The sequence below is a fragment of the Cottoperca gobio genome, chromosome 14 (assembly GCF_900634415.1).
Source record: "Cottoperca gobio chromosome 14, fCotGob3.1, whole genome shotgun sequence".
Lineage (NCBI taxonomy): Eukaryota > Metazoa > Chordata > Actinopteri > Perciformes > Bovichtidae > Cottoperca > Cottoperca gobio.
In genome coordinates, this window is record NC_041368.1 from 21,410,034 (window position 1) to 21,532,495 (window position 122,462).

A 122,462-nucleotide genomic window follows, 5' to 3' on the forward strand; every position below is an offset into this window, starting at 1 on the left:
TTGACATACAAACATTCTAGATCTTCTGGTTTAACCATTGTTTAAATCTCTAGCTGATCTTTAAGGCTTGCTCTTAGCTCGGTAACTTAGCCTCTTTTGACGAAGAAGTCGTGTGATTGGACAACAAACACGCGACGCAAATTCCATCGTACACTTCATCCCTGTTTCACACTGGCAATCTTTTGTCCCGTAGCCCCGATGTTCAGGGGATACTCGCACACTCAAGGTTAACCCCGCTCCGGAGCAAGTCGGGTTAGCCCACTTTGGATTGTGCCAGTGTGAAAGCTGTCTTAGCTCCAGGCCATCAACTCACTTAGCCCGGGGCTAGGTGAGCAGTGAAAAGCCTTTTTATGCACCAATGGCATCTTCAATGTCTATTTACCAGAAAGGTCAACAAACAACTCCACACGGATTACCTCCCAAAAGAGGTCTAGAATGTTTGTTGTCAAGATGTGTCTAGAATGTGTCTGCAATTCCAGACAGAAGTACTTTTTTCCTGGAAGTCATTAAACGCTGCAGAAGGACAGGGAAGTCACAGCAGCCTCAGCTGTGGCCCAAAGTCTGTCACAGTGACTTAGTCAGCAAAATGGGATTCTTCTTCGCCCTTAGGACACATCACCATCCCTTCCCAGGTCCTTGCACACTCGACTCGCCCTAATCAGCTCTCCGGGGACAACAATGAGGGTTTAGGATTATGTGTGTGTGTGTGTCCAAGGACTCGGAGGTCTGGCTGAACACTGACTCAGCAAGAGAGAAAGCAATGACAGACTTAAACAACTACACAATACACACACACACAAAGTCAATGTGTCTCCCAGTACAGTATGTGACAGAGGCACTGCATTGTTTCCAGGGTTTCATTGAGCATTCAGTATTCATCCTTCTTGAGTCTACTCATTCTCTCCATTACGCTGAAAAAATGCCTCAGGGAGAAGCGAGGACACCGGCCCATTATACTAGAAATAGTAAAAGAAAAATACCCTGACAGACAGATGAGTTCAATTCTCTTGTTACTCAAGGTCTACTCAAGGTTGAGCAGTGAGATTCTCTGTAAATCAAGGATAGAAAAACATTCAATATGTGAAATTGGTTCAACAGTTTGAACATACAACAATACTTTCCATATGATAGAAGCCTGCAGCATTGGGGGGACACGATGTTGGTGGACACAAGACGGAGATTCATTCATTCCAAATGTTGCATTAGCAGTGCATTGTGCAGAAGGAAAGTGTTTTAACATGATGCCTTTGTCAAAAGCTCCAGATTGCAGACCTGGCTGATTAGCTGCTTCTTCTAACTACTTCTTCACACAAAGAAAGCTAAACCTATAACTATCATCAGTACAATTCACTGTGCACAATAGCACCATTTATTATATAAAACTTTAGAAATTAAAGTGTTTTTAGATTGTTGCAGTTGCCACTTTTCTTTTTGTGTTTGTCAGAGTAGATTGAAATATTACTAATGTTATTAATAAACTGTTAAACTAAGAAATGCTGTACAGACAGCTTTGCTCCCTGGAAGATAAAGCCTACTATCTTTGGTCGACCCTTTTTCCAAATTCTCTAGCATCGACAATACTCGCGTCAACTGTACTTGTGCAGTAGTGCTCGTTGGCATTGATGACATCTGAGATGCTTAAAATCTACAGAAACTACAAGCAGAACTATAAACATTAAGAATTCATGTCTGAATGTTCAGAATCTTCTCTGCAGCTCATTTTCACATCTTTGCTCGTCTCACACCTCGTATTAAACCTGACAAATTACTTCACATGTTGATCTTTGTGTTCCAACATCCTCACACACACACACACACACACACACACACACACACACACACTAATACTGCCATACACATATCTTAACACTTTGATGTTTACGACTTGATAATCCCTGTTACCAATAACCTTTATTCTGACACTCCCCTCGTGGCAAATATTACATTTACTTCACCACGAATGCTTACGATCAAAACATTTTAAAACACTAGCTACTAGTGTTCTTTAAACATCAAACATCATCAAACAATGTTTGTGTAGAACTCTCCAAACTGTTTACAGCAAAGCCAGAAGTACTAGATGTACTTTTGTAAAGTATGTTTATAGTCAGATTTTTCTGTTGTATGGCACCGGCAGGTTGTTCCTGCCTGGACTCTCCATGGAGGCCACTGCAGCTTTCACAGCCCTGCTTTGTGTGCTACATGAGTTACAATGGACTTCCTGTGGCTGTGGAGCCGCAGTCTCCTCTGCACCAATCAGATCTCAGCACTGACCAACACAGCGTCCAGCACAATGTTGGGCTGTTGCCATGTAAGCAGAGGACGAGTGTAAACAGGAGGGAAAACACAGACTGTTTGGACTGAGCTGATGGTCTGCAGAGATAGTCCAGGCCTCCGAAAACAAACCTACAAGCTTTTTCTACTCAAAGACGTTTTCTCTGAGCTGATAAATGAGCCTGAAAGTTGTTTTGCTTAATTCTTCCTGTTCTTACTCCACCACCACTTATACACTTATATTGGAAATGCTTCATGTAGCATGATTTCTTTTTAACATGGAAACAACTTTCCCCCCGCTAGGAATTTCAAGAGGTATTATTGTTGCCGCCATTTGTCGCAAAGACGCTTTCTGTTTTCCTCAGAGCCTTAGTCAAATGTGAAGTTTCCATAGTCACTGGTGTCATTCCATCGTCCGCCATTACTGCTACCTGGGGACAGCTAATGATAGCTACCGATAGCTAGCCATAGATACCAATAGCTAACGATAGCTACCTATAGCTAACGATAGATACTGATAGCTACCGATAGCTAACGATAGCTACCTATAGCTAACGATAGATACTGATAGCTACCGATAGCTAACGATAGCTACCTATAGCTAACGATAGATACTGATAGCTACCTATAGCTAACGATAGATACCGATAGCTAACGATAGCTACCTATAGCTAACTATAGCTACCTATAGCTAACGATAGCTACCTATAGCTAACGATAGATACTGATAGCTACCTATAGCTAACGATAGATACCGATAGCTAACGATAGCTACCTATAGCTAACGATAGATACTGATAGCTAATGATAGCTACCTATAGCTAACGATAGCTACCAATAGCTAACGATAGCTACCGATAGCTCCCGGGGGAAACAAAAGCGCTATTCTCTTCCGAGCTTTCATTTTCGCGGGAGATTCCCGGTGGCAGACGGATATACATAGTGAAGGGCTTTATAGGAAACCAATCTAAACCCTGATGTTGCCGTTATTAAAACAGCCATTACATTGTACAATCAACACTTACGTCATAATGATACGGGTAAAACAAAACACTCGTCTCGGAGGCTCTGCAACCTTTTGTACTGAAAACCGTGTGATTTGAATATTACAGCGTAAGCAAGATGAAAGTGTTAAATAGTCTTATAACAACCATCCACCTACGTTTAAATGAACCTAAAGTCAGAAGGTGGAGGTGATTGCGGTTCAATCTGCTCCCTTATTAGCCGGAGTTCACCTTTAGACTAATTAAGGAACATATAATTATCATCATTAAAATAAATTGTACTGTTGTTGCTTCTATTGTTCTTATAATTATGGTTGTGTTACCTGCTAATTCCCCTTTATATAAGTAGTCATCTAAATAGTCTGGATTCATTTACTTTAGTGACAGCTAAAGTTCTTTAGGCTTCGAAAATGATGCATGTTCTTCCTCTTTATGATTTACTCAGCAGTTATTGAGTAAAACATAATGAAACTTATATTATCCTCTTTTTAAAAGGCTCTTCCAAACCTTTTTGGGTGGTGAGCTGTGTGACCCTTCCACACTGGTTGCAGTAATTGTAATTGACTCCAGTAATTCATAAGAGAAAAGATGATTTGGTGAAACAGAAATTGTTCTGACTTTCTGATCTTCATTCCTCTCTAATATGAAGACACGCAGACTTTGTTACAGGGTGTAACAGTTCCCCAAAATCTCCAGATTTGCTCACAGTTCAGGGACAGGGAGCTTGGAGGAAATGTTAGGACTTGGGGCACTATCAGGTAGGTAAAAATAATAATAGTGAATGTTCAGTAGTTTCTTAAGACGGCTGGTCACTGTAGTTTTTTAACAAACAGGAAAAACTATTGGATTTAATTCGGACTATTTTCAGCGGCGGATTAATCCACATTTGGTTCGTTTGTGGCAGCAGGACGGTGTGTGTGTGGGATCGAGTGCAAATAAACTACAGTGTGTGTTCATGGTAATGAAGGAACATGTCATTCAGTGCAACACTGAGGCTCATTGATGTGCTTTTAATAGATTGTGGACAACATTGGAGCTCTATGGCACAGAGGAAGAAGATGTCTCAGGCTTTGATAAACACACAACACTTGTTAGTAAACACATTATATATATATATATATATATATATATATATATATATATATATATATAGACTTACAATATATACTTATACATTTGGACTTTACGACCGTTTCTCTGTTCATTCAGATGCAGCAGGCTCATCTGGCTGTGTGTAGTAGCCTCAAACAGAGACGTCTGTGTAGGAGAGGCTGGACTTAAAACAAAACAAGAGCATTTCAAAGGGCTCCACACACACGCGCACACACACACACACACACACACACACACACACACACACACACACACACACACACACAGACCCCTTGTGAGATGGGATCGAACTGTCTCTGGTGGTGGGTCGGTGTGGGCTGTCGGCCAGCAAAGTCTTTCATCCTGCTTCCCTCTCTCTCTGTATAATGCACACCCAATGCTTCTTTTTCATTCTCTTTATTTAAAAACACACACACACACACACACACACACACACACACACACACACACACACACACACACACCATTTCCCTGCCTCCATCTCCTCGTCTCTTCATCAAATTTCCGGTGTAAATGCGAGGATGTACGGCGGCATGCCAATGTGACCCACACATCATCACACACACAAACATAACCTCTCACACACAGTCCATTGACGCTGAAAGTCAAATAGGTCAGATGACATGTGGCTGGTCACACACACACACACACACACACACACTGCATTTGAATAAACATATTTAACATACTGTGGATGTTACACAGCTTTAACTGGAGCGAGAGGCTGGACACATTACATTGAGGACATCTGATTCCCCAGAGTTTCACCACTGAAATGGATTTTTTGCTCTAATGGATAAACTGCTGAAGAACATGATTGTGTCATGACAATATTATTTATAGAAAAGCCGAACCAGAAGCATCTTTTCACACAGCAAATTTGCATTTGAAAGGTTGCTTTTCCTCTTTTATCACTATTTTTAGACTCGCTAACAACTTGGCTGTAAGGATGTCGGTCGGTCGGCCCACATCGAAACGTCGTAACATCCATTATCTGGAATATCGTGTAATTCTGTACCTATATTCACGGTTCCCAGAGGATGAATCCTGCAGACTTTGTTGATCCTTTTACTTTGCATCTAGCGTCAAATGTGTCAAAACTGTCACTGATTGGACGTAAAGACACACAGTTCAATCAGGTCTGTCTTTTCTTTTCTGTGCCGGGTCTTTATAGGCTTTTTGATATTATTAGCACAAAGACATTATATCATCGTGATGGATCCAGCTGTTAGATCTGTGACAAAACTGACAAGATCTTTCTACATTAATGAGGGTTTGACATCCCGTCTCCTCCTTCTGCAAAACCCCCCTGTGAAATTATGTCATGCTCCAGGGAGCAATTGCAACCCACACACACATATATAATAATAATAGGGGTTTTGTGCACACACACCTACACACACACATTATCACCGTCTACTGTAGGAATGATCTCATCCCCAAACACAAAAGACTGATATCTACCAAAACACTTTCTAACTGCACGTGAGGAAGAGGAGACTTCACTCTCTAAAAGTTGATCCTCTTGAATGCGTCGACGGTTTCTGAAGACATATTACTTTTTAATAAAAGATCTGCACTCGTGTCCGTGAAGCACAGCAAGTTATATGATCATCGTTACATATTGTTCAAGTCATTGCTCTTTTATTTACGTGAAGTTATAATGGATTTAAGAGCTGTGGAATAATCCTGTGATGTGAGAGAAGTGAGCATCGTTTTCCAGTAATGACCAACTCCCCTCATTACCCAGAAGTTACTGATATGATCAGTTCAGAGCCTGTCGAGCTGCAGATACATCTGAGGTTGATCTAAATACAGCCCACTTACAGCCGGACTATAATAACACAGTGCTGTTGGGGTCTAAGTGGCTCACAGATGAGTAGCATCTGTCCAAAGTGAACCTACGTGTGTCTGGAGGATGAATACAGCTGCTCTGAGTGGATGACGAATGTGTGTTTGTGTGTGTGAGGTGGGAGGCAGCTACATTTAGAGAAAGAAGAGGTGGGATGAATAAGGGAGGTTGTAACACCTTTTTCTTTCATTCTTGATGCTCTCATTCTGTCGGATGCACGTGAGCTTTGTTGTTTTATATTAACTTGTAATATGTGATGGTGTAAGTGAGGGTCAGTTTGTCTTCAAGCATTACAGGGTCTAATATTTCCCTTCAATCCTCAAATGTCCTCACAATCCAGTGTTTTGAAACTTGACAGTTCCCAGTTGAGTGAAATATCAACAGGGAGCTTGGAGGACATTATCGGACACTATTGGGAAGATAAATACACAAAGGTTAAGGTTCAGTAATTACCTGGAACAGCTGGGAACTGTAGTTTTTAAACAAACAGGAGGAACTAGTGTATTTTCAGCAGCGGAGTAATACACATTTAGTGCTCTGGTGAGTATTCGAGGCAGCAGGAGGGTGTGTGTGTGTGTGTGTGTGGGATTGAGTCAAATTAAACTACAGTGTGCCAAGCTAAACTAGCGAATCAACAAATGTTAACATGCAGCTGTTAGCCACTTCTGAGGTTTGTTTCGAGAGCAGAGCCGAGAGACGCAGCTCCTTCAACGACCACTAGATGATGATTTTGATTAAGAAAAAAGTCCAAATTAAGTTGAGAAATTCCTTTTTCTCAAAAGTACTTGTATAGTTTGTATTTTTTCTTTCTGTTGCTGCAACACTTGAGCATAACATCTGGGATCAAGATCAATCTTAACATCTTATTCCTGTTTCTTGTCCAGTGATGAACCTCAAAGGTTTGCAAAGCCATGTAATCAAAAACTAAATCCAATCTCTGTCTCAGCTCGGTCTGACAGCAGGAAGAGACAGAGCGAGCTGTGGTCGCCCGTCATCTCGCTGGGTTGTTGTGACGCAGACGGTGAAGAGCTGTAATTAACGGCCAGAGAACAGAGGCACTCTCACATTCTGCCCACCGTAGAGGCTGTCACACACACACACACACACACACACACACACACACACACACACACACACACACACACACACACACACACACACACACACACACACACACACAGGCAGCGCCACCTGCTTCACCCACTCTCCAATTAAGAACTCAGCCGGGGGTTCAGCAACTCCGCCTTGAGGTGCGAGTCTGTCTGTGTTGGTCTTAATAATACTTTACATAAAGTACATCTTGTATTTAAGGTCATTGAGTCGTCCGACACTAACAGAGTTCATGCTGGAGGGAATTTAGATTTACATTCACCTAATAATGAAGAGCGATAAGATTTAAAAGTGTTGAGTAGTGCTGCTGGTGCGGCGTGTCTCCCAGAGGAACCATCTGTGCTTCAGTGAGTTTAACTGCTTCCTGTGAATGACCCACGTTCTACTGTTGAAGAACTGCAGGAGTATTAAGCTGAAAACAATAACAGTGTCGCTGTCGCGGCTGGTAGTCAGCATACGTGTGGTCTGTGTGTGTGTGTGTGTGTGTGTGTGTGTGTGTGTGTGTGTGTGTGTCATCGTGGCACAAACAGGACTTCTTACGGTTGAAAAATAAACTTTTAGTTTCTCTCAAACGGAGACAGAGTTTCTAAATGACCTTAAACGTGACATCTTTGGCATTTCTGTGCTGCAGTTCTTGTTACTTCCAGTTGACATACAAGCCAATAAGATATATACGTGATCACCGCAGCGGACCGCACCCGAGTTCCTGCTCTTACTTAAAAATTGCATTTCACAGTTTTGTTCCTTCAGGAGATAAATGGAGGCTTTGTTCCTCACAGATTACACAAAAGAACCATCGAAGGACAGCTGTGACATTTCTTTCATGCAGAGCCTTTAAACCGCTTTAATTTACTTTAGTGTTATATCAAATACAAATATAACTGATCGGTGCCAGCAGATAACAAATATTAAAAGAACTAAGATCGCTATTGGCGGATCACATGTCAACACATCCATACAATGTAAGCTTCGCAGTCTCTGTGTCTGCTGAGTATAAAGCAGCGTGCTGCCAAAAAGCAGCGAGCGTGGCCAGCATACTATAATCACTCTGAGCCGAATCATCTTCTCGTTCAGGATGATCCAAGCTTAAAAATAGATGTGTCATTCAGCCCGGTGACGCTGGTGGGGGATGGAGCGATATTTAGCCTGACATGAAGAAGAGAAGTGAGGAAGAAGGAACACAGGGACGGAGTCAGCGGGCGCTAAAGAAGGTGTTTCTCACCAAGACATATTCTATGTTGCGTACGCATCAGAAGGGCTCATTGAAGGTTTCCTGCTGCTTCTCAGAGGAAGCTTACAGCTGATAGCAAACCTCCACATGAGATGGAGAGCGAGAGGGAAGGAAGCCAACAACTGGTGAGACTCTGGACCTCCTGCTGTATAAAAACATGCAACACATGACAATATGTAGCCGAACGACTTGCACACATTAGCCTTGATCCGAAAAGCATTGGATGTATATGGACGTATAAAACACAATTTATTCTGGTTCACTCATTTAACATTTAAGCATCTTGTTTGTGAGCTGCTCTGCGGTGCTTCGTCTCCCATCTAAACCGTGTCTGTCTCCTTACCGACACTTCAACAGAATATCGGATCATTTTTTGGCAAGAAAACAGACAGAAGCAAGTAGAAAAATGTCGGTTTGAAAATCTTAAAATAGACTAAAGAAATACAAATGTCGCCTCGCTCTCTCTTCAGATTCAGATCACGAAAAACTCCTGTAAAAAATCTCTTTAATGCTGGAAAAAAGGAAGAATGAATTAGTTTGTTTGAATTAATAAAGCCATGTATGCGTCTTTTATTGCTATTCAAACCTTTATTGCTCTTTAAATGTGTCTGCATTTATTATTATTCTTACGAGGCTTTAGATAAAACAAAGAAAGAATAAGACATGAAAGAAAATGTGCATTTATTTGGGACTACTTTCAGCAGCGGATTAATCTGAGGGAGTATTTAAGAAGAAACATGTCACTCAGTGCAACAGTGGGACGCATTGTGTTGTTTATAATCAGGCTTTAAAATCATTTAATGTGTCCTCGACTTTATATAAACTGGAACCAGTTAAGAGTTTTCTTAGACTTGAAATCCTCACGTATTAAAGCAGCGGTAACATTTCTCTCCTTACGTCTCCCTCTACGGCTGAGTGCAGGTTATTGATTGCCGTTGTCAGTCCAGGCCTGCCTTTTAAATCAGTTAATTTAGTTTATGGCTGGATTTAAACGCCTGGTGCTGCTGCTGCTGGGAGGAGAACAGAGGACATCTGTGTCCTTTCTACAAATTACAAGCTGGAATTTGATTTAAAAGCTCGCTGGACGAACATTGTGCTGTAAAAACACGTATGCAGTTTAAAATGTGCAAATCACAAATTAGGAATATCAATGAAATCCCATCAAGTGTGTTAATCTGTCTTAGATTGTAGTCTTTAATCTAGTATCCATGTCTTCTTATATCTTATTTCACTTCTTTAAAAGCCAATTTAATACTTATGTTTCTTTGATATCTTGCCCTAATTGCTTTTGCTTGGGTTTGTTCAGGTCCTCCACAGTCAGACGCCTGCAGCTGCACTTTGCCGTGACATTCAGCCTCTCGATGTCTCCGTCTGATACGTTTTATAAAATGTGTCCCTCAGTGTTCCCAGCAGGGCTGAGGACTGGACCTTTAAGTACCAACTCCTCACAGAGAGAATAGACACTCCTGCTGCTTCTTGAGCCACAGAATGTGAAAACGGCTGGAGGTTGTGTCTTCTGGTCGGTACTGGAGTTGCAGTTTGAAAACCAGCACAGCGGGAGAAACAGAACCCTTACAAACACTGCAGGACGGACACAGAGCAGGAGGAGAGAAAGAAACGCAGCACTTCTACAGCCTCTGTGGTGAGCTACAGCTACAGCACGGTGGGAAAGATATGGATAGAAACTGTATAATAAAAAGGTCAAACACTCATATCTGATTGGCAAACATCCCAGCGTGCACCAGTGCTGTTGATCGTGCAGTGAGTTTCCTTCACAGTGAACTTCTTTCTATCCTCATTTCAGCCACACAGTCATTGATGAGCTGATACGATTTGATTGTTGTGGGCAAATAGTAAATGATGTAACCAGTACAGCGACAGTCGGCAGATATCAACACTTCTCAAGCGTGTCATGCTTTACATGTTCAGTTTAGTAAGTACACTGATGCAAGCTAATGCAGCAGTCATGCAACTAATCCTCCTTTCATGAAATGCATTTATATGTAGATGTAGCGCTTGTATGTGTGTTTGATAGTTAGTGTGATAGAGACCTTGTAATTGTGTTGATTGTTCCATGTGTACCTGCGCAGGGACTGCAGACGCTTACTGTGTCTCTAAATCTGGCATCAATCATCTCTTTTTTTTAAGATTGATCTTTTTTGTGCATGGTCCTTGTTTAATAAAGACTAATAATAACGCTTATAAATACTAACAGTGAAGGTTTAATGTCCGGTTGTTAGCAGCTAACCTCAGTGATGTAAAGAGTTGGACAAAGTAACAGAAGCATAATAACACACACAATGTTCTGCACCACAAACTGTCGAGATTACAACCTTCATAAGGGGTGCATTTATTGCAGATGTGCAGATATGTTTTCGCTTGGTGCACGTATTAAACTGGCAAGTGTATTTCTAACATTACGTGCGTTTACTTTCTTTCATTCACTTCTCACAACAATGTATCTCGAGCCACCGTAGCCTCGATGTGAAGGGCCGCACGTCAGCTACAACGTGGCTCCTTACAAACCCCTTTATCACTTTTAATCTTCAGCACAAAATTAAGAAATAACGACATCAGTATTCAGCAGAAACACAATCATTTTTGAATGACAGCTTAATTAATGTTCACATCCTGCAGTGAGGACCTGAAAATGAGTGTGAAGCTTAACCGTTGCAGGACCAAAACTTCCATTTATCTGCCTTTGAAAGTCTCTCATTAGCTTCAAAGCCTTAAAACAAATTCCTGCAGCAGCAGCTCGACTTAGGCCAACTCAAATCCGTCTGTCCAAACATTTCTAAACATCTCCACACCCTCAACTTTCACAGGAATTCAGCGAACTTCAAAAAGACCCTCAGATGTAATCTGTGAGAGAGATAATGTTCCCAAAGACATACAGGAAGGTCAACCTCTCACATCTACTGTGGAAACTTCTGTGTGCGTTTGTTCAAATCAATAAGGATGTCTTACCTGATGGGATCAGACGGGAGGAGCGCACACATGGAAGAGAAAAGAGAAAAGGAAGATCAGTCAATGCGATGAAGCTAAAACATGAATTTTGACATAACATTGTACCAGAGTGCTTAACTCTTTAATAAAGATTATATTACACGGTACCAACACGTCACTGATGTTTAAAGTGATTCAAGGAGTTTGGTGTTCGCTCTTATCTTGACTTGAAATCAGCAAAACCCCAAATTTGAAAAGTGGAGTTTAGCTAAATGCAGCTGTGATGCTCTGTAAGTAATAATAACATACAAAACTACTTATAATAAGAACATTTATGTCGTGAAATGTAGCAAAACAAAGCATTACATTAAGTAGTGAATGGATGGACAGAAGTCCTCAATCCAAACCAGCAGCATCATTAAAGTCCATGTCTCTGAAATAAAGCATCTGATGGAGCAGTGACGGCGGTTCTTTCCTCTCATTAACACAGACTCAATATGGCGGTGTCAGCATTAAGTCCACTTGGCATCTTTTCACACAGAACCAGCAGTTTCTTCTTAAATCTTGTCAATTAATTTAGAGATGCTGAAGCCTGACGGGCCTGGAGGACGCTGCAGTATTTATTTTTATTTTTGCCAGAGTGTGTCCGTCTGCCTCAGAGCTAAATAACAGCCTAATCATTTAGAGAGGCTTCCTAAGCAACCCAATCACATTTCAGGAGGCCGGGGTTGAGCGCTGGTTGATGAATGACAAGTATTGTATAGTGGCTGGCATGTTTTTATGTTTCCTTTAATGCATGACGCTCTACCGGCTAATGCTAGCAGCTAACGCTAGCAGCTAATGCTAATGCTCCCAGGAGTTCTCGTTTTGTTTGGGACGCCTGTGTGTGCGAACGTGTGTGTGTGTGCGCGCGAACGTGTGTGTGTATGTGTGTATGTGTGTGTGTGTGTGTGTGTGTGTGTGTGTGTGTGTGTGTGTGTGTGTGTGTGTGTGTGCACGCTACAATATGTTGGATTCATGTTAATGTGCATTTAAAGACATTTAAATTTGTGGAAAAAAGATTGGTTTGAAAAAAAAATATATATATATAAATTGTCTAATCAACCAGAAGTTTCACGACCCCCCTGCAGTAACTCTGCGGACCCCCTAGGGGTCGCGGACCCCCTGTTGAAGACCTGCGTTAGACACTTGGTTAAGATCGGGGAGAGATTGTGGTTAAATACTTAAAAAGTGAATTGAAGTACAAGACAGGAAGTGTATTATTTTTCTTTCCGGAACCTTACCAAAGTGTTTTCATATCTAAACTGAGATGAGTAAACATAACCCAAATACCTTCGCTCTAAAACTAATGTGGCAAAACCTGAACATGAAACCTGAATAAACTGCAGCTACAGAAAGAGGATGACTCTGCTCTGCTGAGAAGAACACAGTCATCGCAGTGACTCTTATTTTTCATTTCCACTTTCTTTTGTCAGGCAGCCAAGAAGCATTATTGTGCACTTCAGTATAAAGCAACAGCACTGGCACAGCCCTAAAGGAAATCTGGAAATAAGATGCATTGCCTCCCAGAGTAAATGTGGGTGGATCGTTTAGCAACAGAGAACTGATGAGTGGGAGGAACCGCTCAAAGATTACAATATCTGTCTTAAATCGGCCCGTTCTGCTTATTCATCCACAATAAGAGACTTACTGTATTTACCCGCTTCATCTTAAAATGAACTTACTACTTTGTGGACACATAGAAGATTCTAAACCACATTATAATGTCACATATTTCACAGTTAAGTGAAGAGGAATCACAAAAATACTCATTAGAGGTTTATGTGCTTAGCTTAGCTCATTTAGTTGATGGGATCCAGTAGCAGGACAAAAGCTAAAGACATTCCCATTTAGTGATAATTAGCTAACGTTAGCATGCTAACATGCTCGACTGCAATGGTGAACATGACAACCTGCTTTTAAGATGTACTGAAGTAACATTTTGAATGCAGTTTTACTTACTAAATGAACGTAAATAATTCTTCCTCTGGCCAGACTGTGTATGTGACAGGAGGATCATTCATCGACATGCAGTCAATTCACACCTCTGAGCTGCCATATGGAGGCCAGATGAGCCAATAAGGAAAGACACATGGCCGGCTGCCTTCATGCAACATGTCAGACCATCGTCACAGGAATATTTTACTGCATTATGTCTGGTTCAGGGAAAAAAAAAACGCATGCTCCTCCCACTTTAACAGATCAAATCAGCCATTTGCATCTCATACGAGGCTTTCGCTGCAGTTGTGCCGGAATAACTCATCTCTGCTGAGCGAAGGAAAACCCTGGTTATTCCCCCGGCAGGGCAGCGTACACTAGATTAGAGCAGAAAGAGTCGGTGACCAGAAAAGGAAAATGTGTGTCGAGATGTTTTTAGCTGGAACACAAAGAGTGAGTCAGACAAACCTCGGCCTCTGGGATATCGCGTCTGCAGACATACAAGGTATAGAAGGAGTGGCTGGAGGAGGAATAGTTGAATCTTTTAGTGGATGGAGAGTGTCCTCTCACTCACAGCATCAACAACATCAATTAAACTCTTTTATTTCGGGCCCACAGCATCACCATCTAATGGAAAAATAAGTATTTTTGTCTTATTGTAGATTAGAGGCTGTCATCAGACAGTGTGGCGGAGCTCTTTGCCAGGACGCCACATGGGGTCCCAACATGCTGTTTTCCCTGCAGACAGATGGCTGCTCTCTGTTCCTTACTGAGGACAGAGGGACAGATCCTGTTTGTTTTCTTTCTTTACGTCTGTAATTGTTGACAGTGAAGAAGAGGAAGTGAAGCTGCTGGACAGAGTCCAATATGACTGTGATACTGCATCGTCTGCTTCAGCACTGCTAAGATCTTGACACGCTGCTGCTTCAGACCATCAACATGTTGTCGTTCCTCATGTTCACATTTCTTCTGCTATTCTACTTATTCTTCTTAGCAGCTGTAGTGCTAACCATGACAGCAGTAGTAGCAGAGATAGGAACAGTTTGAGTGCTTTGGGACAAAGTCCAAGTCAAGTTACAAGCCTTCATTAGCGCAAAGCCAGTCAATCCGCTGACTGCTGATCATTAAATCTACACAACATTTTCCTCTCAAAGTCACTTTTTACAGAACTGAGACCAAATCCTTTTAATGCAAAGGCATAACAATTAAATATTCAAGCTGCGTGGCTCTACTTGGGCTGCCTGTCGCTAGCTTATATATGTTTTATAGTCACAGAACCTGACACTGCAGTAAGTACACCCTCTAGTTGTGCAGGGACCCTCGCTTCCAGAGTATTTTTAATAATGCAACAGAGGAGTTGAGGTGTGGTCTTGTGACTACGAAGTGTGTGACGACCGAACGGTGTAGCATAGATAGCAATGTACATTTGAGCTGAGTGCTGCTGCTAGTCAGAACTTACGAGCAGCTAGTGACGGGCTAAAAGGAGACCAAGTGAGAAGCACATTTATGTGCCTTTGAGAGAGTGGCTGTGTGGGTGAAAGTGTTGAGTCCAGGCTCGCATCTCTCTAACAGAAAGGGCTCTCACCATGTGCGTTAAATTAAAGCTGGAGTGTGTGACTTTTACATTTACAGTAAGCCCATCATTGCATGGAAAGCTGGATGTATTTCGCAGTATACCAGAGTTTTGGTGTCTATGTGTACCATTATGAACCCGGCTAAATAAGTGTGGACCCAATCACAGCTCAGAGACGCAGGTCGGGAAAGGTAACGGTACAAAGAAATATGAAATTTGCAAATTAAAAATGATCATGATCTTGCAATGTGATTGGCATTTACCAATCTACAGTCTAGGAATAATCAGGTTGAAGTGTCGGCTGTGGGAGCAGAAGTAGTGGTGGTAATGGCAGAGGAACAGTAGTACATCCTGCAGCAGGCGTACTACTTTGGTAGCACCAGAAGCAACGAGTCGTACTGTATTAGAATCATAGTAGTTTATTCAGCAGCTGTTGTAGTGTAATTAGTGAGCAATTAGAATAAGTGGCAGGATGTTGAAGTAAAAGTAGTAGAAGTAAGTGTTGCAGTAAAATAGGAGGCTAAGTTGTCTGTTAAACAGACCGTCACCAGGACGTTATAAAGTGAGTCCTTATGTACTTTAAACAGAGTTTAGTAGGACACTGTATACAACTTGACAAACTTTCCGTGAATTCTAATATCACTTATCATTTAAAGAACTTAAGTGACTCCAGAGCTGCAATCCTTGAGGTCACACAGTGTGTGTGTGTGTGTGTGTGTGGCACATTTAGAATAATTGTTTGGAGAAGTAATTACACTTCTCACAGTATTTCTTAATAAGCATTTTGTGACAGTTTAAAGATGCAAGTTTGTGATAGAGAACAACACGTCTATAAAACGAGCTGCTGAAGTATCGTCTGGTTTCCTCCAGAGAGGATTCAATCTCCTTTCCAACCACATTACACTTACATCTGTTTTCTGTTAGTTTACACACAGTATCTGATGTGATTTGTCCGAGGAAAGAAGACATAAATCACAACCAGATGTTAAGATATGAGGTGATTCAGTGTGCAGTTTTCATGTAACGCAGTATATCTTCTATTAACAGTTACAAATGAATGAAACATGGGCATCTAATATGTTTGGGACATCTGGCCTACGTCATGTGTCTGCCATATTTTAATAAGAAAGAACAGGAGTTGTATACACTTAAAACAAGCTTTAAAGTAATTAAAGGGGTCGAGAGTTCATCAAAAGCAGATATAGGTTCATAAGAAGGTATCATCTGCATAAAAATGGACATTGCCATATAGCAGTTGGAAAATAACTATGTTTGCTTAGAGTTAATAGCAGGGGACCTCATATTGGTCCTTGTGGGATACCTTCATAACACGCTGGGGACAATTTGTTTTTGAGCACTTATCATGGAACTATCTGGTGTTACAATTAGGGCTGTCGAATTAGCACGTTCATTTCGATTAATTAACACAGAAAAAATAACGCGACAAAAGAATTAACGCAGATTAATTGCGCTCTTAGATGCCCCGTGACGTTACCGACGCGGCGCGGCCACAGCAGCCTCGTCATCATGATGATGAAGCGGATGAGGAAAACGTTACTTGACCCAGTGAATGGAAAGTTTACATTAATAAACTCCCAGATGTAACTGTTGATGCTCCGTTCTGTGAGATTCATGCAGAAAATAATGTTCGTATCATCGGAGAACTTCAAGCTGAAATATCACCTCAACGGAGGTAGCTAGCTAGCGCCACCGCTGATGCTAAAGTGAGCGACCTATCTCGTCATCTCTCGATCAGGCGTTCAGACGCAGAATAAGTCGGTCTACCTGAGACACATTAACAACTCCATCACCAAATGTATTGCAATGGACTGCAGGAGGTGGAGGACAGGGGGCTAACGGAGGCTTCACACGTGGCGTCAAAGACACAACTTTTAAACATATTGTTTGTTGTGCAATGAAAGAATTTATGCCAGATTTTAAGTTGCACTTTATGTCAAACTGTTGGTCTGTGTCGTCTAAGATAATTGTGGGAAACAAGATATTCGAGAAATAGTTTTGAAATAAAAGACGATTGAAATGCTTCTCACAGCAAATATTGATACATGCGATTAATTTAGATTAATTAATAACAAAGCTTGTAATTAATTAGATTTTCTTTTTTAATCACTTGACAGCCCTAGATACAATATCTACCTTTGTCCAGGTATCCACTAGAATAAAAAAATGTTTTAGGGTGGATGTTTACTTTAAGACATACTTGTCTTTTATCAGCGCTATTAATAGCAGTCTGTGAACATATCTGGGATTCTAGCTCAATAAAAACTAAAGGCGATAAAAGACAAACTGCATATTTCTTGTGTTTGTAGGTTTTGTCTGGAGGCTGAAAATAGTTTCTCTTCTGTCTCACACACTCTTTTCTTCTCCTACTCTTTTACAGTTCTTCGGAGATCTTGAATTTCCCAGATGTGTTTCCAGAAGTGACTTCACTGACCTGGTATGTTACTGTAAGTGAGGATTAATACACTTTATTGACCACCTCTTTCACATTTTTTCAAAGGTACATCATGAGTTAAAAGCCAGTTTGAAAAGGTTTGTTTATAGCTGATGTGTAAAAGACAACACAGAGGTCAGAAATATACCTCAGAGCGAATGCATTTAAGGCCTTATAAGAGATATTCTGGAAGCAATGGGAAGCCACTGAAGGGATATTAAAATCGGTGTAATGTGTAAAAGCCTCGCAGCTCCATTTTGGACCAATTGAAGTCGATTTTGTGCTTTTTCCCTGAGTAGCTGCTGAATATAGAGAGTTATAATAATCATGACTGCAGAAGAGTGTGATTTTCTAGTGTGTGTGTGTGCTGCATGCCACACTTGAAAAGCTTTTTCGTCAGTGTGAGTCAGGACATCTCCCCCTCTCTCAAACCCATCACACAGTCAACTCTAATGCAAGCTGCGTCATGATGTAGGTTTGTTGTAGGTCTCACATAGCTGGGCAGGCCAACTGTTTGGGTTACACAAACAAACTGGAGGAGAAGAAAAGAAAACAGAAGAAAAGAGAAACAAAAGAAATGAAAAACAGCCCAAACTAAACTCTCAGAGCGTGACAACGCAGAGCTCTCCCGCTGCCTTATCGCTCTGCTCCAGACCTCAGAGATCTGCCCGATCTGAGAGCGTCTTTGATGCTCACTGCTGCGTAAACTCCAGCATGTGCTCATCATCTTCTCAGTGTGACTGTAGTGGAGAGGGTCAGAGCACAGAGAAGTAGGCCAGGAGGAACCCTGCAGCCTGAGAGGAACCGTCTCTACTACTGAGGCTCACTTCCAAACACAACTCATACACAGGTACGTGCATTTCACCAAACAGAGGAAGTAACTGATACATTCAGGCGTTTGATATTCTGTGGAATATTTTCAACACACTTTTTTGTTAAACAAAAGACGACAAAGTTCTCAAATGCATTTGTGTTTCAGTTCTTCTCAACACGAAGCAGCCGTACAAACACTTCGACTGAATAAAGGACTTAAAACAAGAACTTTGATTTCAATCAGGAAGAATTCCATCGAATATTTAGTAAATAACATCCCTGATAACAAACTGTTGAAACAGCTGTTCACTGAAAATAACCTGTGAAGAAAAACATCTGGAACACTAACTTCTTCAATCTCTCTCTCTCTCTCTCTCTCTCTCTCTCTCTCTCTCTCTCTCTCTCTCTCTCTCTCTCTCTCTCCCTCTTTGCCTACCTCTCTCCCTCTCACTCTCTCCCTCTCTCCCTCCCTCTCCCTCTCTTTGTCTCCCTCTCTCCCTCTCTCCCTCTTTGCCTACCTCTCTCCGTCTCACTCTCTCTCTCTCTCTGTGTCTCCCTCCCTCCCTCTCTTTGTCTCCCTCCCTTGTCTCCCTCCCTCTCTCTCTCCCTCTCTTGTCTCCCTCTCTCCCTCTCTTTGTCTCCCTCCTCCCTCTCTCCCTCTCTTTGTCTGCCTCCCTCCCTCTCTCCCTCTCTTTGTCTCCCTCCCTCCCTCTCTCCCTCTCTTTGTCTCCCTCCCTCCCTCTCTTTGTCTCCCTCCTCTCTCCGTCTCCCTCCCTCTCTCCCTCTCTTTGTCCTCCCTCCCTCTCTCTCCTTCCCTCTCTTTGTCTCCCTCCCTCTCTCTCTCCCTCTCTTTGTCTCCCTCTCTCCTCTCCTCTCTTTGTCTCCCTCCCTCTCTCTCTCCCTCTCTTTGTCTCCCTCTCTCCCCTCTCTTTGTCTCTCTCCCTCTCTTTGTCTCCCTCCCTCTCTTTGTCTCCCTCCCTCCCTCTTTGTCTCCCTCCCTCCCTCTCTCCCTCTCCCTCCCTCCTCTCCCTCCCTCTCTTTGTCTCCCTCCCTCTCTCCCTCTCTTTGTCTCCCTCCCTCTCTCCCTCCCTCTCCCTCTCTTTGTCTCCCCTCCCTCTCTCTCTCCCTCTCTTTGTCTCCCTCCCTCTCTCTCTCCCTCTCTTTGTCTCCCTCTCTGGACCTCCAGGCCTCTCAGATCCAATCGATAACTTTTACTGAATAGTTTGAACGTTATTAATCCCTGAGGGGGAAGGAAGCCATTACACAACCAAATGAAAGGATGGATATAAAGTACATTGGAGGGCAGCGGGGTGACTGTGTTTGTCCTTGAATCAGCTGAAGTGCCGCTGAGCAAGGCAGCCGCTCACCACCGGCTTCACCGTGCCGTGCGTGAGAGCGTTTCATCAGCACGGCCGTATCAGTGCTGCTGACGTTATCTCACTCAGAAAACACGGGGATTACTTTTACTGACTGGAAGCAAAATGTCAACTTCTAAAAGTAATGAGCTGCCAGACGAGTGAGATTAACAGACATCTTCAAATCAGATGCTTTAGCACAGAGCTCCTGAATGCTAATCCCTCCAATCTGTGATTCCACTCTGATAATTAGATTAATGGAGCGACGCTCTGCGCCTTCAGGCTGCTCTCAACTACAGACAGGAAACACAAGCACAGCCTCATCAGAGCAACATTATACAGTTACTTACCTGAGTGTACTTTGTACTTCTACTAAGTACTACATTTATCCAAAATATGTAATTTTATAAAATATGAGGCATTGTTAGATTATGTAACACTTTATAAAAGCACTTTGAATATTAAAATGGAATATAGAAATGCAATTAAATAAAAATCTTTGAGATTATTACTTCAACTATGTTATGTTTCAGACAAATGAAAAAATAAAGTTGCATTTAGTTTCCTACTGAATGTATTTTCTCCCTCTCGGCCTCACAAACACACACCGATAACCTCACTTTGCACCTATGGCTCTCAGTGGGAGTCGGACAGAAATAGAATAATGTGCTGCGACCTCCTGCTGCCTGATTCTTTGCTTACTGTCTGTTTGCTGTCTGACTCCATCAGTCACGTTGGACCTGTTCGGGGGGGATTTATCAGGTGGCTTCTTATGTCGCGGTGAGAAAGACACCAAATGGAGACGCTGAGCTGCAGGTTCAGTAGGAGAGAGAGGGTTTATGGGTGGAGAGGGAGAGCCCCCTTTGAGAGGACATTAGAGGAAGTGTATCTTAAGGCATGAATGTTGTTTATGACAACATCCTGGCGTTGTCTCTGTAACCGTCTCCTTCTCAGTCTTTGTCCCTTGAGATCTCTAACTCTGATAGGAGGCGAAAATAAAAAGACTGAAACAGAAGAAAAGTCAATTACAGGTACAACCCTGCAGGGATATTCTTAGCCTACACTAGATATCTATAGCCTCTTTTGTGAAGCATCTGTCACGGATGCTGCTGCTGGTCCTTCACCTTTTCTATTATTTACGCGCACATTTAAATTTAAACTATCGCACTGATGCGCTGATTCATCCGAGTATTGTACCCCTGCACAAGCAAACTATGCTTCAATCGTTATTGTAGATGAAAAAGCAACCATTCAGATGGTTGGAGCAGGGGCAGAGCTGCAGTAAACTGGCTCTATTCCTGTGATATGTGAGTGGTTATGTGGGAGTGAAGAGGCGTCGGTGCAGAAATAAGAGAAATTAGAGCTCAGGCAGAGGGGTTTTTACTTTAAGACAGGAGGTTATTACAGAAAGTAAATCAGGGGGATGTAGCTGCAGGGATTCAGTGGGGAAAAGGGATTATGATACGATGAGTGCTCAGCGGTCATGTAAAGGTAAAGGTGAGGAAAAGGTGAGGAAATAATAAAAATATTCGAGTTTCTGAAGTGTGGATTCTCCTCTGATGAATGGTTAATGTGGCTAAAAGTATCAACTCTGAAAGCGTTGGTCAAACGTACACAACGAGGTCGACCGCTAATGATTCTGACAAATCAGATTAAAAATGAAAGAGCGACGTCTTCAAGAGGTGAGATGTTGCACCGGCATTCAAAAACCCTCCTAATGATAACAGAATCGAGTGAGCACAAGACAACTTTGAGGGAAATCAATTTCAAGCCAAGATTTGAGAGCACACAAGGGCAGATTTATGAGAACATACCAAGAAGGCGACGCTTGAGGTTTGAGAAATATCTGGCTACAGTGCAGATAAAGCTTTTAAAAGTACTTTTCTTGGTGTAGATTTGCATTTGAAAACTGCAACACAGGAGTATCTGAACGAATGTATGAAAGCAGCCAGAAGACACCATGTGCAGTCAGAGCTGCAGCATGTTATCACTGCACCACAGACATTTACCTGATGCGATATTGATCCAAAATCTCAAAGGGAATCGACTCAAATATCTGAAAGTATTATTAAATACGCCACAAAAACGGCAACAGATTTTTATTGCCTGTTTCATTGTTTGTACAGGGAAGTTTCCACGAGAGTACTTCCTCTGTAATATATATAATTATTGAACTGACTGGCAGAAACTTGGATTAATCCATCATTTGACTGAAATAAATCACTTTCACTTTGCTCAGAAGGACTTGGTATCAGATTTTAGAGTCAATACTTGCAGCATATTTCAGTCTCCTCTCTGTCTGACATCTGACACCAGAGAAACCGTCAAGGATGTCCTTGTTTTTTAGTAATTTGGCAGTTTACATACTCTTCCTTCAGCTAAAAATAAATGTGGATTGACGTATTTTAACTGACTTGTTTGACAAAAGAACTCGTCAATGTCACAAGTACAAGTTGTGATATCTAAGGTAAGGTCATAATAAGGTTGTGAGTGTCACTCCAGCAGAGATGTCCAAAATGTTTGGAATGACCTTTAAAAACTCTGCAGATATCTGTCCATGCACTGTGTGTGTGTGTGTGTGTGTGTGTGTTGTGTGTGTGGATGCAGGAAATCAGGCACAAACTGTCCCAGAGTGCAGAGTAAGCTTCGTATTTTACATAATAGCATTTTCCTGCGTTGCGCTCCAGCTCCATGCTTTGCCAAAAAAAACAAAAAACATAATCCCTCTCGGTGGAGAGGGAGTGTTTGTGCCAACAAGCCGAGGAGATGAAAGCACCTTAAATGACAGAGAGCGAGAGAAGCAAAGCAACAAAACACACTTCAATACCGGATTAAAAACTATTAAAGAATTAACAGGGTACTGCTGTAACTTGACTCCGTATATTATTATTCTGAAGCTACAGGAAGAGATTCAGACGTCTGAGTCACTCGTTTGCTTGTACTCTCAATTATTAAAGAAGCCTATTACAGCTGTAAGTATTGACTGTAAATGGTGCAGGACACGTGAGATGAAGTGGGAACAAACACTACATTTGACCAGTTGTTCTGGACATTTTGGCTCGGTCAGGTATAGAAAAGAAAGGACAATATCTATTAATCTATTACTCTGATAATCACCAATTGATTGTAAATATTACCCAAAAGATCAACACGTGAGGTAATCCTTTTGCCTCTTGGGAAATACAGACGACACTTTTATTATTGCGACGAAAAGAGAGCTGAGCCAGAAGGGAAAGCTCTCGATCTACCGGTCGATCTTCGTTCCTACCCTCACCTAAGGTCACGAAGGCTGGGTCATGACCTTAGGTGCAAGCGGCCAAAATGGTGGCTGGCGTCTCCCTTAGAGATAGGGTGAGAAGCTCAGCCATCAGGAGAGACTCGGAGTAGAGCCGCTGCTGCTTTGCGTTGAAAGGAGCCAGTTGAGGTGGTTAATCTAGTAAGGAGCCACCTGGGTGCCTCCCTAGGGAGGTGTTCCAGGCACGTCCAGCTGGGAGGAGAACCCGGGGAAGACCCAGGACTCTGTGGAGAGATTATATCGCCTCACTGGGAACGCCTCGGGATCCCCCAGTCGGAGCTGAAGGATGTGACCCGGAGAAGGGAAGTTTGGGGTTCTGGAGCTGCAGTGCAGTTCCGGCACACAAAAAGTGTAGTTTTTACATAAACGAGAGAATCAATCTTCTCATCTTACTCTGATATTCTTTAAGAGTTCCAGGAGCATTCAGTCTGTTGTCCTCTCTCTCTCTCTCTCTCTCTCTCTCCGCCAACTTTGACGTCATCCCTCTCAGGTCCGTCCTCGTTGAGCTTGAGTTTGGCTCAGTCTGAATCAGAGGACGGGAGCAGGATGTTGAAGATCACCGTCAGTATTTGGCCTGAGCTCTTGCACTCCGCTGAAGACGGACAGAGCGGTGAAATGTTTTCTAAACAGGTTGAAAGATGCAGGAAGTGACACGCTGACAGCTGAAGGACCCACTGACCAGAAACAGTACAGGAAAAAAGGAAAGTGACTTTTGAGTTTGCTGTGAATACAGGAAGAAGACGACTGTGGACACTGAGACTGAAACTGTGTTTATATTCGATTAATAAGCAACAGATAATTAGTTTTGAGAAAAGAAATCCTGCTCTGACAATCCATCTGATAGTTGCCGAGATATTTAACTCAAAACCAGAAATATCAACCTCATGATGGCGCTAGAGGAAAGGTCAGGGGATCACCAAAGTCAGTAGGGATCATCCTCTGGGGAATATGAATAATCGTACAACATGTCACGACAATCCTTACAATAGTTGATGAGATATCTGGACCAAAGTGCTGGACTAGCGTCGCTAAAGTCAAAGTAGCAAAGGATGAGACATTCTGACCACAAGCTCCCAGAAACACTGGATCCTACACTTCCCATAATGCAACCTGCCTTCCAGAGTATTTTCAGCACAGTGTCTGAGCTCCTGTTAAGTTCTCCATGGCTGTCTTGTAGCAGTTAGCTTAGCCTTTCAGTTTCCATAAAGTCTTTTCTCTGATGTTAGCACACAGCAAAGTGTTTCATAGCTGTGTGATGTTGTCAGGCATAAGGGGAGAGAGGCAGCAGGGTTAGCTGTAGTCCACCAGCACCCAGATGGTCTGAGAAGGATGTGTGAAGTGTGAAGGATGGACGAGGATGAAAGAAATACAGTGGGAGAGTAATATCGGTCTCTCTCGTTGGTTCTGAATACAATATAAAGTCTGTGAATCCGCCAAAATAATACTAAACGGTATCTGCTCACAAAAGGCAAATCAAATAAAAGATTAATACTCAGTAAAATATTGACAGGGAGCTTTAGATCTTTCTCCTTTAGCTTGGGCAGGACTTCTGGAACAAAGCTATGTACATTGCTATCACGCTCAAATAGCTGCGAGAGCGTCGGGCTGATTTATTGGAAGCAAACAGCCGGAGAGAGGAAACCGCCGACTGTGAGGAGCTGCGGGCAGAAGACATCTTCCTCTGCACAGTATGCAGGAAGAGGAAACATGAGCAGGATTTCCACCCAGCTGTTATCTTCTGTTGAATTGTAATATTTAATGCACATTAATTGAACTGCTGTAGCAGAAACACAGAACGGTTTTGCATGTTCATGCTTGCTTGGAGCCGAAAACATTTTTCTTGTCAACCAGTAGGCTTGTCACATAAATGCTAATGTATTGTATATAAAGTATTAATGTCTGCAAACTATTTCCGCAACAGTGACCAGCTTCGTTCGGGTGTGTTAACATCTCTGAATGGTCTTCATGAAAACTGACATGTTGTCTCATGGCCTGCAGACTGGAGGGGCATCACATTATCTGAGTCCACACACTGCAGACCTGTCATTACATCAGCCATCATTACAACACAGTACATGCAACTCCAGTCTCAGCGGGATTCATCCAAACGACTACAACTTGGAGGCAGTGGAAACAAGCTGTAAACACAACACGGACATATTATCACCTAATAAAAAGTTAACAGTTACTTTTTTTTTGCACATCCAGCAGACACAGAGCAACAGCAGCGTTCATTTGGAGTCGTGTTTCTGGTGATTGGATTGGAGTCATTATATATGTGACTATAAACACTGTGTGCATTCACACGTTCAGCTCTGGTTTGGTTGCCAAATCCTGGAGGGAAATAACCAGCTAGTTGGCAACTTTACATGCAGCCAAAGAATGCCTCATGTTGTTTAAATAGTCAACGTCATCCAAGGAGGTAATAATATTAATAATAAGGTTTATAGCACCTTTCATACAAGAATTGCAGCCCAAAGTGCTTTACAGCAAAAACATAAAAATCTGTACGAAATTATACAGAAGAGCATTTACAGTACAATAATCACAATGTTGATGTAAATGAGTGTGAAATAGCATTAAAAATAGTATTAAATAGCAGAATTAAAATAGTATAAAATCACCATTAAAAGGCTAAAGTAAAGAGATAAATAGCAGAATTATAAGTCTTTACAGAATAAAAGCATTTAGTCAAATATATATTAAAAGGCTAATAGTAAAAAGATAGCAGCTTTAATAAAAGCATTTAAATGAGTTTAAAGTGGCATAAAGCATTAAAGATTGTATAAAATATCAGCATTAAAAGGCTAAAGTAAAGAGATATAAAATATCACTATTAAAAGGCTAAACTAAAGAGATATAAAATATCACTATTAAAAGGCTAAAGTAAAGAGATATAAAATATCACTATTAAAAGGCTAAAGTAAAGAGATATAAAATATCACTATTAAAAGGCTAAAGTAAAGAGATATAAAATATCACTATTAAAAGGCTAAAGTAAAGAGATATAAAATATCACTATTAAAAGGCTAAAGTAAAGAGATATAAAATATCACTATTAAAAGGCTAAAGTAAAGAGATATAAAATTGGTGAAGTTAAGATTTAGGGACTATAAGTGATGAGAAGTAGCAGAGGCCAGCTTTAAAACAATATAAATTAAATGTGATGAAGGTCACAAGGTCAGTGGAAATGTTATGCACTGATTTGTGTATTTTCAGTTTCAACTCGTCTCATGGTTGGTCGTACCGCTGCCCTTCCACTAATAAATAAAATGGTAGTAACAGCAAAATGTACCTTTTTGTTCTCAATCAATAGCTACAAATACAGCCAACTGAGGAATATTAACACCTCAATACACAGTCAATATTCAAACTTAATTTGCAGTCTGCACAGCTGGATGGAGAGAGAAGATGAGGAGAGAAGAGGGAAGTGATGCACTGCTTGTATCCAAGCAGAGCGAGAGAAACTGTGAGGGACTACCCACAATGCCCCTGTGGTCTAGCATAAGCTGCCACCCTCCCTCCCCTGAAACACACACACACACACACACTTACGCACACACACACACCTCAATAAGGCAGAGTGCTTAACTCAGCAAACTGCAGGCCAAGCTGCTATCACTCATGTTTGTCCCTTGGCTCGCCTTCTTGTTTTTCAGTATATTCTGTCTCGATTTCTGCTCTTCCTTCTGTTTATGACGGACGCCGCTTATGTAACTTAACATTATGAGCATCATGAGCGTTCAATGTAGAATTGATTTACCTGTGTGAAGCACAGAATACATAATGTTGTTTGTGTTTATTCAACCCGACTCTCTGAAACAAGCCATCACGCAAAACACTACTCGTCAATGTTGTCACGTAACCTTCAGGTGATGGAGCAAACCCTCCCACAGCCATGTTTGTAGTCCTTAGGTCTGAGCACCAATGACTGTAAACAGAGGTTTTTACGATTAGCTCAAATGTAGCCAGAGACAAAAATAAACATAATAAAAACAGCCAGATTATTTGATTTGAATGAAAACAAACAGAGATGAGTACAGAAGCTAATGAAACGACTGGAAGACAGAACTTTGTTATAAATGTTCTGTGAACTTGGATTATTTGAAGGATCAAACTGAAAACTCTCAAATCAAATACAAAGAACTTGAGATTTAACTTGGACACGACTTTGGCAACTCGAGATGTGGATCTATGAGCTGATTGACTCCATCAACGCTTTGCTTATTAGAACATGATTTGGCGACTTGGACACGACTTTGCGGACTTAGACATAAGCTTAGTGATTTGTTCATGACTTTTGCGACTCACACATAGCTTTGGTGAATCAGACACATCTTTCATGACCCAAACGTTAGATAAGGATCTTGAGTAGACTTCAATTTGGCGACTCGTGACACGGCTTTTTGGCACGGACACGACTGCGCTGACTTAGACGTGAAGCATAGTGGCTTGTTCACGACTTCATCGACACATAATGAGGCTTTGGTGCCTCGGACACGATCACCCTAACATTAGATGAGGACCTTGAATCTGACTTTGGAAACTCAAAAAAAGATGGTGACGTAGAGATTAGTTTAGTGACTTGAGCAATGCTTCTGTGATTAGAACCTTATTTTGAAGCCTCGGACTTAGAAATGGCCTTTGTTCATGACTTGTGTGAATCGGAAAGGCTCTGATGACTCAAACGTTATATATTTGTGACTTCATTTGGATTCATTGGGACTTGAGACTCGAGTCAGTCTCAACATTCTGTGCTGGTTATTCACGTAATCTACACGTATGACCAATGCAGCGCATCAAACCCTCAAAGTGGCAGCTAACGCCGAACACCTGTTGTGGTTTTCTTGTTTTCCTGGCATGACTTTCTGTTTCTTCCAGAACCCTTCGCTGTTCAGATCCCTGTGGTATCGTGTCGGCTGGTATTGGCTCTGAAATCAAAGTTTCGGTCTGGCAGCATCATTACCGCTAGGAGCAGCAGAGGAATGTATTTGATTTATCTTTGCCATCAGATAGAGAAGCTGTTCTGAGCTCCGCTCCACTGAAAACCACACCGGAACAAAACTGGGCCGCTGGGAGCAAACAAGCTCACAGGACACAGAACAGAATGGAGAGGGGATTTCACCGTACACAGTACAAACTGTGAGGTGATGTCTGAATGTGCTGCTGAAGAACACTGAGATTAACACCAGACATGGAGGTGGTTAGGTTGTTCTGCAGGACTGGAGGTCGTTTTCTTTATTAAAAACAGCTCCAGAGAGATTGTGTCAGTGATGAAGAGCCAGAAACACACAACTGCAGCATCTCAAGTTGTCAAGTGAATGTCATGATAATAAAAACTGCAAAACAATTCAATTACTTCAGAAATATGCAGCCGTCGATGTGAAAGCACCGGTTATATGTCTGCAGACACAGTCGGAGAGTCAAACCATGTATACTTGACAGAAGCGAATGATTCAAATGTCAACATGATGCCAAATTACTGTTTTTGAAAATGTTAGTTTGACAACTGCTACCACCACATGCTAGTGCTGATGTCCCTTCGTAACAACGCTTTGCGGCAACCAATGTACTGTCATGTGCGTGCAGCAGCTTCTGCTCGAGCTCCGTATCTAGTGTCGGGTCATTTTCCTGATAATCCCGTTATGACAAACGACGCCTTGCTTCAACAAAATGAGATTATTGTTTAAATTGTGGGTTGTAGGTATAAAGTTTTGCCAATTCCCAACTTCCTTTTACTGCCCAACTGAACCTCCAACAAAAGCCATTGTTTAAACCTTTAATATTGTTCATTGTATAATGTATTTGGATGCTCCAGTCTCTAAGTGATACACCAGTCCTCTTGGATTACAGCAGCAGTATTATTACCGGAAGGTTTCATTAGTGAACAGTGTTGAGTAATAATTCCATATGCAACACATTTGGCTTTTCAGATTATGTCCTTAATGGTGCTTTTATACCTTTTGCTTGCCAATTTTTATTCCCTCCCTGATAATAACCGGAGATAACAATTCCTTCTACTTGTTTTTTTATTTATAAATTGCCGTGTTGTCGGCTGTGAGGAGTGACAGTGAATAGTTGTCTGGTGAATAAAGCTCCTCTCAGTCATCCACGACTTCCACGAGTCGAAGCTTTCACCCCTGCTGGGAGCGAGCAGGTGCTGCAGACACTCCTGCCACACAAATCCCTGTTTAATACCAGGACATGACGGACTAATGGAGAGGGGTGAGGAGGGAGGAGGGAGAGGCAGAGACTCCCCCCCCCCCCCCCCCCCCCCCCAACACACTGAGCCTTTGGCAGGACACCTGAACAAAACATGAAACAGGGCTGCAGACAAAGCTACGAGGATCACAACTGCACCACATCATCCTTCTGAGGACACGATGTGGGGAAATGCCTTATTTTGCATTTTATTAGACTTCCGGCGACAAAAATGCATCGTGCGGTTTATATTTCTGGTGATAATGTGTTTATCTGAGACAACCTGCCTGCAGCTGAATCCACTGAGAGGGAAAGAGGGAGCCTTCAAAAGCCTCTCGACAATAGAGCCGACCATCAAACACCATCACAGCACAAAAAAACACTCACAGCTGCACATGCATGCTCACATGCAAGCATCCAGGTGCATTTGAACTGGTGTGTGTGTGTATGTGTGTGTGTGACGGTACAGTTAAAAAACAAACACACAGCATTACCATTTCACCATCCTCCCGTGTGTGTTTTCGTCCACCTGAGGCTTCAGGAAAACACAGAACAGTTCTTCCCTCTCTTCAGTCTACAGGGAGAGAATTATCACCTGGAGGCTCAAAATAACAGGCGTGGAAACACGAGCTTTCTGTGAATCTACACTTTGTTTCACGATCTGAAATACATTCAGCATGAAATCTAATTTCAACATGTAAGGAATTATATCACCCTTTCAAAAAATAAAATAAAAATGGCCGTATATATATATATATGTTGAAGTTGTGATGTCGTCAGTACAATCACAGAATGTGATCTACACTGACTTCCTTCAGCTTCACAGCAAAGACTGACGGACGTGAGGACATGCAGGGGATCAGCTGTCTGGATATACAAAGAGGCAAAAACAAATCAGGGCCATGTTTCCTCTCCAAGAGACAGCATAAGCTAAATCATGCAGATTCAGCCTCGTCAACAAACTGGAGGGCAAACTGGCGCTTATGTGCTCCAAATAACAAACTGAACAACCTCCTGTCTGTTTGTTTTTTTGCCAGATATATATATATATGCTTTATGGAAAACATAACTACTGGCTGGGAAAGATTGTGGATTTGATGATATGCTAATAAAAAGGTAAATACAAAGTCGTGTTGAGAAACAGCTTTTGTCAACTTGGCGGATATTTTGCTTCCTAATTATGTTGATAAAAAGGCGGCTTTAACTTTCTCTCTAAATATGTTTACTGTGGCAAAAAAGTCGAGCTGTCCCAAGCTGATCGAGGCATATTTTACTCAATGATATTCTTTACTGTGTTTGTCCCTCTGTGCCTGCTTGTGTTGCTGCTCTTCTTTACAACAGCCGGGCTCTACTGTGTAAACATGTTGCTGCATACACAAGTGCCTGATGCATTGGAGATAAGATGTTTATTATTTAGTACCTGTTTTCCAGGATAATGTGCACAAAGATGTTTCTGTTAGAGTTGCTGATTATGTTATCGGGGGATGTGGGATGTGGGAGAGCCTCTGCAGGGTTTCCAGGGTGAAAATGAGGCAGATTATCTCCTCAGAAATACATCATGTATTGATGTATTGGAGTCAGACAGAACATCACTGCACCCACTGGACTGTAGCGGTTACACAGAGGAGTGCTGACTCGATGGACAGCACACCAAGTTTGATAAGTCAAACTGTGCTCGTCTGCATGTGTGCCAGCCCGCCTGCCGGGGCTTATGGGATTGGAAGGAGAGAAGACAGACAGAGAGAGTTTATGACACTGACATTTACATCGACAGGGAACGTGCTTGAAAAGCTGCTTCACTCTGAGTGCAGTCAAACTGCAGCATAGCGTCACTCAACAGAACTACTTCAGTTGTTAAAGTGGCTCCAACGCAGCTCAAGTTGCTCCGTAGATAATTATAGATAAGTGTCCCTCCTGAAACACAGATGCATAAAAACAATAACCTAATCATTATAGTTATAGGAGAGCAATTTGAAGAAATAGTTCTTCGGGGGAATAGTCTTATCCTGAAAATCTCTCAGAGCGTTAGGTTAGCCTAGCTTAGCATAGACTCCTGTATGTTGGGCGATTTAATATAAAGCAATCTAAAGGGTAGCTACAGTAGTAAACAGCAGTCATAAAACAAGCTGTACCTCTTTGTTGCTTTAAACCGCAGCCACACTAGCATACATGAGTGGTTACCAACCTGGGGATTGGGACCCCACGTGAGGTCTCTAAAGGAATCTGAGGGGTCACAACATTTTATGTATTTTAAATGCATTTCTTCTTTGTTCTTATGAAACATTGGATACTTTTACCTCGTCGGGTCTGTAAAACTAAAAAGCATCATCACTCAGTGGTTGCTGACAGCTCGTGTTATCAGCAGACCTTAACCAGCGATAAAGGCTCTGGCATACACTATACTGAGTGATATTACTAGAAGTTATTATAACATAGCTGCATTCACGAAGCAGAAAAACTCCACCAAATGCTGAATATTCTTATATTTTATGAACTGCTGTGCTGTCAGTGATACAGAGTTAACAGCTCTGCTCAGTCTCTCCTGATCCAGGCTACAGAAATGAATCATTGACAGACATTTTAATAGTATTACCACATGTGGAGAGAGAGAGAGAGGGGGGGGGGGGGTGGAGGAGAGTGAGAGATGAATATGTACGAGTCAAATGATTAGGAGAGACGTTTGAGGCACAAAGAAAGGAGGACACAGATACTGAAGGACTGCACACTCTGCTTTCAAACCACTACCTCCGTCTTCTCACTGTAACCCACATAACTGAGCAGACCGCCGGGTCTCAGCCCCCCCCCCCCCCCCCCCCACCCACACACACACACACACACACACACACACACAACCGGTGTGCGATGAGGAGTGGCAGCTTCTGCAGGACAAAAAAAATAAAAAGTCACTGCCATATTTAGCTGAGGAGATAAAACATACGGTTTATTTTTAGCGCAAAAGAATGAAAAGTAGAACACGTTTCGGTTTATTTCTGTCCTGGGGTTCATCACTGCGTGCTGATTGTTTCATAGTTTCAGTTTAAATCAGGAGATTTCTGAATCATCATTCAGGTGAAGGTGGATGAGCTCCCAGTGTAATGCCCCCTGCTGGTGACTTGGTGCAACTGTATTTTGTTAGCATGAAGCAAGAAGAAGATTATGAGCAGAGACGCTCGACTGTCAGTCTGACGTAAATGAGTGTTGGCACAGTAGAAGGTACTCATGGTGGTTAATGGCTGCCGTCCCTGCGAGAAGGTCAGGGAAGACGGTGGGGTCAACAAAGTGGGTGACTTTGACACGTGAGACCAACAGATCTGACGCCACCATCAGCAGGACGACATCGTCTGTCTGTACTTTCCAAAATATGTCGGTTTAAGGGAAAGATATTGGTTTGGGTTAAAACGACCACTTTGTTGAGGTTTGGGGGACCTTCGCATAGCGTTAACCAAGTGTTCAGTATTGAAACCATGACAGCGATGATTGTCGTCTCTGTTGGATGGACTTTGACCTTTGCTCCAGTCATAATTCATACGACCACTAGACGGCGCTGGAACTTGTTTTCGTTCTTTTATTTCCGTGTTCTTCTTCTTGAAGGACAGTCTGTGTCTCATGGGGGTTTTTTCATAAGGTTTAAAATACAGACTACATGAGCTCATACAGGGTTACAAAATATATTCCTCCAGGGGTCCCACTCACCAGGCCCATGCTAGCTGGTTGTGTGTCAGACAGAACATAGGACTGAATCATGCTTCTGAATAACAACCTACTGCCACATCGTCCCACTAAACCCCAAATCAGAGCTGCTCTGCTGCCTCTCCACTACAACTGACCCCAAGAAGAGAATTTTAAACACCATGCAATAAAGTGTATTCTGCATAAAATAGCACTTCTGTCTGTTTCCTCACTGAAACCTTCCCAGTTAAAGTCTCTCCTCTTACAAACTCCATTTCAATTCTTCACAATAATTGCCTGTTAAACTCATTAACTTAAATTTGAAACATCCAGCACGTCTGCAGGGCCTGTAAGCCTTGCTCCATTCCGTAAATCACTTGATATCTTCCGTAAATCCCTAAGCCTCAGCCGTCATCCAGCGAACATATGATGTGAGCAGACAGAAAGAGGCCTCAGCAGAAGTGAGCATTTGTGTGGGGGGGTGGCAGCATGCATACGGGTTCATTTCAGTGGATTACAGCACATTCATCCACCTGGAGTTCATTTATAGACAGTTTCAAATGGAGGGAAGCTTTGTCTACTAAAAACATGATATTCTGGGAGAGAGAAAAGCGTGAGACGGAAATGGAGCGAACTGAATTGAATTATTGTGAAAATTAAGCCAGGCGAGAGGATGATGACGAGGAAGAAACAGATGGATAATGATGAAGAGGAGAGGGAGAGAAGTGGAAGCTTCCAGAGCATTTATGGGTCCAGTTCATCACAGCAGAGCAGAGAAACAGGAAGCTCCACAGAGCCTCGCCTAAATCACACCGATGCTGATCCCTATCTGACGGGGCCGAGAGGAGAGTGTCAGATCGATGAAGAGGAGAGGCATGAAAACACTTCATCTATCACCATTTGGTCTTCAAATAAAACTCCAGTACGTGTTTTTAATTATCACCCTTATTGCTGCAGGTGTGTTTGTTAGTATTCACAGCAACAGAACGCATCATATGACCAATGTTAACGTCAAGGTGGATGAGTCATGGGGAGCGTCTCACGTGCCCCCCCCCCCACTAAATGTGCGAGTGTTGCAGAAGATTAAATATTGAACGCCCTCATATGCAGTGCCCACAATATAATACTGTTCAGGGATGAATCTGTTTGTGCATTGCAGTTACTTCGTCACACATACCAGCTGATGTTAGCAGAGCAATGAGGTTTTCAATAATGATAAAAAATAATCTTCACTTTACTTAAAGTAAAACACACAAATCACTCCAAATCAACTTGTGTTGGTCTCAAACTGGACTTTCTGGATCATATCTTCTCGCCAGCCCCTAAATGGCCACGCTAACACCAACACAGCTCCTTCAAAGGCACTCCTATAACGTTGACATGTTCACAATGGACACATATTGTATAAAAGAAGTGGATGTAGCCACTGTGATGTCACCGATTGGTTTGTGGACTATTTTGAAGCCATGAGTTTGGCATTTTGGCCGTCGCCATCTTGGTTTGTGGCCGTCGCCATCTTGGCTTTTGACCGTCGCCATCTTGGTTTGTGGCTGTCACCATCTTGGTTTTTGGAAGTTGCCATCTTGGTTTGTGGCCGTCGCCATCTTGGTTTGTGGCCATCACTATCTTGGTTTGTGGCCATCACCATCTTGGTTTTTGGCCATCGCCATCTTGGTTTTTGAAAGTCGCCATCTTGGTTTTTTGGAACCAGAAGTGACATGAGAAGTTGAAGCTCAGTATAATGCAACAATTAACTTTCATTAACTAAAAGGTTCACCCCAACCGTACAACGCCTGCCCCGCTTTATCTTTATCCCAAACCAACGGAAGGAAGGAAACTGAAGGAAAAGTCAGGGGGTCGACAAAACCACTACGACTCTTCCTCACAAATTTCATAATAATGGGAGATGCAGTTAATAAGAATGTTTGTTCTGGAATGAAATGTTCAATTTATGCATGAACCAACCATCTAACAGTAACAGTGGCTCCACTCCCGAGTACAATATCATACAAACACTGTCACATTCATCAGAAGGGCGAGTGTGATAGAAGACAGGTGAGGCGATATTTTTAGACTCCTCTGAAGAGGTTCAGCATCGTGTCGAAACGTCAACTTTCTAAATAAAACAGCGGCCTGCTTTCATGCTGTTGAGTCAGACGGCGTTCACACCCACAGCACCGGTGTTGCAGTTGTTTCAGTCAACCTGGAAGCCCCGCAACACATCACCAGGAGTGTTAAAACAGCTCATCGATCATGCAATAACAGGATTTAAAATAGGTTTGTTATTTCACAGCACTGACAGCCTTTCAGATGCCAGGTACCTTTTGGGACTTATTAACACACAGGCTGCATGTTCTCCAAAAGGGGAGCTTGTCAGTCTTTTTTAGCACCACCTGTAGGACAGGAAAGAAGCAGCAACAGCAGATTAGACCTGCAGGTGTAGACAAGCTGCAGCAAGTTCAACACCTGCGCCACCTGCAGGCAAGGAGTGTTACAACTGCAGCCTTGGTTTTTTTTAAAAGGAAGATTCTAGTCCGAACCAGAGTTTGATTGACAGCTTGAACAGCAGCCGAACCAAACACACCAGAGTTATTTAACCAAAGCAAACACGTGTGGTATGAAAGCACCCGATGTGTTAGAGAGGATGTTTTTGCAGACTGAAAACTGTGTGTAAGGACAGAGAAGAATATTCTCTGCACTGTCAGCTGCAGTCTGCTGCCGGAGATGTGATTTAAATGCAGAACGGCAGTCGTCCACCTCCCAGTGACGAGCTGGCCACGCTGGATTATCCCCACTGGTTTCAGAAGTGACACTACGATGTAGATGGATTGCCTTGACACACACCTGCAGCGAGGTGAATCTGCAGGCACCGCACAGAGACACACAGTAACAACATCTGATATCTGAGATGAAACTGGAATAATTGATTGAAAAGTGAAGTTTTTTGGAGCTTCTATATTTAACATAACATAATATTTAGCAGCTGCTTTTAGTTGGGATCTACATTTTTTAGTAAATACTGAAAAACCTATTTAAGACTTATTTATTATATTGATTTATACATTTGGTACTTCAGTCTGCATTTGACAAAAAACTGTTTTTGCAGAGTCATGTTCGTCTCTCAGTTCAGCCTGATGAAGCAGAAATGAAGATGACAATACAGTTATAGGGAAAAAAGGAGCGATCACAAAGAGCTGCACTGACTCGTCAGGTGATTATCGCTGCAGCTAAAGAGCAATCAGCTGGAAAGAGAAGTTTCGGGAAAGTAAACAACTCTGTAGTAACACAGGGAACGGGCAGCCGGCCTGCTGACACACACTCTGCTCTGTTCCAGGAAGGAGACCGGCCAGACTGTGATACAGTGGACAGTATGCGTGTGTGCGTGCGTGTGTGCGTGCGTGTGTGTGGTAAACTGCGCCCATGTAAGGCCATTTCTCTGCTTCCTCACTGATTGAACAGGCCGTTTGCGTTCACATCATTTGAACGCTGCTCGTTATATCTTTGGATTATTATTTGCACATTCTTTATACTGCGAACACATTATGTTGTTAATATGGGTTGCATATTATTCTTCATTTAACTCTAAACTCTAAAGCTCTTCATTATAAATGTTCTTAATACTTTTATTGTTTTACATATGCGTCTGTGTCTCTTGAAACACGTCAAGACCAGAGGTCAAGACGCTCGTCTCAGTCACGTGATAGACAAACGTCTTTAAAGAGCTTTGGAAAAGGGAAAAGACCCAATGAGGAGACAGAAGAAGAAGAGCCTACGACTTCCAAGAAAAAGAAAGCTGCATTTAAAAGACAATATCAGGAGTCCTACTTAGAACACGTGTTTACCGCTACAGGTGATTCTCATGCGCCGCTCTGCAGAATACACAGGCTCGCACATGAGGCAACGAAGCCTTCAGAAAAGGTTGGGGACCGCTGCTATAGACCAATATAAACTTACATTTATTAAGTAAAAAGTCCAGCACATATCTTGGGATCATTAAACACTCTGGTATTATTTGGGCTTTAGTACAAACAATACTTTTACATCTTTTTGGTTTTCCCTTTTTAATGCCAACTAAATCTGAATTGAAGGTCTACCAACCCTCCGGTCTTTAGTGAGGAATTCGGGGACCGGTGGATTTGCTTTGGAGGGTTTAACGGCCAAATGTCTCGGCCAGGCTCGTACTGAAAATCTTCTATAACCTTTCACCCCGAGCTGTGAAGATTAGAATGGGATTTTCTGGTCCGGCTCAACGACTGAATCTCGGTGATGTTCAGTTTTCTGTCCTGTGAGATTTCATTAGACTCCAAGAGCAGAAACGTTTAGTCTGGAAGCCCGAAGCTGGAGAACAGTTGTGAGGAATGCATTGTCTGTATATGAGAAATATTATCTGTCTGTCTCTCCACATGGAGCCGGACCAGTTTAGAGTAATTTGAACTGCATTGCCTCCATTGGAGGTTGACAGCTAAGTCTGAGGGTTTACAGTAAAGCCCTGCTATGATATTAACCGTCTACATGGAGGAGGCTTCATTGAACCTGCAGCTTCTTCTCCTGCATAAAGAGTGCAGTGTTTTAAAGTCCTACTGTTGGCTGGAAATACTTGCTCTGTCCATCTCTTGCTTTCAAATGTATTGGTACACTCAGTCGCGTATCTCGGACTAAACAGTACAGCTGTGTGTGTGTTGACGTCTGACCTGCCCTAACCTCCAGCGTCGAGCCATCCCAGCTGCTGGCTGCTAAGTGGCCTCAGCGAATTGTTGAAACTCTTAAATCAAGTGTGTGGAAGTGCAGGAACAGTCCCAGCTGTGGATTATTCACAGAGTGGAGCCTCGCCCCTCCAGCATCGAGACTTTTAGTCCTTCCACATTTGTTTCTGGATGACAAACCCTGCGCTGAACAATAGAGGATGGTGTCAGCTCGGCAGTTAATATTAATGTGTGTGTGTGTGTGTGTGTGTGTGTGTGTGTGTGTGTGTGTGTGTGTGTGTGTGTGTGTGTGTGTGCATCTATTGTCTCCATGTGTCATTCAGAGAAAGAAAAGCTTTTGACCCCGTTAGTAATAACTTTTGCTGCAGAATTCAGAGGTGTGGATTGTAAAGAAACCAAAAAGCAGCCTCTATAAAATGCTATAAAATGCCTGAACACTCATATTATTCTTTGGCATGAATAACATTTGCCATCATTGATTGTGTTTGGGTTAAACTCTGTCTTTAATTGTCAATATGAGGAAAGGTTTTAAGCACAGAAATTGAGCAGAAAAGTGTGTAAAGGAAGGATTAAAGGACACTAGACATGAGACAACAAGAATAAACTGTGCTGTGAATATTGAGTTCTTCTAACACAAGTGAAAGTTGTGAGCAGGACAAACTCAGAATCTAAATCAAAAGATCGTTGCCACGACGTCTTGAGTTTAGTTTTCTCCACATGTGAACGACTGGTTGACTTGTTTAACACGCCGTCTTAAAGGATTAAAGAGTCTGTTTGTACTTAAATTGTCGAGGATAAAGTGCATCTCCATGGTGACTCGTCATCTCTGGTCAAATAATGAGTCTTGAATTGGAATTAAAAAATGAAAAACTTTGAAATGCAGAAGATCCTAATAGGATCTAGCACACGCACACACACACATGCACACACACACACACACACACACACTAAGTCTGACTTGGCCTCTTGTCAACAGTACTGCAGTATTTACTCCCCCCTTCATTGACCTCTTTAGCTACTAGTTTCAGTTTCTATCCTTCCCAAATCCTCATCAGCTCCCTCTAAATCTCCCTCTCCCCTCCCCCGCTCACAGCTTCTGTCTGCTTTTATTTTGATTTTTTGTCTCCTTTGATTTATTCATGTATTGGAGAGCTGCTTCACATTGAAATGAAGTCATTGAGTTGCTGTTAAAACAATGATTATATGTCAATCTAAACGTCTAAACGTAATTCACAAACAACCAAATTGAATCCAGTTTTAAGAGAGAAGTTTATGAATCATCGACAATCACCGTCTTTAATGCGAAAGCACAGGGCGGAGAAACTGATGGACACAGATGCACATGGAAGTTAAGTCTTACAATACTGTGAATGTACTTAGTTACATTCCGACACTGCTGGAAGGAACTGGACATTCCTCTGCAAATATAACTAGACTTTAGTCGTCGAGCTGTGGTACGTTTGTCCTCGAGGTGAACTCAGACAGACAGACAGACAGACAGACAGACAGACAGACAGACAGACAGACAGACAGAGCTGTCATCGTACGCACTCATAAGCTCTCACACAAATAAAACACAGAACAATCAAACACAGAGATAAGTCTGTCACAGTCCCAGGCAGTGTCGGTGTGACTCACAGATCCACAGAGGACAAACACTGACCTCCGTCCCCCCGTCTACTGTGTGCACAGAGATGGAGAGGGATGAACTGGGAGTTTCAAACGCTTTAACGTCTGTAGGTTCAGTTTGGAAGGAACAGAGGGACATGATGGGAGACATTTAGGGATAGATAAATATAGATTTAGCTTCCAGTCAGCTCGATGAAAAGTTGACGAGAAGAAAAGCACAGGGAGGGGAGGATGTGAAATTAAATCTCGTGCACAGCGGGCGACATGATTCCTGGAAGATGTAGAAATTGAGGTGAAGCAGGGACATGAAACAGGGAGTGATGAAGATGAGTACATGCATCAAAAGGCTGCTACCTATAATAATAATGGGCCCTCTCTTGAGACTGCACAATAAATAACTTTGTTGTTTACCCAACAAACTTCATGTGGCGCAAGATAAGTCGGAAGTTGACCTTTGCTGCCTGCCAGCAGTCGTGTTGTCATCTTTTTTTAATCAAAACAGCAGATACTGCGGAGGTTATCATCCCTAAATACAGTCACAGATAAAGTCCACTTTGTACGAAGGTTAACCGATTTAAAAAGCCATTACATTCCAGTCCAGAGGTCCGATGAGAAGCTCACAGGCCACAGAGACTGAACTACATTGACTTCCAATCTGAATCCAGTCAGGGCTCCGTCTGATGGCTTTTGATTCAATAAAACAACAGACAAAGTGGTTTTGAGTCTCACAGAGTCACAACTGCCACCAGTGTTTCAAAGAGACGAGGTTAGCTTCATCTGCTTGTGTCCCAGCAGTTTGTCTCATGTGATCAGGATCCGTCTTTGTTTAAATACTCATTTCTAGTTTCAGCTATCAAGCTCCTCTCCAGTGGAACCAGCTTCCAGTTTGTGTTCTGGAGGCAGACACCCTCTCCACATTTAAGAGCAGGCTAAAGACTTTCCTTTTTGATAAAGCTTATAGTTAGGGCTGGCTCAGGCTTGCCTTGGATCAGCCCCTAGTTATGCTGCTATAGGCTTAGACTGCCGGGGGACACCTCCCTGCTCTCCTCCTTCTCTTCCTCTCTCCTCCCCTCCCTCTCTCTTCCCCTCCCTCTCTATCTGTATGCATTAAGTAAATGTATGTTACTAACTCATCATCCGGGGCATCATCCCCGGAGTGTCTGTCTCTCATGTGGCAGGTTGCCACTGATAAAGTTTACGTCAGGATCAGTAATCGTGGCTGCGCCTGCTGCCCTGGTCCTGCTGGACACCGGGAAGCCTTTTTGACATTTTCCTGGATTCATCCAAACTTTCTCTTTTTCAACACAACATCATTTCTGTCAAATGTTATATTTGTACTATGTTGTTTATCCTGTACACACGACATCTATTGCACGTCTGTCCGTCCTGGGAGAGGGATCCCTCCTCAGTCTCTCCCTGAGGTTTCTAACATGTTCCCCTTTAATTATGGGGTTTCTTTTAGGACGTTTTTCCTTGTGCGATGCGAGGGTCTAAGGACAGAGGGTCTGAGGACAGAGGGTCTGAGGACAGAGGGTCTGAGGACAGAGGGTCTAAGGACAGAGGGTCTAAGGACAGAGGGTGTAAGGACAGAGGGTCTAAGGACAGAGGGTCTGAGGACAGAGGGTCTGAGGACAGAGGGTGTAAGGACAGAGGGTCTAAGGACAGAGGGTCTGAGGACAGAGGGTCTGAGGACAGAGGGTCTGAGGACAGAGGGTGTAAGGACAGAGGGTCTAAGGACAGAGGGTGTCGTATCCTGTACAGTCTGTAAAGCACACTGAGACAAATGTGTAGTTTGTGATATTGGGTTATATAAATACATTTGATTTGATTTAGTGAGGAAGCACTCAAATCTGTTCACCTCCCCGTGTGGAACTCATCGAAACCTTTTGGGTAACTTGAGGACAGGGTTTGATGTTGCACTAAAAACTGAGTCAGCGGCCTGCGATGACTGAATTAATGTAACCGATAGTGGACGCGCTGAATTTTATAATGACACCGACGATGTGGAACAGTCAGTGGGTGATGCCCAACGCTGCTGGAGACCTTTGCCTGCATATCATAAATATAAAAAGCAACGATGAGCAGCACCATACCACGTTTTTATATTCTATTTATAGTACACATATATATATATATATATATATATATATATATATATATATATATATATATATATATATATATATATTGTATGATTAATGTAACAGGCTGCTTTATATTAATGAAGGTGGATATGACAGTGTCTGCATGTTCTTATACAGATTAGATTTATATATTTCTGCACAAATGGGATCAAACATTAGGAAATAAGACAACGAGGACAGAGGGTGTAAGGACAGAGGGTGTAAGGACAGAGGGTCTAAGGACAGAGGGTCTGAGGACAGAGGGTCTGAGGACAGAGGGTCTGAGGACAGAGGGTGTAAGGACAGAGGGTCTAAGGACAGAGGGTGTAAGGACAGAGGGTCTAAGGACAGAGGGTCTGAGGACAGAGGGTCTAAGAACAGAGGGTCTAAGAACAGAGGGTCTAAGGACAGAGGGTCTAAGGACAGAGGGTCTGAGGACAGAGGGTTTGAGGACAGAGGGTCTAAAGACAGAGGGTCTAAGGACAGAGGGTCTAAGGACAGAGGGTGTAAGGACAGAGGGTCTAAGGACAGAGGGTGTAAGGACAGAGGGTCTAAGGACAGAGGGTCTAAGGACAGAGGGTGTAAGGACAGAGGGTCCTGGTGTGAACTTCAGTAACTAATGATTGTTAATCAGGAAGTACTCTACTTAATTAGGATTATTGATTGATATTTGAACTACTTAATTATGATGCATTAAAGTATCCACCTACTTTATATACTGCTGGATATATTCATCTATAATACATCCCTGATTATGAAATGGGCCGTTTGATACTTTAAGTATATTTTGATGCCAATATGCATGTACTTTTACTTACTTTTACCTAACAAGTCTGTATAATTCTTCCATAACTGGCAACATTTAAGTGTCTTCACGGCTAAAACCTGCTCCTCATATCTCTCTGTGGTTCTGTTCCTGTACGAGCGTACAGTAAGTATATAGTGTTGTAATGGACTCCGTCTCACGGCCTCGATCACATGATGATTGCATTGTTGGTGTGCGTGTGTGTGAGCGTACAGCAGCCACAGTCAGTCCCTGAGATGCTGCAGGATAAACACAGCGACACTCGTTTACTTTCTGACCTGAGAACACTGCGAAAGATCCAGCAGAGAATTCAAAAACACACAAGCATGCTTTAGTCTTTTTCAGCTCGTTTCAGACATTTATTCACCGCCAGCCTTGAGTCTTGTGAAACAGCGAGGCTTAACACACACACACACACACACTTCTCAATGTGACTCTCAGCGCCACGGATGAATCAGAAACATATCATTCAAGAAGGCTCCACACTGTATGATTGACACGACTTCTGATTTCCAGACTGGAAAAACAGAAATGAAGCAGGTGCAGAATCACACCCGGCTTCATCATCTGCAACACCTCTTTTATAATAAACGCTGACGAGGTTTGGGAGTTTGAACAGGTAAAAAAGTCGGGTAATTATGCAAAGCTTTGCTGGTTAGTCGTACAGTCGGTATCTGACCTGTTGTGTCGCTCAGATCTCACGGAGCTCAGGAGATTCATGTTTGCAGTTTTGTTTCTGTCTAACTAGCAGAATGTTTGACTGCAGTCTGCAGAACGTGCACTGCACATGTGAGTGAGATCATGGATTTGTACTTGGAAAACATTATCTGTTCATCTAAATCCAACTTGTGCTGTGATTTACTTGTTCTCTGGAGAAATCCAGAGCAAAGAAGAAAAACATTTCCAGCTCTGATCTGTGTGCAGCAATCAGGATCAGTACACAAGTAGTAGTACAAGTTAGTATACAAACTATGCACCTTTTAATGCTGTACTAATAGAATCATGTGCAATCAGGTTGATTACAAGAACTGAACTGAGCCAACATGGCGTCACAGTCACGTCCTGCACACTTGAATGACTCGTTGGAGGCAGACACCAGAACAACACTGACCTCCTGAAGCTGGAGGAATATTAAAGCCTGGAGTCACTCGAATCTTCCTTTTTAAACACACAAAACAATTCAATAAATCTTTATCTCCTTTGAAAACATCCAAATATATAATGTAATGAGTGGAGACCCTCTCTGGTTACTTCCAGATGTAAAGCTGATATAAGAAACCCAGTTTAAAAAAGAAATGAAGGATGAAGATGAACTTTCTGTCCCGTCCCCTGCACCACCCACGAGCTGCACGGAGCTCCATGTACAATACAAACAGGAAACCTGCGTTACATGTAGCCTCAGGGGGGGTCACCACCAGGTCGACCTGGAGCGAGTCATCTCCACATTGAATTCATCATCTGAATGCATCCAGGGTCAAAACACACAGACAGGTTAGTTCTGCAGAACCAGTTTGTTTTCAGTCTCCCATGAGGCCCGATTAATAACTTGTGTTATTTAACAAACAAGTGTCCGACATAAAACCTCTCAATAGACATACACAGCTGCACTGTTCGAAGCGTATTAAGTGTGTTTAGTCATTTCATTTCCACGGCTCTTCGGTCCACAGCACGGGGTCCGTTGCTGCAACCACCGTAACCCCTCAGCTTTATGCAAATCAGCTTTTGACGTCATCTGGAGACTTTTAATATCTTTTGGAGACGGTGCTTCTCGCTACTTTTGGCAACACACTGAATTTCCTTTTCCTCGGCTTTGTGCGGAAGTCGAGCCTTCCTTTCCTGCGGAGGTCGTACTGACTCGCACAGTGAAAGCGAGGCTTATAGTGAAGCTAACTCATTATTGTTCTACAGCCAACACATTGTACCATCAACATTTACTTTATAAGTTAAAGCAAATGTTGTCACTTAAAGCCAAAACTGTCTGTAACTTTCTCCTCCTTATGAAAAGTGTCTGCTGAATATAAGAATAAAGTCTTTATTATCTCTTTAAGTATCCCTGTGAGGCCTGAGGCGTGTCTGGTTATAATTTGCTGGTTTCATCGTCTGACTCTGACCTCGGCCTGACACGCCGCCGCCGCCGCCGCCGCCCGACCCGCGATCTCACATTTCTCTGAGACATTAACTGAAGGTTACAACCCCATTACAGCTGCGGCTAGTCGCCTGCAAGAAGAGCAGGAGGTGACGGAGAACGATAAGAATGGACGTAATAACGTACTGGCTGCTCATAGCTGGTGAGCTAATGGCTAACAGCTAGCATGACTTACTGTCAGTTAGCAAGTTAAAAAAAGGCTAAAGATGCATCTGTGTCATCGACTCCCGTCTCATCACTGTATGTGAAACATAACTCTTCCTAAATGTCAGCTGCTGGAGGAGGGGAAAGAGGTAAATAGTGGGGAATTGATTTGAGGAGACTGGACAATGATTACGAGCGGAGAGGAAGAAGGGCGATCAATACAATGACATTTTCCACAACATCCTCCATTAATGCCGTCTGTACGATAATAAGCAGCCGTACAATTATTGTTTCGCCATTGAGACATTTATTCATTTGATTCCTCCGTTGTTTATATTTGAGAATTGTAACCTTGATTATATTTTTGATGAAAGTCCCAAAAAGCTCTGATGTTTAAGAAAAAACTGAAATTAAAGATGTTTGTGTATAATTCACAGTATATAAAAACAATAAGCTAATATATAAAACATGTAATTAAATAATAAATCATAGAATTATAAAAAGGAATACTTTTTATGTGCAACTTTACACAATACTTGCGATAAGCATTGATCTAAAACACTAGAAAGATTAAAAGATTACAACTCTAAATGAAACTGGTCCTGAAGCAGCCTGTTCCTGACTGAATGTGTGAAATCTATACGTTTAGAGACAAAGATAGGAGCGTAATTGTCCAGGGAGATGCATGTTGTACTACTGACCCGCTTCTATATTAATCTGAGGAGTGCAGGCGGAGCAGAGAGGGCTGCACCAACTGCATTCAGTACGTTTCCTCCTCATTTATTCAGCTTTTTCTTTTTCTTTATTACCTGTCAAAGCAAATCTTCCACCGAAAGAACAGCGTGAGCCCAGAGTGCCAAAGTACACAGCCTGTAGCAGCGATTTGTTTTCCCTTTGACCTCCGTTCTTCAGTTGCTACAATGAATGAGCGACCTTGAATCAAGTGTGAATAAAAAGCTTTCCCAGGGGTAAATAAGAAATGACTTTAATAAATGACTAGCTAGGTAGACGAGTGCGAGGAAGGAGAAACCGCTCATAAAACCGACGGATGAGTCAGAGCTGATGGATCTTTGGGAGCTTCAATTAATGAAACATGATTCAGAGTTCGCCGACCCTCCTGCTCGGCTCCTCTTACCAAAAGTTTCTTTTGTCAGCGTGGCAGAGGCGACTCGTCAGGTAATGGCTTTCTCAAACAGCTGGAGGGGGTCAGAGGGTCATGTGACAGCCGCCTCGGGCCGATCAGCGGCAAAAGAGCACTCAGCATTCCTGAACAGATTGTTTGATATTGGATAACCCTGATACGCTCTTTCTCCACAACGTCACCTTCACTACAGTGTGACATTCGTGGTTCAACAGCAGACGTTCTTTTCTTCCGCCTTCAGGCACTGGATGAAATAACGAGAAGGCTGTAAAAGTCAATCCCATCTTATTGTTGTCATTACTCTTGTATCTCTCCAGCTCACATTGACTGTGAATACAGCGGCAGAAACAAACGGACACAAGTAGCCATCACGTCTACCTGCATGGTGGTCCTCTCAAGCTTAGGCAGACAATGTGAATGTGGTTCTTTATATTAAACTGGATTATTGTGGACAGTCTGCACAGACTCTCGCAGCTCTGCAGAGGCAGAAAGTTCAGGGTGAATTGCACTTGAATTGAAAGATGGGACTGAAATGCAAATGAGCTGCAGATTAACCCTCAGAAGACTAAAGAGTCTGCAGCCGTGCGAGCAGCTGGATCTTCTAAAAGTACTGGACAGAATACAACGTTGACCTGATGCACTGGATGAAACGTTAAAGGGAGCGCTTTTACAATTCATCAAGAGCTAAACGTTAATGTCTGAACCAAATGTCATGACAATCCGTCCGATAAGAGAGTCTCAATATGTCACCGAACTGAAGTAATTCAGGATTAATCCTCGAGGAATCCTGGACGTTTGGGCCACATTTCATGGCCATCAGAGATATTTCAGTCTGGACCAAAGAGGTTGAGCGACCCGCAGCCATCGAGTGACGCTAACAAAGCGTAAACATGTCTGGATGATTCTCCCAGTTATCAGTGGAGACGGAGCGTCACCCTCTCTGGCTGAATTCAAGAGGACACGACCGACTCATCCGTCATCTGGATCCTGCTTCTTGTTATCACTTCAGTTTCGGCCGCCTGCTCTCAACCCCTCGCAGCTGATGGCTTATTGAGGGCTGAGCCGGACGCGGCGTCCGTGTCAGTGTCGCCTGCAGACGACAGACGGAGCTCAAAGGTTTGAGGAACAAGCTGCAGGATGGCAGAGCTGTGGATGTGTGAGCCAGGCAGAGATAAGGCCGGTTCTCAGCGACACATGATGTCATTAATGAATAAACAGGAAGAAATAAACACCTTCCTGATGGATTCCACAAAGAGAGGAGGCGACACAAATCCAACCTTTACAAGATAAAGACGTCGCAGGAAATGAAGACACTGAACAACATGTGGAAAAATGACAAGCTTGAAATAAATGCCTGAAGGTAAAAAGGGTATTCAATCTGTACTGCTGTTATCTGTCGACCGACCTTTGTCCAAAGTTGAAGTTCTGTTTTTTCTTTGATTCGTCTGCCAATTATTTTCTCCATCGATCGGTCGTTTTGTCTGTAAGATGTCAGGAATGAGTGAAATGTTCTTTTGAAAATGTCCCAAAGAGCTTGTTTTGTCCAGCCAACAGTCCAAACGCTCCGTTAATTACAATTGAAGACAAATAATCCAAACAATCAAGAAGCTAAAACTACTAAATGTTTGTTCCTTCGCTACCTGCAGCAGCAGCCTGATCACTCAACTGACTTCTCAAATATTCTTTTCAATTAGTTTTAGAGTTAACTTATTAAAATAGTCCATAATACTTTGTTTACTTGTCACCAATCAGTGCATGAAATTGACGTCATTTCAAGGTGACATGGCGGCTCGGAGCTTAAAACGTTTCTTTTATCTGCACGAGTCTTCATGTAGCTACGCGGGAGGATAATCACTCTGGTGATTTTATTACTGTGCAGAAACACAACACTCATTTAAACCGCTGAACCAATCAGAGCGCAGGCTACCACTGCCCTCATTTAGCTTTTACACATTTTAGATGGATCATGGGTGTATCATTATTAGGACAGAGGGGGTGGAGGGTGTTTGTTGGGTGGGGGGGGGTGTCCCGTGTTGTTTGGGGTCAGCGGTATTTGGAAGTCTCTGCCTTTGTTCAAATCTCATCAAGTGTGAAAAACGGGGGCAGGCCTGAGGCCCTCTGCTCCACCGGATCATCCGACGGAACAAGCGAACGTTTGAGATGGAAAACATCAAGCTTTGGGTTGAACGTTGGCAGCTGTCACTCACGTCACACGAGGGACTTATGAGGTGAAAAGCATCATTTCCCGTCTTAACAAGCAGTTAATGACGTCTTTGCATCCCTGGAGAGACTCAGGAAGAGAAATGAGTCCAGGACTTTATCGTTTCTTCAGCTTCTACTTCTGTTAACATGTTATAAATACATACAATGGTTTAAAGCACTGGGTGCCTCAGTGCTTACTGAAAAGCATATCAGTAGACGTATTCTTTGATCAGATATTGCCTCATTGAAATCATACATTTAGTCATTTATCCCCATTTTGTTTTTACAAAAGAAAAGTAAACATGTAAGTGTTTATATCCTCAATCTGGAGATATTAAAACATGTGTTTTTCGCTTTGTCATACTGCAGAGATGTCCCGCTTACATAGAATATTCCACAAATTTAATAGGTTGTTTGGTACAAAATCTATATTTTATTCTTTTAATGAAAATTATAATAAAATCCAAAATATATGTCGCAATAAAAATCGTAAATGAAATCGCAGTTAAATATTTTCTATAAATCTTTCAGCCCTACTTAAAGAGAAGTGGTGCAACAGCCCCTCCGGATTTGTTATTTTCTCCAAATATGGCGTAGTGTTCCCAAAATGTGTTCAAATCCCCAAAAGCCCGAGCAGCTCAGATTTTGGGATTTGTGCAAAAACAAAAATTCACTGTCATCTTAATTGTTTATTTGTAGGGTTGAGACTAAAGATTGTTTTCTTTGCTGATTAATCTGCTAATGTCATCATTTAGTACTAGAGAGAAATCAAAACTGTCCAAACCAGGAACAAGATGTGGAAACAAAACCACGACGGCAAACTGAAAGCAGAACCGATGAGTGTTTAAATCAAACTGACCTCGTTCAGACTAAAGACGGGCAACAGATGGCACAGGTTCACATTTCATAGTTAAGATGGGGACTAGTGTTTTCCTAAACAACTCAAAACAAATCCGTAATCTGAGCGCAACCAGTCATTTGGTTAGCGTGAGCTGGTGGCGACGATTGCGTACAGACTGAATAATGACGCCACTTAAACCAAAACACGTCTTTTAGCTGAATGAGAGACGACGATGTGAAAAAGGGAACGTACCAAAAGGTTTACCGGAGATTTATAAAGAGAGTTTCAGCTCATTGTCCATCTGTCACAACTTTACTGTTTTGTAGCGATGAGGCCGATATCACAATACGGTTTTAAACATTTTGTATCGCCAGTGTTTCCCGTACCATTGTCTTGGCAGGGCGCAGCAAATTATGCAGTTGGCAACATCTTTTATCTTATATTATAAATGTTTTATTGCAGAAGAAATGTGATTGTCAAGCAGCTTAACAAACATCTTTCGCAGATGACTTTGTTTTGACCAACTTCCTGCCAATCCTGCCAACTTTACCGATGACCTCACCAGAAACTCAGCACCATCTAGTGGACAACAAAAAGCAATTGTTACTACCTATCAAATCAAAACTACCTGTACACTAGCAGACAGACACCAGCTGGTGAACATAGTGGAGCATTTAGCAGCTAAAGCAACAGATTTTCCCCAAAGGGGTTGGTGGAGACCAAAAGCTGAGCTAAAAGAATATTGGACTTCATTCATACATAACTCCTAATGATCCACAACGTTGCTCTGCAGCTGCTCGATGTGTAAATTACTTCACATCAACTAAAAAAGGTGATGATGTGTTAATGTTGTGTTCACGACTTGTTTCCACTGCCACCAAGTGGCCAAAAGTATCCGTTGTTGCACGTTTAGGGTGTAAAGTGTACCAAACTTGGCACTGATGTTCTCTTGTTGCGACAGTAGCGACTGCTGGCTTATCATGATCAAGGACAACAGGTTACAGTTTAACTCTAAACCTACAGTCTAACACTTCCTCCTCTGATGGATTTTACCTGGATTTTAACCCTTAAAGTGCAACAGGGGGGACACATGGCAGCAACACCAAACCACGTTAATAGTCCTATAAAACTTGTACAGCTTTCCCCGTTTAGCGTCACTTTAAGTCGCCTATTCTATTCTGGGTTCACATGCCAAGTATTCCTGGTTTGGTGCTAACTTACTGTGACTTACTAACTTTTAACTCATTCTGGTTTACTGCAAACAAATAAAAGTGCATTTGGTGTTTTTGTCCCAATGTGTGCACAAAAAAAAATATTCCACTGAAAATGTTCTTTTGCAACATTATCCAACTTTGGCTGGAATTAATGTAAAATTCCCACATGTCCAATTCCCCATTTATCACACTTGTTGGCCTTTACAACATCTTGTTTCATGAGGAACTATGACATCATGTGGTTTGAGCACAGTGATTTCACTTTCAGTACTTCAGAAGGCTCTTTTCCAAGTGAGGAAAGGCCACAAAGGGTGATGATGGAAGTCCCCTCCTCTTCCCCCCCCCCCTTTCCCCCCCACCCTCCCACCCCCCTGGCCTCGCCCCTCTCCGCCCCTCGTTTTGGAGATGCAGGGGCTCATCAGTATCTCTGGACCAGGCCTGTTTAACCCACACACCGCTGCATCGCGTTGCATATAAAGCCTGAAATTGCTTCCAGCTGGCTGTGAGGAAACCTTGTCCCGACAGAGAGGAGACACAGAGGAAACAAAAGCAGTCCGCTTGCACAATGATTTGTCCAGTGCGCACACAGTGTGGCACAGCAGCGCACATTGCCCCGGCCGACTCTGCAGTGCAGTTCCAAACCCGCTGCTGCTCTTTGATTTATAACCTCCCAAAAAAAAGCAAAAAACTCACTTTCACTGCTTTAAAGCATCGTAGCTGCTTAAAGCGCTGGTTTACAAAAAGCTGCAGAGAATTTCATGTGGAGATAAAGTGTGTTGGCAGTGGTAGCGGGGAATCTGCCCGGCCTGTGTCTGTAGTTTCCACCACTACGGGTATGATGCTGCTGCACGGTGCGCCCCGGTGCTGCCCTGCGCATCCTCAGCGTGCACCAACCCGGACAACAAAACCCCGAGGGGGAGCTGAGAGCAGTAACGCATCGAAACCAGGAGAAAGAACAGAGAGAGAGAGAGAAGGGGAAGGGGGAGGAAAGAAGGGATGGCCGGCCGGCTGCAGGACTCACCAGTCGGTGTCCGAGGTCTCGTCAATGACGTCCTGGTAGGCGGTCAGCAGGTCCAGTCTGTTCTTGCCGAGATTCACAGCCATGTTTCTGTCCCTGCAAGCATCCAGACCGCTGCTGATGGAGAGAGGCACGGATTGAGACTTCAGAGAGACAGAGAGGAGGAGGCTCCGTCTGCTGGAGACAAAGAGGCGTCCGAGAGGTCCTAGCGCCGGGACGGTCCGGGGGTAACCGGCTGATGGGTCCTAGTGCCGAGGAGTAACACTACAGAGGAAAATCAATCTTTGCATTTGCTAAATCATATATTTAAATTATTAAAATGCATTTCTAGAATAAATAAGTCAGCAGTTATGTTACGCAACTTAACACAATATATGCAGCTTGTGTTTAAAGTTAAATTAACTCACCTGGATGAAAACATGAATGTTTTGTGGTGCACTTCAGTCTCTTGTGGCCGAAATGAGTATTACAACACAATGATCTTAACACTTCTTACTGTTCCTAAAGTTACACACACGAAATAAATCACCATGATATTTCCCCTCACTTGCCTGTCGGGGCTTCCGTAGGTGTCAGACATAAAATAAAAAATAAATGACAAATGTTTTCTATCAAATAAATAAATATTTATGGGGTTAATTAATTTAAGTAATTTCCTAATAATGGAAGTTACCTTAAAAATGTAATTGTGCTAAATAAGGGAGGGAAGCTGCACCTAGGTTTTTAAATATAATCCAAAACATTAAGTTTACACAGCCTCACGTGTTAGAAGATGAAACTACAAAATGTTTTAATTTCTTGTGCATGGAAAATGACTTAAATATTAATAAATGATCAAAATACCAGTTAATCGTCTAATCACTGCAGCTCTACTGTACAATTAATACACGTACAATCAGGCCTAATGGATTATACTATACACAGCAGGTCAGCTGAACATGGAAAATAAGAAAAACCTGTTAACATGCAAGCACTATAACACATGGGGAGTATGAATAACATGAATACTTTCATTTAAACAGAATGAGTTTCTAATATTCTACATCGCTTAAAACTACAACCTCAATAAACATTCATATAAGTTAATACTTCTGGTGTCACTCAACGCTGATTATTATCAGAGCGGGTGGAGGTGGGCTGGTGTAAATACTGTTGGGGGTAATTAGGGAGGAGGAACAGGTGAGCAGGTGGAGGTGGGAGTCAGGTGACTGGTAGGAAAGTATGAAGGCAGCTGCTGGAGGGATGGACAAGTCGTCCTGGAGAGTTTGAAGGAAATGCTGAAGTCTGGGGGGAAGTGGGGAAGGTGGCTGAACGGAGGGAGAACCAGAGGAATTCAGATTTCCCTCAGTTTATATAGCATCTTCTCCTGCAGCCGCATTACTCACATTTCTAGTTAAATAAATACTTAATGTATTCATAACCATGCCACTAAATGCACAAGTTTCTTTGTCTCACACACAAGTTAGAAGTCTCTGTCCTGCAGGCGGACTCCCCCCGGAGCCTCTAAGATTCTGTCTGCAGCTTGTTGTTCCTGCAGGACAGACAGACGTAGTTCGGATGTAGTTCCAGGAGCAGCTACAGATATCTTCATGATGTCCCTGCAAGCATCTCACAGATGGTGCTGTGAGGCTGAACATCAGCACTAATGAGCACAAATGTGCACAGACATTATATGTATGAGTGAGAACGTTGTGCATATGTGTGCATGTGATATACATCTGTATCGTATCATCCTCACCATTAGTTTGGTGCACAAGGGGGGGGTCGGAGGAATGATGGTGTAAGTTAAATAGAGAGATAATATTCTCCGTATGTTGAGAATCTTTCAGGCTCTTATTTTGTCAGACTTGGATCAAGTTTCATCCGTCGAGTACAGTTTTGAGGTTCTTATACTTTACTTTCTGCTACTTTATATTTCTACTCCACGACATTTCAGAGACAAATATTTAATATAATATATTATATATAATATAATAATACTTTTAACTTTGTGGATTCAGATTAATACCAAATATAATCAACAAATTATGATGTGTAATTATATTATGATTAAGACTTTACTGCAACATTAAATGGATGTACACAGGAATGCATCAATAATTATACTCCATTAATATAATATAGGTAGTATATAACACAATTTACTTTAAAGCTAATACTTTTGTACTTTTATTTATATTTTAAATAAAAAATAAATGTTTTAATTTGGTTGACATTTGTACATTTTAAGTTAAAGGTTTGTAATAATAAAAGTTTAAACAATTAATGACCAAAGTGACAGGATGGTCTAAGAATTCCTCTCTAAGCTCTTTTGTAGTGTTTAAAAAGATGTTGACATTTTGGGAGATCCCCCCCCTCCCCTCTGGTGGCGGTGCTGGGTTGGTTGCCGTGGTAACCTGCCTTGCCTCAGAGGGTTGAACTCCACACGGGCAGCCTCGGTGTTTCTCTCCCAGGCTCGGCTGGCACTGAGCCCACATACCTTCCCCTCTGCTCGCAGAGCTCAAACACTGAGGCCCGAGGATAATGGAGGAGAGGGTGGTGGTGGTGGTGAGGGTGAGTGTGGTGGTGAGGGTGGTGGCGGTGGTGGTGGTGAAGAGGCTGGTGGTGGTCGTGAGGGTGGTGGTGGGGCTGGTGGTGGTGGTTGTGAGGCTGATGAGGCTGGTGGTGAGGCTGCTGGTGAGGCTGCTGAGGCTGGTGGTGGTGGTGAGGCTGCTGGTGAGGCTGCTGGTGAGGCTGGTGGTGGTGGTGGTGAGGGTGGTGGTGGTGAAGAGGCTGGTGGTGGTGGTGAGGCTGGTGGTGGTGGTGAGGCTGCTGGTGAGGCTGGTGGTGGTGGTGAGGCTGCTGGTGAGGCTGGTGGTGGTGGTGGTGAGGGTGGTGGTGGTGAAGAGGCTGGTGGTGGTGGTGAGGCTGGTGGTGGTGGTGAGGGTGAAGAGGCTGGTGGTGGTGGTGGTGAGGGTGGTGGTGAGGCTGCTGGTGGTGGTGAGGGTGAAGAGGCTGGTGGTGGTGGTGGTGAGGGTGGTGGTGAGGCTGCTGGTGGTGGTGGTGGTGAAGAGGCTGGTGGTGGTGGTGAGGCTGGTGGTGGTGGTGAGGGTGAAGAGGCTGGTGGTGGTGGTGAGGGTGGTGGTGAGGCTGCTGGTGGTGGTGAGGGTGAAGAGGCTGGTGGTGGTGGTGGGGCTGGTGGTGAGGCTGCTGGTGTGGGTGGTGGTGGCCGCTTTAATTGGCACAGACAGCGACGCAGCACGAGGTGAACCTGCTGAAACTCACTCAGTTTGCATAATGTATCTGAGCGTATACACTCTGCTGTTGTTTTGTTTTAAGTTGAAGTTCTCTCTGATAAATAAATGGATTATCAGAGGAGGAACATATTGTACCTGAGTATATTTACTTATGTACTGTACAAATACTTTATACATCTACCGTCCTACATTTCGGAGGTAGATATTGTACTTTCTGTATATATATATATATATTAAGTAGTAAAATTAGCTCTACTTAGTGCTTCTTGCATAAATGCATCAATAGGTGTGTGTGTCTCTGCCTGGAGCTCCCTGATTCATTCTTGGCTGAAAAACATCTCTGGTGTAAAGAATAAAAACATTCAGAGTCTGACGCCAAGCTAGCATCTCTATGTTGCTTTACTAAATGCTAACATTTAGGTACAATGTTCTCTAGCTAGCTTAGTTTAGCAGGTTAGCATGCTAACAGGAGCTAATTAGCACCGGACACACAGTACAGCTGGGGCTGATGGGAATGTCATGTCAGAAACACTCCCCCCCAATACACACACACACACACACACACACACACACACACACACACACACACACACACACACACACACACACACACACACACACACACACACACACACACACACACACACACACACTCCCTCCCCCTCCTGTTAAGTGGGTTAGTATTAATTAATTCTCTTCACCCTGCAGGTCCTCGTTGTTTCCTGCAGACACTGTGTTTGCTTTGTGTGTGCGTGTGTGTGTGTGTGTGTGTGTGTGTGTGTGTGTGTGTGCAGTTACCATAACTATTTCCTGGTCCAACCTGAAGAGTTACTCAGAAATAATCATTGCTTGTCTTCCTGTCAGGTTCTTTGTGTTCTCTGTGAATAATAAAGCAGCTGTACTCGATGACACCTGAAGTGACTTAAAGTGCAAATCTTCTCTAAATGAGCTGCAGAGCTGCAGAGTGAGCTGACACTAAACTACCTCCTCTTAAGGAGCCTCTGACTGGCCAAATTAGGCTGCGAGGGCTGAACGCAGGAGATTACAGCGACTCTGTTACCAGCTTCAGGAAGGAATAAATAACACTTCGAAAATCAGTGACTTTTAAGCCTCCAAATGGCCACGAAGAGCCAACGATAAGTCCTTCAGAAGTAGGTCAGAGTCTGTGCTGAAAATGAAAAAGAAATCACTTTTAATTTGAAGCTTTTGGAAGAAACTTTTCTGCTGATGTGTGCACTCAATTTAAATGTATTGAATCAATATTGACAACATACCTGAAGACATCTGTACTCAGTTTGTGTTTTTATTTTATATTAAACATTTCAAATGTTCTAATTCTTCCTGTTTTTATTTATTTAAGTATTTATTTGAACTCCCTATTGTGCTGAAAGCTGTCAGATCGAAACACACGTCCATGTGTTGCTCAAGAGGTATTCTGTTGTTTCAAATTGTGACGTCTGGAAGCAAACAAAAGGTTTTAAACTGTTGTTAGTTTCACTGCTCGCTCTTTGTTTCAGGGGCTCGCTCCTCCGTGACGGAGGGGTATTGATTGATTTTATTGACCAGCTTCTATACTGGGATGTGTTTAGAGGAGGAGGCAGACAGGTGGACAGATGGACAACAAACAAAAGGTCCATTTCCCATCTGCAGTGTGTTCGTCTTCCTTTGTCTCTTTATACATTTATACTTTTCCTTCTTGATGCATTCTCAGCAATAAATCAATGAACCAGATCAAATAAAAGCTCCAGACATTTAAATTCTCTCTCCTCTAAGCTCACGTCCTCAGAGATGGTCTCAGAGTTAAGCCTGGTTTAAACAGCAGAGGCTCATCCGCACGCAGCATCGCTCGGATTCTGTCCGAGTGAAAGGAAACAATAAAACTCGATACAGAAAATCAAAATGTGAAGATTTGACGAATGTTTCCTCACAGAGCTGAGGGAGGAAAACAGATTAGAGAATAGAAAACTCTGTGGGGGTGAAACAAACTGGGGATTAATTGTGAACGCTGTGGATGTCGAGCTGTAAATCTCTCGTCGATGACTCGTGTAAGCGAGCGGATCTGGTTTGTCTCCTGAAGGCGTCTCTGCTGGACCAGTGGCTGCGTTTATATCCTCAGTATAACAACGTGATGATAATGTTCATTTGTTTGATTAAAAGGTTACAAAGCGCCTCACAAACAACAATGAAAGCAATAGAAAACTATAAAGATATCCTCGAGGTTTAAGACGTAATAAAATACTGTGTGTGAGTGTGTGTGTGTGTGTGTGTGTGTGTGTGTGTGTGTGTGTGTGTGTGTTGGGGGTAGTGGAGTCAGACAGGAAGAAGGAGGGAGTGTTTCTGACATGACTTCCCATCAGCCCCAGCTGTCCGGTGCTAATTAGCTCCTGTTAGCATGCTAACCTGCTAAACTAAGCTAGCTAGAGAACATTGTACCTAAACATTAGCATGTTAGCATTTAGCAAAGCAACATAGAGATGCTAGCTTGGCGTCAGACTCTGAATGTTTTTATTCTTTACACCAGAGATGTTCAGATCAGGGAGCTTTCAAATGTTCCTTCTAACTAATTAAAAACTCCTGAAACAAAACAACAATAAAAACAAATGAGTAAAAATCAGCCTGAAGACTTTTTCATTTCATATCACCACAGATCACAATGGCTGCGACCACATGCACACATGTATCCAAGCGGCCACACACAACCTCACACACACCCTCACACACACAACCTCACACACACCCTCACACACACTTCATTGGCAAAGATCGGAGAACTCTTTGTGGACATAAAGGTAAAGTATGTGGACGGCGATGCTCGTTTCCACAAAAACGTACAAATATAATACAATAAAGAAGAAAATGATAAGTTGATGATCTCCTCCAGACATGCTGGAAGATGCTTGGGATAGTAATATAATAGAATAATAAACAATATTTCTAAGAATCATTCAAGGTCTGTCTCTGAATGTGGATTTCTTCACAGTCAAGACAAAGAGGAGGAAAATATTTATGAGTCTCAAAGGGTTAAAAGTCTCACATACCAAAGCAGTGAGAGTTTCTGTAATCCACAAAACAGAAAGCAGAGACACTGAACAGACTAAAAGAACATCTTCACAAAACATTAGATCTTTGCATCTTTAGATATTTATCTTCGTCCTGAGACAGCGATATAAGGAAACTACGCGATAATGTCATTAAATATGGCGATAACGATATTATCTGCAAGAGGTGGAATGTAACTAAGTACATTTACTGAAGCATTGTACTTTTGTCTGTACATTTAAGGGACTTTGAGTATTTCCACTTTATGCTACGTTATACTTCCACTCCACTGAAAACCTTTATTCTGAGCAGCAGTAATTAAATTGAGCATAATCTTAAACATGCAAAATACACTTTAATGCAGCCGTAATATTAGTTAACAAATATAATGTATAATAAAACAATTTTTCTGCAGAATTAGTTCTTTTACTTTTGATACTTTGAGTGCATTTTACTGAGAATACTTTTACTTTTACACAAGTAAGGTTCTTAATGCAGTACTTGTATTTGTAGTGGAGTATTAGTACTTTTACTTCAGTGAAGGATCTGAATGCTGCTTTCAGAAAACTGCTAAAATGCAAAAGATTTAATTCAATATAAAAAACAAAAAGTATAGTTACATTTTAAAGTGCAGTTTTCTACTGATACTCTCCTGCAACAGACTCAAAAGTCCCCGCGTGCATCACGGTGACGAGTAATAGAATATTATAAATGCATTCGTGAATTTGCAGAAGAAAGCCTTGAAAGGTGCCATATTGCTGACTGACTGACACTCTCTCACTCACACACACACACACACACACACACACACACACTGCAGCAGACTGAGGAATGTGTTCATTTCCTCTTTGGTGTGAATGTTTACGCTCTGGACCATTTTTTTTTTTAAACACACTGAGAATAAAAGACCTGGAGGGGAGGAGTGTGTGAGTGTGTGTGTGTGTGTGTGTGAGTGTGTGAGTGTGTGTGTGTGTGTGTGTGTGTGTCAACACTTTCAGTTTATTTCAGCTACTATTTTCTCTTTTCAATTATTTTCTGAACAGATCCATGATAAATGATTAAAGTTGGGGGACTCACAAGAGACATCCTGACTTTTAGTCCCTAATGTGGGTCAAACGCCAAAACACCCTGGATCCTACATTTCCCAGGATGCAACTTGATAGCATCTTTTTTGTAGGGTAATTTCTCAGGCTTGCTAAAGCTCCTCCAGAGACACAGACATCATTATACAACCGTTTCCACGGGCTGTGATTTACTCCTGATGATTGTGCATTTAATTCAAACCCCCCCCCCCCCACTACTTCCTGTGTGTGAACCTGCAGACCTGAGGCCCCTCTGGGAGCCCGCAGGGGAGGCCAGAAAACTGAGAAGCATCCAGAGGAATAAATGACTCCAAATCTTTCCAAAAGTCCTGGTTCGACACAGCTTCATGTTTCTTTCTTTACTGAAACTAATAAGAGAAGAGTTCAGTATCATGTTGCAAAAATATGAAAAAACAGTCAAATATAATAAATAAATTGCAGAATTAAACACAAAAAAAGGACAGCAGTCAATCTGTAGGACGTACAATAAGAAAACTGGAATTGTAATTATACATTTATTGTTTTAAAGAATGATATAAAATGACTTTCTTCATAAAATAAGGGCTTTTATTCTCAGAATATTACATTAAACTTTAGTGTCACTGCATTGCATAATAAAACTGCGACTTTTCTTTTATAATACTTTTTCTTTTCGAATTAAGACTCGATCTTCTTAATATTTGGTGCTGCAGTGATAAATGTTGTCAGATCTCTGCCGCCCTCTAGTGTTCAGTGTGAGGAATCACAGTTATAAAAAAAGAAGCATTTTATCCTTAAATTATATACAAGAAGTTCATAGTTGAAGATATTATGGATATTAAAATATATTATTAATTTCTGATCCGGTTTTTAAAAGATGAGCTCGTGTTTTAAGGATTTATCAGGTAATATTTGGGCAGAATCTAAAAAATAAAATCATATTTCAAGAGAGAAATCACATTCTGGGAAAGTCTAAAGACATTGGGAAGAATATTACAGCTTCTCTTAAAATAAATAGACTTTTATATATTATAACTTAATTCTTGTAATTTTACTCTGTCAAAATTAGGACTTTTCTTTTACAACTAAAACTTTTTTGGATTACTGTTAAAATGACAATTATATTGTCAAAACATAACTTTTCTCATAAAATTATTACTTTTAAATGTAAAACTTATTTACAGAATATTACAAATGGTCTTGCATAATTAAATCTCAAAGTTAAAACTTTAATCTTGTAACATTACAACTTAAATTAAAAGGATTTACAACTTATACTATATTAGTCCTAAATAATTACCACTTCAATCTGATATTTTGACTTAAATCTTAATTACAACTTCTTTAGAAATACATTTATTCTCCCAAATATACAACTTTTTAAATCCTAACTTTCATAAAATACCAAATTAAAGTCAACTTCTCTTAAAAACCAATCTTTTCTTTTAGAAATCAAGAGTTTATCCTCTTAATATTCCAACTTTTGTCATAAAAAGAGTTTTATTTTAAAATAACGACTTTTAAAAAACATTTTATTCTGAAAATCTAATCCTGCCATCAATACACATCATGCAAAATACAGTAAATGTTGTTCATCCATTATGTAAAAGAGCAGATATGAATCAGAAAGATAGAAGCACAAGAAAACCCCACTCAGGTTTCATTAACAGATTACTTTTATTATAAATATACAGTGTTAAAATGGAATGGTACCTGACACTGCCAGCCGTTTACCGCTTATAGAAACAAAACAAAAAATGGAACTGGAGCTTGTGCTGCAGATCTGCAATCATCCAAAGGTCGAGTCAAACGCCACACGGGCAGGTGACAATGTGATTATACCAGAAAGCGTCGGTTCTCTTCAAAAGTTCAACAGTTTGTAAAGAAAAGAACACGACTTCTGTTTGTAAAGTTGATCTTTTGTTTCAACGAGGAAAAAACAAAACAAAAAGCATGAAAAGAAATGTTGTCAAGTGATAAAAATGAGATCACAGGTGACTGAGACATTCATTGGTACTTAACATCCAACAGTTTATAAAAAGGTGCCACATGCAGCATTTCTAACATCAATATATCACTTTTACATGATGGAAAAACACTTTTACTGCTGGTGGTTCTCCAAATTCGGACTACATTTCCCATAATCCCCTCTGCTGCCTCTACTTCTAGCTCCTACCGTCGCCTCAAAGTCGTAAAAAACCACCAGGAACTCGATTGGCTGACAGATTCTGTCGTATTCAACCTCATTTCTAGCGATTAGATCATTAATCGATTGACATTTTTTACACAAAAATGTAAAAACATTGCTGGTTCCAGCTTCAAATGTGGAAATTTGCAGGACTTTTTTCAACTATACGAGAGTAAACTGAATATCTTTGGGTTTTGGTCTGTTGGCTGGACAATACAAACATTTAAAGACGTCACTTTGAACACACGTCTTATTGACTAAACAGCAAATCAATTCATCAATAATGAAGATTTAAATCTTTTGTAATGTCAAATTCACTTGTCTGGAGTGTCGAAATCTGTTCCTTCTTGACCTGAAGCTTTAGAACGCCGCTCAGGAAAGAAACACGGATTTAAAGGCGTGAAGGACATTTTATAGACTTCATCAAGAAAGATTATTTGCACATTCAAATCGATAATGAAAAATTATTGTTTGTCGCACCCTTAGACATTTCACAGTTCAGTTCACAAAGCGCTACGAAGTTACTCTTCTTCTACTGTCTGCTTGTTTGCTGTAGAAACAGACGGCGCCCTCTTCCTGTGTTGTAACAACTCACAGATGTTAAAATGTCACATGTAGCACCTTTAAGTTGATCATTTATCTTCATGAATGTTGCTCACCGGATGAATCTGACGGCCTCTTGGTGTCCTGTAGGTCCAGTTCGCTCCGACGGACGCCGCGGAGCCGAGCAAGACAACGGGAGCCGTTGTTCAAGTCAATGGCATGAAGGCTAATGAGCAAACGTAACTTTCATTTGCTTACGAATATCAACTCCAATTCTTTTTTTTTTACTTTTAAGTATCAGGCACTTCATTTGTAAGTACTTTATGAGCAGTGCTGTTCAAGACTGATGCTGAAGTAGTGTGCAAAACACTGGATATAACAAATCTGTTTGAACATGCATAACAAAATGTAAACATTTAAATCTTTAACTTTATCAAAAAGGAGAAAAGAAAAATAAAGAAATTATACCTAAATAAACCTTTACAAACTAAAGCTTGAATAAACCACAGAAGAAGAAGAACTATTCAACACCAGGCGTTGGAGTCATGTTGTCATTAATATAGAAATTAACATGCAGAAACGAAAAAAGGCAACAAAACGTTGAGGAGCGGTGGTTTGACTGGGAACCTCCCAGTGCGAGTATCACACTTGAACTTTGTATAAAGTGTCGTCTGAAGGTAAAAGTGCCGATGCCACTCGAAGCTGTAGAGACGCGACGCAAACATATTCACGTAGTAGTATTATATATGTTTTAATATCACCGTTATAGCGCGACGTTACGCGCATCGTTTGGTCCGGTTAGTGTCGGTGTAGCTCGGAACTCCGTCTCTTATCCGTCACTTTTATTATGTTCAGCAACCGCGTGAACGTGTGAAAGTGAAACTGCCGTCATTCTTCTTCGCTGGTGGTGCTTTAGTAATGTGGTCTCACCGCCACCTCGCGACTTCTCACCCCATCGACACTTTTATCTTTAGTCGCACAAACGTTTTCCTTCGACGCACACGGAGAACTGCAGTGCGACGCTCACGAACCCCTCGCCTTAATAAATAAAAGGTCTACAGACACACAATATACATCATTCCTCAGATTATCAGACCTATTGTGAGATATCAAATCGTACTGCATTGATTGTTTTCAAGAAATAATCCTCGTGTAAGAGTAGTAAAATAATAATATCCTGACATACTAACGACAACTCTGACTTCAACATGGCGAACGTTCTAGAAAGGTCTTGGAGGTGATTTCTGGTGGAGTAACATGTGCTTTGGTGCATCTGCGCAGCTATAATCTACTGAGTATACATTTCTCTACTCATGCATTCATTCACAAACAATTCGTATCTGTCTCACACAAAGCCAACGGTCAAATAAAATCAGAAGAAACGTGTTTTTAACCAAAGCAGGAAGAAGAAGCCGTTTGAGACTGAAGTCTGACTTACTGAGATGAAAAAGAATTTGCAGCTTTATGAATAAAAAAAAAAACAGCAACGATGTGGCTACATAACTAAGAATAAACAGCACCAGTTAATTTCGGTGTCGTGGTTGATTCCACTACTAAAATAATAAAAACGATGGCAAGTATAAATATGGGGAAACAAATTGAGCATGTGGGTACAGTAGGTGTGCAAATCTGAAAGTCCAAGGAAAAGGCTGCGATTAAAGGGATACCTTGACGTCACAATATGGAGTCGCTGTTTTGTGTTGGCACTTTAGACGAAGAAGAGGAAGAAGCCGGGCGGAGCGGTTTGAAAGTGGATAACGGCAACATATTCTTTGGTTTGATTTCCTCACAACATGCGATCTGTATCCGGATATCTTCAGGGAACTTTAACAGTCTTCAGATCTCAGTCGGGACTAAAGGACATCTGTACAGTTCGGCTGCATTCTTAAAGCAACAGTTTGACATTTTGGGAAACTTATTTCCCTTCTTGCTGAGATTTAAATGAGCTCTCATGTCTGCACCCTAAAGATGAAGCTAGCTTAGCTTAGCACAAAGTCTGGAAACATCTCGCCTGTCCAACAGTAACAGAATACAAACGCTCGCAGATTACAACAGTTTGAGGTTTTGCGTCCGACTATTTCTTGGATCCAGGAAGTAACATTTATTCTGGGACATAACCCCCGATAAACGCTAACTCGTCGTATTTAAACTTCCTTTCTTGTACAGATTGAACAGGATTAACGGGAGATTAGTAATCCCAGAGTGTCCAGATACAGACGGCAGGTTAAAGGATCATTCTGGTGCCATTTTCTTTCTATAACAATATCACCAGAATTATTCTTTAACACCGAGAGGAAGATCTAAAGCCCCGTTCACATGTGCACTGCAACCCTGAAGTTATCAAACATTCTGCGGCGTAATCTGCGTCATATCGTGCTTCCTGCACGCTCTTGCAAGACGCCGCCACTGAACCAAACGGAGTGTTTCCAGTCAGTGAGAAAGCTTCTGACACGGACGTGTGCTACATGCGAGAAACGGAAACTCTGGAGAGAGTTAAGAGAAAACTGGCTTAAGTCTGTCTGTGTTTATGGACTTGCATCTAACCCTGTCATCTACCCAAATGCATGATGGGAAAGGCTCCAGCCCCCCTGAAACAGATAAAGCAGGTGTAAATGTAAAAAACAAAAAGAAAAACCTGAGGTAGTGTGAATGCTTGGGCTACATGTTAACGTTTGATCTCTACAAACAATTCTTCCTCCTTTGCCGATTTCTCATTGGTCGAACAGTTGCAGTGATGAAGGCGAGAAGACGGCGCCACCGCGAGCGCCACGGTGGTCTGTACAATGCAAACAGCAGGGCTGGGTATCGAACCGAAGTGCGGCATGAAATGCGTCAGCTGCACAGAGTAGTCGTGAGAGCTGGCGTCGAACACTAGTAACAGAATCTAAACGGTGTCACGTCTACACTCGCACCCAGCCCTTCTGAGGAGTGAAGAAACTAAACAGATGAACATCAAGGTATCTCTTTAACTGAATGTATTTGAAGCCGGCGATGAAACAGATCGCAGGCCATTAAGGCACATATGTGTAAGAAAGGTTTATATAACTTCAGCTAACGAGCAGGACTATAGAAATGCTTCACTTAACGAGCTATAATGTGAAGACTGAGGAGCTCCAGATAACATCCAGACACTTTATCAGAAAATAACTATCTCTCTACAGAAGTAGAGTACAATTTAAAAATGAAACTACCAAACTACAGTACACTCTAGATGCGTATTTATGACGGCTCGATGCATAGCATCACCGATAGATAGAATTGATTTATTTTACGTAATTATTTAATGCTTCACCGTAACATTAAATAGTGGAGTTAATAGTGTTATGGAGGGTTATGGCAGTGTTTGTTAAAGAGTCACAGTCTCACTCCTCTGTTTCTTTTTTACCACAAAGAGACAGAAATCCACAGAGAAAGGAAGAGAAACTGATTTGTGATTGTCATGAGTGTCAGTGTCGTCATCCCTCTGCGAAGTTCAACCAACGACGTGATCGGGAAACAGAACGAAAACGACAACAAGGAGACGTAATGGGGAAACAACGAGAAGTTGCGAGTTCAAATGTTCTCAAATGTGAAGCAAAGAAACATCCCTGCTCCGCGTATTCAGGCTTTTACCCCTGAGCCGGATTAACCACCGAAGCATCCAGCGTCCAAAAATCCACGGTGGATCCCACTTTCCACTTCCCAAAACAGACAAATGCCCGATTTATCCGACAGTTTTCTGAGCACAAAAAGCTAAAGATCAACAGAGGGCGTAATGCTAGAAACAGTGCGTGTTTGAGGGCCCCGCTCTCTTCAGCTCTGCTGGAGCCGGAGCAGAGAGGAGAGTGGGATCCTTCTCCTCCTGCTCCGACTTCTGTAGTTTGTTGCTTCTCTCAGTTTCACACCGCTCTAGTTCACCCACCTCCTGCTCTTTCTTTACCGCCACTCCTCCCTCTCCTGTCTCTGTCTCGGTCCTCTGGGTTTCAGCCATAGATCCTGGAGGAAGAAATTTCCCAAACCTCGTCCCGTTCAGATCGTCCTCAAACTTCACCTGGAAGGGTGGCAGCCCGAGCAGGAAGGCCCTGATCCTGCTGGGGGAGCTCAGGTCTGCGGGTTCCTCCTGGTTCTTCATCTCCACATCCTGCTCTCCTTCTCCTCCGCTGCCTCCAGAGCTGGACCGGCCTCCCAGACTGAAGTTGTCGGCCTGCTCCGTGCAGCCGAGTCTGGGTCTCTTGGATGGCGGTTGATCGGCGTTCCCGTTGAACGCTGCCAGACTCGACTCCGGCCCCTCTGTGCTGGGTCTCTTAGCCATGAAGCGTTTGCTGAGGTTGAGAGGCAGCGCCTGCTCGGGGGGCGGGGTGATGGGAGAGCAGGGGGGCTTGGTGCTCAGGTCCTGGGACAGAGCCTCAGACAGTCGTCGGGTGAAGGTCTGGAACTGAGACGAGCCCAGACGAGTCCTCATCAGCTGGCACACCTGAACGCTGCAGTCCAGGTTCAAAGGCAGAACCCGGAGAGGAGGCAGAGGAGGCCGGTTCCTGGCGTCCCGACTGCCTCCTCTCTGGCCTGCCTCGTCCACGGTGCACCCCGAGCAGCGGTTGTGTTGCTGGTGGAGCAGGTGGGGCTGAGGCTGAAGCTGGTCCCCGCTGGGATGAGGTGTATCCGGGATTCCACTTTTGGGCTGTAGGGTGTAGATTGTTGGATGGTGCTGGGTCGGGTCCTGAGGCGTCAGGGCCGGGCTCTCTGGGCCTCTCTGGAGGCTGATGCGGTTCCTGAAAACATCCAGAGGACAGACGCCGTTGATGGGGCTGAAGCCGCCCAGAGATCCTCCAACAAAGTGGCGAGGCAGCGTGGAGAGGAGCACACCTGGAGGCGGAGCCACAGACTCCCCTCTGTCCGACTTCAGCTCCTTTGGTTTGAGCTGGAAGGGGAGGAAGGGGGCGGACATGGGGGAGAGGTCCGGGGTGAGGGGCATGTTGACAGTGAGGATAGCCGGCTGGATTGTCTGCAGAAAAAAAGAGGATAGAAGAAGAAGGAGGTCAGGGACTGTGTTTGTTGAAATGCATTTTGAAGTCTTTTAAAAGATGACAACAGATGATTTCATATTATCTTAAAGCACAAGGATGACGATGTTCTACATCTTCTCACCCTGTGTGTGCAGCTGGCGGTTGGTGCACCTCCACCTGCGACTGAAAGCAGAGGACTCAGCAGCGGAGACTCGGCGGCCGTTTTGACCTTCGCCTGCTGTTGAGCCATCAGCTTGGCCTGAGCGATCAGCGTGGCCTTGTTGCGTGTGCCCGGCGGCCGGCCTCTGCCTCGCTTCACCACCACGGTGCCGTTCGGGGTCACAATCTGCTCGGAGAAGAAGATTTGTTAACGTCTTGTGTGACGTTTTTAAAATCGTGTATTCTGCACATGTTATTGCTTCGTACACGTCGAGTTCACCGGCCATTAAAAGCGCTACATCGAGAAGAAACTCTTGCTCTGCTTTCTATATCTGGGGCCGTGTTCACGAAGGATCTTCCCACTATGAATCCTCCTGAGTGGAGACTCACTGCTTGAGTAATGCGTGTGATATATTCCTCACAGTTTCAGACTTTAAGAAGTAATTGTTCTTCGGACAGTAAAGCACAAACTTTAGCAGGAAGTTCTTTTGATGGCTGAGATATTGCAAACAATCCTCCCCAGTGTTATTGGACTTTAACTTCTGGGTGGATCTTTATTAAATCTTTTTTATTGGTGTCAATGTTTAATTTATTCAATAAAAGCAGTATTTTAGCAGGATACTGGAAGACACCTGAATGCACTTTAATGTTCCTGTATAGTTTAATATATACGGTGTAGTACGTTTACATAAATCTGCAGGTTTTATTGAGGCAGATTTTCAATATCTGGAGTCATTTTTAAAGGAACATTCAGACATTTTAGATCGTTTAACTTATCCAGACTCATAAAGTATAATGTCTTAGTGTGAATGAGCATAAGGCAGCATATCACTGCATGATATATATATAAAACGTATTATTGTTCACGCCGTGTACACTTACAGTACGAGAAGGAGCCGCAGCGCTCATCATCTTCGTGTCCTTGGACTTGGGTCCTGGTTTTCTGCCTCTCTGAAGCGGTTTCCTTCCTCGGATCCCTCTGGGCTTCGGAGGCAAGGGGGATTCTGGGATTTTGAATTCTTGTCCTCCTTCTATGAGATGCTCTTCATAAGGAAGCATCAGCCTGAGACACACAGTGACAGGACGCTTAGTGCACGTTTCTCTTACATACTTTACTTGTAGTGTAAAAGATGTATTTATATTGTCAGTATGAGGGCGTCCGTGTTGCTGTCTGACCTCTCGTAGTGTCTCCTGGTGCAGGTCGCAGCGCTGGTGCTGCCGGGCATTTATAATGTGTACACTATATAACCTTCCTACACAGACCAACAGAATGTCACGTCGCTGTAAATCAGAGACAACAAACAAACAAACAGCTTCATGTACGTCCAGAAATATCACGTCAAAAACATGCAAAAGGATCAATGACCACATGTCGCCCCTTTACAGCACAAATGAATGATTTTAGAGGTGCATTCTGGGAAATAAACGCAGGCTGGGCTGCATGCTACTTTGCTGTTTAAGTTCGATGCATCATCTTAACTATTTCTGGACTTCTCGTCGGTTTAAGTGGATCCAAACTCCCAAGATTTGTTCTGTTCTTTGTGTTTTTAACTGGACTTATGAAGAAAAAGATGAAGTCATTTTCAGATTATTCTACATCTTTAAATAACCCCCATGTGAGACTGACCCCTCTCCTGTTAATGGCCTCTTTCAGTAACAGCACCACGTCTTTGCCCACAACTCCGGAGCAGTTGAAGCCTTTGGTCCAGCGGATCAGGATGCTCTGTGTAGAGGGAACGTTTCATATGGACATTTAATACAACAAACTGAAATGTTTTAAATAAATAAGCACATTGAGCCTCATGCAAGGAGATTTTACTATCCTTATCTAAATCTGTATCTCTGTGCGTGTGCGTGTGCGTGTGTGCGTGTGTGTGACCTTGTCGATTTCTTTCTGCTCGCAGGGGAAGGAGAAGGTGAATCCCAGAGGAAGAGTTTGTCCCTTCAGATTCTGGGAGACGAGGAAATCATTGAGGCAGGCGGCGATGTGGTCGAACAACTGGACAGAGACAGACAGATATTTTAAACTTTGACACCTTATGTAATATATGAATAAGAGAGAGAAGAGAGAGAGAGAGGAGAGAGAACACGGGAGAGAGGAGAAGGGAGAGAGTATAAGATAGAGATATATAGATATGAGAGAGACAGGAGAGAGATAAAGAGAGATATATTAATAAAAGATATTATATAATATATTTATTTATACTATTTAGATAGATAGGAGATATAACAAAGAACATAATAAATATATACAGTATATTATATATAAATATTTATATAGTATAATAATATTTAAATATTTTATAAATATATACACACATATATATATATATATATATAGGAATAGATAAGTATATATATATTATATATATATATATAGTATATATATATATACGTATATAATATTATAATAATATATTATATATTTATTCTATTATTAATATATAATTATTATATATAATTATTATTATATTTACCTAAATGCTGCTCATGGCACACACAAGCAACATAACCTACACATTTTTGTGCCAATGATGATCAGTATACAAAGTAAAATACAATACGTTTTATTAATCTGAAACTGCAATGTAACTACAGTTAATAAATAAAGATGCCAATAAAGAAAAGAACATGGAAAAGTAAAGTACTTAAGTACAATACGTGATTTTTTTCAAAACATTCTTTAAATTGTATTTTATTTCTTGATTCTTCAACAGTTTTTTCTGCTTTTTACTATTATTTTTTTAATGCTGCATTTGACTCACCTGTTCCCCAGTCCCCTGCATAATTTCCTTCGAGATGGCGCAGATCTGACTGTCCATCTTCAGCACTTTCTGCTCCTCCTCCACCACACGGACGTGAAGCACTCGGAAGTTTGTTCCACCGAGATCCAACGCCAGGTAGTCACCTTTCTCTGCCGGGAGGAAGGAAGCGGGTTGGACATTTAAATCAATCTAGCAAAGGAGAAATCCCAAAATGATGTCTAAAACATAAACGTACCGGTCCCGTCCGGCGTGGCCCTGACGAAGGTGGGCAGCATCTTGACAGGCGCCTTGGAGTGACTGTGTTTCCCCAAACCTCGAACCAGATCCTTCCTCAGCCGAGCGGAAACCTCCTGCAGCTTCACCAGAGACAGGTGGAAACACTCCAGGTACTTCTGCACCTGCAGAGAGAGAGACGCTAGACATATTATATATAACATTAACTTGATTTATATGTGTTTGTACAAACTGGATGCACGTCAGTAACAACCCCTTTTTGTTTTTCATACACATATATATATATATATATATATATTATTAATATTTCATGATCCAAAAAACATATTAAAAATTTAGTTTAATTTGTTAAATAAAATTATTATTATTATTTTTTAAATACCACAATATAAACAAAGCATTGGCCGATAAATATTAATATTGTTATATGTTTTTGTCGCAGATTGTCCACATAAAGAAAATCCAAACAGTTAATAAATAATATTAATAATATTATCTTTCAGGACTAATATGAGGCAAATAAAACTGCAAAATTAAAAATAAAACAAAAGATTAAAAGTGAAGTTCTTATAATTTATCCACAAGATGGCAGCATATCCTTAAAATCTGCAGCATCTACCGCTTCACTGACAACCGTTCTGTAAAACAGAGTTTGAAGTGGAATAAGGGGATTTGTTGAATGGTAAATGGACTGTATATATATAGATCTTATTTTAGTCTACCACCCACCCATTTTCACACATTCACACACATTCACACACAGGAGCGGTTATGTCAGGGTTGGGCTCAGGTATAATTATCATAATGAACCCAACATAAGCCCTGTAAAGTTACAATACACACACAAAGAAACACTTCAGATCACAGCTATGCACGAGTGATATCCAAGAAATGTGACCAATGTTGTCCTTCCAGTTATAACGCAGCGCACGGTATTCAAGGAATCTGTGACGACTTAAATAACAAAGCTGATAATGATCTAATCAAACAACCAGTTCCTTAAAAACAAAGAGCTGCTGAGCTCAGACCTTGAAGCTGTGGAGGACGTCTACAGGGATTGGTTGACAGGTGAAAGGTCAATGAATGTGTACTAAATATTCATCAGTTAGGTAATGTGCACTTAATGAGCAGTCAAAACATATAGGCCTGTTTGGGAACCAATATGACGACAGAGAGTGTCAGCTTGTGCATTGAAACCTCAGTTTGTTTGCCTATATTGTGTAAATTTAGGTAAATTAGCAGCATTAAAAGTAAGCCGAATTAACTATTAGAACTTCCTGTTTGCAGTGTTCCCTTTGATGTAAAGACAACCATCACTGGATTACTTTGATACTGAAAACAAATTAAAAACATGATAATTCTCAGGCAGGTTCTGAAGCGTCTTTCTTCTATGATTTTGAAGTGGATTCATGGACGTTATAATAGATAATGATAAATAATAATCCTCGTGAAGTGTAAGTCCCACTGAGTAATATCAATTAGTCACAAAGTGGCACCTTCATAATGTTTGTTTTGTCCAAACCTCAACGTTATTACTAAAACATTACACTTATTAAAAGAAAAAGCAACAAATCATGTTTTTGATAATAATTTCAGCTGTATTTTTGGGTGGTTTAATCTGCAATAAAACATATTTTCTAAGCTTTTCATATGTTTTTTAGTAGAAATAAAAAACAAAACAATGAAAAGACATTCTGTTAAATGAAATGTTCTGCAGGAAGAGATTGGTACGACATATTTATGATCCTCTGGAGATGCCAGCAACAATCCACATTTCTCTTCCTGTTTTCCGTTTACTTTAAAGCTGGAGAAACACGGCACACATTATAAAACCTGCACTGGGCTGTGAAGTAACAAACTGCAGCTATATCACAGTGTGGCTGTGATCACACCTACAGAGCTTCTTCTTTCACAACTATGTTGCAACCGCCCATCAAGGACCAAACACAAGCTAAATGACATCTTAGGTTTAAGACTAACATTTAATTACGTGCAGCTTCCTGTACGGCGTCTATGGACTGCCTATTGTCTCAACAAAGTTAATTTCCTTTCTGAATAGTCAACCTTGAACTTGAAACTCTGCAGCACTGAAACTCTTCAGCAGCTAAAGGTCGAGTGTTTGTGTGAATGAATGAACGCGAGGTTGCAAACGTGTACGTGGTCGCAGCTATTGTAAGTTAGCACTTTGTTTGTATCTGTGTGCTCAAATAAAGAAAACTAAACCCTCCTTTATCCAACAACCTCCTGAATACAGACACACCCAAAAAAAACTTGTGTGGCTGAATTTGTGAAATGTGTCTGGGCAGGATCAGTTGTGTGTTTCTGTACATCCAGGTTTCAACATGGAGGCTCGGACCGCATCATAAACAGAGCTAGTTTCAACAACAGTCTATCTATTTCTCTTGGCAGTCGGTTTCCTCACATGTTCTTTACTGTAAGTGTCTGAAATACCTCAGACAAGTTCCAACAATCATCTGATTGCTATCCATGAGAACATTGTAATAAAGGGCAGAGTTTGTGTGAGGAGGATCTTTCGGTTTCAATGTTGGCAGTGACTCACGGGGAAACAGAAACATCTCAGTTGTCCAATTTCAGCAATTTGCTAAACCCAGCTCCTCTTAGTTGTTGCTACACGTCAAGCTTTCTACTTGCACGTATGCAGTTTATAGATAAATTATTATTTGCCATCGAAATTTGTAATTTGTAATTTGCTCTAACTAGCAAATACATTGTTCGAATACAGCATGTGCTTTCATTTTTGTTTATCCGCAATTTAGCCCCCATACAGTTAGTGTACAAACTATTGTACACCACTCCTCTCTTTGTCTCTTCTTCTTCTTCTGCAGTAACTTTCCATGGGCCTGTTCAGGCATCATTTCGCTGGCATTGAACTATTTGTTCCTTCTCTCATTATGTTTTTTTCTTTGTCTCATGTCTCTGCATGCTTGATGCTTATTTTTTTACCTCAGTGACAGTGTGACTGATTTCCTTCCTTCATCATGACCCTGATGGTTTGGAGGTATACTCTATAATAGGCTTTGGCTCGCCTGCAACATACAGTACAAACACAGAGCAAACATGCACATTAACAACAAACCACAAGTCAAATCTTTTACTTAAGTAAAAGTAGAGAGACCATAGTGCCAAAAAACTCTGTTACAAGTATTATCAAAATAAATAAATATATATATACTGTATATATATATATAATATTTATAAATATATGTATTTATATATATATATATATATATATATATATATATATATATATATTTATTTTATTTATTTCTGCACAATATATCAATTTATATACATATAAATAAATAAATAATATATAAATATAAATGGATATATTGTGTTTTCTAGAAATAGTGTTGGGTTTGACATCTGTGCTCTTGAAGTTTTCAAATTGAGCTTGAACTTGTGATCATAAAGCTGAACTCATTCATTAGTCATTAGTCATCATCTGTCACTGAATGATCCTGTGACTGATTCTTTCTGCATGAATCAGACTAATATAAACTCTGTGATTTCGTAATCTGAGAATCTTCCCAGCAGCAGCAGCAGCAGCACAGACTTCCCAAAACAGGCTGCTTATAGTGAGTTACACGATTTTACACAATCACACTGATGCACTCACTTTAGCAGCCAGTAGACACTACGGAAAGTTGTGCTCTTTGTTTTCACTTGGTTTGCATGAAATAGGCTAATGTCTTCATATGTGGTTTCAGGGTGCTTTTTTTCAAAATGGCTAATAAATATTCAAACTTAAACAGCCTCTCAATAGATTACCATCTTATTTTTTGCAGCTGGGTGATGCAAATCTACCAACCATTTGCATTTTACCAGCATTTGACTAGTAAATGTTTTAGTGTCAAATCTAATACTGACGGTGGCTCGTCTACACGGTGGTTGGCAGAATTTAAGCAAACAACAACAACAACAACAACAACAACAACAACAACAACAAAGGTTTTTCCTCCACAGGTGACATGTACCTTACTGAGCGTGTCTGCAGGGACGCCGTCCATGTGTGGAGTCGAAGTGTCGAGACTACTTTTGGACCTCTTTTCTGTGTCCTTCTTGCCCTTCTTTGCGGCGCTCATCTGGACAAAAGAAATGAATCAGTTCACTCAAATCAGAAAACATATCGTCCAATCCAGGGGGGGGGGGAACCTTTTTCCTATCAAGGGACATTTTATTTTTTACAACATCCTTCGAGGGCCGTATTAATTATTGAACTCATAACCTCTGCAGATCAACATTTTTAGCCTTGTATTTTTTACAGAAATCAGAAATCCTTTATTAGTCCCACAACGGGGAAATGTATCTCGTCACAGCAGAAGAACATATGAAGTAAAAAGGCAGTACACAATAATTAAATAGAATAAAACATAATATAAGTACCAAGTGGTTGATATAAATAAAGTGAGTATTGCACATGGCAGTGATAACTGCACAGCAGTGGTGGAACAGTGTGTTCTTGGTGTGGTGGTCTACCTCTCTATCTCTCCATGTGTGTATGTTCCGCTCTGCAGAGAGCTGCTTGTTGGGCCAAACTCCACCGAAGAGCGTTAACTTTATCCAAACGCACTCGTCCTCTCAGCTCGTGCAGTGTTGATGTTTCGTGTAGTAATGACACTCAAGATTATTTTTCATCACTGCAAGCGCGTCCGCACAAACTCGGCACACTGGCCTTTTACTTCCACAAAGGAATAATCGTTCGTACATTTCTCCTGGAAAGTGAAGACATTCCGCATCCACCTTTCTCTGTTTTACTCTCGCCACGCTGCGTTCACTGATGCCAACAACTCTCGTTTAATATTGAAGTTTGACATGACGTGACCACGTGATGACACGTCCTGCTCGTGTTGTGTTCAAGGACCCTGACCTTGGCCAGTCACTCTTTTTATTCTATTGCTGTCTAGATTTTGTAGTTTTTTTTCTAGTGGATTCTTTTGCGTGTGTTGATGAATTACCTCGAGGAACCAGATCAGATGGTCTCGCGGGCCGTATACGGCTGGGGAACATGAATGTCTTCCCAAAATTGTTTGACAATCCTTCCTATAGTTGTTGAGATATTTCCTTCTGGACCAATGGGGTGGACCGACTCTCCATAGCGCTATGATGCTAGTCTGGCTAAAGAAACCTCAACAACAATGTATCTGTAAAGACACAGTGTCCCTGTTACTCTGCCTAATAACCTACAATACAATTGCACCAAAAGTAAAATTCTTAAAACCATCTATTTTTATGCTCAAACAGTCATAGTTTAGAAACAAATATGGCTAGGCTATATACAGTAGCCTACACTGCTTAGCTTGTAGCTTGTGTTGTGTGGTGAGCTGCTAATATTGAGTTTATAATAAATAGCTTAGTTTAAAGTTTCACTTTAAAAACTGAAACATGACATTATATATTTGGTTATGTTAGAATTTGAACTGGTTTTCTTAACTGCTGGCAAAGGTTGTAATTTTAACGAATGTATTTTGTTAGCATTCACAGTTAGCTAACAGTTTATGCACGGACATTCGGAGGTATAACTCTGCTGCTAAATGTTAGCCAACTGACCTGAGAGGAATAAGGAACTGGGATTAAATCAAATAAATAGCTAAATGCTAATTAGGAGGCATTCAGAAGGCCAATAGTAGCTAACTAGCATGGATAGGTGTAAGATAGCATTGTTAATTAATTATTTTGTAGCTGGAGCCGGAAGGTTTTATTTGTCTATAGGCACGACGTTATAAAATAGCATCTTTCAAGCAACACACCTACAATAGAAAGACACACACTCCACAAATACAAAACACAACTCACCTTTAATCAACATTGGCTTCGGAGCATGAAGCCAATCAGATTGATTTAGCTTTTCAGGTGTAAAAAAATAGGTATGCAGGGCTGGACTCTAATCTTATCTTTGTACATTCTTCCATGATGATGATTCCTAATAACTTTTTCCTATAGCGCCACCAGCAGGTCAAATGTTAAACTTTCCAGTGAAGTATCTCAGCATCTACTTGATGGATTGGAACAACATTTGGTACAAAGGTTTGTGGTTCCAAGATGAGGAATCTTACGGACTTTGGTGATGCTATGACTTTTCCTCTAGCGCCACCAGCAGGTTACATTTTTTGGTTCAGATAGAAATATCTTGACAGATCCCGAAACTCCCTAAGTTTTCAGGTCAAGATTTTAATTGAAGTTTTTGGCCAAATACCAGCAAAATGGACGCTATTAACATCAAGTTCAGCTGTGTTGTGTTTAGTTGTTTTTTAGTAGGGGTGTCATGGTGGAACTAACTAACATGGCACCCAAGAAGCTTGGATTTAATTACTAATAAACACCTTTAATGTTATTGACAAAGACCTACTCTTTTAAATGTAATAAGTATTCATGTTGTTTCTATCATTACTACAAAGAGCACTGCTTTTTACTACATTATCTACAATTAATGAAGATGTTTTGAGATGTGTGGGAAGCCAGTTTAGAATGTGGATGGTTTCAAAAGTGAGCTCAGATGTTGCAATGAACCACCTTTGTGACACACAAAAGGGGAACACGTCCTCGTTTCACTTCCACCTGCTGTCCAATATCAGAATGGTCCAAACACACTAATAAATCTAACAAATACAAACCAAAGTCAACTTCACACATTAGCACATTGCACCAAATTAATATTTCTTTGTTAATGGATCAAAGGTCATTGCAGCTCAACTCAGCTTTTGCTTCTTTCAGCCGATTATTTTGGTTTTACGGGTCACAAACTTCGCTATCGCCCTCGTGTCTCAGTTTCTAGCAGCAGCAGGCGGACAAGCTGTAAAACCCCACTGCACACGACCTGCAGCAGCAAACAGCAGACAGACACAGTTTGAAGCTAACTGGTAAACTTAGTGGAGCATTTAGCAGCTAAAGAGACAGATATTTGGATCAAGTAGCTTGTGGCAAATAAGGTGCATCAGCTGTTATTTCAGTGTGTCACATAATTCATTTTTAAGTAAATATAAGCATCAGATTAAACTCGAATCGGGACATCAGTAGTGATTAAAGAACTACTGAATAACTGAACTGTTTAATACATTTATAATAATGATCCAATAGTTAAATAATATAACATTGGCCATTCTGCATAAGTCAAAAGTTGAAAAAGGATAAAGTTGTTTTTAGGAGGAGTGCAGTGCGCCCTTAAGATCATGTTACAGGAATGTTTAAGCTTTTTGAATTCCAGGTTTCCTAAAGGCGTCAGAGAAACCGAGCAAACCAGTCGGTTGAGTTGATATAAATAGAGCAACATCACTGTCAGAACCAAACTGGAGGAAACAGTGTTTAACTCTGGGGGGGGGGGGGTCTCAGGGTGAAATAGACATTTAAAGAAAAAGGTTTTTAAATGAGCAATAAGTAAATCTTCTGCGACAGGAAAGAAATCAAGCAGGCATGTACAGTGGTGGGTTAATAAAAAGCTGTATGTAGCATCGGTTGGTTTATTTGAAATTGTTCTGCACTTACATGATTTCATCTATTTGAAGCTGATGTACTTGCAGGAATCTCGCTTTTCGGAGTTGTATCCTCACTTATTAAGTCACTTTGGACAAAAGCATCAGCTAAATGTAAAACTAATGTAATGTAATGACAAAATGTTGGGAAGCAACCCAATCAGCAGCTTCTTGTCTCTGAACTGCGCATTAATGTAAAAGCATTTTTATCTTTGCACCAAAACAGTAAAAGGTAAACTCACCTTTGTGTTCTGCGCTGGTGAGACGTCAACTTCTCTAATGAATAAGAAAAGTGTGTGAGAGCTGTTTGTTTCCTCCCACTTCATCTGCAGCATCAATGTCGCAACATGAAGAGGCGCGCTGTGTTTTACGAGCCGACAGACCTGGAGGATGTCCGGGTGCGGCTGACATGTTTTACGCACGGCGGCCCTGATCCAAACAGCTGTTTGAAAAACAGACAGTAGCGACCAAGCCAAGAGGACACCGTGTTGTGGTTATGACAAAGTCCCAAGGAAGCTGAAGAAGAGCTGCGGCATGTGTCTCTCTGCGCGTAAAGACGCAGGAGGAGCAGAGAAAAGACTTCCCATTTAAACGAGGGGTCATTATTGCTGCTTTGAATTCCACTTGGAGTTGCAAATGACCAACTTTCCTTATTAACAGAACTTTGAGTATAATGTGGTACATTTACTCTTAAGTACTGTACGTATGTAGAAAAAGTATTTTCTTTTCATGCCACTTTATACTTTAACTCTATATTCCAAAAGGAAAATATTATACTTTATTACTACATTTATTTAATAACGATTCAGATTAATACAATAAATTATGCCAGAGGGACCAAGCTACCCACATGGGATGTTTTTTAACTTTAGATTTCTTTTTTACACTTTACACTAACCCTGACCCTTAGATTATATATTTTACTTGGTTATATTTATATTTCTTACCCGTTTTCTTTGTTCCACTTCCTTTTAGTTCCACTGAAGGTGACTCTTAAAGCTCCAAGTTTCCATCCAGATTAAGCACACATGTTTTAAGAACACTTGTTTTCATCCACTTAAAAAATGTACATTTATTTTTAATATGTTTTGAGGTTTGGGCAGTTGAACAAAAACATCGTCACTATTTCAGATTTTATTTTACAAACTAAAATGATCATCAAATTAATCCAAGATGAAAGGAATCATTTAATTAATAGTTAAAAAAAGGGCAGCACATTAATGCATTAATGGTGTCACATGTTTAACGATCACACACCGGTGGGAAAGTGTGCGTTTACTTTGGGACACAAGTTTATAAAGACAGTTTTTACTTCACTCTGGATGAGCAGCTTGTCGTCCGTTATGTGAACTTAGGTAACAGTTTTCAATCCTTAACTTTGGACCAGTTTGTGCAACTGAAGATTGAGACAGTCTTACGAAACAATGTCTCAAATGTTCCTGCATTGCTTCAAAGTCTCACAGGAAATACAAAGTCGCACACAGCTAAGAAAGGATTCGACAAACGCTGTGAAAAAGAGATTTTCAAGGACAAAACCCAAAAGAAAGTACATTTCTGTAGCGTCTCCTGTATTATCCCTTCCACCAACGACGCAACATCAGCGTTACTTTGACTTCTGTTTTGTGACATCAAGTCGAACAACGAACACACTTAACTCTAAAGTGCTGGGTTAGGGTTAGGACACTCAGAGCATACAGTCAACGACGAGAACAAGTCGCTGATATCAACTTTGTGCGATGAAAATGGTCGACAGTGAAGAGAAAGCACGAAAACAAACTGTTCGGGACAGAGACACAATTATTTCACAAGACAGTGGCGACACTTTGCAGCTGCTTTGGGTGCACATTTGATCGTCACAGATTGAAAGTGGGAGCAGGTGATGAGGGATCTTACACGTAGTAGATTTGATTCCCATTTAATGTGCTAACAAATCTAAATTTCCTGCTCTTCTTTGTCATATATGATTAAATTGATATCTTTGGGTGTTTGAAGATGTTACTTAGGGCTCTAGAAAATTACAACTTTTACTATTTTCTGACATTTTAAAGACAAAACAAACATGAATCAATAAGGAAAATAATCGTTAGTTGCAGATTCCACAGTATTTGTCTCCATTTCTCTGGCTCTGACACAGGAATATGACATCATCCTGCAAAGCTCTGATTGGCCGGTTGTTTGCCAATCAATTAAACCAGATTAAAATGTCTGGAATCTGGGTATCATATAATATTTGCATTTGCTAAACGTTAGCTAAGATGCTAACATCAGCACGCAAAAGCTAGCATGTGAAGGTGTTAGCATGGTTAATATCCAATATTATGTTTGTAAAGCATTTTAGTTTAACATTTTACATTTACAATTTAGCAAATGTACACGCTAACGTTAGCATCTAACACTTCAGTTAAGTCAGCATGCTAATATTTAGCATGTTGTGTTTGTTCCCGACATAAACTTGAGTGTTTTGACCTGCAGGTGGCGCTAGAGGAAACATCAGAAGGTGAGTCGGATTCATCGTGTGGAGAACATGAACGTCTTTACAGTTTTATGGCGGTCCATGTGACAGTTGTGTGGCCTCACATGGCTACAAACAATAACTTTGTTTCTCATATTTCCAGTTAAAAAGCCAGAAAACGTTGTTTGTATGCATTTCATTTACACTCAGAGGGTTGAGACATGGTCATTAGATCAATGTAACTAAAAGGAAACGTTTCAATTCATAACGAGGTAGTCTGACAAACATTTAGTGGCACAAAAAGAGTTACAATCAGTCTTCCAAGTGCTCCGCTAGTATCTGTTTACCTGCATAAATATGTGACATCGGGAAGTTGTTCAGTTTAAAAGTCTTTTTTAATCGTAATGTCACGCCATCAGGTTGTTCCTGACGCGGCGTTCAGTTAAGGCTCTGGTTTCCAGTTCGGTCATTCAGCACCAGCCGTCTGCAGGAGGTCGTCCTCATCGTCGTCTTTGGCGCAGCTTCTTGGCTCGATGCTGTTTTTTGAAGTCGATAAGGCAGCCGGTGGCCTCTGAGATCGGAGTGAAGGATCTGATGGGAGAGTTGCTGATCCTGAGCAGTGAAACGCTGCCTCCCTCTTCCTCATCATCATCTTCATCATCATCATCCCGTAGGTCTATGACTTCTCTAAAAGTGAGCAAACAACACGAACACAAATCCAGACTGGTTCAAATAGAAAACATGATGATTTTACAGGTAATATAAAATATCTTTAGCTTTTCTTTTGCTGTTGTTTTGTGTTTTACAACTTAATTTATAGATAATTCATACGACCGCACGTCCGTCCTCACAATGCTGACACTGATTCCTTCCCACCGTCACTGTGAGAGAACCTGGTTATGAGTAATGCAACTTAAAGTCAGTGTTTGTAGTGAGTAGTTCTTTACCCCAGCTGGAGTTTGGATCCAGACGGCCCGGCTTCTGTGAACACAGAACATATGAATCAACTCGGCTCTCAAATCAAGTTTGACTGACGATTCTTCCTGCTGATATTTTTGTTTTCAAGGCTGCAAGTCTGGATGTAGGTGATGATCTGATCGTGAGGAGAAAGTTTTACCAGAAGATTAAAGATCAGAATCCTCATCATCCTTTTACTACGGAATAACTGGAAACTATAAGTCCCATTTGCTAGCATGCTAACACTGCTACCTGCTAAACATGTTAGCTTGTTAGCATTTAGCTCAGACCTCCACTGTGGCCGAGTTCAGCCTCACAGAGCTGTTCCTTGATACTCTTTCACTCACCTGAGTCTCTGCTCTCGGTTTGCTGCAGAGCCGACAGCAGATTTCCCTTCTGGAAGGTCAGAAATATAAAATATATATATATTTATATCATCAACAAAACAGATCACTTCCAAAACATAAATAAATAAAAGGGTTTCGGCATGTTTTTGCATTACCAATCATTTCAATGTACTCATTTGTAACCCTGAGATTACACTGGAGCATGTTGTCGGTGCATCACTGAGTGTGTGAAGAGGCTTACTGCTGCAGTCTTGGACGCCTGCCGCTGGATGCAGAGCTCGGTGTGTCGGCTGTAGTCTCTCAGGGGAACGGCTTTCTGACAGATGTAACATTTCTCTTGATTCCTGTGGAAAATAAAAACGTATTAAAAACAACCAACCCGTCTAAAAACACTGAGGTGCTCCTGTTAAACACGACAGGTCGTACCGACTTACTTGCCAGTGTTGGAAGGTTTGTTAGTCTCTTCAGCACTCGCCTCTGCTGTCCTGGTTCTCTTCTTACGAGGCTTCAATGACACTAGAGAGGAGAGCAAGGAGATATATATATATCCTATATATATATATATATATATATATATATATATATATATATATATATATATATATAAAAATAAAAAAAAGAGCTTCTGTCCATATTGGTCGTTTGACAAAAACTGTCCACAAACGATTTTAGTGTTCAACAACATGAAGTTTCTGTCACCTTGGAAGCAGTCCTTCTCGGGCCTTCTGTCGTCCACCTCTCCGTCGCAGTACGCAGCGTGCCTCTCGATCTGCGTCACCGGGAAGGACCCCTGACAGATCGGACAGTCCACTTTGGTGTCAGAGCTCTGAGGGCCGGCGGCTGCTTCCAGCTCGGGAGACGTCGACCTCTGAAGCCCTCGATCTTTTATCTCCTCCACATCTTCTTTTGTCACATGTTGTCCCCCAACATCGCTGCTGATAACAGGGACGCTCCTCTTCGCCTTTCTGTCCACTGGGGCAACATAAACATAAACTAGATTATTGTCTGATGACATGCACTTTCCTTTCCACAACTTCAACCACCACACAAACAGAACGATGTCAGAACACACAAAACTTCTATTACACACAGCCTTCCCGAGCGCAAACCTCCGGCTCTGAAACCTGCATTCTTTCTAATGGCCAGCAGGGGGCAACTCCACTGGCTGGTCAGATTGTATAGAAGTCTATGAGAGTTGTGCTTTTAGTTCATCATAGTTAATTGTAACCTTTTTGGTCACGCTGTTCAGCTTTTCGGATGTGCTTACGTCAGGTTCACATCACACTCTGTTAAATGTCGTCTGTCTGCTTGCGTGCATCCCCGTCCAGTGTAAACAGTCGTAACTCAACCCACTCGTGTCACTTGTGAATCCCAAAAAAACAAGATGGCGACGGACAAAATGCCAAACTCGAGGCTTCAACATCGCACTCCACAACAACGGACGACGTCACGTTGACTACGTCTACTTCTTATATACAGTCTATGAGCCTTACCATCCGCCTCCACCTCCATCTCCTCCTCGTCATCCTGCAGCTCAGCCTCGGACGGAGAGTCGACCCGGAGAATCATCTCGACCTCCGGCTGCTCCCGACTCATTTTACAGTCAGACTGAAATCCAAAGAAACAAAGTCATTAGTAAAACTCCCAAACACTACTTCATACTGAATTTAATGTCCTCTGATGTTCATCCACCGTCGAATAACCTCATAACCTTTCATGACGCACCTGTTGGAGTTAAACTCACCTCTGCTCCGGTGTTAGTCGGCAACATCAGATCTTGCGTGCGGTCGTCATCGATGGCACTCAGTTGGGTTTCTGTTCAAACCAGAGATACGAACTGACCGTCAGCAGATTAATGAAACAAACCTTTTGTGCATCGTTTGTGATTCAACAGCAGCTTCGTCTGGTGAGAACGAAATGCAGCCAGGAAATGTAATCAAATACAAAACAGCCGATTCAGAAAACTCAAGTTGTTGATGTAGACGAGGCCCGTTGAGAAAACATAAATACATCACAGTACCTGGACAAACTTCACAGTCATCGTCAGTATCCACGTGTCCTTCTTCTCCTCCCCGCTCCTTCTTCTCTTCTTCTTCTTTGCTCACTCTTTCCTCCTCGTCCTCCTTCTCGTCTTCTTCCTCCGCGGGACAGGAATCGGCTTCCTCACACAGTTTTTTTCCTTTCAGTCTGAGGCCACGCCTGAAAATGCAAATATTTTCATCTTGACCCGTTCCACAGATTTTTGTTTAAAGCAAAATTAAATCTGCAACTATTTTATAAATTCATTAATGAGGAACAACATGTAGCTAATGTAATTTACTTTCTAAAAAATACAATTTGTACTTTGTCCCATTTACTGATTTTAAAATAATTAATAACAAGTGACATCTAGTGGCAAAACTACTTCACTGTGCTGTTACTGCAGATGCGACCTGTGCCGTGCAGAAAGAAGCTGCACATGGTTTATTGACTCCTCACCGTCTCACTTTGTGTTTCTCCGTTTCATCCTGTGGGACAGTGAAGGCTAACAAGAAATGTCTCCATTGTAGAAGAGATGATAAAGTTCTTGCAGGTTTTACCTTCGAGGAACGAGCTGTTGAGGTGATTCAGCACGTGACTCCGGTGAAGGGGACTTCTACGGGAAAGAAAAAGCTTGTTGAATGACGCACGATGAATCAAACATCAGATGCAACAGCTTTAGTCGTTAAAAGTAGCTCAAATCTAGAAAATATGCAACGTCAGACCGATGTTTGGATCAAGATCCCACCCAGCGATTAAAGAATAGACATTATGGTACCTCCAGCTGTGGCAGGACGGCCTCTCCCCACTCAGCCTTCCTCAGCAGACACCTCTGAGCCTGCTTCAGACTCTTCTCATACACCTCCATCTGAGCCATGATCACCTGACAGGACGGACAGACAGACAAGTGAGGAATTAAACATCAACTGTATGAAGAATGAAAGAAGAGATACGGCAGGTTTCCATGCAAAGTTAGTTCAAAGTTCAGCGCCATTGAACCGTCGCAGAAGAAGAGGACTCGAAACCTCAATAGAAGCTTTGAACGTAAACATAAATGACATTCGGTACAGGCCTGGTCAGGATTATATAAAACAAGGGAAAGCATTTGTGAAGCTGCCACCAGGGGAGGGGTAACGAGCAACTTGATAAATGACTTAAAAGATCATTAAAACTGTTCAATTAGTGGAGCACGTTGTCCGTTATCTATAATCACATGAAACAAATCTTCACCTGTGTGTATTTGTCTGGGTCCAGGCCGCGTGGACAGAAGGGAACCCCCCAGTAGTAGTGCACTGTCGGCCCGCCTGCAGGGTCCCGAGGCGGGGCCGACGCCCTGCTGTCGGTTCCCTGACTGCTGATTGGCCGTGGTTCTTGTTCTGTGGTGGGAAGCTGCAGTCGGCCGGTGGATGTGGAAGAGGTAGAAGGTCTGAGTGCAGAAACATGCAGAGTTACATAATAAAGTTGTTGATGTTTATACGATAGAGAATCTCTGGTCTTGTGATGTTGGTGTTTCCTCTACCTGCAGTTCACCCCTGGAGAAGCTGCAGTGACGTGGTTCAGGGAAGCAGCCTCACTGTCTGCCTGATGAAGAGGCTTCTCCTCTGGGAAGACCGGGCTGGGTGAGCCCACCGGCTGGAACAGACAAAAGAAATGATCCTGATAGAAACAGAACTTTCACACGTCTACATATGTATCCAATGACACACAATAAGAAGTGTCGATGTAGGAAAACACTACAGAAGAAACTACAGTGTCGAGTGGATTGTTTCTGGTCTTGCAGCGGCGAGAAAGCGTCCGTACCGTGACGTCGTCGTCCTCTTCGGACCAGACGAGCACCATATTGCTGGTCGGCGCCGTCTCGGCCGAGTTCCCGTTTTTGGATATTTCATTCAGCTCCTCTGCATCATCTAAAACCAGAAAACACGCAGAGACCCACTGACGAACAGGCTCAGATCATCTCTTCCTGACATGATATCGAATAGTTAACGAAGAGAAACCTGCAGGGAGCAGAGTGTTTACCTGACGCAGACGCCGTGTGATCCGTCCCTCTGTCCTGTATTCAAAAGCAAGAAGAACAGACAACAACGAACAGGTCATTAGAGAAGATGCATGCTACACATTATGTTTTAGATTGACCATCCTCTATGGAAGACATTTGCAGAACAGCGTGAGGCGTCCTAGACAAGACTAAACGCCAACACTTCATTAGATAAAAACATGTTGTGAATTTATTTGAATCTATTTGGACTTTAAACGCTCTGGAGTTATTGGAAATATTTGGATCATACGAGTCGGAAACAACACTACGCAGCCTAATCTGTATCTGTAACTGTGCACACACACCAGGTTTGAACACACATGCATGTTCATTGAGTGTCAGTGTTATGAATGAAGCTTTGAAGCGGGACAGCCCTGTGTGTTCGACAGCTGAACTCACCTGCCTCAGACTCTGAGATGGATCCCTGGTAGTGGTTGGATTCCCTTCACCGTCTGAACCTCTGAGCTCTGCAGCTGAAGGACTCTCAGAGTGATTCTGCACATCGACATCGACCTTTTGTCGTCCTCCGGTCCTGCCGATCACCGGGCTTGTGCAACATCCCCGACTCTGCTCCGTCTGTCCTCCGTCAGCCTCTGGGAATACAGGACTTTTGCAGGTTGCCGATCTTTCAGGGGAAGGGGGGTTCGTGGAAAGGCCCGGGCTTTTTGGGAATACTGGGCTCTTAGAACGACAGGACGTGGACCTCACAGAGGGGGTTAAACTCTCCTGAGAGGAGAACATGAACCCTGAGCTGCTGACTTTGGGTTTGCAGGCACTTGCAGACGTCTCATGCTGAGTATTCCTGCCAAATACTGGACTTTTAAAATACTCAGGACTCCGCTCCGTCAGTCCAGCTCCATTGTCTCCCCGATCAGTCTCTGAGAAGACAGGACTCCTGGACAAAGTGAAGTTATTGGAGTATTTGAGGCTTTTGGGAAACGTCGGGCTCTTGGGTTGAGCAGGCGGAGACTTCAGAGTGGAGGTTAAACTTTCCTGAGAGCACAACACAAAGCCTGAGGTTCTGCAGGTTTGCAGCAGGTCCTGGCTCAGCCGGGGGACGTGAACCTCGGCTCTGCAGCCAGTCGAGGGGAAGACGGGGGATTTATGGAGCTGACACTCATCGATCAGGGTGGAGTCAGAGCTCTGAATGATTGTTGAGAAGACAAATACAAACAGGATCATTCATTAGGAGTCGTGTTTGTGTCGCCCTGAAGTCCAACATCTGCAGCGTGAGGATATTAAATCAACGTCAGCTGAATATCGTTGGGCTAAACATTCCCGTTGGGATCTGAGGAATTGTGGCTTTTTTTCCACTATTTTTTATTTATTAAATCGATAATTAAAACAATCATTAGTTGCTAAACTTAGTATCCTAGAGCTAAGCTGTGACCAGCAGCGTTTTCTGACATTTTATACACAAAATAATTAATTAAATATATCAAAAAGGAAAAACAAGACAAATGTTTCTGAGGAACCTGCGGAGAGTCCAGAGGCGCTGAGACGCAGTCTGAGCTGCAGGGTGAAGCCTGACAGGAGATCTTCTGAGTCTGGGACAAGTCTGGCATCTCCAGCAAAGGACTTCCTTCTTTCCTTTTCCGCTTTTTACTCCCGTCGTTACTTTCGTCTGCTGGGAATACAACACAGTACAATACAGCAGCAGAAACTCTGAGTAAACTGCCTGTAAATGTTTTCCTTCCTTATTTATGGGAGTGTAAACTTTAAGAAGTAAACTTGCTGGATATTTAACAATAGAACCGACTCACCTCGGTTCAGGTCCGTCTCTGGTGTGCAGACGTCCTCCGACGCTCCCTGACTGACGGCACACGCAAACTTCCTGTTTGAGTACAAGAGTTTCCGTCGAGAGCAGAGCCTGAGTGAAGCTTCTGCATCGTTGAGCGGGCTCGGACTTTGGGACGGCGGGCACGGTTGTGTCTGGCTGACGATCTACGAGAGAAAAACAAACAAAGCGAAGAACTTCTGGATTAACTAATAAACTAGATGAACTCTTTCAACCAGATTGATGCAATAAGCTTCTAAGATCGCACCCTCTTCTCTCAGAGTCACAACTCAAGATGCAAACAGGAACAGCTGATATGTGCAGAAATATAGCAACATTAAATATATATATATATATATATCCATCCCCCAAAAACATTATGGGAACTGTAATTAAAAACTTTAGAAGATGTTTATCCCAAATATAAGTAAGACAAGCAATAGAAATGACAATAGTTGACAGTGTTGATTAGTGTTAGGCAAATGAACACCTTCCCTACCACTCATTCAACACCTGTCAGAATAGAGCAATACAATTCTACAGCCTCCCAAATGACCATAAACTCCTTAAAGCAGTGCCAACTAAATACTGAACCTTAAAGCTTTGATGAAGGGAGGATGTAAAAACTACTCCTCTGCACTCACACTCTCTTGGATGGCTTTCATCATGGCCTCTTCCTCTTGCTGCAGTCTGAGCGCAGTGACGCTGGCTTCCTGTTCACTGAGACGCAGAGCCAAGTCCATCATCTCCTCCTCTGTCATCTCTGAGAACCACAGACACGAGTCGCATCACAGATTCATAAAGCCATCTTAACAAGTGTTTATGCCGTTTATAACACAGTAAAACATATTAAAACTCGATGTTTTGCAATTACGTTGGTACCCTAAATGTCCTGTTATGTACCATTGGGTTTGGATTTGCTTTCCTTCTCTCTCTTGCGTTTTTCTCTTGACCTTGACGACGACGACGACGACGAAGACGACGACGACAGGAGCTCCTCCTGGAAGAACAAACAAACCGTCTCAGAGCAGTTCATTGTGTGGAAGCCTTCTGATTCACGTTTCTCTGCGTTTTGTTGTTGTTTTAAGCTGAAGAATTCAAGAAGTATGTTCAAATCCCTCATAATTTACCATCACACCTGCTCGGTTAAAAACTATATTCAAGAAGGTTGATAGGAACTTCAGGAAACCTGTTTTGGAAAACAAATGAAAACACGACGTGCTACAGAACAAAACGCCACTTCAGTGACGCTGCATTTAGACATATGAACCGGCATTTATCCCAGCTGATTCTAGCTAATGTTCACATGTTCTTACATTGTCGTCTAGAGCTTCGTCCTCCTGTGTGTTTAAGTCAATCCGTTGGCTTCCGGAGGGAATGTCGCCAGCATCCTTGAGTATTTGCTTCCTCAGAGCCATGCTGGTCTGCTCCTGAGAAACGTTGACCAACAGAGACACAAAACAAGCTGCAAGAGTTACATCTCAAAAGCCACATAAGCTTCTTAACACCCAAATCTCAGCTGGTACTACCAGCATTAAGGTGACAAAGGAATTCACATGTAGCCTGCTTTTCTCAACTTTTTGCAAATGCTGTATTTTTGGTGTATCGGACAATTCATGGCTGTTGTGAAGTGGCTTCTCCAGACATCTGTCTTCAGTTTGTTTCAGTGCACAGTGTTTATGATTGTGTGTCCTGAAATGATTCATTGCTCCGAGGTGAATCTTGACTTCCACTAGCGAAGAGGAATGTGTGAATCATTAGATCCAACAATGATCAACCAGTTCTCTAAAATAGCTTCTGCCTCAGGGGTGTTTCCTAAGTTTACATTTCTAATTTTGTATTTTCTTGCTCTATTGTGTTATGCCGGAATGTAAAACAGTACAAAATGTAAGGGCGTAAATAAGATAAAAATAATCCTTTATTATCCCCACAACAGGGATGTTTGCAATGTGCAAAATTCTGTCCAATATCTTGCAATCAGTCTCCCACGTAAAGGGATGTGCAACTTTACTGTGAAATTCATATATATATATATATATATATATATATATATATATATATATATATATATATATATATATATATATATGTGCCATATTTACATCAGAAAATATGTATTGACAACATTGTAAAGGATTTTGTCTATTTATTTTATAAACAATGACTCAAGGACGTGTCATTCTGATGGCACTGACATAAATATTTACTTTTGAGAGATAAACTAAGTATTTTAAGCAGGTTACGGGCTTTTGCAGGGTGAAGCTGTTCGTCAAAATGTTTCTAGAAATGCACTTACTGCATTGCTAACGCAAAACGACTGAGGAAAACTGTAAACTTTAACCCTAAACTGCAGTAAAGCTAATAACTGAGCACCCTCGTCGCTCACTGTCTGCAGCAGACAGCAGTTACCTGATGATGATGATGATGATGATGGCGAGTGTCCTCTTCTTCCTCTCATCTGTCAGGGACGGGATGGCACGAACTTGGACCCTAAAACTTGTAAATTAAAGTTCAAACAAAGAGACTGAATGAGAAGCCTACACCGACTGAAGGCAGTAAATAAAAATGAGTAAATATTTAAGCTCACGGGAAATTTATTCCGTTAAAGTTAGCTTGCCGCGAGAACATCGGTTGACAACAAACTGACCACAGAAGAACCTAAACAGTGCGAATAAAGTTCATATTTTAGATGTTCTGTTTAACTAACCGAATAGTTAAATAAAATATAAAGTGTGTGTGTGTTTAATTGTTCAACAGATACGCAAAACGACAATAAACAAAACAATATTCAGCGTAGAAACACTCACATTAGAGTTTTCCACACTTTCGCGGCGCCATGTTTGTTTCTGTTGGACGCAATCACGTGACGACTACGTAAAGGCGCTTCTTTCACGCTGCCTTCAGTGTCCGTTGTTTGCTGCCTTCACGGACTGTGTTAATTAAATGACCATTATTAACAGTTGGTGAGTAATTTGCAGAGGGGGAGAACTTTATGCTATTCTTTAATTTTCCTTTTGTAACCCGGTCGGGTGTCATTGTGCATGAATACCAGCGTATAAAATTAAAAGAACTCCCCGTCGGGGAATCGAACCCCGGTCTTCCGCGTGACAGGCGGAGATACTGTCCACTATACTAACGAGGAAGGAGATGACCACAGTTTTCATATTTGAGAATTTAAAGGGCTAGTGCTACTGTTATGTACTTGTACTGAAGTATTACTGTAGTATTTGTACTTGTATTAAAGTATTACTGTAGTATTTGTACTTGTATTGAAGTATTACTGTAGTATTTGTACCTGTACTGAAGTATTACTGTAGTATGTGTACCTGTACTTAAGTATTACTGTAGTATTTGTACTTGTATTAAAGTATTACTGTAGTATTTGTACTTGTATTGAAGTATTACTGTAGTATTTGTACTTGTATTGAAGTATTACTGTAGTATTTGTACCTGTACTGAAGTATTACTGTAGTATTTGTACTTGTACTGAAGTATTACTGTAGTATGTGTACCTGTACTGAAGTATTACTGTAATATTTGTACTTGTATTAAAGTATTACTGTAGTATTTGTACTTGTATTAAAGTATTACTGTAGTATTTGTACTTGTATTGAAGTATGATGACCTGTATTACTGTAGTATGTGTACCTGTACTTAAGTATTACTGTAGTATTTGTACTTGTATTAAAGTATTACTGTAGTATTTGTACTTGTATTGAAGTATTACTGTAGTATTTGTACTGTATTGAAGTATTACTGTAGTATTTGTACCTGTACTGAAGTATTACTGTAGTATTTGTACTTGTACTGAAGTATTACTGTAGTATGTGTACCTGTACTGAAGTATTACTGTAGTATTTGTACTTGTATTAAAGTATTACTGTAGTATTTGTACTTGTATTGAAGTATTACTGTAGTATTTGTACCTGTACTGAAGTATTACTGTAGTATTTGTACCTGTACTGAAGTATTACTGTAGTATTTGTACTTCACTACAGGACGACTCATTTGTTTTTACAGCTGAAGTCTAAACTGACTGTAAGAAGTTTCCTGAAGCTGAAGTGAGTGTTTGTGAAACATGTTGAACACACAGTATCTGTCACACCCTGCTCTCCCCCCCCCCCCTCCTCTTCCTGTAATGTGGAGGAGCTTGTTATAACCCCCCCTCCCCCCTGCTCATACACTTCCTGGTCCCTCCCCTGCAGATCTACAGCTGTGTGGATGGGTCTAACCAACATGGCGCTGCACACACACAGCTGACAGGCTCCACTCGCTGCACACACACATGCTTTGAGATCGCAGCTCAAACTAGTTTCACTTCTCAGGAAGTGAGACTCACACAGTCGCTGGCAGTGAAGGAGAAATGGCGCAGAAAGGAGTTCAGCTGGACCGCGAAACCTTTCTCTTGTTCCATCTGTCTGGATCTACTGAAGGATCCGGTGACGACTCCCTGTGGACACAGCTACTGCAAGAACTGTATTCAAAGCTTCTGGGATGGAGAGGACGAGAAGAGAAGCCACAGCTGCCCTCAGTGCAGGCAGACCTTCACACCGAGGCCTGTCCTGCTGAAGAACACCATGTTAGCAGCTGTAGTGGAGGAGCTGAAGAAGACTGGACTCCAAGCTGCTCCTGCTGATCACTGCTATGCTGGACCTGAAGATGTGGGATGTGATTTCTGCACTGGGAGAAAACTGAAAGCCTTCAAGTCCTGTGTGCAGTGTGTGGCCTCTTACTGTGAGAAACACCTCCAGACTCATTATGAATCACCTACATTCATGAAACACAAGCTGGTGGAGCCCTCCCAGAAGCTCCAGGAGAACATGTGCTCTCGTCACGATGAGGTGATGAAGATGTTCTGCCGTACTGATCAGCAGTGTATCTGTTATCTCTGCTCTGTGGACGAACATAAAGGCCACGACACAGTCTCAGCTGCAGCAGAAAGGACTGAGAGGCAGAGAGAGCTCGAGGGGAGTCGACTAAACATCCAGCAGAGAATCCAGGACGGAGAGAAAGATGTGAAGCTGCTTCAGCAGGAGGTGGAGGTCGTCAATCGCTCTGCTGACAGAGCAGTGGAGGACAGTGAGAAGATGTTCACTCAGCTGATCCGTCTCATGCAGAAAAGAAGCTCTGATGTGAAGCAGCAGCTCAGATCGCAGCAGGAAAGTGAAGTGAGTCGAGTCAAAGAGCTTCAGGAGAAGCTGGAGCAGGAGATCACTGAGCTGAAGAGGAAAGACGCTGATCTGAAGCAGCTCGCACACACAGAGGACCACAACCAGTTTCTACACAACTACCCCTCACTGTCCCCACTCAGTGAGTCTACACTCTCCTCCAGCATCAACATCCCTCTCAGATACTTTGAGGAAGTGACAGCGGCTGTGTCACAAGTCACAGATGAACTCCAGGACGTTCTGAGAGAGAAGTGGACAAACATCTCACAGACTGGGACTGAAGTGGATGTTTTACTGTCAGCAGAGCCCAAGACCAGAGCTGGATTCTTAAAGTATTCACGTGACATCACACTGGATCCAAACACAGCACACACACGGCTGTTATTATCTGAGGGGGACAGAAAAGTGACAGTCAATGAGACAACATCAGTCTTATTCTCATCACACAGACAGATTCACTGGATATCCTCAGGTGCTGAGTAGAGAGAGTCTGACTGGACGTAGTTACTGGGAGGTGGAGTGGAGCGGGGGAGAACGTTCGTGTAGCAGTCGCATACAAGAACATCAGCAGAGCAGGGGGGGGGGCTGAATGTGGATTTGGATACAATGATAAATCCTGGGCTGTTACGTTGTTACAATAACAGTTATACATTTTGGTACAACAATGTCCAAACTCCCGTCTCAGGTCGTCCGTCCTCCAGACTCGGAGTGTACCTGGATCACAGAGCAGGTGTTCTGTCCTTCTACAGCGTCTCTGACACCATGACTCTCCTGCACAGAGTCCACCACACATTCTCTCAGCCGCTCTACGCTGGAGTTGGTTTATATTCTCTGGATCCACTGCTGAGTTCTGTAAACTCAAGTAGACAGAAGTAAATCTCTGGTTCTCCTTCAGGGAGTCTTCTTCTCTCAGTGAGTAAACTAACCCCCCCGGACTAAGTGACATGTTCTATGTTTCATATTATATTCCAGATGATCAGCTGTACAATGAACCTGAATAATAATCACAATATAAGTGCAGGAGGTTTGTGTGACACCAGGATGAAGTGTGAGCAGATAGTTTCCTGTGAATGTTGATCACAGATCACATTTACTTTGAACACAATGTTCTTGTAATGTTAACAGTGAAGTTGAACATGACCCTCATCCTGGGTGGGGTTTGTATTAAACATGTTAAGACTAAAAAGACTTCTTCCTCTAAAATGAATGTGAACGTGTGATTTAAGGGAAGCGGCTTCAGCTCTGTGTTTAAACTCTGAAACGTATTTCGTCTCCGTGTTTGTGCCGACAGCTGATTGTTGTGGCGTTTGTTCAGCTGTCACTCAAACATTGTGGGCGGTGCTTGACGTCATCAGTGGTTGTGTAATGTGGGACTTTGTTTAGGTGGAGCTGCTCCCTCTGTCTGTGGAGCCATGGAGGCTCTCACTGCTCATCATGTTGCTGTCTCTGCATCAACATGTCCACTCAATGTTTGATGAATATTTGTGTTGATGTATTTCTATCTTGTTTCTCTTCCACTGCATGTGTTCAGAGAGGAAGCAGCAGCTTCATCCTGGACACTTTGTTCTGTAATAAAGACGTCTAGAAGCACATTGATGTGATTGTTGTTGTTATGAGGGCTTATAGAAGTGTACTTATCCTGATCATAATCCATCAGCAGAGGATTCATTCTTGTCTTTTACATGCTGACATTGTGCTCAAAGTGAACGTGTACATGAAGTCACTGAACTTTACTGATGTGAGAACAAAGTGCAGCTTCACATGATGAATAAACAAACATCAACAAATATCAGGTCAAATATTGTGCAGTGAAAAGACTGTTGAGCGTGCAGGGACTGCTGCATGTGTGCTTCTGTTACATGTGTTCATGTGGATATGTAACACAGAATCATTGCAGCTTGTATTTGTGGATGGGTTACTTCCTGACAGGACATTAATAACATGCAGCATTTAAAGCTGCTTTAATTATTTCTCTCTTTCATAAAGCCGTGAAATGTTCACTTATTTTACTTTAACTGAGAGAAATATATTTTATTAGCAGAATTAGCATCTAAAGATACTTAAAGTACCAAAAGTAAAGTAAATTATATTCTGTATAAAACCATTTCAGATTAATACATATTATTTAACTGGATTATATTATTGCTGCATTCATGTGTTCATCACTTTAATGTTGCAGCTGGGGAAGTCGGAGCTTTTTCTGCATATATGTGACGTCCCAGAGGGATCAATAAAGTTATATTAACCTTTAATAACACAGGATCAATCGTTTGTTGATTTATATTTTATATCCTGCTGAAGGCTTCTAGTCTGTCTGAATTTGAATCTTAATCTTAATGTTGACTTTCACATCTGAGCCACATGGAGATTATTTTAAAAATAGGAAATAATTCAAAGGCTAATAACGACCAGCGAGTTCCCCCCGAACTGATGTTGGTCCAACATTAGAAGCGAGAAGATGACTGATAATGAGAGCGTCCAAATGTCTTCCCCCTCCTCTCCCTCCCCTCCCTCCCTCCTCTTCCTCCCTCCCTCCCTCCCTCTACACAGCTCCATACTGTTGGCTCTAAGTGCTCGATTTGTAGTCAGAGGCTTTACTCTGAAATTACGCTTCATTATGTACATTTAAACCACTCTGCTCTGTCTGGACAGTCTTTACCCACTGCTGCTGCTGCTCTGCTGCTGCTGCTGCTGCTGCTGCTGCTGCTGCTGCTGCTGCTCTGCTGCTGCTGGTGCTGCTGCTGGTGGCTGCCTGTTGCTGCTTCCTGTCTGTTCCTGCTGCAGGTAACACACCGACTATAGTTAAGTACCCCACACACAGCGCAACACATCAGAACTATCCCTTTAAGTTCTGAGAATCAGGAGATAATTGTTGACATTGCAGCTTCATTGGATGCACATGTCAGGGATAAGGATGACAGAGAGGAGGTGTAGTGTCACACACACAGCTTTATTCTCACACAGGTAAGCGGCTATCACAGGCACAGCTGACAGGTCGCTCTCCTGTCCGTCGCTCTGCTGTCCGTGGCTCTCCAGGCTGCGCTGCGTCGTGGCTGAAGAAGCGTCTCCGTCTCCTCTGGAACCCAGCCTACTGCAAGAGAACAGAACCAGGCCATCACCATGCATTTATTATGTGACTGATTACCTGATTCTGTTCAGCTGTCTGACCTCCAGCTGGGACACTCCTGTCTCTCCCCAGCAGCTGGCGCCCTAACCCCACCCCACAGCCACAGCTATCAATAGGAATTACTGAGCACTTCATCCAGTCATCCTGTGGGCCATATTGGACAGTTTGGCGGGCCGGTTCTGGCCCCTCGGGTCGTATGTTTGACAACACATGCAGTCTCTATATGAAGGACAAAAACAGGAAAAAGTTTATAAGGATTTTGGTGAAATGTAGTTAATAGTTCACCCCCCGAGCAGACTTCTGTTCTGCAAGCCCGTTCATTTTAATTGTCAGTTTCATTTTCAATATATTGAGTCGTGTGCAGTCCGAGGAGTCTGAGTCCTGTTGCTGTGTGAGCTCCCTCTGTACTTCCTGCTCGGCTGCAGACTCTTCTCTGCTAAATAACCGTTAACAAGCAGCTTTTTGCACAACCGAGTCCCAAAGCAGGCTTTTGTTTACACTGCTGTCCGAGCCAGAGCGTAAAATGAATAAAAGGATAAACAATCTCTGCAAAATTGCGTGTCGTGTCTGGAGAAATGTGATTAATGCGCTCCTAACAAGCGCTCCGAGGGACTCCGCAACTCCCATCACCCGGAAACTTAGTGTACATGAGGGAGTCAAGGGTAAGACTGACCTTTTCAAATATACTCGTTCATAATGGCCTTACTGACGCCGGAGATGTTGTAATAAACTATATTGCTTCCCTATATCTATATACTTTCAGAGTCATGAGGATGTGGAGAAGTTCATCTCTGTGATCCAGTTACCAGAACATATTTTATGTTCCTAAATGTTGCCCTTAAGCCTTTAGTTGAATTCAACATTGCCTTTCAGGTTGGTGTCATGATAATGTCAGAAATAATAGCGGGATGGAATAATTGGACATCATGCCGGTTGCCACAGGTTTTAGTCTGGGGCTAGCCGTTAGCCATGGACAGAGATGGAGAACTGTTAGGCGAGGCAATATAGTGATCCGTAGCATGGCAGGAGGAGATGAAGCTGGGAAACAAGTCTGTGTTGTGAAGTAAATTACTCCTGATTGTATTAATCCACACTAGAAAGAATATCATATGTATTTGTCTACCTCTATGAATGTATTTCTGCACTGTATGTATTACAAACACAATATTGACTGTAAACACAATAGGAACACTTCCCCTTTAAGAGGTCAACAACCATCACTTCCTGACTCTGCTGACGGAGGAGCGTGATGGCGCCAACGGGGACCAATGAGGAGAAGGTCAACGCCTCCTCCATGTGTTAGATGTGATGTTTTACAACTCTTTGTACACACCTGAGCGGAGCCGTGAGACAGCAACCTGGATGCATCTTAGCCGTGCAGTCTGTGGTGACGGTGATGTGATTGTGTCCTCAGCTGAGAGTATTTTCTATGTTTGACTTATCACGTTAATAAATATATCCATTTAATTAGAAGATTGCTGTTTTGATTCGACAGTAGGAGCAGTGACTGTTGAACTGTCTGTCAGTCTGTGTGTGTGTGTCTGGCTCCACCTGCTGCTTCTTATTTTAATGACTGACAATCTGCATCCAATAACTTGTGCACTCTTTAATATTGACCTCCACCTTCCACATACTGCAGAACTTCTTCTGTGAAACACATCGACACACTGCAGCAAGTATTCATGTGCTCTAATGAACTCCTGCATGAAGGTGAACAGGCTCAAATAAACAGCTCACACATATCAGCTGACACTTCCCCACTTCATGACTCACATCAACACAATTATATGTTGTGTTAAACATGTAACTAACACATATCAGCTGACACTTCCCCACTTCATGACTCACATTAACACAATTATATGTTGTTAAACATGTAACTAACACATATCAGCTGACACTTCCCCACTTCATGACTCACATTAACACAATTATATGTTGTGTTAAACATGTAACTAACACATATCAGCTGACACTTCCCCACTTCATGACTCACATTAACACAATTATATGTTGTGTTAAACATGTAACTAACACATATCAGCTGACACTTCCCCACTTCATGACTCACATTAACACAATTATATGTTGTTAAACATGTAACTAACACATATCAGCTGACACTTCCCCACTTCATGACTCACATTAACACAATTATATGTTGTGTTAAACATGTAACTAACACATATCAGCTGACACTTCCCCACTTCATGACTCACATTAACACAATTATATGTTGTTAAACATGTAACTAACACATATCAGCTGACACTTCCCCACTTCATGACTCACATTAACACAATTATATGTTGTGTTAAACATGTAACTAACACATATCAGCTGACACTTCCCCACTTCATGACTCACATTAACACAATTATATGTTGTGTTGAACATGTAACTAACACATATCAGCTGACACTTCCCCACTTCATGACTCACATTAACACAAGTACTGTTTATATTACAAGTGTTCATGTTTAAATATAAACTTATGTAACTGATATCATGAAACTTCATTCCTCACATTAAAGCTTCGATGTGAAACTCGACTACAGAATCTGATCCTGCGTTTGTATCTGAGTTGTAGTACTTTGGTATATTGTTGTGTACTCTGATTGGTACTTTATATTTTGTCTTGTATTCTACAGCTTTATATCATCGAGTGCTGAGAAGTATATTAACTGTGTACTTTTACTGCTGTACAAAGTCTATATCTAACGGCAGCTCAAAATAACACTGAGCAGCAGATAGTACTGAAGTATTACTGTAGTATTTGTACTTGTACTGAAGTATTACTGTAGTATTTGTACTTGTACTGAAGTATTACTGTAGTATTTATACTTGTACTGCAGTATTACTGTAGTATTTATACTTGTACTGAAGTATTACTGAAGTATTTATACTTGTACTGAAGTATTACTGTAGTATGTGTACTTGTACTGAAGTATTACTGTAGTATTTATACTTGTACTGAAGTATTACTGTAGTATTTATACTTGTACTGAAGTATTACTGTAGTATTTGTACTTGTACTGAAGTATTACTGTAGTATTTGTACCTGTACTGAAGTATTACTGTAGTATGTGTACTTGTACTGAAGTATTACTGTAGTATTTATACTTGTACTGCAGTATTACTGTAGTATTTATACTTGTACTGAAGTATTACTGAAGTATTTATACTTGTACTGAAGTATTACTGTAGTATTTGTACTTGTACTGAAGTATTACTGTAGTATTTGTATTTGTACTGAAGTATTACTGTAGTACTTGTACTGAAGTATTACTGTAGTATTTGTACTTGTATTGAAGTATTACTGTAGTATTTGTACCTGTACTGAAGTATTACTGTAGTATGTGTACTTGTACTGAAGTATTACTGTAGTATTTGTATTTGTACTGAAGTATTACTGTAGTACTTGTACTGAAGTATTACTGTAGTATTTGTACCTGTACTGAAGTATTACTGTAGTATTTGTACCTGTACTGAAGTATTACTGTAGTATTTGTACTTCACTACAGGACGACTCATTTGTTTTTACAGCTGAAGTCTAAACTGACTGTAAGAAGTTTCCTGAAGCTGAAGTGAGTGTTTGTGAAACATGTTGAACACACAGTATCTGTCACACCCTGCTCTCCCCCCCCTCCCTCCTCTTCCTGTAATGTGGAGGAGCTTGTTATAACCCCCCCCTCCCCCCTGCTCATACACTTCCTGGTCCCTCCCCTGCAGATCTACAGCTGTGTGGATGGGTCTAACCAACATGGCGCTGCACACACACAGCTGACAGGCTCCACTCGCTGCACACACACATGCTTTGAGATCGCAGCTCAAACTAGTTTCACTTCTCAGGAAGTGAGACTCACACAGTCGCTGGCAGTGAAGGAGAAATGGCGCAGAAAGGAGTTCAGCTGGACCGCGAAACTTTCTCTTGTTCCATCTGTCTGGATCTACTGAAGGATCCGGTGACGACTCCCTGTGGACACAGCTACTGCAAGAACTGTATTCAAAGCTTCTGGGATGGAGAGGACGAGAAGAGAAGCCACAGCTGCCCTCAGTGCAGGCAGACCTTCACACCGAGGCCTGTCCTGCTGAAGAACACCATGTTAGCAGCTGTAGTGGAGGAGCTGAAGAAGACTGGACTCCAAGCTGCTCCTGCTGATCACTGCTATGCTGGACCTGAAGATGTGGGATGTGATGTCTGCACTGGGAGAAAACTGAAAGCCTTCAAGTCCTGTCTGCAGTGTGTGGCCTCTTACTGTGAGAAACACCTCCAGCTTCATTATGAATCACCTACATTCATGAAACACAAGCTGGTGGAACCCTCCCAGAAGCTCCAGGAGAACATGTGCTCTCGTCACGATGAGGTGATGAAGATGTTCTGCCGTACTGATCAGCAGTGTATCTGTTATCTCTGCTCTGTGGAGGAACATAAAGGCCACGACACAGTCTCAGCTGCAGCAGAAAGGACTGAGAGGCAGAGAGAGCTCGAGGGGAGTCGACTAAACATCCAGCAGAGAATCCAGGACGGAGAGAAAGATGTGAAGCTGCTTCAGCAGGAGGTGGAGGCTGTCAATCGCTCTGCTGACAGAGCAGTGGAGGACAGTGAGAAGATGTTCACTCAGCTGATCCGTCTCATGCAGAAAAGAAGCTCTGATGTGAAGCAGCAGCTCAGATCGCAGCAGGAAAGTGAAGTGAGTCGAGTCAAAGAGCTTCAGGAGAAGCTGGAGCAGGAGATCACTGAGCTGAAGAGGAAAGACGCTGATCTGAAGCAGCTCGCACACACAGAGGACCACAACCAGTTTCTACACAACTACCCCTCACTGTCCCCACTCAGTGAGTCTACACTCTCCTCCAGCATCAACATCCCTCTCAGATACTTTGAGGAAGTGACAGCGGCTGTGTCACAAGTCACAGATGAACTCCAGGACGTTCTGAGAGAGAAGTGGACAAACATCTCACAGACTGGGACTGAAGTGGATGTTTCACTGTCAGCAGAGCCCAAGACCAGAGCTGGATTCTTAAAGTATTCACGTGACATCACACTGGATCCAAACACAGCACACACAGAGCTGTTATTATCTGAGGGGGACAGAAAAGTGACATTCATGAGACAACATCAGTCTTATTCTCATCACACAGACAGATTCACATGGTATCTTCAGGTGCTGAGTAGAGAGAGTCTGACTGGACGTAGTTACTGGGAGGTGGAGTGGAGCGGGGGAGACGTTCGTGTAGCAGTCGCATACAAGAACATCAGCAGAGCAGGGGGGGGGCTTGAATCTGTATTTGGACACAATGATAAATCCTGGGCGTTACGTTGTTACAATAACAGTTATACATTTTATTACAACAAAGTCCAAACTCCCGTCTCAGGTCGTCCGTCCTCCAGACTCGGAGTGTACCTGGATCACAGAGCAGGTGTTCTGTCCTTCTACAGCGTCTCTGACACCATGACTCTCCTGCACAGAGTCCACCACACATTCTCTCAGCCGCTCTACGCTGGAGTTGGGTTATATTCTTCTTCTCCTGGAGCCACTGCTGAGTTCTGTAAACTCAAGTAGACAGAAGTAAATCTCTGGTTCTCCTTCAGGGAGTCTTCTTCTCTCAGTGAGTAAACTAACCCCCCCGGACTAAGTGACATGTTCTATGTTTCATATTATATTCCAGATGATCAGCTGTACAATGAACCTGAATAATAATCACAATATAAGTGCAGGAGGTTTGTGTGACACCAGGATGAAGTGTGAGCAGATAGTTTCCTGTGAATGTTGATCACAGATCACATTTACTTTGAACACGATGTTCTTGTAATGTTAACAGTGAAGTTGAACATGACCCTCATCCTGGGTGGGGTTTGTATTAAACATGTTAAGACTAAAAAGACTTCTTCCTCTAAAATGAATGTGAACGTGTGATTTAAGGGAAGCGGCTTCAGCTCTGTGTTTAAACTCTGAAACGTATTTCGTCTCCGTGTTTGTGCAGACAGCTGATTGTTGTGGCGTTTGTTCAGCTGTCACTCAAACATTGTGGGCGGTGCTTGACGTCATCAGTGGTTGTGTAATGTGGGACTTTGTTTAGGTGGAGCTGCTCCCTCTGTCTGTGGAGCCATGGAGGCTCTCACTGCTCATCATGTTGCTGTCTCTGCATCAACATGTCCACTCAATGTTTGATGAATATTTGTGTTGATGTATTTCTATCTTGTTTCTCTTCCACTGCATGTGTTCAGAGAGGAAGCAGCAGCTTCATCCTGGACACTTTGTTCTGTAATAAAGACGTCTAGAAGCACATTGATGTGATGTTGTTGTTATGAGGGCTTATAGAAGTGTACTTATCCTGATCATAATCCATCAGCAGAGGATTCATTCTTGTCTTTCACATGCTGACATTGTGCTCAAAGTGAACGTGTACATGAAGTCATTGAACTTTACTGATGTGAGAACAAAGTGCAGCTTCACATGATGAATAAACAAACATCAACAAATATCAGGTCAAATATTGTGCAGTGAAAAGACTGTTGAGCGTGCAGGGACTGCTGCATGTGTGCTTCTGTTACATGTGTTCATGTGGATATGTAACACAATCATTGCAGCTTGTATTTGTGGATGGGTTACTTCCTGACAGGACATTAATAACATGCAGCATTTAAAGCTGCTTTAATTATTTCTTTCTTTCATAAAGCCGTGAAATGTTCACTTATTTTACTTTCAACTGAGAGAAATATATTTTATTAGCAGAATTAGCATCTAAAGATACTTAAAGTACCAAAAGTAAAGTAAATTATATTCTGTATAAAACCATTTCAGATTAATACATATTATTTAACTGGATTATATTATTGCTGCATTCAACTAAAAGCCTACAGCAGTTTAATTTATAACAAAACATCATTTTATATACTTTGAACTCAGGCGTAATCTTGTGTAGTCATAGCACCACATGTCATTGTCCAACTTTTGATCGAACAAGAAATATGTCCCGAACTTAGAGAAAGGTTTTGACACAAAGTCAAAAAGCTCTAGCATCTTTCTTACTGGATCCGCAATGAACTCCAAACCGATTTCAACTGACTTTGGGAAACGGGATGGTGCCTTTCGGATACCTAACCCCATGTTGGATCCGACTCCCAGTCTTTGAAGGACAAAATAAGTATCAGGGCTTCTTCTTCAGGGGAGCTGTAGACATGATCTGCTGTAACTGCGTCACTGTGACTTCGTCTCAGCCTGTGGGTAAACAGAACATGTTTGCGTTAGTAAACAGAGCAGTTTATAATCCTAAAACATTTTAACATTGGAGCTGTGGGATCACCTGGCTAGATTCCTGATGCTGCTGCACTCTGCTCAATCCGGTATGTAGACGGACTGCTGCACGGCATGAAGGATGCTCCCACCGAAGTGTGGTTGCTCCGTCGTCCCTCGTTGGACCGACAGGCTTCTAGTGACACATCACCACACACTGGGTTAATGCCCATGCAGAGCAATCAGTGTTAGATTTTATTTCACTGCTTTTGAACACATGACGGTACTCGTTTTTGTACAGTACCGGGGACAGTCTGTATTATGCATACATATTATCATAGGAGCTGAGCTTGAACTTCTGAAAAAACAATCGTCACAGCCAAAATGTTATTTTTGTCCATAATTGTCGAACATTTAAAAAGACAAATGTCCCAAGTGATGTATTAAGGTTAAATTATACTATATATATATATATATATATATATATATATTAAAAACCTGAACGGTTTACTAAGCTACAAAGACACACGTTATCTCCACCTATCAAAGGAAAGCTCAAGGGTCAAGAACGACCTAAACTCCTCATGAGGTTCAGCAGCAGCACCTTTCCAAGACGCCGCCAAAAAGCAGGAGCAACACATGTGTTTGTAAACTCCCCCTAAAGGCTGCGTTCAGGGACGTATCAGTAACTCCGGTTAAAGAAAACCAGGGGAGAAATAAATGTGATCTGCCCAATAAATCCGTAGAAAGCTACATGTAAATCGTGTAAATTACATATACGCAACAACAAAATCATGTTTCCGCCCGGTCTCGAACCGGGGACCTTTCGCGTGTTAGGCGAACGTGATAACCACTACACTACGGAAACTTATTGAAGGTGATGCGTTCAGGAACACACAGCAACTTCTGTTGTGTGTGTATATATACACACATATACAGTATAGCAAGAACACAATGAGGACAAACATAAAGGAAAGATGCTCAGTTCAGGTGGTCAGGATTACTACACTGGAGCAGCTGTGCAGATGCATGACCTGTTCGGCCGGAGACAGGGAGAGAAACACAGACGGAGAGACGTGAGCGGCAGAAAATAACCACACATGGCGCCACTATGTGGAGACAAATAGCTATTGATAGTCCAGATAGTGTTGCCGTAGAGGACAGCTGCATAGCACTACAGGAGGTGCAGCAGCATCTCTGCCACACACCGCCAAAACGCAGTAGCAACAGACGTGTATTTAAATTCCCCGGAAATGCTGCTTTCAGGGACACATCAGTAACTCTGGTTTTACATCAAACCAGGGGAGAAAAATGTGATTTGCCCAATAATTCAGCAAGAAACTACATGTAAATCATATATACAAAGAAGAAAACAGTGTTTCCGCCCGGTCTCGAACCGGGGACCTTTCGCGTGTTAGGCGAACGTGATAACCACTACACTACGGAAACTGCTTCCATTAGACGCGTTCAGGAACATACACTAAATATTTGAGTACACATGTTACAACAACATTAGGACAATAAAAGACGAATTGAAATAACTCGTAATTTAATTAAATTCGTATATACAAGTAAACACTATTTTCCCGAGCCCAACTTCATCGAAAATAGCACAATTGGGCTGAAACTAGCTCAATCTGGCAACGCTGGTTGTACTTGAACGTGACGCAGAACGCAGGTTGGGCGCTAAAACTATTTAAGATGGAGTCACAAAAGTTGTCATATATTAGGTAACGTTAACGTTAACGTTAAAATGTTTGAACACTTCGGCAGTCATGTCAACCTAATGGTGAATATATTTCATCTTTGCTCTATGTACGTTAAAGCTCTGCTATTAGCTAGCTAACGGTAGGCAATGTAGTCATGCTAGTAATCATTTCATTACGGTATTTAGCTAATATGTTAGCTAATGTTACCGTTAGCTCGTCTGTTAGCCAAAGTAGGTTGAGAATGACAGAGGTAAATTGCTATGAACAGTTTTAATGTTGTAAATGGCGGCTTGAAGTAACGTTAACGTTATAACATGACCATTGAAGGTAATTACATGGTGGTTAAATATTATGACTGGCTGCTGTGATGGGTGTTTTCTTTCTTTTATTTTTTATTGGTATGAATATTACCTGTTTTATACTTTTTTGTTCAATCAATTACTTTACAAATCTATTATAAGTGCTTTATGAGTGAGTGGCTTTAAGATGTGTGTCCCTCTTTGTCTGTTTAAGTGAGCTCACTAAAACAAATTCCAATCAATCATGTTGATATGGCAATAATAAATCTATCTGTCTGTGTAATATCAAATGCTGTTACCTAGTAAATACAAATGCTGAACAATGTTAACATGAATAACTCATTTGATATAACAATGTGATTACATTTGTAGTTATTATTATATCATTTACATTGTGTTTTTCTGTGCACAGGAGATAATGAAGAAGACCATCAACTTCTTCCCAGGAAGGATGACGGTGTCGTTCAGGAAGGGTCCACCTGACAACCTGCGGCAGGACCCCTCAGATGAGACCATGAGGATTAAAAACAATCCTCCCCCTCAGAGACATGAGCTTGTGAGGACTAATGCTCTCACAGTGGTCCTCCAGCGGGGAGGGGACGTGTCGGACCGACTGGAGGTCATGGGGGAGTATGTGCTGCAGTTCGGTAAGTACAAGGGGAAACTGTAAAGGTGGGTCCTAGAAATTCATGTCCGCTACACCATCTACCTGATGAAGAAGGGAGAAGAGGAGGAGAGAGGTGGGACCTTCAACCCCCAAGGACCAAGCAAAGAGAGCCTGCTGTCATGTCTGGACTATGCCAGGAGCTTCCAGGAAACTGAGAACTCGAGGGAGTACCTGTTCTCCAGAAGGCCTGCCAGTGGCAGGAAAGCTCAAAGTCAGTATTTGAATGTTTTTCAGTCGCACATAAAATCTACTAAACTTACTATGTCTTTATTCTTCTAAATCTAACCACGTACATATCAAGTACTGTATTTAAGTACAATTTTGAGGTACTTGTACTGTTACTCTTCAACAAAAACTACTATCTTATGAAATGAAAAGAACTCCCCGTCGGGGAATCGAACCCCGGTCTTCCGCGTGACAGGCGGAGATACTGTCCACTATACTAACGAGGAAGGCTGAAGTGAGTCATGTGACCACATTGTGCAATCTGATTACTAGTTTGAGGGTGGTCAACATATACTTTATATAGGACATTTTCCGTGTGAAATTTCTATACACTATATATATATATATATATATATATATATATATATATATACACACACATACACATACACTATATATATAGTGTATGTATATATATATATATAGGCGTGTATATATATACTGTATATATATATTATATATATATATGTGTATATATATATATGTGTGTATATATATATATATATATATATATATATGTGTGTATATATATATATATGTGTGTAATAACAGAACATTTTAATAATTTGCTATGCCTTTATTCTTGTCCATTTGTTCACTAGCAGTGGTTTAATCTAACTAAGTATATACATTTCTCAATGTAAGTATTGCATTTGAAGTACTTAAAGAATAAGTAATTGTCATTTAAACACATTTGTGATTTAATTACTAGACAGTGAATGCATATATAAAATGGAAATACATAATATAACACTGTGTTGTACTTCACTTTATTTCTTAGTTTGATTTGTTACTACCTTAAATTCCCACTCTTTAAGAATAATTTCCAAAGCCTCTGTTGTCAGTTCTTTATTGATCGATTGCCTCAGTTTTAAAGTTTTAAATACATATATTTACTTCATCCCAACATCCAGACATGTGATTGTCACAACCTCCTGCTCACACACAGATAAAATGGCTGACATGACACGTAAAGTCATGAACCAAACATCATGTAAACAGTTCACTGACAGTGGTTTTAACACAATGAGGAATCCTCAAAATACAACATTAATAATAATAATAATAATGATAATAATAATTCATTCAACAGAAGCTTGACTTTAACATTCACGGCATTGGTTTTGTAAACTGAGTCTAATACATGCAGGATTAAAAATATACTCTTATGAAATCAGAGAAGCAGCGTGAAGTGTGCTTTTAAGCCTGTGTGGATGTTAAATCTGTGTGCAACTAAACAATTCATTTCTTCTCATATCGTTTTATTTAAACATGTTCAGAGGATCACCAAAGTTATTACATTTCATCACAATTCATCCAATTGTTGTTGAGATATTTCCGTCTGGACCAAAGCAAACTGTACATTTGGCATTTACACTTTTAGTTCTTGAAAATTAAAGCAAAACTGAACTCAAAAGGAACAAAAACATTTAATAAGAAATGCTTATAAAATGTTATGTATGTTTCTTAGGGTAGAAATAGTTTTTCTTTTGTTCTCACATTAGGTGTAAAGACTCGAGTACGACCGGAGGAAAAATAGTAAGGAAATAACAAATACAATCAACCCCATGAAACCACAGGTAACAGCTTAACAATGGCAGAGGAATATCTGTGATCTTAAATACAAATGTCAAAAGGTTTCACGCAAGTTAAATGAGCAGGAGTTGGAACAAGAGTTCAACCTCCTGAATAAACATTACACTTCTGGCAAAAACATGAAACGGAACTTATTAGAAAAACAATAGCGGAGCCATTTAGTGTCGTGTCGAGGTGACACCCAAAACATTCGCCATATTGACCTGAAAAGGGTTCGTCTGAAAATCTGTGGTGTCATATATTTGTCCCGAAATGGTAATCCAACCAGTACTCCTGCTGGATTAACACCACCATGTCGCAGGTTTGTGGTCATTTGATTAAACACATCTTTATTTTAGAAGTGTGCACCATGTGAGCACAACATTTTAATTTGTTAAGCGTTATAGCAGTCGTAGTTTGTTTCCATCCACCTGTTTACATGTACATTTTTAATTTGTCCATTAAAAAACATAATTGGAAATTTGAATAATAAGTCATACACCAACTGTTTATCTCGATGCACCCAACGCCTAATATTCACGGAGTGGATGGAAACGAGCATTACATTGGAAATCTGGCTCTTGTCCTCATCTTCCAGCAATTCAAAAACTGTACAATCACACAGAGCAACGCTGCCTTTCTGTTTTTATGTCAACATTTTTATGTTTTTACGTTCAGTGTGAGCAAACAACAAGTTGTTTTAGTGCAGAAAGGGTAAATAAAATGTGCGTACCATTAACTCACACTACACCAGATTAAAATGTGGTGCAAATTCCTTAGAAATTAATCAAAGTACAAAACATTTTGACATGGTCACCTTTAAAAAGGTGTGTTTTACTTGTCTGCTGTAAGATAAGGTTATTTATTTATTATGCAAAATCAAATATTTTGGACACATCTATCCTCCAGGGAGCGTAACACTAATCCAGGCTCATTATCTTTGTTTGCATGCTAATGAGCTGGCTCACATGTGATGATGCTAATAACAATACGCATGTTTTACATCGCGTTCAGTGAAGAGAAATTATGGGATAAAAAGCAGAATTCGTGCCATGCGGAAGATTTCTCTGTTTAGAGATGTAGAGTGTTTCTCCTGTTGCTACACTACTCTGGAGAAAACCTTTATTTATGGTACACATGCTGAATAAAAGTCAAAATACCCTTAAAGCCGCTCCCTACTGAGATTAATACTTGATTACAACAGCAATGCACATGTGTGAACAGAGTTTTAGCTCCAGAAACATTTTTCAGACTCAAAATATGAACAGCAAAGAAGAACATTCTAGTCAAAGTTCCTTTTTTTATTAGTTTACAACCGTGACACTCTGTCTTTGAAGGTCAACAGGCTAGCTAACTAGATTATAGCTGCACGTTTATAGGACTAGTTCTTGCTCGATCAGCGAGGCCAACAGACTACATTTGATATCTAAGGTCTGTTGCATTTTATCTTTACGATATTAGGTTTCTTCTCCCTTAACTCGGGTCATTTTCAGAAACTAGTAACCGAGCTTGAGAAAAAAACAGTTTAAATTAGTCAGAGAAAATATTTGTGCCTCCAAAGAGTCAAGATTAAACCAATGGAAGCACAATTAGCATCAAGATTGTCCCAAACAACTTCCAACGTTACCTAAAAGGAATAACTTCTTGGCTATAATAAGCCACTTTTGTGCCGTGTTGGTGCTAGCGCAAACCTTTTCTTTGAGGAAGAAATAGAGTTCGATAAGAATATTGATACCACTCTAATGTTAGTCCATTTAATATGAAGCAAGAGCCAGCAGGTGGGTTATCTTGGATTAGCATAAAGCCTGGAACCATCACATAACCTCCCAGAATTGTGTTAAGAATTAGTGTGTGCTACTTCTTTAGCGTACAGACATGTAAGTGGTATCAATCTTCTAATCTGACTTTCAGCAAAGCAACAAACGGTTCCTTTAAAGACCTCAAATGCAGCCGGATGACAACCTATATACAGTATAGCAAAGGTACATTATATATACTCATTTTCTAATAAAAAAGGAAGTAACTTCTAACATTTCTTTACGTCCCACCAGACACAAATTCCTTCGTGCAAGACATTGAGGGAGCACAAGTTTATGAATTATATATTCGTAGAAATAAAACTCTAGTTCTGCCTCACATGGCTGAGTCACTTAATCACATTAAAGACCTGCCTCCTGGGTATTACTGCTATAATATATACACTATATAAGAATTATAAAAAGACTACTGGGAACATGTTACAGGTTTGACAATGTAGGTACAAAACCTTTTGTTTAACGTCAGTTTCTTACTGGATCACTGTTAAGATAAGGAGTTAAGTCTGCAGGCAGTATTCTCCTAAATAAATATATTAAGTGAGGTGTGTGTGCAGGTATGTGTGTGTCATGTAGAGACATTCATCAGCTCTCTGACCACCGGACCACTGGTTTCTTAAAAGGTGCAGTCCAGAGTGTGTGTGTGTGTCTTTGCTTAGCAAAAACAGACCAGCAGCACGAGGACAATACACCTTCAGACAACTACTTATTCACATGGTCGCGCTTGTTTAAGAGCTATGTTGAGCTAATCACCAATCAAATGTGGCCATACTCTTACTGTGACTCACGCACATAGATACTACTTAACACAGCGAGTAAAGTCTGAGAACAAATACAATTTGGAGGATACTGCTGACTTCACACCAAGACATCCTGCTGCTTGAAGAAGTGTTTTTCAAGCCCTGAAAATAGAGCCGTAAAACAATCCCAAAACTAAAATCCAAGTCACAGGAAACACGTCTGAATCAAAGCAAAGCAGCCGTATTTTCCGTCTTATTCACACGCACAAGTGCCATATGATTGTACTAAGACTCATTTTAAACTGAGCTGAGTGACAGCACTTAGTCAGATTGGTCCTCAGTGTGATCGGATGTTAGGAAAGCGGTGTCGGCAGTGAAAAACTGATCCAGAAACTGATCTAGTCTCTTATCACCAAACAAAGAAAAAACTAGATGATTCCGCAGCTTCGTTCAGGACAGTCGAGCTAAAGGTTTCAAAGTGCCAGATGTAAATGAAGGGCTGAGCGCAGCGCCTCACGTGGAATATGTTACAGTATATACACAATAGGTAAAGGCCCTCTCTGTACAGGTCTGTGTGCGGTTATGTAATTATTGAGGTCTGTTTGGACGATTCTAAACTTCTTCAGCGGGTCAGTTTGAGACTTTGGTTTGGTTAAGAAGGACGATGAAAATGAGATTAAAGGACCATACAGCTGATTTTAACTGTCATCTTTAAATAGTTTTGGGTATATTTGATTAATTCTCTCTCTCTTCTCTCTAATGGATCGTTAATTGTTTAGTCTTTTCTGAGCATGTATTTATGTTTATAAATCGTGCTTCTGGTCAGTTGTTTTCTGAAACGTAGCTATTCCATAAATAAACCGCCAGTGTGCAGGAGACATCTAAAACCTGCAAGTATGCTTTGGAAAATACTTGGCTTATGTATTTTTCTTGAAGGTTAAATCAGCGGTATGGTCTCTTTTAAGGGTTGGTCCTGTGGATGAGCAGGGATTATCATTGGATCGTCCTTATAGGGATATGTATGTATGAACAGCAGGCACATCTAACTGTTGATTGGACTCCTGTGTGCGTGTGCGTTTACAGCCTAGAGTAATATGTAATATTTAAAGTGAGTAGCACAGCGTTCCTTTTCTGCAGTGAGAATGAAATGTTCATGCGTCTGTCCTCATGTTTACGTGTCTTCATGCAGGTTTCTGCTTCGCATCTATGTGTGTGTGTGTGTGTGTGTGTGTGTGTGTGTGTGCTTTCCTTCTGTATTTCCCAGTCAGTGGTTGCGTACATCTCCAGTAGCTTGAGTGCAGTTCAGTTGTCTGAACCCAGGCAGCGTGACACGTCCATGGGTGTAGATGTCGTGGTCAGACCCCTGGTTCATCCGTTTAACCAGGTTCTTCTCATATAGCAGAGGGTGGTAGGCGCCCAGCGTGCAGGCGGCATCGTAGAAACGCTGGTAGTAATGGCAGAGCTCCGTCTTCCTGCGGGACGGCAGGAACTCGTAAACATGCACCACCTCGCACAGCGACATCATCAGGATGGTGCCTGGGCGGGATACAAAGAGGAGAACATTTAATAATAGTTTTCTAAAATCAGAATACTTTTCAGTAAGGATCGGTGTTATTTACGGTCCACCTTTTAAAAAGTTTCCGTTTATAAAATGGTCTGTCGGAGGCAAAGGCGCAAAAACTCAATTAGTAGAATTGCATAGTTCATATTTGCCTGTGAAGACACAATGGCCGCAGTATTTTTAGTGGCCTCCGCTGTCACTGCGGGAGAATATCATCTGCTTCATGTATGTTGACAAGAAAAGTGAACGCAGGGTCTCTTATCTTTTCTCTCCATGCACTTATAAATGTAAGCTTGTTCTGTATAGGAATTATTAAAACAATTAAAATAAATTGATGCTAAATAAGTGTTATCTCAAATGAAATGCTAAAATACTTTTAATGAGAGCGTTGGCGTTACACATACCGAGCAGGCCGGAAGAGGGCGGGTTCTTCTGGATAGGCTCAGCCATGTTGTCTTGTATTCGTTGCCAGACCTGCCACTCAAAGCGAGGATGCAGGATGTAGAAGGGCTGCATAGGATGAAGCCTCCTGTATCTCTGGTACTGGGTGAAGATGGGGTAGTCTGTCCTGTTGTACCACTGCAGGGGGGACACAAAGTACTATTACGGCTTCATTCTTCTGGTTTTTGAACACAACTGGCAGTTACTGACAATCAGAGGTATTCAAACTGTGTGGAGCCCCCTGAAGGGGTCATGACACATGCGGTGAAAGCAGCATTACTTGTGACTAGCCATAAAAAGGTATTACCCTCAAGCTTGTATGTAAACGTTACCTGAGTGAGGTCAGCAGAGAAGGGGGCGGGATCCCAGGCCACCAGAGCACCTGAGCTGTACAGAGAGCTCGACAGGAAACGATGGTCATCAGACGCCATCACCTATAACACATTCATTTAAAAACAAACGCATTATATCCATATGTATAGCACACACTGACTCATTTATGATTATCTAAATTAGTGTTAATATTAATAAATAATCTCTAAACCCAGTGTAAAACTCCACTAATGATGATGAAAACGTTGTTTACCTGCGAGTTGATTAGACGGATTGTGGTTTTAGAAGCCGACATCCTTCTCGTAGCCGGTGGTCGGCGCGGCATTGAAGCGCAGCACTGCATCATGGGAGTCTGTAATTTAATAATTAACATTTATAAAGACACATTTTCTCTTTCTATGTCCGTGAATAATAATTGTTGAAACACATATTGAAAAAGATCCTGTTGATTAAAAATCTCTCACCTATCTCTTTGCCAAGTCCAGAGTAGCGGAGCGACCCTGCAGACGACACCACAGCGCAGCTCCTGTACGGCCCGAGGTCAGAGGTCAGGGGATTCGGTGGCAGCTGTGCGGCCCAGGACAGCGACGAGAATGGCTGGAGGTCAGAGGTCAAAGTCGAAACCTCTACGTTGTCCTTCAGCTGGCAGAGAAGCTTGGGACCGCTCAGCTTGGGCCTGCTGGACACACCGCCAGGACCGGAGAACTCGACTCCGTACTTATTCATTGCCTGACAGACAAACAGAGACACAAGAAGAAGATTAGGGACAAAACAAATTGTATTATTATTATAATCAAAAGTTTATTCTCAAAATGTATATTTTTATTCAGACTTCTATTTCCGGTGATTAATAAAGTCTCACCTGATAATTCTGCACCACCTTCCTCAGTCTGCTACCAAGCATGCTACTGGACATCTCGTCATCCCACACCTCTCCCAAAAGCCCATGAGGCCCGAAGAACTCCGCGTCCCCCCCTCTGCCACTTGGTTCTCCCCTCCGCCGGCCTCCAAACAGGGTCTCCAGCGCTCGAGTGAAGGGGCGTGGCAGCAGGCGAGAAAAAAACCCGGCGGGCTCCCGCTCTTTTGGCTTCCGCTTTGACGACGAGTCAACAGCTTCGTGGGTCTGGTTTGGAGAGGAGAGGACAGGGATTGGACGGTGAGGGTCACCTGGGACGACACCTGGGAGCTTCTGGGGGTCGATGTACATGGGCTTGGCGCCGCCTCGCAGAACCTGTGGGAGTCAGAAGGACAAAGATGTCAAGTCAAGCGTCGCTAAGGAGCAGAAATCACTCCTACGAGGCCAAAAACTCTCAGTGACACATTATTGGTCTGACTTTTAATAAGAAAAAAGACCAACTTTCCTAAATCAGTAAATTACTCTTTGGGTTACACGATCCAGCTAACATCAGCTGTTTTCAAAAACCAACGTGACGGTGAAACATAGCGACAGACCTTGATGACAGAGTGTGCACGAGGCTGAGCTCGGGTTCGCGCCCGGACCCCAAAGATGGCGTCGGTGACAGGCACGCTGTTTTCAGCACAGATGGCGTAGAGCAGAGCCATGGAGATGCAGAAGAAGGCCATGCAGAGAACTCCACGACGAGCCCGACGCCTCATGCGCCACAGCAGGCTGACTCTGTCCATCGCTGCCCCGGGGATCTGCAGAGGTCATTCACAGTAAGTCTATCCAAACTTCTGAAACGTATCCAACAAATAAAATCAACAGGGAAACAATAGACAGCTTATTGTGTTTCAGTATTGATTCAAGTTATTGAATAGACAAACAGTTATTGGTTCTACCAACGCAAATGTGTTTTCTTAGACTTCTATGAAATGTAACTGAATAACTTTGGGGTTAGCAGTTAAATGTCGACTTTGGCTATTCTATATTATAGTAAATATATATATACTATTATATACTTAGAGACCATCTGGTGAACATAGTGGAGCAGCTAAAGAGACAGTTATCTCCCTAAGGAGTTGGTAGAGAGAATATTGGACAAACACGACTCCTAATGATCATGTGGTAAATAAGTATGAATTTATTAACTTTATTTTTATTTACTGTAAGTGTTAATTAAATCTTTACTGATAAAGTGTTTTAAATCACTTGTTGGCAGCTCTTATCTCCTGAATTATTTTTATTTTTTGACTGAGCATGTGGGTCAGCAGGATCTCCTTTCCCCTCAGAGACAGAATATGTTCAGAAGGGGACGCACTGAAGCTCCTTTCCTCAACGTGTATGGAGTTCTCCTGATCCTAAAATATAACATAAAACAACAAGAGCTGGAAATAAAAGGATCAATCAAAAAACAACTAATTTGAACAGTTTGTAAAAAAAACAAGTTTATATTTATTAATTTGTTTAAACAGCACAAACTGTGATTTTGTGAGGAACTTTACTCATTAAATAGAGTTAAAGTCTAATATTAATAAACATTAGGGTTATTGGACTCAACAAAGGGAGTTTCACTGGATTTATTAAAGGGTCACTTCACCCAAATTATAAGAAACATATTAGCAATTGTCTCTGGTGGTATTTAGCCATGCTGACTATTTGTTTTCAATATTTCTAAATAGATGAATGACTACCTTAATAAAGAAAGGTGCAGTATAAAAATTCACAAATTGAATTAAGGGTTTCTGTTTTTAATCAGGTATTCCCTGCTTTCCCTTTTCATTCAGTATTTATGTGACGTGTTGGGCCTCGTGTGCGCCGGCTTTTAATTTGACCTAATTGATGCATTAATATATTAAGTTGCAATTTAAATGTCAATAATGAAATACTTGATCATTTACACTATTCCTTTAGTTAATTTGTAAAATTGTGTTCTTTATTTCTCTTTTAAAACTGCATATTCAAATCATTTTTTTATTTATTCAGGCGTTTTATTATGTTTCTTTTTTAGTTTTATTAATCCTTTTAATTTGGCATATTTATAGATCAATGAATTTGTAAAATATTTTATGAATCCTTATTTTCATCACTCTTGTGGTCCTCCAGCGATAATTTCCCCTTGCACAGTAATAATGCTCAGACCCTGTATCTCTCGAATGAGAGAGAAAATATTTTTGTTTGTGATTTGAAACAACCCTTTAATGACGGCTACCTCCAAACAATGAAACCAACCAGGTTTTGAATCTATGCTTCTAATACTAAAAGTGAAACGACAAAGAAGAAGGACATGGGAGCATGCCATCACTGCCCCGGGTGATGAGTGAAATCAGGCAGAAAGAGGAGGAGGAGGAGGAAGATGGCTCGATTCATCAGAGGATGGAAAACCCGGAGGGAATGCAGAATGAGAGAGGCCTGAAGACTTCCCCCTTAACCCAGAGAGGGAAAGGGGGGGAAGCAAAGTGTGTATATATATATATATATATATATATACACATACATACATACATGTATATCTAATCTCATTATGATCTGTGCTATCTTGCTCTGAAAAACCTGACACACTAACCGCCATCCTTGAAAACAGGATTATTATTCTTTTAGCCCTGTGGCTGAGCTAGTGAGACTCAGTTTCACAAAAACCAGTAGAATACATTGAAATGTAATGACGGAGCCAAAATAAATCCCTGCAGGGAGGAAGGTGGTCTAACATGACTCAGCGTTTACTTCAGTAGGTTGAAGAAAGCTGCCTATCTTTCTTTATTTTATCATTTTACCCAAAATAATTATAAAGTATGTTGTTATTTATGACGTCACATGAAAATCAAGCTCTTTTTGGCTGCTGTTGACATTTCTTACATGTAAAACCCTTTTTTTTTAACACCCACTAACATCTGGCTTTTGTCTTTCGTAGGAAAAGGTACACTTGGCATTAATTTAGGGGACAAATGACTGAAACATGACACCCCTTTTCTGTCATCTCTGCCTAAGCAGCGCTCGCACATCGTTCCAAATCAGTCTGCACCGAGTATGAATAAATAAGATATAAAAAAGAAGTAACCACCGTAACATTTTCACAGTTTATCAACTAGCTGTTTTCTGGAGCGTACGTGACGTCAAACATGACACATCGGAAATGTTGGTGCTAAAAGGGTATAAGTACTTGTACGTTGTTTTTGGGAGGCTGAGCACGACTGAGCCCCATAGGGGAAGCCCCCACCCAACCAGATAGATAAGAGTTCTTGAATCACACTTGGTCTGACCCCTCGCATGCAACCAAATTGGCTTGAGAGACCCTGCAACAAGCCATTTCCCCCTGAAAATACAGCTTTCAGTGTCACAGGAACACAAAAACCTTAATTATAAAAGGTGGCAACTATCGGAGTAGATGCCTCCCAGTGAAGGCATCATCAACCCAGCTTGTTCTGGGTCTGCCCTGGAGGGATTTTACCCCATCTAGCCTGTGATAACCTTGGGAAACACCAGGAGGACATAGCTTAGCAGAAGAACATCCGAGCAACTTTGCTTTCATCTGAAAATGTATTATTCTGAACAAATCTAAACAATACTCCTAGTGAGAGAGAGATATACATATATTAGCTCCGGTGCTCAGTGTTCCCTGTTGCTACACAATGTGGCCAAATAGACCAGAACAAGACAGGAATGGATTGAAGCCATCGCGTACACCAGACATATGGCACACACAACATTGGCTCATTTGGCTGCATATGAGAGCAGAGAACTTATAAAATCAATATGTTCCTACTGTGTTATTTCTATACATACAGCAGCTGGTTAACACACAGCCAGAGGCTCACTAAGCTCTACTTTGTGCTGCCACATGAAGATCACAACAGCAGCTATTTGAATTGTCTGAATACCTTTATCAAGAGAAATCTCATTTTAACATAAAGACAAAATAAACGAACAATCTTGATACTGATTCCTGTTTTGAGGCACTGTCAGTGCTCTTTAGATTTGTTGATGTCACGTTGTGGTGTAGGAGAGGACCCAAAAGCAGTTCAGCAGACGATGATATAACAAAAAGCAAGCCTTTAATATAACAAAAGCTGAATCCAAAGTAACAAAATAACACAAACCAAACCGAGGAAGACACGGGGTAGGCACGGGTAGGCACTGGCAGGACACGAGGAAGACACCAGGTAACATTACTGACAAACCGACAAGGAACAATGAGACAGACCAGGATATATACACAGACACCAAACGAGGAAACAAGACACAGCTGGGGAGAAAGGCAAAAACAAACAAAGCCAGGAAACAAAACTAATGGCGAAAGTCTAGGCAGGAAGTCGAGAGAGGTCGACGAGACGGGGCTGGAGACCGGCGAAGCAGGCAGGGCCGCTCTAGATACAGACGAGGTGGGCGGTGTCGCTCTGGGGCAGAGCTGGATGCAGGCGGAGCCGATCAGGAGGCCGGCAGAGAGACCGGGCGGAGCCGCTCAAGAGGCCGGGCTGGATGCCGGTGGAGAGTACGGGCTGGAGGCAGACCGAGCCGCTCAGGAGGCCAAAGCGAAGGGACCTCGAGAGGAGAGGGGAGCGAAGGGGCCTCAAGAGGAGAGGGGAGCAAAGGGGCCTCAAGAGGAGAGGGGAGCGAAGGGATCACCAGGGTCTGGGGAGGCGAGCAAAGGGATCACCAGGGTCTGGGGAGGCGAGCAAAGGGATCACCAGGGTCTGGGGAGGCGAAGAGAGCACAGGGGCCGGGGTCTCGAGGGACAGAGGGAGCACAGGGGCCGGGGTCTCGAGGGACAGAGGGAGCACAGGGGCCGGGGTCTCGAGGGACAGAGGGAGCACAGGGGCCGGGGTCTCGAGGGACAGAGGGAGCACAGGGGCCGGGGTCTCGAGGGACAGAGGGAGCACAGGGGCTCGAGGGGGACAGAGGGAGCACAGGGGCTCGAAGTGCAGCTGGGAACAGCTGGGTTCTGCAGCAGGGACGGAGGTCAGCGGAGGTCCGGCAGCGGGAGTCTGGAGGTCCGGCAGCGGGAACTGGAGGCTGTCGCGGCCCAGCAGTGGGAATGGAGGACTGGGAGCCGGAATAACGGTGGCTAGCATGGCCAAATCGCCTCCTCAGAGGCCTGAAAGCCCTCTGGTTACTCAGGTCCCCCGAGGGCCAGGAGAGTACCCAGAAATGGGTCAGGGGCTGGAGCAGGAGGATCGACAGGCTGCAACCTTATGATCCCCAGGTTGACCCTGTGCAGATTATTCTGCTGAACCTCCTCGGAGCGAAGACTAGCAGATTCAGAATTAGGCTGAGCTCGAGGAGTGTTAACAAAATCCTGTAGCCACCCAGGCAAAAGGCTTTTTAGCCCAGACTTAGCAGCCACTTCTCTGTGCGCCAATCTTAAGGCAGCCTGTTTGACATCCCAACAGGAAGCTCTCCTCCACTCCCCGTGGATACACATCAGGGTGTAGGAGAGGTCATAGAGTTCCTCCTCCATGGTAACTGCTGGGTCCATACCTGGTCGGATTGTACTGTCACGTTGTGGTGTAGGAGAGGACCCAAAAGCAGTTCAGCAGACGATGATATAACAAAAAGTGAGCCTTTAATATAACAAAAGCTGAATCCAAAGTACAAAAGTACAAAGTAACAAAGTAACAAAATAACACAAACCAAACAGAGGAAGACACTGGGTAGGCACGGGCAGGACACGAGGAAGATACCAGGTAACATTACTGACAAACCGACAAGGAACAATGAGACAGACCAGGATATATACACACAGACACCAAACGATGAAACAAGACACAGCTGGGGAGAAAGGCAAAAACACAAGGGCATGACGAGTGGACACAGGAGGATCAAATTAACAATCACACAGAGAGAGAGAAAAAACACAACAGGAAGTAAAATAAGACAAGACACAAGGGGAAGTGAACATTTCAAAATAAAACAGGACACACGAAAACCAGATTGTGACAGTTGAGTTGATTTAAGTGTTACATTTTCTCATTAATATCACTTTATTCAGTAGGACTGAAGGTAAAAGTGATTTCCTATTACTTCATCTGATGATTAATCTTGGGCTGCAAGAAATGATTATTTTCAGTATTGATTAATGAATTGTTTGAACTATAAAATGTCTGAAAATATTGAAAAAAGTGTACGGTGTTGTCTATAAATTGCTTTTCACCAACAGCCCAAAGTTAAAAATCATACAATTTATCACTTAAGACAAATAAAATCACACTAAAGGGCCGTCAGCACCATCAACGATAACCTAAATATATCGTTTTAAATATAAAGTGGATGATGGACCAGAATTATATCGACAGCGGTCGAACGATAGCGTTGGCATCAATTTCAGAGCGATTTGATAAACGATAGAAACTGACAATCAAAGTCCATCCGAATACGAAGGTCGTTCCACTCGGGAGGGTTAATTAAGACATAACAATGTCACAAATAATGAAAAGTGCCAATCATAACTTACCAAATTAATATCTTCAAACAAAAGCTCTAGATATCCAACTGATTAAAAAAAAAAGGGTGAAAAGCTCCAAAGCTTCATATGTAAGAGTCTGTAACCAAAACATTTTCTCACTTTTTAGGAATTTAAAATAGAAACACTTGTGCATAGCCAAAGACTTCAGTGGTTTTCTCTTTTGGGGTCATTGAAATCCAACCCTCTGTAGTCTGGTTCAGTCTGTGAAGAAACCATCTGCACATCCAGCTGAGATAAAGCAAAGTGACTGAAAAGAGGGAAGAGATTTCAATGATTGACCGAAGGACCTAAGCTCCATTTCGCTTTGGAAGGAAGGAGCTGTCTGCACCCTCGTGCTCTGTCACATGTATCAATTTGAATATCTGTCACAAGGGCTGTTTCTAGATATGTTCGTGTCCCTTGTTAAAAATATATATATTTTAGTTTGAATCAACTTTTAGGTTGAATTTGTTGCTAGTTTTCACATTCCAGAAGTTACAGAGCAACATGATCATTCATTAGAAGTTATGATTGTGTCCACCTGATGAATGTTAGTCCTATATTCTCTCTCTTGTAGCTCTGTTTGTGGTCTCTGCAAACATGTGAGGGAAATATCTGTCTCTGTAGCCGCTATGTTCACCTGTTTGTCTCTGTCTGTTGTTTGCTGTTGAGCCGGTCGTGTGCAGTGGCTTTTTTTTACAGCTTTTTATCTAAAATCGACGCTATGAGAGTGGCGAGAGTGAACCAGGACAGTAAAGTTGTGGGCCGGACAGATAAACAATGAGCTGAAACTATTACGCTCCGTAAAGTCGAGGGGAATTGCAGATTCAGCTGATAACTCGCTGTACGTTCATCACTACCAGAGACACACGAAACATTGTTCTTTTTATACACTTTTAGCATTATGAAAATATCGTATAGCTGCTTTAAGTTTGGCCGTTTTGAATCAACATTAGCACACTAGAGATTTGTATCACCTGCAAAATGTGGTTCACGCAGCTGTGAAACTCCAACATGGCTGCTGGAGGATGTGATGCCTGAATGAATGAAAATAATGGAACGGCTGCATCACTGCAGCGCTGCAGAGCTTCACTGCCTCAGACAGATGGTGTTGTCACCCGATATCTGCTTAAAGATGCTAAATCCCCACACACACACACACAGCCGTCAGCCAGCCAGAGATGTGTGTGTGTGTGTGCGTGTGTTTGTGTTTTAATCTGGCCTAGCAGAGTGAGGGAGTTAGATGGTTATGTATGTGTCGGCTGCAGCAAAGCTCTGAATCAAACCACGGAGAGTGTTGATTGACTGTCGGGTGCAGTGTGACATTTACGCTTCGGCCAATCAGGGAACAAAATCCAGCTGCACAGCTGTATATCGTGTTCTCTTTTTAATGGCGGAAAATCTTAAATTAGGACAACAATAAATTCAGTCTGGACAAAGTACAGCTGAGGCTCGTTGGTGTTTTTGCAAATATAACAAAAGTTATAAAATTTGACCTGCTGGTGGCCCTAGATTAAAAGTAGGGCCATGAATATCTGGACCAAATATCATGGCAATCTGACCGACCAGCACTGCCACCCCTGGAGCTACGCCTCCAGCATGAGTAACAAGAGGAGTCACAATTGAAGCAGCAGTGGCCAAGATATCCTGGCTTTTAGTCCCTAATATGAGTCAAGCTCCACAGCTCTTCCTGTTTTGATTTAACTCCCTACATGTCTTCCCAGCTGACTGTGTTTTGAAGCATTGACAGATAAATGCAGTTAAATCTGCATAATTCACTGTAGGTGCATCAGTGCAGTGAATGAATCATGACACATACAGTAACTGTTACAACTGGCGAAGCTGTGAGTCATCTGCACATTTTGATGAGAGCCACCTGAGGTTTGAAAAACTCAAACGCCGGTACATTTACTCAAGTACTGTACGCATTTGAGGTACGTTACTTGAGCATTTTCAGAGCTGCGTGGTTCTCACAGCACGGAGACAAACGTGTGATGATCTTATAGAATATGATGCATCGCTGCAGATTAAACTACACAGGAACTTAAACATTACAGCAGTAAAACGCAACATACACATTAATGCAGCAGTAATATTTATCCAGAAACATCATATATATAATAAAACCCTGACAGGGAACATTTCACTGCACAATGAATCCTTTTACTTTTCTTACTTTACATTTGGATGTTACATACTTTTACTGAAGTCTTGAATGCAGGACTTTTACTTGTAGTGGAGTATTTTCACTGTGATATTAGTACTTAGTAAAGCATCTGAGAACCTTTTCCATCAGTGGTGTTCAGTGTGGTGAACAGAGGAGATGTTACCTTGTAGCCCATGGTGTGTGTGTGCTGCCGCACGCTGTGCTGCTATTGTTGTTGCTTAGAAACGGGCTGCTGCCTTCAGGTTTCCCCTCATTGCCTCTGTGGACGGAGATAAATACACACTGTCAGCTCTCTGCATGGGACGATGACTTCAAATCTTTCACTTCTGCTGGCAAACTTAAGAATAAAAGCTACCCGTCACATTTCTTAAGGCTTCAATTAATCTTACATTTGAATTATCGTACAAAGTATAATTGATCGTGATGAATATGTATGAGTAAAACATTATTATTATTATTACTTGCATTTGATGTTACCCACGTTTGCTTATGTTTTTGCATTTCTCCAGCTGTGGAATGTAACTAAGTACATTTAAGACTCAAGTACTGTATTTAAGTACACATTTGAAGTACTTACTTTACAACTTTACATGAGTCTTTTCCTTTCATTCCACCTGCTACTTCTACTCCCCTACTTCTCACAAGGAAATATTGTACTTTTTACTGCACTATATTTATTTTTATTTAAATATTATTTATATTTAGATAAATATTTACTATTTCTCCTTTTTACAAATGGACAAAACACACAATATATATATATATATATATATATATATATATATATATATATATATATATATATATATATATATATATATTCACTGACATTTTTCTACCTTTTAACACTTTCAGTGCATTTTCTTGATTATACTTACATACTTTTACTTAAATAACATTTTCAATACTTGTACTTAGTACTTTTAGAGTGCGGTATTAGTACTTTAAGTAAAGTGTCTAAATCAGAGTTACTGCAGGGGCCACCACATTATAGTTTGATAGTGATTAGAAAATACACTAATTACATTAATATATTATATTTTAGTTTATTACCGTGTTAATTGCTAATGGAGATTCAAAGGATTTCACAAAATGAAATGAACTTTGAAGTTAAGTTTTGAAGTTTTCATTTATCCTACGTGCAGTAAACACATCTTAACTCTTATCTCTACTCTTATTGTTGAACTTCTTCTTTCTTTGGTCACTTTTGATGAATATAATAGTCTTATTGTGTTTTTATTAAATACAAAATATAAATTAAATTATAAAAAGAGGAATAAATAAGGTTAAAGAAATTAAGAAAAAATACTATAAAATAACAATAATTCTATATTTGGTATTAAATTATACCATAATATAAAATGGGATTGCACAGTTCACATAATTACTAAATTACAGCATTTCATAGAAGGTATTAAAGGCAGGCCGTCATCAGAGACCATGCAAGTCACCACAGGATCATTACGATAACATACCGAAATCGATCGATTGATAGATTCATTGATAAACAAATACATATGTGCATCTATCTCTATGTTATGTCTGTGCATTTAGCTTATCTAAGGTGTTACGATGGTATGCGTTGACCTGTATTAAGTGATGCTCCTCCGTGACCAGACCGCCAACCGCGTCGTTCCTCTGATCTATCGTCGTTAAGGTACCGAGCAGGTTGTTGTTCCGGCCGCCATGTTCCCCGTGAGTCCCGTGCGTCGCGGCCCCTCCGCTGTCCGTCCGTTCGGTCCGAGGCCGCTGTCGGTGTCCGGTGGCATTTGGATAAGCACGAACCACTGCGAGTCCTCTCCTCTCTGCGACCGCACAGGCTGCAGCACCGAGCGTCAAGCTGGCGACCACAACAAGGAAGCGTTTCCGTTATGGCTTTCAAAATAAGAGCCGGTTGATGTTTGTAGTGGTTCATTGTTCTTCATTTTTGTAAAGCATCAAAG

At 41.8% G+C, this 122,462-nt stretch overlaps 6 protein-coding genes and 4 non-coding genes across 28 annotated transcripts in view; 1 reads left to right on the top strand and 9 right to left on the bottom strand.

Moving 5' to 3' along the window:
- The window catches only part of dbn1 (drebrin 1), an 89,119-nt gene extending 38,108 nt beyond the window's left edge, over positions 1-51,011 (bottom strand). For 3 of the 7 annotated variants that reach the window (XM_029447987.1, XM_029447986.1, XM_029447984.1), the window contains exon 1: positions 50,835-51,011. In XM_029447987.1, the coding sequence (XP_029303847.1) occupies positions 50,835-50,917 (83 nt within the window). In that variant the 5' untranslated portion in view covers positions 50,918-51,011. The remainder of the gene's footprint in view (positions 1-50,834) is intronic. The other 4 variants (XM_029447985.1, XM_029447990.1, XM_029447989.1 and 1 more) reach the window with 3 other exon arrangements.
- Positions 51,012-59,825: 8,814 nt separating this feature from the next.
- LOC115018800 (uncharacterized) lies at positions 59,826-67,265 on the bottom strand. Its single transcript, XM_029448016.1, has 4 exons — positions 67,216-67,265; positions 66,922-67,102; positions 66,023-66,226; positions 59,826-65,879 (listed from the first exon to the last, which is right to left on the bottom strand). Exons 1-4 carry the CDS (start codon positions 67,263-67,265, stop codon positions 64,656-64,658), a joined length of 1,659 nt encoding a protein of 552 aa, XP_029303876.1. The 3' UTR covers positions 59,826-64,655.
- On the bottom strand, positions 67,258-76,990 carry LOC115018876 (hexokinase-2-like). Of its 2 annotated transcripts, none has more exons than XM_029448122.1 (6): positions 76,771-76,990; positions 73,037-73,144; positions 69,040-69,202; positions 68,805-68,953; positions 67,919-68,038; positions 67,258-67,762 (listed from the first exon to the last, which is right to left on the bottom strand). In XM_029448122.1, exons 1-6 carry the CDS (start codon positions 76,861-76,863, stop codon positions 67,628-67,630), a joined length of 768 nt encoding a protein of 255 aa, XP_029303982.1. In that variant the 5' UTR covers positions 76,864-76,990; the 3' UTR covers positions 67,258-67,627. The 2 variants fall into 2 exon arrangements, with proteins under 2 accessions (XP_029303982.1, XP_029303983.1); XM_029448123.1 differs by lacking the exon at positions 76,771-76,990 and adding an exon at positions 73,539-73,713.
- A 659-nt stretch (positions 76,991-77,649) lies between these two features.
- On the bottom strand, positions 77,650-89,055 carry uimc1 (ubiquitin interaction motif containing 1). 11 transcript variants are annotated; one of them, XM_029447487.1, is made up of 24 exons: positions 88,926-88,973; positions 88,706-88,776; positions 88,534-88,614; positions 87,435-87,586; positions 87,022-87,118; positions 86,763-86,881; positions 86,105-86,285; positions 85,817-85,968; positions 84,741-85,484; positions 84,323-84,356; positions 84,104-84,210; positions 83,823-83,935; positions 83,534-83,729; positions 83,082-83,186; positions 82,864-82,919; positions 82,305-82,483; positions 82,029-82,099; positions 81,778-81,892; positions 80,984-81,256; positions 80,719-80,800; positions 80,526-80,628; positions 80,285-80,333; positions 79,928-79,961; positions 77,650-79,667 (listed from the first exon to the last, which is right to left on the bottom strand). In XM_029447487.1, the coding sequence occupies exons 3-24, from the start codon at positions 88,574-88,576 to the stop codon at positions 79,481-79,483; spliced, it is 3,192 nt and encodes a 1,063-aa protein (XP_029303347.1). In that variant the 5' UTR covers positions 88,577-88,614; positions 88,706-88,776; positions 88,926-88,973; the 3' UTR covers positions 77,650-79,480. The 11 variants fall into 11 exon arrangements, 10 of the variants coding, with proteins under 10 accessions (XP_029303347.1, XP_029303344.1, XP_029303348.1 ...); XM_029447484.1 differs by having other exon boundaries at positions 87,435-87,583; positions 88,528-88,614; XM_029447488.1 differs by lacking the exon at positions 88,706-88,776 and having other exon boundaries at positions 85,817-85,965; positions 87,435-87,583; positions 88,528-88,614; positions 88,926-89,054.
- Positions 89,056-89,188: 133 nt separating this feature from the next.
- On the bottom strand, positions 89,189-89,260 carry trnad-guc (transfer RNA aspartic acid (anticodon GUC)). Its single transcript has one exon. It is a non-coding gene; the product is annotated as a tRNA-Asp (tRNA).
- An 8,706-nt stretch (positions 89,261-97,966) lies between these two features.
- Positions 97,967-100,049, top strand: LOC115018504 (tripartite motif-containing protein 16-like). Of its 2 annotated transcripts, none has more exons than XM_029447494.1 (2): positions 97,967-98,000; positions 98,146-100,049. In XM_029447494.1, the coding sequence occupies exon 2, from the start codon at positions 98,304-98,306 to the stop codon at positions 99,975-99,977; it is 1,674 nt and encodes a 557-aa protein (XP_029303354.1). In that variant the 5' UTR covers positions 97,967-98,000; positions 98,146-98,303; the 3' UTR covers positions 99,978-100,049. The 2 variants fall into 2 exon arrangements, with proteins under 2 accessions (XP_029303354.1, XP_029303355.1); XM_029447495.1 differs by lacking the exon at positions 97,967-98,000 and having other exon boundaries at positions 98,040-99,302; positions 99,414-100,049.
- Positions 100,050-102,446: 2,397 nt separating this feature from the next.
- On the bottom strand, positions 102,447-102,519 carry trnav-aac (transfer RNA valine (anticodon AAC)). The gene has a single exon. It is a non-coding gene; the product is annotated as a tRNA-Val (tRNA).
- A 508-nt stretch (positions 102,520-103,027) lies between these two features.
- trnav-aac (transfer RNA valine (anticodon AAC)) lies at positions 103,028-103,100 on the bottom strand. The gene has a single exon. It is a non-coding gene; the product is annotated as a tRNA-Val (tRNA).
- Positions 103,101-104,706: 1,606 nt separating this feature from the next.
- Positions 104,707-104,778, bottom strand: trnad-guc (transfer RNA aspartic acid (anticodon GUC)). Its single transcript has one exon. It is a non-coding gene; the product is annotated as a tRNA-Asp (tRNA).
- Positions 104,779-105,385: 607 nt separating this feature from the next.
- Positions 105,386-117,601, bottom strand: LOC115018853 (beta-galactoside alpha-2,6-sialyltransferase 1-like). Its single transcript, XM_029448091.1, is given in 9 exon segments — positions 105,386-110,216; positions 110,646-110,820; positions 111,015-111,116; positions 111,269-111,301; positions 111,303-111,367; positions 111,480-111,744; positions 111,878-112,246; positions 112,468-112,674; positions 117,542-117,601. Coding segments are annotated over 9 exon segments (1,548 nt in total). The 3' UTR covers positions 105,386-109,944.
- Between the last annotated feature and the right edge of the window lie 4,861 nt (positions 117,602-122,462).

Coding starts and splice junctions, on each gene's coding strand:
- LOC115018504 (XM_029447494.1), top strand. CDS start 98,304: ATGGCGCAGAAAGGAGTTCAGCTGGACCGCGAAACTTTCTCTTGTTCC.
- LOC115018800 (XM_029448016.1), bottom strand. CDS start 67,265: ATGCCCGGCAGCACCAGCGCTGCGACCTGCACCAGGAGACACTACGAG. Junction 67,103..67,215: donor ACCAGGAGACACTACGAGAG/GTCAGACAGCAA, acceptor TGTGTGTCTCAG/GCTGATGCTTCCTTATGAAG. Junction 66,227..66,921: donor CTGCGGCTCCTTCTCGTACT/GTAAGTGTACAC, acceptor TTCTCCGAGCAG/ATTGTGACCCCGAACGGCAC.
- LOC115018876 (XM_029448122.1), bottom strand. CDS start 76,863: ATGCTGCAGATGAAGTGGGAGGAAACAAACAGCTCTCACACACTTTTC. Junction 73,145..76,770: donor CACCAGCGCAGAACACAAAG/GTGAGTTTACCT, acceptor TCTTTTGTCCAG/ATGAGCGCCGCAAAGAAGGG. Junction 68,954..69,039: donor GGCCACGCCGGACGGGACCG/GTACGTTTATGT, acceptor TCCTCCCGGCAG/AGAAAGGTGACTACCTGGCG.
- uimc1 (XM_029447483.1), bottom strand. CDS start 88,576: ATGAGAGGAAGAAGAGGACACTCGCCATCATCATCATCATCATCATCA. Junction 85,969..86,104: donor AGAGACGGACCTGAACCGAG/GTGAGTCGGTTC, acceptor TTGTATTCCCAG/CAGACGAAAGTAACGACGGG. Junction 81,893..82,028: donor CGACTAACACCGGAGCAGAG/GTGAGTTTAACT, acceptor TTTGGATTTCAG/TCTGACTGTAAAATGAGTCG.